General features: G+C 40.6%; 1 protein-coding gene across 5 annotated transcripts; it reads left to right on the top strand.

The window, feature by feature from the left end:
• Window positions 1-57,647: 57,647 nt before the first annotated feature.
• Window positions 57,648-118,254, top strand: EHF (ETS homologous factor). 5 transcript variants are annotated; one of them, XM_069965167.1, is made up of 12 exons: window positions 57,648-57,733; window positions 79,535-79,594; window positions 82,103-82,157; window positions 102,296-102,348; window positions 102,452-102,551; window positions 103,670-103,906; window positions 106,856-106,915; window positions 107,372-107,431; window positions 107,825-107,893; window positions 109,128-109,193; window positions 114,852-115,047; window positions 117,142-118,254. In XM_069965167.1, the coding sequence occupies exons 5-12, from the start codon at window positions 102,455-102,457 to the stop codon at window positions 117,239-117,241; spliced, it is 885 nt and encodes a 294-aa protein (XP_069821268.1). In that variant the 5' UTR covers window positions 57,648-57,733; window positions 79,535-79,594; window positions 82,103-82,157; window positions 102,296-102,348; window positions 102,452-102,454; the 3' UTR covers window positions 117,242-118,254. The 5 variants fall into 5 exon arrangements, with proteins under 5 accessions (XP_069821268.1, XP_069821266.1, XP_069821267.1 ...); XM_069965165.1 differs by lacking the exon at window positions 102,296-102,348; XM_069965166.1 differs by lacking the exon at window positions 102,296-102,348 and having other exon boundaries at window positions 79,535-79,608.
• The last annotated feature ends 25,925 nt before the right edge of the window (window positions 118,255-144,179 follow it).

The raw sequence follows: 144,179 nt of genomic DNA, 5'->3' as shown, positions 1-144,179 counted from the left end.
AACATTTGTACTATTCACAGACCAATAATATTTGACTTTAACAATATCCATACTTTACTTAACATAGCACAGTAGTTCACAAACGTATTACCTGTATTACCCATATTCTATTACACAAGCATTAATAATATTTTTGCTTTACTAACCAAAGCAAAGTACTACCTTTAGATACTTGACTATCTCAGTCTATTAGGTCAAAAATACAAACTATTTCTGAGAACCACCCAAAACTTAGCTTCCAAATTTAGTAAAGGGCCACTGGGGCTCATAAACAGACAAGGTATTTCCACAATAAATAAGTTATAATGCTAAAATGGCAACATTTAGGATAGAAAAATGGCCACATATGGAAAAAGCAATGGTTTACACATTTTGAACACAATAACTCTACAGAGTTATGGTGTTCACAGGCCTCCTCCTCCCCTTAAGCCTGCCTCTCCATCTCCAAAACTAAAATATTTGCCAATTGTGGGCAGTCTTTTTCTGAAAATGAGTGCAAACCCTGATTTTCCCATCTAGTGCCATCCTACGAGGCCCTCCTTTCTCCTGTCCTACTTTATATGTGCAAACAAATATTTGTACTATTCATAGACCAATAATATTTGACTTCAACAATATCCATGCTTTACTTAACATAGCACAGTAGTTCATAAACGTATTACCTGTATTACCCATATTCTATTAAACAAGCATTAATAATATTTTTGCTTTACTAACCAAAGCAAAGTACTACCTTTGAATACTTGACTATCTCAGTCTATTAGGTCAAAAATACAAATTATTTCTGAGAACCACCCAAAACATAGCTTCCAAATTTAGTAAAGGGCCACTGGGGCTCATAAACAGGCAAGGTATTTCCCCAATAAATAAGTTATAGTACTAAAATGACAACATTTAGGATGGAAAAATGGCCACATATGGAAAAAGCAATGGTTTACACATTTTGAACACAATAACTCTACAGAGTTATGGTGTTCACAGGCCTCCTCCTCCCCTTAAGCCTGCCTCTCCATCTCCAAAACTAAAATTTTGCCAATTGTAGGCTGTTTTTTTCTGAAAAAAAATGCAAACCCTGATTTTCCCATCTAGTGCCATCCTACGAGGCCCTCCTTCCTCCCGTCCTACTTTATATGTGCAAACAAACATTTGTACTATTCATAGACCAATAATATTTGACTTTAACAATATCCATACTTTACTTAACATAGCACAGTAGTTCACAAACGTATTACCTGTATTACCCATATTCTATTAAACAAGCATTAATAATATTTTTGCTTAACTAACCAAAGCAAAGTACTACCTTTAGATACTTGACTATCTCAGTCTATTAGGTCAAAAATACAAACTATTTCTGAGAACCACCCAAAACTTAGCTTCCAAATTTAGTAAAGGGCCACTGGGGCTCATAAACAGGCAAGGTATTTCCCCAATAAATAAGTTTTAGTACTAAAATGACAACATTTAGGATAGAAAAATGGCCACATATGGAAAAAGCAATGGTTTACACATTTTGAACACAATAACCCTACAAAGTTATGGTGTTCACAGGCCTCCTCCTCCCCTTAAGCCTGCCTCTCCATCTTCAAAACTAAAATTTTGCCAATTGTAGGCTGTTTTTTTCTGAAAAAGAGTGCAAACTCTGATTTTCCCATCTAGTGCCATCCTACGAGGCCCTCCTTCCTCCCGTCCTACTTTATATTTGCAAACAAACATTTGTACTATTCATAGACCAATAATATTTGACTTTAACAATATCCATACTTTACTTAACATAGCACAGTAGTTCACAAACATATTACCTGTATTACCCATATTCTATTAAACAAGCATTAATAATATTTTTGCTTTACTAACCAAAGCAAAGTACTACCTTTAGATACTTGACTATCTCAGTCTATTAGGTCAAAAATACAAACTATTTCTGAGAACCACCCAAAACTTAGCTTCCAAATTTAGTAAAGGGCCACTGGGGCTCATATACAGGCAAGGTATTTCCACAAAAAATAAGTTATAATACTAAAATGGCAACATTTAGGATAGAAAAATGGCCACATATGGAAAAAGCAATGGTTTACACATTTTGAACACAATAACTCTACAGAGTTATGGTGTTCACAGGCCTCCTCCTCCCCTTAAGCCTGCCTCTCCATCTCCAAAACTAAAATTTTGCCAATTGTGGGCAGTTTTTTTTCTGAAAATGAGTGCAAACCCTCATTTTCCCATCTAGTGCCATCCTACGAGGCCCTCCTTCCTCCTGTCCTACTTTATATGTGCAAACAAACATTTGTACTATTCATAGACCAATAATATTTGACTTTAACAATATCCATACTTTACTTAACATAGCACAGTAGTTCACAAACGTATTACCTGTATTACCCATATTCTATTACACAAGCATTAATAATATTTCTGCTTTACTAACCAAAGCAAAGTACTACCTTTAGATACTTGACTATCTCAGTCTATTAGGTCAAAAATACAAACTATTTCTGAGAACCACCCAAAACTTAGCTTCCAAATTTAGTAAAGGGCCACTGAGGCTCATAAACAGGCAAGGTATTTCCCCAATAAATAAGTTATAGTACTAAAATGGCAACATTTAGGATAGAAAAATGGCCACATATGGAAAAAGCAATGGTTTACACATTTTGAACACAATAACTCTACAGAGTTCTGGTGTTCACAGGCATCCTCCTCCCCTTAAGCCTGCCTCTCCATCTCCAAAACTAAAATTTTGCCAATTGTAGACTGTTTTTTTTCTGAAAAAGAGAGCAAACCCTGATATTCCCATCTAGTGCCATCCTACGAGGCCCTCCTTCCTCCCTTCATACTTTATATGTGCAAACAAACATTTGTACTATTCATAGACCAATTATATTTGACTTTAACAATATCCATAATTTACTTAACATAGCACAGTAGTTCACAAACGTATTACCTGTATTACCCATATTCTGTTAAACAAGCATTAATAATATTTTTGCTTTACTATCCAAAGCAAAGTACTACCTTTAGATACTTGACAATCTCAGTCTATTAGGTCAAAAATACAAACTATTTCTGAGAACCACCCAAAACTTAGCTTCTAAATTTAGTAAAGGGCCACTGCGGCTCATAAACAGAAAAGGTATTTCCACAAAAAATAAGTTATAATACTAAAATGACAACATTTAGGATAGAAAAATGGCCACATATGGAAAAAGCAATGGTTTATACATTTTGAACACAATAACTCTACAGAGTTATGGTGTTCACAGGCCTCCTCCTCCCCTTAAGCCTGCCTCTCCATCTCCAAAACTAAAATTTTGCCAATTGTGGGCTGTTTTTTTCTGAAAATGAGTGCAAACCCTCATTTTCCCATAAATTGCCATCCTACGAGGCCCTCCTTCCTCCCGTCCTACTTTATATGTGCAAACAAACATTTGTACTATTCATAGACCAATAATATTTGACTTTAACAATATCCATACTTTACTTAACATAGCACAGTAGTTCACAAACATATTACCTGTATTACCCATATTCTATTAAACAAGCATTAATAATATTTTTGCTTTACTAACCAAAGCAAAGTACTACCTTTAGATACTTGACTATCTCAGTCTATTAGGTCAAAAATACAAACTATTTCTGAGAACCACCCAAAACTTAGCTTCCAAATTTAGTAAAGGGCCACTGGGGCTCATAAACAGGCAAGGTATTTCCACAAAAAATAAGTTATAATACTAAAATGGCAACATTTAGGATAGAAAAATGGCCACATATGGAAAAAAGCAATGGTTTACACATTTTGAACACAATAACTCTACAGAGTTATGGTGTTCACAGGCCTCCTCCTCCCCTTAAGCCTGCCTCTCCATCTCCAAAACTAAAATTTTGCCAATTGTGGGCTGTTTTTTTTCTGAAAATGAGTGCAAACCCTGATTTTCTCATAATTGCCATCCTACGAGGCCCTCCTTCCTCCCGTCCTACTTTATATGTGCAAACAAACATTTGTACTATTCATAGACCAATAATATTTGACTTTAACAATATCCATACTTTACTTAACATGGCACAGTAGTTCACAAACGTATTACCTGTATTACGCATATTCTATTAAACAAGCATTAATAATATTTTTGCTATATTAACCAAAGCAAAGTGCTACCTTTAGATACTTGACTATCTCAGTCTATTAGGTCAAAAATACAAACTATTTCTGAGAACCACCCAAAACTTAGCTTCCAAATTTAGTAAAGGGCCACTGGGGCTCATAAACAGACAAGGTATTTCCACAAAAATAAGTTATAATACTAAAATGGCAACATTTAGGATAGAAAAATGGCCACATATGGAAAAAGCAATGGTTTACACATTTTGAACACAATAACTCTACAGAGTTATGGTGTTCACAGGCCTCCTCCTCCCCTTAAGCCTGCCTCTCCATCTCCAAAACTAAAATTTTGCCAATTGTGGGCAGTTTTTTTCTGAAAATGAGTGCAAACCCTCATTTCCCCATAAAGTGCCATCCTACGAGGCCCTCCTTTCTCCTGTCCTACTTTATATGTGCAAACAAACATTTGTACTATTCATAGACCAATTATATTTGACTTTAACAATATCCATACTTTACTTAACATAGCACAGTAGTTCACAAACGTATTACCTGTATTACCCATATTCTATTAAACAAGCATTAATAATATTTTTGCTTTACTAACCAAAGCAAAGTACTACCTTTAGATACTTGACTATCTCAGTCTATTAGGTCAAAAATACAAACTATTTCTGAGAACCACCCAAAACTTAGCTTCTAAATTTAGTAAAGGGCCACTGGGGCTCATAAACAGACAAGGTATTTCCACAAAAAATAAGTTATAATACTAAAATGACAACATTTAGGATAGAAAAATGGCCACATATGGAAAAAGCAATGGTTTACACATTTTGAACACAATAACTCTACAGAGTTATGGTGTTCACAGGCCTCCTCCTCCCCTTAAGCCTGCCTCTCCATCTCCAAAACTAAAATTTTGACAATTGTGGGCAGTTTTTTTCTGAAAATGAGTGCAAACCCTCATTTTCCCATAAATTGCCATCCTACGAGGCCCTCCTTCCTCCCGTCCTACTTTATATGTGCAAACAAACATTTGTACTATTCATAGACCAATAATATTTGACTTTAACAATATCCATACTTTACTTAACATAGCACAGTAGTTCACAAACATATTACCTGTATCACCCATATTCTATTAAACAAGCATTAATAATATTTTTGCTTTACTAACCAAAGCAAAGTACTACCTTTAGATACTTGACTATCTCAGTCTATTAGGTCAAAAATACAAACTATTTCTGAGAACCACCCAAAACGTAGCTTACAAATTTAGTAAAGGGCCACTGGGGCTCATAAACAGACAAGGTATTTCCACAAAAAATAAGTTATAATACTAAAATGGCAACATTTAGGATAGAAAAATGGCCACATATGGAAAAAGCAATGGTTTACACATTTTGAACACAATAACTCTACAGAGTTATGGTGTTCACAGGCCTCCTCCTCCCCTTAAGCCTGCCTCTCCATCTCCAAAACTAAAATTTTGCCAATTGTGGGCAGTTTTTTTTCTGAAAATGAGTGCAAACCCTCATTTTCCCATCTAGTGCCATCCTACGAGGCCCTCCTTCCTCCTGTCCTACTTTATATGTGCAAACAAACATTTGTACTATTCATAGACCAATAATATTTGACTTTAACAATATCCATACTTTACTTAACATAGCACAGTAGTTCACAAACGTATTACCTGTATTACCCATATTCTATTACACAAGCATTAATAATATTTTTGCTTTACTAACCAAAGCAAAGTACTAACTTTAGATACTTGACTATCTCAGTCTATTAGGTCAAAAATACAAACTATTTCTGAGAACCACCCAAAACTTAGCTTCCAAATTTAGTAAAGGGCCACTGGGGGTCATAAACAGAAAAGGTATTTCCACAAAAAATAAGTTATAATACTAAAATGACAACATTTAGGATAGAAAAATGGCCACATATGAAAAAAGCAATGGTTTACACATTTTGAACACAATAACTCTACAGAGTTATGGTGTTCACAGGCCTCCTCCTCCCCTTAAGCCTGCCTCTCCATCTCCAAAACTAAAATTTTGCCAATTGTGGGCAGTTTTTTTCTGAAAATGAGTGCAAACCCTCATTTCCCCATAAAGTGCCATCCTACGAGGCCCTCCTTTCTCCTGTCCTACTTTATATGTGCAAACAAACATTTGTACTATTCATAGACCAATTATATTTGACTTTAACAATATCCATACTTTACTTAACATAGCACAGTAGTTCACAAACGTATTACCTGTATTACCCATATTCTATTAAACAAGCATTAATAATATTTTTGCTTTACTAACCAAAGCAAAGTACTACCTTTAGATACTTGACTATCTCAGTCTATTAGGTCAAAAATACAAACTATTTCTGAGAACCACCCAAAACTTAGCTTCTAAATTTAGTAAAGGGCCACTGGGGCTCATAAACAGACAAGGTATTTCCACAAAAAATAAGTTATAATACTAAAATGACAACATTTAGGATAGAAAAATGGCCACATATGGAAAAAGCAATGGTTTACACATTTTGAACACAATAACTCTACAGAGTTATGGTGTTCACAGGCCTCCTCCTCCCCTTAAGCCTGCCTCTCCATCTCCAAAACTAAAATTTTGACAATTGTGGGCAGTTTTTTTCTGAAAATGAGTGCAAACCCTCATTTTCCCATAAATTGCCATCCTACGAGGCCCTCCTTCCTCCCGTCCTACTTTATATGTGCAAACAAACATTTGTACTATTCATAGACCAATAATATTTGACTTTAACAATATCCATACTTTACTTAACATAGCACAGTAGTTCACAAACATATTACCTGTATCACCCATATTCTATTAAACAAGCATTAATAATATTTTTGCTTTACTAACCAAAGCAAAGTACTACCTTTAGATACTTGACTATCTCAGTCTATTAGGTCAAAAATACAAACTATTTCTGAGAACCACCCAAAACGTAGCTTACAAATTTAGTAAAGGGCCACTGGGGCTCATAAACAGACAAGGTATTTCCACAAAAAATAAGTTATAATACTAAAATGGCAACATTTAGGATAGAAAAATGGCCACATATGGAAAAAAGCAATGGTTTACACATTTTGAACACAATAACTCTACAGAGTTATGGTGTTCACAGGCCTCCTCCTCCCCTTAAGCCTGCCTCTCCATCTCCAAAACTAAAATTTTGCCAATTGTGGGCAGTTTTTTTCTGAAAATGAGTGCAAACCCTCATTTTCCCATCTAGTGCCATCCTACGAGGCCCTCCTTCCTCCTGTCCTACTTTATATGTGCAAACAAACATTTGTACTATTCATAGACCAATAATATTTGACTTTAACAATATCCATACTTTACTTAACATAGCACAGTAGTTCACAAACGTATTACCTGTATTACCCATATTCTATTACACAAGCATTAATAATATTTTTGCTTTACTAACCAAAGCAAAGTACTAACTTTAGATACTTGACTATCTCAGTCTATTAGGTCAAAAATACAAACTATTTCTGAGAACCACCATAAACTTAGCTTCCAAATTTAATAAAGGGCCACTGGGGCTCATAAACAGAAAAGGTATTTCCACAAAAAATAAGTTATAATACTAAAATGACAACATTTAGGATAGAAAAATGGCCACATATGGAAAAAGCAATGGTTTACACATTTTGAACACAATAACTCTACAGAGTTATGGTGTTCACAGGCCTCCTCCTTCCCTTAAGCCTGCCTCTCCATCTCCAAAACTAAAATTTTGCCAATTGTGGGCTGTTTTTTTCTGAAAATGAGTGCAAACCCTCATTTTTCCATAAATTGCCATCCTACGAGGCCCTCCTTCTTCCCGTCCTACTTTATATGTGCAAACAAACATTTGTACTATTCATAGACCAATAATATTTGACTTTAACAATATCCATACTTTACTTAACATAGCACAGTAGTTCACAAACGTATTACCTGTATTACCCATATTCTATTAAACAAGCATTAATAATATTTTTGCTTTACTAACCAAAGCAAAGTACTACCTTTAGATACTTGACTATCTCAGTCTATTAGGTCAAAAATACAAACTATTTCTGAGAACCACCCAAAACTTAGCTTCCAAATTTAGTAAAGGGCCACTGGGGCTCATATACAGGCAAGGTATTTCCACAAAAAATAAGTTATAATACTAAAATGGCAACATTTAGGATAGAAAAATGGCCACATATGGAAAAAGCAATGGTTTACACATTTTGAACACAATAACTCTACAGAGTTATGGTGTTCACAGGCCTCCTCCTCCCCTTAAGCCTGCCTCTCCATCTCCAAAACTAAAATTTTGCCAATTGTGGGCAGTTTTTTTTTCTGAAAATGAGTGCAAACCCTCATTTTCCCATCTAGTGCCATCCTACGAGGCCCTCCTTCCTCCTGTCCTACTTTATATGTGCAAACAAACATTTGTACTATTCATAGACCAATAATATTTGACTTTAACAATATCCATACTTTACTTAACATAGCACAGTAGTTCACAAACGTATTACCTGTATTACCCATATTCTATTACACAAGCATTAATAATATTTCTGCTTTACTAACCAAAGCAAAGTACTACCTTTAGATACTTGACTATCTCAGTCTATTAGGTCAAAAATACAAACTATTTCTGAGAACCACCCAAAACTTAGCTTCCAAATTTAGTAAAGGGCCACTGAGGCTCATAAACAGGCAAGGTATTTCCCCAATAAATAAGTTATAGTACTAAAATGGCAACATTTAGGATAGAAAAATGGCCACATATGGAAAAAGCAATGGTTTACACATTTTGAACACAATAACTCTACAGAGTTCTGGTGTTCACAGGCCTCCTCCTCCCCTTAAGCCTGCCTCTCCATCTCCAAAACTAAAATTTTGCCAATTGTAGACTGTTTTTTTCTGAAAAAGAGAGCAAACCCTGATATTCCCATCTAGTGCCATCCTACGAGGCCCTCCTTCCTCCCTTCATACTTTATATGTGCAAACAAACATTTGTACTATTCATAGACCAATTATATTTGACTTTAACAATATCCATAATTTACTTAACATAGCACAGTAGTTCACAAACGTATTACCTGTATTACCCATATTCTGTTAAACAAGCATTAATAATATTTTTGCTTTACTATCCAAAGCAAAGTACTACCTTTAGATACTTGACAATCTCAGTCTATTAGGTCAAAAATACAAACTATTTCTGAGAACCACCCAAAACTTAGCTTCTAAATTTAGTAAAGGGCCACTGCGGCTCATAAACAGAAAAGGTATTTCCACAAAAAATAAGTTATAATACTAAAATGACAACATTTAGGATAGAAAAATGGCCACATATGGAAAAAGCAATGGTTTACACATTTTGAACACAATAACTCTACAGAGTTATGGTGTTCACAGGCCTCCTCCTCCCCTTAAGCCTGCCTCTCCATCTCCAAAACTAAAATATTTGCCAATTGTGGGCAGTTTTTTTTCTGAAAATGAGTGCAAACCCTCATTTTCCCATAAATTGCCATCCTACGAGGCCCTCCTTCCTCCCGTCCTACTTTATATGCGCAAACAAACATTTGTACTATTCATAGACCAATAATATTTGACTTTAACAATATCCATACTTTACTTAACATAGCACAGTAGTTCACAAACGTATTACCTGTATTACCCATATTCTATTAAACAAGCATTAATAATATTTTTGCTTTACTAACCAAAGCAAAGTACTACCTTTAGATACTTGACTATCTCAGCCTATTAGGTCAAAAATACAAACTATTTCTGAGAACCACCCAAAACTTAGCTTCCAAATTTAGTAAAGGGCCACTGGGGCTCATAAACAGGCAAGGTATTTCCACAAAAAATAAGTTATAATACTAAAATGGCAACATTTAGGATAGAAAAATGGCCACATATGGAAAAAGCAATGGTTTACACATTTTGAACACAATAACTCTACAGAGTTATGGTGTTCACAGGCCTCCTCCTCCCCTTAAGCCTGCCTCTCCATCTCCAAAACTAAAATTTTGCCAATTGTGGGCTGTTTTTTTCTGAAAATGAGTGCAAACCCTGATTTTCTCATAAATTGCCATCCTACGAGGCCCTCCTTCCTCCCGTCCTACTTTATATGTGCAAACAAACATTTGTACTATTCATAGACCAATAATATTTGACTTTAACAATATCCATACTTTACTTAACATAGCACAGTAGTTCACAAACGTATTACCTGTATTACCCATATTCTATTAAACAAGCATTAATAATATTTTTGCTTTACTAACCAAAGCAAAGTACTACCTTTAGATACTTGACTATCTCAGTCTATTAGGTCAAAAATACAAACTATTTCTGAGAACCACCCAAAACTTAGCTTCCAAATTTAGTAAAGGGCCACTGGGGCTCATAAACAGACAAGGTATTTCCACAAAAAATAAGTTATAATACTAAAATGGCAACATTTAGGATAGAAAAATGGCCACATATGGAAAAAGCAATGGTTTACACATTTTGAACACAATAACTCTACAGAGTTATGGTGTTCACAGGCCTCCTCCTCCCCTTAAGCCTGCCTCTCCATCTCCAAAACTAAAATTTTGCCAATTGTGGGCAGTTTTTTTTCTGAAAATGAGTGCAAACCCTCATTTCCCCATAAAGTGCCATCCTACGAGGCCCTCCTTTCTCCTGTCCTACTTTATATGTGCAAACAAACATTTGTACTATTCATAGACCAATTATATTTGACTTTAACAATATCCATACTTTACTTAACATAGCACAGTAGTTCACAAACGTATTACCTGTATTACCCATATTCTATTAAACAAGCATTAATAATATTTTTGCTTTACTAACCAAAGCAAAGTACTACCTTTAGATACTTGACTATCTCAGTCTATTAGGTCAAAAATACAAACTATTTCTGAGAACCACCCAAAACTTAGCTTCTAAATTTAGTAAAGGGCCACTGGGGCTCATAAACAGACAAGGTATTTCCACAAAAAATAAGTTATAATACTAAAATGACAACATTTAGGATAGAAAAATGGCCACATATGGAAAAAGCAATGGTTTACACATTTTGAACACAATAACTCTACAGAGTTATGGTGTTCACAGGCCTCCTCCTCCCCTTAAGCCTGCCTCTCCATCTCCAAAACTAAAATTTTGACAATTGTGGGCAGTTTTTTTCTGAAAATGAGTGCAAACCCTCATTTTCCCATAAATTGCCATCCTACGAGGCCCTCCTTCCTCCCGTCCTACTTTATATGTGCAAACAAACATTTGTACTATTCATAGACCAATAATATTTGACTTTAACAATATCCATACTTTACTTAACATAGCACAGTAGTTCACAAACATATTACCTGTATCACCCATATTCTATTAAACAAGCATTAATAATATTTTTGCTTTACTAACCAAAGCAAAGTACTACCTTTAGATACTTGACTATCTCAGTCTATTAGGTCAAAAATACAAACTATTTCTGAGAACCACCCAAAACGTAGCTTACAAATTTAGTAAAGGGCCACTGGGGCTCATAAACAGACAAGGTATTTCCACAAAAAATAAGTTATAATACTAAAATGGCAACATTTAGGATAGAAAAATGGCCACATATGGAAAAAGCAATGGTTTACACATTTTGAACACAATAACTCTACAGAGTTATGGTGTTCACAGGCCTCCTCCTCCCCTTAAGCCTGCCTCTCCATCTCCAAAACTAAAATTTTGCCAATTGTAGACTGTTTTTTTCTGAAAAAGAGAGCAAACCCTGATATTCCCATCTAGTGCCATCCTACGAGGCCCTCCTTCCTCCCTTCATACTTTATATGTGCAAACAAACATTTGTACTATTCATAGACCAATTATATTTGACTTTAACAATATCCATAATTTACTTAACATAGCACAGTAGTTCACAAACGTATTACCTGTATTACCCATATTCTGTTAAACAAGCATTAATAATATTTTTGCTTTACTATCCAAAGCAAAGTACTACCTTTAGATACTTGACAATCTCAGTCTATTAGGTCAAAAATACAAACTATTTCTGAGAACCACCAAAAACTTAGCTTTCAAATTTAGTAAAGGGCCACTGCGGCTCATAAACAGAAAAGGTATTTCCACAAAAAATAAGTTATAATACTAAAATGACAACATTTAGGATAGAAAAATGGCCACATATGGAAAAAGCAATGGTTTATACATTTTGAACACAATAACTCTACAGAGTTATGGTGTTCACAGGCCTCCTCCTCCCCTTAAGCCTGCCTCTCCATCTCCAAAACTAAAATTTTGCCAATTGTGGGCTGTTTTTTTCTGAAAATGAGTGCAAACCCTCATTTTCCCATAAATTGCCATCCTACGAGGCCCTCCTTCCTCCCGTCCTACTTTATATGTGCAAATAAACATTTGTACTATTCATAGACCAATAATATTTGACTTTAACAATATCCATACTTTACTTAACATAGCACAGTAGTTCACAAACATATTACCTGTATTACCCATATTCTATTAAACAAGCATTAATAATATTTTTGCTTTACTAACCAAAGCAAAGTACTACCTTTAGATACTTGACTATCTCAGTCTATTAGGTCAAAAATACAAACTATTTCTGAGAACCACCCAAAACTTAGCTTCCAAATTTAGTAAAGGGCCACTGGGGCTCATAAACAGGCAAGGTATTTCCACAAAAAATAAGTTATAATACTAAAATGGCAACATTTAGGATAGAAAAATGGCCACATATGGAAAAAGCAATGGTTTACACATTTTGAACACAATAACTCTACAGAGTTATGGTGTTCACAGGCCTCCTCCTCCCCTTAAGCCTGCCTCTCCATCTCCAAAACTAAAATTTTGCCAATTGTGGGCAGTTTTTTTCTGAAAATGAGTGCAAACCCTGATTTTCCCATCTAGTGCCATCCTACGAGGCCCTCCTTCCTCCTGTCCTACTTTATATGTGCAAACAAACATTTGTACTATTCATAGACCAATTATATTTGACTTTAACAATATCCATACTTTACTTAACATAGCACAGTAGTTCACAAACGTATTACCTGTATTACCCATATTCTATTACACAAGCATTAATAATATTTTTGCTTTACTGACCAAAGCAAAGTACGACCTTTAGATACTTGACTATCTCAGTCTATTAGGTCAAAAATACAAACTATTTCTGAGAACCACCATAAACTTAGCTTCCAAATTTAGTAAAGGGCCACTGGGGCTCATAAACAGGCAAGGTATTTCCCCAATAAATAAGTTATAGTACTAAAATGACAACATTTAGGATAGAAAAATGGCCACATATGGAAAAAGCAATGGTTTACACATTTTGAACACAATAACTCTACAGAGTTATGGTGTTCACAGGCCTCCTCCTCCCCTTAAGCCTGCCTCTCCATCTCCAAAACTAAAATTTTGCCAATTGTGGGCTGTTTTTTTCTGAAAATGAGTGCAAACCCTGATTTTCTCATAAATTGCCATCCTACGAGGCCCTCCTTCCTCCCGTCCTACTTTATATGTGCAAACAAACATTTGTACTATTCATAGACCAATAATATTTGACTTTAACAATATCCATACTTTACTTAACATAGCACAGTAGTTCACAAACGTATTACCTGTATTACCCATATTCTATTAAACAAGCATTAATAATATTTTTGCTTTACTAACCAAAGCAAAGTACTACCTTTAGATACTTGACTATCTCAGTCTATTAGGTCAAAAATACAAACTATTTCTGAGAACCACCCAAAACTTAGCTTCCAAATTTAGTAAAGGGCCACTGGGGCTCATAAACAGACAAGGTATTTCCACAAAAAATAAGTTATAATACTAAAATGGCAACATTTAGGATAGAAAAATGGCCACATATGGAAAAAGCAATGGTTTACACATTTTGAACACAATAACTCTACAGAGTTATGGTGTTCACAGGCCTCCTCCTCCCCTTAAGCCTGCCTCTCCATCTCCAAAACTAAAATTTTGCCAATTGTGGGCAGTTTTTTTCTGAAAATGAGTGCAAACCCTCATTTCCCCATAAAGTGCCATCCTACGAGGCCCTCCTTTCTCCTGCCCTACTTTATATGTGCAAACAAACATTTGTACTATTCATAGACCAATTATATTTGACTTTAACAATATCCATACTTTACTTAACATAGCACAGTAGTTCACAAACGTATTACCTGTATTACCCATATTCTATTAAACAAGCATTAATAATATTTTTGCTTTACTAACCAAAGCAAAGTACTACCTTTAGATACTTGACTATCTCAGTCTATTAGGTCAAAAATACAAACTATTTCTGAGAACCACCCAAAACTTAGCTTCTAAATTTAGTAAAGGGCCACTGGGGCTCATAAACAGACAAGGTATTTCCACAAAAAATAAGTTATAATACTAAAATGACAACATTTAGGATAGAAAAATGGCCACATATGGAAAAAGCAATGGTTTACACATTTTGAACACAATAACTCTACAGAGTTATGGTGTTCACAGGCCTCCTCCTCCCCTTAAGCCTGCCTCTCCATCTCCAAAACTAAAATTTTGACAATTGTGGGCAGTTTTTTTCTGAAAATGAGTGCAAACCCTCATTTTCCCATAAATTGCCATCCTACGAGGCCCTCCTTCCTCCCGTCCTACTTTATATGTGCAAACAAACATTTGTACTATTCATAGACCAATAATATTTGACTTTAACAATATCCATACTTTACTTAACATAGCACAGTAGTTCACAAACATATTACCTGTATCACCCATATTCTATTAAACAAGCATTAATAATATTTTTGCTTTACTAACCAAAGCAAAGTGCTACCTTTAGATACTTGACTATCTCAGTCTATTAGGTCAAAAATACAAACTATTTCTGAGAACCACCCAAAACGTAGCTTCCAAATTTAGTAAAGGGCCACTGGGGCTCATAAACAGACAAGGTATTTCCACAAAAAATAAGTTATAATACTAAAATGGCAACATTTAGGATAGAAAAATGGCCACATATGGAAAAAGCAATGGTTTACACATTTTGAACACAATAACTCTACAGAGTTATGGTGTTCACAGGCCTCCTCCTCCCCTTAAGCCTGCCTCTCCATCTCCAAAACTAAAATTTTGCCAATTGTGGGCAGTTTTTTTCTGAAAATGAGTGCAAACCCTCATTTTCCCATCTAGTGCCATCCTACGAGGCCCTCCTTCCTCCTGTCCTACTTTATATGTGCAAACAAACATTTGTACTATTCATAGACCAATAATATTTGACTTTAACAATATCCATACTTTACTTAACATAGCACAGTAGTTCACAAACATATTACCTGTATTACCCATATTCTATTAAACAAGCATTAATAATATTTTTGCTTTACTAACCAAAGCAAAGTACTACCTTTAGATACTTGACTATCTCAGTCTATTAGGTCAAAAATACAAACTATTTCTGAGAACCACCCAAAACTTAGCTTCCAAATTTAGTAAAGGGCCACTGGGGGTCATAAACAGGCAAGGTATTTCCCCAATAAATAAGTTATAGTACTAAAATGACAACATTTAGGATAGAAAAATGGCCACATATGGAAAAAGCAATGGTTTACACATTTTGAACACAATAACTCTACAGAGTTATGGTGTTCACAGGCCTCCTCCTCCCCTTAAGCCTGCCTCTCCATCTCCAAAACTAAAATAATTGCCAATTGTGGGCAGTTTTTTTCTGAAAATGAGTGCAAACCCTCATTTTCCCATAAATTGCCATCCTACGAGGCCCTCCTTCCTCCCGTCCTACTTTATATGTGCAAACAAACATTTGTACTATTCATAGACCAATAATATTTGACTTTAACAATATCCATACTTTACTAACCATAGCAGAGTAGTTCACAAACGTATTACCTGTATTACCCATATTCTATTAAACAAGCATTAATAATATTTTTGCTTTACTAACCAAAGCAAAGTACTACCTTTAGATACTTGACTATCTCAGTCTATTAGGTCAAAAATACAAACTATTTCTGAGAACCATCATAAACTTAGCTTCCAAATTTAGTAAAGGGCCACTGGGGCTCATAAACAGACAAGGTATTTCCACAAAAAATAAGTTATAATACTAAAATGACAACATTTAGGATAGAAAAATGGCCACATATGGAAAAAGCAATAGTTTACACATTTTGAACACAATAACTCTACAGAGTTATGGTGTTCACAGGCCTCCTCCTCCCCATAAGCCTGCCTCTCCATCTCCAAAACTAAAATATTTGCCAATTGTGGGCTGTTTTTTTCTGAAAATGAGTGCAAACCCTCATTTTCCCATCTAGTGCCATCCTACGAGGCCCTCCTTCCTCCTGTCCTACTTTATATGTGCAAACAAACATTTGTACTATTCATAGACCAATTATATTTGACTTTAACAATATCCATACTTTACTTAACATAGCACAGTAGTTCACAAACGTATTACCTGTCTTACCCATATTCTATTAAACAAGCATTAATAATATTTTTGCTTTACTAACCAAAGCAAAGTACTACCTTTAGATACTTGACTATCTCAGTCTATTAGGTCAAAAATACAAACTATTTCTGAGAACCACCCAAAACTTAGCTTCCAAATTTAGTAAAGGGCCACTGGGGCTCATAAACAGGCAAGGTATTTCCCCAATAAATAAGTTATAGTACTAAAATGACAACATTTAGGATAGAAAAATTGCCACATATGGAAAAAGCAATGGTTTACACATTTTGAACACAATAACTCTACAGAGTTATGGTGTTCACAGGCCTCCTCCTCCCCTTAAGCCTGCCTCTCCATCTCCAAAACTAAAATTTTGCCAATTGTGGGCTGTTTTTTTCTGAAAATGAGTGCAAACCCTGATTTTCCCATAAATTGCCATCCTACGAGGCCCTCCTTCCTCCCGTCCTACTTTATATGTGCAAACAAACATTTGTACTATTCATAAACCAATTATATTTGACTTTAACAATATCCATACTTTACTTAACATAGCACAGTAGTTCACAAACGTATTACCTGTATTACCTATATTCTATTAAACAAGCATTAATAATATTTTTGCTTTACTAACCAAAGCAAAGTATTACCTTTAGATACTTGACTATCTCAGCCTATTAGGTCAAAAATACAAACTATTTCTGAGAACCACCCAAAACTTAGCTTCCAAATTTAGTAAAGGACCACTGGGGCTCATAAACAGGCAAGGTATTTCCCCAATAAATAAGTTATAGTACTAAAATGACAACATTTAGGATAGAAAAATGACCACATATGGAAAAAGCAATGGTTTACACATTTTGAACACAATAACTCTACAGAGTTATGGTGTTCACAGGCCTCCTCCTCCCCTTTAGCCTGCCTCTCCATCTCCAAAACTAAAATTTTGCCAATTGTCGGCAGTTTTTTTCTGAAAATGAGTGCAAACCCTGATTTTCCCATCTAGTGCCATCCTACGAGGCCCTCCTTCCTCCCGTCCTACTTTATATGTGCAAACAAACATTTGTACTATTCATAGACCAATAATATTTGACTTTATCAATATCCATACTTTACTTACCATAGCACAGTAGTTCACAAACGTATTACCTGTATTACCCATATTCTATTAAACAAGCATTAATAATATTTTTGCTTTACTAACCAAAGCAAAGTACTACCTTTAGATACTTGACTATCTCAGTCTATTAGGTCAAAAATACAAACTATTTCTGAGAACCACCCAAAACTTAGCTTCCAAATTTAGTAAAGGGCCACTGGGGCTCATAAACAGGCAAGGTATTTCCCCAATAAATAAGTTATAGTACTAAAATGGCAACATTTAGGATAGAAAAATGGCCACATATGGAAAAAGCAATGGTTTACACATTTTGAACACAATAACTCTACAGAGTTATGGTGTTCACAGGCCTCCTCCTCCCCTTAAGCCTGCCTCTCCATCTCCAAAACTAAAATTTTGCCAATTGTGGGCAGTTTTTTTTCTGAAAATGAGTGCAAACCCTCATTTTCCCATCTAGTGCCATCCTACGAGGCCCTCCTTCCTCCTGTCCTACTTTATATGTGCAAACAAACATTTGTACTATTCATAGACCAATAATATTTGACTTTAACAATATCCATACTTTACTTAACATAGCACAGTAGTTCACAAACGTATTACCTGTATTACCCATATTCTATTACACAAGCATTAATAATATTTTTGCTTTACTAACCAAAGCAATGTACTACCTTTAGATACTTGACTATCTCAGTCTATTAGGTCAAAAATACAAACTATTTCTGAGAACCACCCAAAATTTAGCTTCCAAATTTAGTAAAGGGCCACTGGGGCTCATAAACAGGCAAGGTATTTCCCCAATAAATAAGTTATAGTACTAAAATGACAACATTTAGGATAGAAAAATGGCCACATATGGAAAAAGCAATGGTTTACACATTTTGAACACAATAACTCTACAGAGTTATGGTGTTCACAGGCCTCCTCCTCCCCTTAAGCCTGCCTCTCCATCTCCAAAACTAAAATATTTGCCAATTGTGGGCTGTTTTTTTCTGAAAATGAGTGCAAACCCTCATTTTCCCATAAATTGACATTCTACGAGGCCCTCCTTCCTCCAGTCGTACTTTATATGTGCAAACAAACATTTGTACTAATCATAGACCAATTATATTTGACTTTAACAATATCCATACTTTACTTAACATAGCACAGTAGTTCACAAACGTATTACCTGTATTACCCATATTCTATTAAACAAGCATTAATAATATTTTTGCTTTACTAACCAAAGCAAAGTACTACCTTTAGATACTTGACTATCTCAGTCTATTAGGTCAAAAATACAAACTATTTCTGAGAACCACCCAAAACTTAGCTTCCAAATTTAGTAAAGGGCCACTGGGGCTCATAAACAGAAAAGGTATTTCCACAAAAAATAAGTTATAATACTAAAATGACAACATTTAGGATAGAAAAATGGCCACATATGGAAAAAGCAATGGTTTACACATTTTGAACACAATAACTCTACAGAGTTATGGTGTTCACAGGCCTCCTCCTCCCCTTAAGCCTGCCTCTCCATCTCCAAAACTAAAATTTTGCCAATTGTGGGCAGTTTTTTTCTGAAAATGAGTGCAAACCCTCATTTTCCCATCTAGTGCCATCCTACGAGGCCCTCCTTCCTCCTGTCCTACTTTATATGTGCAAACAAACATTTGTACTATTCATAGACCATTTATATTTGACTTTAACAATATCCATACTTTACTTAACATAGCACAGTAGTTCACAAACGTATTACCTGTATTATCCATATTCTATTAAACAAGCATTAATAATATTTTTGATTTACTAACCAAAGCAAAGTACTACCTTTAGATACTTGACTATCTCAGTCTATTAGGTCAAAAATACTAACTATTTCTGAGAACCACCCAAAACTTAGCTTCCAAAATTAGTTAAGGGCCACTGGGGCTCATAAACAGAAAAGGTATTTCCACAAAAAATAAGTTATAATACTAAAATGACAACATTTAGGATAGAAAAATGGCCACATATGGAAAAAGCAATGGTTTACACATTTTGAACACAATAACTCTACAGAGTTATGGTGTTCACAGGCCTCCTCCTCCCCTTAAGCCTGCCTCTCCATCTCCAAAACTAAAATTTTGCCAATTGTAGGCTTTTTTTTTCTGAAAAAGAGTGCAAACCCTGATTTTCCCATCTAGTGCCATCCTACGAGGCCCTCCTTCCTCCCGTCCTACTTTATGTGCAAACAAACATTTGTACTATTCATAGACCAATAATATTTGACTTTAACAATATCCATACTTTACTTAACATAGCACAGTAGTTCACAAACGTATTACCTGTCTTACCCATATTCTATTAAACAAGCATTAATAATATTTTTGCTTTACTAACCAAAGCAAAGTACTACCTTTAGATACTTGACTATCTCAGTCTATTAGGTAAAAAAAATACAAACTATTTCTGAGAACCACCCAAAACTTAGCTTCCAAATTTAGTAAAGGGCCACTGGGGCTCATAAACAGACAAGGTATTTCCATAAAAAATAAGTTATAGTACTAAAATGGCAACATTTAGGATAGAAAAATGGCCACATATGGAAAAAGCAATGGTTTACACATTTTGAACACAATAACTCTACAGAGTTAAGGTGTTCACAGGCCTCCTCCTCCCCTTAAGCCTGCCTCTCCATCTCCAAAACTAAAATTTTGCCAATTGTGGGCTGTTTTTTTCTGAAAATGAGTGCAAACCCTCATTTTCCCATGAATTGCCATCCTACGAGGCCCTCCTTCCTCCCGTCCTACTTTATATGTGCAAACAAACATTTGTACTATTCATAGACCAATAATATTTGACTTTAACAATATCCATACTTTACTTAACATAGCACAGTAGTTCACAAACGTATTACCTGTATTACCCATATTCTATTAAACAAGCATTAATAATATTTTTGCTTTACTAACCAAAGCAAAGTACTACCTTTAGATACTTGACTATCTCAGTCTATTAGGTCAAAAATACAAACTATTTCTGAGAACCACCATAAACTTAGCTTCCAAATTTAGTAAAGGACCACTGGGGCTCATAAACACAAAAGGTATTTCCACAAAAAATAAGTTATAATACTAAAATGACAACATTTAGGATAGAAAAATGGCCACATATGGAAAAAGCAATGGTTTACACATTTTGAACACAATAACTCTACAGAGTTATGGTGTTCACAGGCCTCCTCCTCCCCTTAAGCCTGCCTCTCCATCTCCAAAACTAAAATTTTGCCAATTGTGGGCAATTTTTTTCTGAAAATGAGTGCAAACCCTCATTTTCCCATCTAGTGCCATCCTACGAGCCCCTCCTTCCTCCTGTCCTACTTTATATGTGCAAACAAACATTTGTACTATTCATAGACCAATAATATTTGACTTTAACAATATCCATACTTTACTTAACATAGCACAGTAGTTCACAAACATATTACCTGTATTACCCATATTCTATTAAACAAGCATTAATAATATTTTTGCTTTACTAACCAAAGCAAAGTACTACCTTTAGATACTTGACTATCTCAGTCTATTAGGTCAAAAATACAAACTATTTCTGAGAACCACCCAAAACTTAGCTTCCAAATTTAGTAAAGGGCCACTGGGGCTCATAAACGGACAAGGTATTTCCATAAAAAATAAGTTATAGTACTAAAATGGCAACATTTAGGATAGAAAAATGGCCACATATGGAAAAAGCAATGGTTTACACATTTTGAACACAATAACTCTACAGAGTTATGGTGTTCACAGGCCTCCTCCTCCCCTTAAGCCTGCCTCTCCATCTCCAAAACTAAAATTTTGCCAATTGTGGGCAGTTTTTTTCTGAAAATGAGTGCAAACCCTCATTTTCCCATCTAGTGCCATCCTACGAGGCCCTCCTTCCTCCTGTCCTACTTTATATGTGCAAACAAACATTTGTACTATTCATAGACCAATAATATTTGACTTTAACAATATCCATACTTTACTTAACATAGCACAGTAGTTCACAAACGTATTACCTGTATTACCCATACTCTATTAAACAAGCATTAATAATATTTTTGCTTTACTAACCAAAGCAAAGTACTACCTTTAGATACTTGACTATCTCAGTCTATTAGGTCAAAAATACAAACTATTTCTGAGAACCACCATAAACTTAGCTTCCAAATTTAGTAAAGGACCACTGGGGCTCATAAACAGAAAAGGTATTTCCACAAAAAATAAGTTATAATACTAAAATGACAACATTTAGGATAGAAAAATGGCCACATATGGAAAAAGCAATGGTTTACACATTTTGAACACAATAACTCTACAGAGTTATGGTGTTCACAGGCCTCCTCCTCCCCTTAAGCCTGCCTCTCCATCTCCAAAACTAAAATTTTGCCAATTGTGGGCAATTTTTTTCTGAAAATGAGTGCAAACCCTCATTTTCCCATCTAGTGCCAGCCTACGAGCCCCTCCTTCCTCCTGTCCTACTTTATATGTGCAAACAAACATTTGTACTATTCATAGACCAATAATATTTGACTTTAACAATATCCATACTTTACTTAACATAGCACAGTAGTTCACAAACGTATTACCTGTATTACCCATATTCTATTAAACAAGCATTAATAATATTTTTGCTTTACTAACCAAAGCAAAGTACTACCTTTAGATACTTGACTATCTCAGTCTATTAGGTCAAAAATACAAACTATTTCTGAGAACCACCCAAAACTTAGCTTCCAAATTTAGTAAAGGGCCACTGGGGCTCATAAACAGACAAGGTATTTCCGCAAAAAATAAGTTATAATACTAAAATAACAACATTTAGGATAGAAAGATGGCCACATATGGAAAAAGCAATGGTTTACACATTTTGAACACAATAACTCTACAGAGTTATGGTGTTCACAGGCCTCCTCCTCCCCTTAAGCCTGCCTCTCCATCTCCAAAACTAAAATTTTGCCAATTGTAGGCTGTTTTTTTCTGAAAAAGAGTGCAAACCCTGATTTTCCCATCTAGTGCCATCCTACGAGGCCCTCCTTCCTCCTGTCCTACTTTATATGTGCAAACAAACATTTGTACTATTCATAGACCAATATTATTTGACTTTAACAATATCCATACTTTACTTAACATAGCACAGTAGTTCACAAACGTATTACCTGTATTACCCATATTCTATTACACAAGCATTAATAATATTTTTGCTTTACTAACCAAAGCAAAGTACTACCTTTAGATACTTGACTATCTCAGTCTATTAGGTCAAAAATACAAACTATTTCTGAGAACCACCATAAACTTAGCTTCCAAATTTAGTAAAGGGCCACTGGGGCTCATAAACAGGCAAGGTATTTCCCCAATAAATAAGTTATAGTACTAAAATGACAACATTTAGGATAGCAAAATGGCCACATATGGAAAAAGCAATGGTTTACACATTTTGAACACAATAACTCTACAGAGTTATGGTGTTCACAGGCCTCCTCCTTCCCTTTAGCCTGCCTCTCCATCTCCAAAACTAAAATATTTGCCAATTGTAGGCTGTTTTTTTCTGAAAAAGAGTGCAAACCCTGATTTTCCCATCTAGTGCCATCCTACGAGGCCCTCCTTCCTCCTGTCCTACTTTATGTGCAAACAAATATTTGTACTATTCAAAGACCAATTATATTTGACTTTAACAATATCCAAACTTTACTTAACATAGCACAGTAGTTCACAAACGTATTACCTGGATTACCCATATTCTATTACACAAGCATTAATAATATTTTTGCTTTACTAACCAAAGCAAAGTACTACCTTTAGATACTTGACTATCTCAGTCTATTAGGTCAAAAATACAAACTATTTCTGAGAACCACCCAAAACTTAGCTTCCAAATTTAGTAAAGGGCCACTGGGGCTCATAAACAGACAAGGTATTTCCCCAATAAATAAGTTATAGTACTAAAATGACAACATTTAGGATAGAAAAATGGCCACATATGGAAAAAGCAATGGTTTACACATTTTGAACACAATAACTCTACAGAGTTATGGTGTTCACAGGCCTCCTCCTCCCCTTAAGCCTGCCTCTCCATCTCCAAAACTAAAATTTTGCCAACTGTAGGCTGTTTTTTTCTGAAAATGAGTGCAAACCCTCATTTTCCCATAAAGTGCCATCCTACGAGGCCCTCCTTCCTCTCGTCCGACTTTATATGTGCAAACAAACATTTGTACTATTCATAGACCAATAATATTTGACTTTAACAATATCCATACTTTACTTAACATAGCACAGTAGTTCACAAACGTATTACCTGTATTACCCATATTCTATTACACAAGCATTAATAATATTTTTGCTTTACTAACCAAAGCAAAGTACTACCTTTAGATACTTGACAGTCTCAGTCTATTAGGTCAAAAATAAAAACTATTTCTGAGAACCACCATAAACTTAGCTTCCAAATTTAGTAAAGGGCCACTGGGGCTCATAAACAGAAAAGGTATTTCCACAAAAAATAAGTTATAATACTAAAATGACAACATTTAGGATAGAAAAATTGCCACATATGGAAAAAGCAATGGTTTACACATTTTGAACACAATAACTCTACAGAGTTATGGTGTTCACAGGCCTTCTCCTCCCCTTAAGCCTGCCTCTCCATCTCCAAAACTAAAATTTTGCCAATTGTAGGCGGTTTTTTTCTAAAAAAGAGTGCAAACCCTGATTTTCCCATCTAGTGCCATCCTACGAGGCCCTCCTTCCTCCTGTCCTACTTTATATGTGCAAACAAACATTTGTACTATTCATACACCAATAATATTTGACTTTAACAATATCCATACTTTACTTAACATAGCACAGTAGTTCAAAAACGTATTACCTGTATTACCCATATTCTATTAAACAAGCATTAATAATATTTTTTGCTTTACTAACCAAAGCAAAGTACTACCTTTAGATACTTGACTATCTCAGTCTATTAGGTCAAAAATTATTTCTGAGAACCACCCAAAACTTAGCTTCCAAATTTAGTAAAGGGCCACTGGGGCTCATAAACAGGCAAGGTATTTCCACAAAAAATAAGTTATAATACTAAAATGGCAACATTTAGGATAGAAAAATGGCCACATATGGAAAAAGCAATGGTTTACACATTTTGAACACAATAACTCTACAGAGTTATGGTGTTCACAGGCCTCCTCCTCCCCTTAAGCCTGCCTCTCCATCTCCAAAACTAAAATTTTGCCAATTGTGGGCAGTTTTTTTCTGAAAATGAGTGCAAACCCTGATTTTCCCATCTAGTGCCATCCTACGAGGTCCTCCTTCCTCCTGTCCTACTTTATATGTGCAAACAAACATTTGTACTATTCCTAGACCAATAATATTTGACTTTAACAATATCCATACTTTACTTAACATAGCACAGTAGTTCAAAAACGTATTACCTGTATTACCCATATTCTATTACACAAGCATTAATAATATTTTTGCTTTACTAACCAAAGCAAAGTACTACCTTTAGATACTTGACTATCTCAGTCTATTAGGTCAAAAATACAAACTATTTCTGAGAACCACCATAAACTTAGCTTCCAAATTTAGTAAAGGGCCACTGGGGCTCATAAACAGAAAAGGTATTTCCACAAAAAATAAGTTATAATACTAAAATGACAACATTTAGGATAGAAAAATGGCCACATATGGAAAAAGAAATGGTTTACACATTTTGAACACAATAACTCTACAGAGTTATGGTGTTCACAGGCCTCCTCCTCCCCTTTAGCCTGCCTCTCCATCTCCAAAACTAAAATTTTGCCAATTGTGGGCTGTTTTTTTCTGAAAATGAGTGCAAACCCTGATTTTCCCATAAATTGCCATCCTACGAGGCCCTCCTTCCTCCCGTCCTACTTTATATGTGCAAACAAACATTTGTACTATTCATAGACCAATAATATTTGACTTTAACAATATCCATACTTTACTTAACATAGCACAGTAGTTCACAAACGTATTACCTGTATTACCCATATTCTATTAAACAAGCATTAATAATATTTTTGCTTTACTAACCAAAGCAAAGTACTACCTTTAGATACTTGACTATCTCAGTCGATTAGGTCAAAAATACAAACTATTTCTGAGAACCATCATAAACTTAGCTTCCAAATTTAGTAAAGGGCCACTGGGGCTCATAAACAGACAAGGTATTTCCACAAAAAATAAGTTATAATACTAAAATGGCAACATTTAGGATAGAAAAATGGCCACATATGGAAAAAGCAATGGTTTACACATTTTGAACACAATAACTCTACAGAGTTATGGTGTTCACAGGCCTCCTCCTTCCCTTAAGCCTGCCTCTCCATCTCCAAAACTAAAATTTTGCCAATTGTGGGCAGTTTTTTTCTGAAAATGAGTGCAAACCCTCATTTTCCCATCTAGTGCCATCCTACGAGGCCCTCCTTCCTCCTGTCCTACTTTATATGTGCAAACAAACATTTGTACTCTTCATAGACCAATAATATTTGACTTTAACAATATCCATACTTTACTTAACATAGCACAGTAGTTCACAAACGTATTACCTGTATTACCCATATTCTATTACACAAGCATTAATAATATTTTTGCTTTAATAACCAAAGCAAAGTATTACCTTTAGATACTTGACTATCTCAGTCTATTAGGTCAAAAATATTTCTGAGAACCACCCAAAACTTAGCTTCCAAATTTAGTAAAGGGCCACTGGAGCTAAAAAACAAGCAAGGTATTTCCCCAATAAATAAGTTATAGTACTAAAATGGCAACATTTAGGATAGAAAAATGGCCACATATGGAAAAAGCAATGGTTTACACATTTTGAACACAATAACTCTACAGAGTTATGGTGTTCACAGGCCTCCTCCTCCCCTTAAGCCTGCCTCTCCATCTCCAAAACTAAAATTTTGCCAATTGTAGGCTGTTTTTTTCTGAAAAAGAGTGCAAACCCTGATTTTCCCATCTAGTGCCATCCTACGAGGCCCTCCTTCCTCCCGTCCTACTTTATATGTGCAAACAAACATTTGTACTATTCATAGACCAATAATATTTGACTTTAACAATATCCATACTTTACTTAACATAGCACAGTAGTTCACAAACGTATTACCTGTATTACCCATATTCTATTACACAAGCATTAATAATATTTTTGCTTTACTAACCAAAGCAAAGTACTACCTTTAGATACTTGACTATCTCAGTCTATTAGGTCAAAAATACAAACTATTTCTGAGAACCACCCAAAACTTAGCTTCCAAATTTAGTAAAGGGCCACTGGGGCTCATAAACAGGCAAGGTATTTCCCCAATAAATAAGTTATAGTACTAAAATGGCAACATTTAGGATAGAAAAATGGCCACATATGGAAAAAGCAATGGTTTACACATTTTGAACACAATAACTCTACAGAGTTATGGTGTTCACAGGCCTCCTCCTCCCCTTAAGCCTGCCTCTCCATCTCCAAAACTAAAATTTTGCCAATTGTAGGCTGTTTTTTTCTGAAAAAGAGTGCAAACCCTGATTTTCCCATCTAGTGCCATCCTACGAGGCCCTCCTTCCTCCCGTCCTACTTTATATGTGCAAACAAACATTTGTACTATTCATAGACCAATAATATTTGACTTTAACAATATCCATACTTTACTTAACATAGCACAGCAGTTCACAAACGTATTACCTGTATTACCCATATTCTATTACACAAGCATTAATAATATTTTTGCTTTACTAACCAAAGCAAAGTACTACCTTTAGATACTTGACTATCTCAGTCTATTAGGTCAAAAATACTAACTATTTCTGAGAACCACCCAAAACTTAGCTTCCAAATTTAGTAAAGGGCCACTGGGGCTCATAAACAGGCAAGGTATTTCCCCAATAAATAAGTTATAGTACTAAAATGGCAACATTTAGGATAGAAAAATGGCCACATATGGAAAAAGCAATGGTTTACACATTTTGAACACAATAACTCTACAGAGTTATGGTGTTCACAGGCCTCCTCCTCCCCTTAAGCCTGCCTCTCCATCTCCAAAACTAAAATTTTGCCAATTGTAGGCTGTTTTTTTTCTGAAAAAGAGTGCAAACCCTGATTTTCCCATCTAGTGCCATCCTACGAGGCCCTCCTTCCTCCCGTCCTACTTTATATGTGCAAACAAACATTTGTACTATTCATAGACCAATAATATTTGACTTTAACAATATCCATACTTTACTTAACATAGCACAGTAGTTCACAAACGTATTACCTGTATTACCCATATTCTATTACACAAGCATTAATAATATTTTTGCTTTACTAACCAAAGCAAAGTACTACCTTTAGATACTTGACTATCTCAGTCTATTAGGTCAAAAATACAAACTATTTCTGAGAACCACCCAAAACTTAGCTTCCAAATTTAGTAAAGGGCCACTGGGGCTCATAAACAGGCAAGGTATTTCCCCAATAAATAAGTTATAGTACTAAAATGACAACATTTAGGATAGAAAAATGGCCACATATGGAAAAAGCAATGGTTTACACATTTTAAACACAATAACTGTACAGAGTTATGGTGTTCACAGGCCTCCTCCTCCCCTTTAGCCTGCCTCTCCATCTCCAAAACTAAAATATTTGCCAATTGTGGGCAGTTTTTTTCTGAAAATGAGTGCAAACCCTCATTTTCCCATCTAGTGCCATCCTACGAGGCCCTCCTTCCTCCCGTCCTACTTTATATGTGCAAACAAACATTTGTACTATTCATAGACCAATAATATTTGACTTTAACAATATCCATACTTTACTTAACATAGCACAGTAGTTCACAAACGTATTACCTGTATTACCCATATTCTATTACACAAGCATTAATAATATTTTTGCTTTACTAACCAAAGCAAAGTACTACCTTTAGATACTTGACTATCTCAGTCTATTAGGTCAAAAATACAAACTATTTCTGAGAACCACCCAAAACTTAGCTTCCAAATTTAGTAAAGGGCCACTGGGGCTCATAAACAGGCAAGGTATTTCCCCAATAAATAAGTTATAGTACTAAAATGGCAACATTTAGGATAGAAAAATGGCCACATATGGAAAAAGAAATGGTTTACACATTTTGAACACAATAACTCTACAGAGTTATGGTGTTCACAGGCCTCCTCCTCCCCTTAAGCCTGCCTCTCCATCTCCAAAACTAAAACTTTGCCAATTGAAGGCTGTTTTTTTCTGAAAAAGAGTGCAAACCCTCATTTTCCCATCTAGTGCCATCCTACGAGGCCCTCCTTCCTCCCGTCCTACTTTATATGTGCAAACAAATATTTGTACTATTCATAGACCAATAATATTTGACTTTAACAATATCCATACTTTACTTAACATAGCACAGTAGTTCACAAACGTATTACCTGTATTACCCATATTCTATTACACAAGCATTAATAATATTTTTGCTTTACTAACCAAAGCAAAGTACTACCTTTAGATACTTGACTATCTCAGTCTATTAGGTCAAAAATACAAACTATTTCTGAGAACCACCCAAAACTTAGCTTCCAAATTTAGTAAAGGGCCACTGGGGCTCATAAACAGGCAAGGTATTTCCCCAATAAATAAGTTATAGTACTAAAATGACAACATTTAGGATAGAAAAATGGCCACATATGGAAAAAGCAATGGTTTACACATCTTAAACACAATAACTCTACAGAGTTATGGTGTTCACAGGCCTCCTCCTCCCCTTAAGCCTGCCTCGTCATCTCCAAAACTAAAATATTTGCCAATTGTGGACAGTTTTTTTCTGAAAATGAGTGCAAACCCTCATTTTCCCATCTAGTGCCATCCTACGAGGCCCTCCTTCCTCCCGTCCTACTTTATATGTGCAAACAAACATTTGTACTATTCATAGACCAATAATATTTGACTTTAACAATATCCATACTTTACTTAACATAGCACAGTAGTTCACAAACGTATTACCTGTATTACCCATATTCTATTACACAAGCATTAATAATATTTTTGCTTTACTAACCAAAGCAAAGTACTACCTTTAGATACTTGACTATCTCAGTCTATTAGGTCAAAAATACTAACTATTTCTGAGAACCACCCAAAACTTAGCTTCCAAATTTAGTAAAGGGCCACTGGGGCTCATAAACAGGCAAGGTATTTCCCCAATAAATAAGTTATAGTACTAAAATGGCAACATTTAGGATAGAAAAATGGCCACATATGGAAAAAGCAATGGTTTACACATTTTGAACACAATAACTCTACAGAGTTATGGTGTTCACAGGCCTCCTCCTCCCCTTAAGCCTGCCTCTCCATCTCCAAAACTAAAATTTTGCCAATTGTAGGCAGTTTTTTTCTGAAAAAGAGTGCAAACCCTGATTTTCCCATCTAGTGCCATCCTACGAGGCCCTCCTTCCTCCCGTCCTACTTTATATGTGCAAACAAACATTTGTACTATTCATAGACCAATAATATTTGACTTTAACAATATCCATACTTTACTTAACATAGCACAGTAGTTCACAAATGTATTACCTGTATTACCCATATTCTATTACATAAGCATTAATAATATTATTGCTTTACTAACCAAAGCAAAGTACTACATTTAGATACTTGACTATCTCAGTCTATTAGGTCAAAAATACAAACTATTTCTGAGAACCACCCAAAACTTAGCTTCCAAATTTAGTAAAGGGCCACTGGGGCTCATAAACAGACAAGGTATTTCCACAAAAAAATAAGTTATAATGCTAAAATGGCAACCTTTAGGATAGAAAAATGGCCACATATGGAAAAAGCAATGGTTTACACATTTTGAACACAATAACTCTACAGAGTTATGGTGTTCACAGGCCTCCTCCTCCCCTTAAGCCTGCCTCTCCATCTCCAAAATTAAAATATTTGCCAATTGTGGGCAGTTTTTTTCTGAAAATGAGTGCAAACCCTCATTTTCCCATCTAGTGCCATCCTACGAGGCCCTCCTTCCTCCCGTCCTACTTTATATGTGCAAACAAACATTTGTACTATTCATAGACCAATAATATTTGACTTTAACAATATCCATATTTTACTTAACATAGCACAGTAGTTCACAAACGTATTACATGTATTACCCATATTCTATTACACAAGCATTAATAATATTTTTGCTTTACTAACCAAAGCAAAGTACTACCTTTAGATACTTGACTATCTCAGTCTATTAGGTCAAAAATACAAACTATTTCTGAGAACCACCCAAAACTTAGCTTCCAATTTAGTAAAGGGCCACTGGGGCTCATAACCAGGCAAGGTATTTCCCCAATAAATAAGTTATAGTACTAAAATGACAACATTTAGGATAGAAAAATGGCCACATATGGAAAAAGCAATGGTTTACACATTTTGAACACAATAACTCTACAGAGTTATGGTGTTCACAGGCCTCCTCCTCCCCTTAAGCCTGCCTCTCCATCTCCAAAACTAAAATATTTGCCAATTGTGGGCAGTTTTTTTTTAAAAATGAGTGCAAACCCTGATTTTCCCATCTAAGTGCCATCCTACGAGGCCCTCCTTCCTCCTGTCCTACTTTATATGTGCAAACAAACATTTGTACTATTCATAGACCAATAATATTTGACTTTAACAATATCCATACTTTACTTAACATAGCACAGTAGTTCACAAACGTATTACCTGTATTACCCATATTCTATTAAACAAGCATTAATAATATTTTTGCTTTACTAACCAAAGCAAAGTACTACCTTTAGATACTTGACTATTTCAGTCTATTAGGTCAAAAATACAAACTATTTCTGAGAACCACCCAAAACTTAGCTTCCAAATTTAGTAAAGGGCCACTGGGGCTCATAAACAGGCAAGGTATTTCCCCAATAAATAAGTTATAGTACTAAAATGGCAACATTTAGGATAGAAAAATGGCCACATATGGAAAAAGCAATGGTTTACACATTTTGAACACCATAACTCTGTAGAGTTATTGTGTTCACAGGCCTCCTCCTCCCCTTAAGCCTGCCTCTCCATCTCCAAAGCTAAAATTTTGCCAATTGTAGGCTGTTTTTTTCTGAAAAAGAGTGCAAACCCTGATTTTCCCATCCAGTGCCATCCTACGAGGCCCTCCTTCCTCCCGTCCTACTTTATATGTGCAAACAAACATTTGTACTATTCATAGACCAATATATTTGACTTTAACAATATCCATACTTTACTTAACATAGCACAGTAGTTCACAAACGTATTACCTGTATTACCCATATTCTATTACACAAGCATTAATAATATTTTTGCTTTACTAACCAAAGCAAAGTTACTACCTTTAGATACTTGACTATCTCAGTCTATTAGGTCAAAAATACAAACTATTTCTGAGAACCACCCAAAACTTAAGCTTCCAAATTTAGTAAAGGGCCACTGGGGCTCATAAACAGGCAAGGTATTTCCCCAATAAATAAGTTATAGTACTAAAATGACAACATTTAGGATAGAAAAATGGCCACATATGGAAAAAGCAATGGTTTACACATTTTGAACACAATAACTCTACAGAGTTATGGTGTTCACAGGCCTCCTCCTCCCTTTAGCCTGCCTCTCCATCTCCAAAACTAAAATATTTGCCAATTGTGGGCAGTTTTTTTTCTGAAAATGAGTGCAAACCCTCATTTTCCCATCTAGTGCCATCCTACGAGGCCCTCCTTCCTCCCGTCCTACTTTATATGTGCAAACAAACATTTGTACTATTCATAGACCAATAATATTTGACTTTAACAATATTCATACTTTACTTAACATAGCACAGTAGTTCACAAACGTATTACCTGTATTACCCATATTCTATTACACAAGCATTAATAATATTTTTGCTTTACTAACTAAAGCAAAGTACTACCTTTAGATACTTGACTATCTCAGTCTATTAGGTCAAAAATACAAACTATTTCTGAGAACCACCCAAAACTTAGCTTCCGAATTTAGTAAAGGGCCACTGGGGCTCATAAACAGACAAGGTATTTCCACAATAAATAAGTTATAGTACTAAAATGACAACATTTAGGATAGAAAAATGGCCACATATGGAAAAAGCAATGGTTTACACATTTTGAACACAATAACTCTACAGAGTTATGGTGTTCACAGGCCTCCTCCTCCCCTTAAGCCTGCCTCTCCATCTCCAAAACTAAAATTTTGCCAACTTGTAGGCTGTTTTTTTCTGAAAAATGAGTGCAAACCCTGCATTTTCCCATATAGTGCCATCCTACGAGGCCCTCCTTCCTCCGTCCGACTTTATATGTGCAAACAAACATTTGTACTATTCATAGACCAATAATATTTGACTTTAACAATATCCATACTTTACTTAACATAGCACAGTAGTTCACAAACGTATTACCTGTATTACCCATATTCTATTACACAAGCATTAATAATATTTTTGCTTTACTAACCAAAGCAAAGTACTACCTTTAGATACTTGACTATCTCAGTCTATTAGGTCAAAAATAAAAACTATTTCTGAGAACCACCCATAAACTTAGCTTCCAAATTTAGTAAAGGGCCACTGGGGCTCATAAACAGACAAGGTATTTCCACAAAAAATAAGTTATAATACTAAAATGGACAACATTTAGGATAGAAAAATGGCCACATATGGAAAAAGCAATGGTTTACACATTTTGAACACAATAACTCTACAGAGTTATGGTGTTCACAGGCCTTCTCCTCCCCTTAAGCCTGCCTCTCCATCTCCAAAACTAAAATATTTGCCAATTGTAGGCAGTTTTTTTCTGAAAAAAGAGTGCAAACCCTGATTTTCCCATCTAGTGCCATCCTACGAGGCCCTCCTTCCTCCTGTCCTACTTTATATGTGCAAACAAACATTTGTACTATTCATAGACCAATAATATTTGACTTTAACAATATCCATACTTTACTTAACATAGCACAGTAGTTCAAAAACGTATTACCTGTATTACCCATATTCTATTACACAAGCATTAATAATATTTTTGCTTTACTAACCAAAGCAAAGTACTACCTTTAGATACTTGACTATCTCAGTCTATTAGGTCAAAAATATATTTCTGAGAACCACCCAAAACTTAGCTTCCAAATTTAGTAAAGGGCCACTGGGGCTCATAAACAGGCAAGGTATTTCCACAAAAAATAAGTTATAAGTACTAAAATGGCAACATTTAGGATAGAAAAATGGCCACATATGGAAAAAGCAATGGTTTACACATTTTGAACACAATAACTCTACAGAGTTATGGTGTTTCACAGGCCTCCTCCTCCCCTTAAGCCTGCCTCTCCATCTCCAAAACTAAAATTTTGCCAATTGTGGGCTAGTTTTTTTCTGAAAATGAGTGCAAACCCTGATTTTCCCATCTAGTGCCATCCTACGAGGTCCTCCTTCCTCCTGTCCTACTTTATATGTGCAAACAAACATTTGTACTATTCCTAGACCAATAATATTTGACTTTAACAATATCCATACTTTACTTAACATAGCACAGTAGTTCAAAAACGTATTACCTGTATTACCCATATTCTATTACACAAGCATTAATAATATTTTTGCTTTACTAACCAAAGCAAAGTACTACCTTTAGATACTTGACTATCTCAGTCTATTAGGTCAAAAATACAAACTATTTCTGAGAACCACCATAAACTTAGCTTCCAAATTAGTAAAGGGCCACTGGGGCTCATAAACAGAAAAGGTATTTCCACAAAAAATAAGTTATAATACTAAAATGACAACATTTAGGATAGAAAAATGGCCACATATGGAAAAAGAAATGGTTTACACATTTTGAACACAATAACTCTACAGAGTTATGGTGTTCACAGGCCTCCTCCTCCCCTTTAGCCTGCCTCTCCATCTCCAAAACTAAAATTTTGCCAATTGTGGCTGTTTTTTTCTGAAAATGAGTGCAAACCCTGATTTTCCCATAAATTGCCATCCTACGAGGCCCTCCTTCCTCCCGTCCTACTTTATATGTGCAAACAAACATTTGTACTATTCATAGACCAATAATATTTGACTTTAACAATATCCATACTTTACTTAACATAGCACAGTAGTTCACAAACGTATTACCTGTATTACCCATATTCTATTAAACAAGCATTAATAATATTTTTGCTTTACTAACCAAAGCAAAGTACTACCTTTAGATACTTGACTATCTCAGTCTATTAGGTCAAAAATACAAACTATTTCTGAGAACCATCATAAACTTAGCTTCCAAATTTAGTAAAGGGCCACTGGGGCTCATAAACAGACAAGGTATTTCCACAAAAAAATAAGTTATAATACTAAAATGGCAACATTTAGGATAGAAAAATGGCCACATATGGAAAAAGCAATGGTTTACACATTTTGAACACAATAACTCTACAGAGTTATGGTGTTCACAGGCCTCCTCCTTCCCTTAAGCCTGCCTCTCCATCTCCAAAACTAAAATTTTGCCAATTGTGGGCAGTTTTTTTCTGAAAATGAGTGCAAACCCTCATTTTCCCATCTAGTGCCATCCTACGAGGCCCTCCTTCCTCCTGTCCTACTTTATATGTGCAAACAAACATTTGTACTCTTCATAGACCAATAATATTTGACTTTAACAATATCCATACTTTACTTAACATAGCACAGTAGTTCACAAACGTATTACCTGTATTACCCATATTCTATTACACAAGCATTAATAATATTTTTGCTTTAATAACCAAAGCAAAGTATTACCTTTAGATACTTGACTATCTCAGTCTATTAGGTCAAAAATATTTCTGAGAACCACCCAAAACTTAGCTTCCAAATTTAGTAAAGGGCCACTGGAGCTAAAAAACAAGCAAGGTATTTCCCCAATAAATAAGTTATAGTACTAAAATGGCAACATTTAGGATAGAAAAATGGCCACATATGGAAAAAGCAATGGTTTACACATTTTGAACACAATAACTCTACAGAGTTATGGTGTTCACAGGCCTCCTCCTCCCCTTAAGCCTGCCTCTCCATCTCCAAAACTAAAATTTTGCCAATTGTAGGCTGTTTTTTTCTGAAAAAGAGTGCAAACCCAGATTTTCCCATCTAGTGCCTTCATACGAGGCCCTCCTTCCTCCGGTCCTACTTTATATGTGCAAACAAACATTTGTACTATTCATAGACCAATAATATTTGACTTTAACAATATCCATACTTTACTTAACATAGCACAGTAGTTCACAAACGTATTACCTGTATTACCCATATTCTATTACACAAGCATTAATAATATTTTTGCTTTACTAACCAAAGCAAAGTACTACCTTTAGATACTTGACTATCTCAGTCTATTAGGTCAAAAATACAAACTATTTCTGAGAACCACCCAAAACTTAGCTTTCAAATTTAGTATAGGGCCACTGGGGCTCATAAACAGGCAAGGTATTTCCCCAATAAATAAGTTATAGTACTAAAATGGCAACATTTAGGATAGAGAAATGGCCACATATGGAAAAAGCAATGGTTTACACATTTTGAACACAATAACTCTACAGAGTTATGGTGTTCACAGGCCTCCTCCTCCCCTTAAGCCTGCCTCTCCATCTCCAAAACTAAAATTTTGCCAATTGTAGGCTGTTTTTTTCTGAAAAAGAGTGCAAACCCTGATTTTCCCATCTAGTGCCATCCTACGAGGCCCTCCTTCCTCCTGTCCTACTTTATTTGTGCAAACAAACATTTGTACTATTCATAGACCAATTATATTTGACTTTAACAATATCCATACTTTACTTAACATAGCACAGCAGTTCACAAACGTATTACCTGTATTACCCATATTCTATTACACAAGCATTAATAATATTTTTGCTTTACTAACCAAAGCAAAGTACTACCTTTAGATACTTGACTATCTCAGTCTATTAGGTCAAAAATACTAACTATTTCTGAGAACCACCCAAAACTTAGCTTCCAAATTTAGTAAAGGGCCACTGGGGCTCATAAACAGGCAAGGTATTTCCCCAATAAATAGGTTATAGTACTAAAATGGCAACATTTAGGATAGAAAAATGGCCACATATGGAAAAAGCAATGGTTTACACATTTTGAACACAATAACTCTACAGAGTTATGGTGTTCACAGGCCTCCTCCTCCCCTTAAGCCTGCCTCTCCATCTCCAAAACTAAAATTTTGCCAATTGTAGGCTGTTTTTTTCTGAAAAAGAGTGCAAACCCTGATTTTCCCATCTAGTGCCATCCTACGAGGCCCTCCTTCCTCCCGTCCTACTTTATATGTGCAAACAAACATTTGTACTATTCATAGACCAATAATATTTGACTTTAACAATATCCATACTTTACTTAACATAGCACAGTAGTTCACAAACGTATTACCTGTATTACCCATATTCTATTACACAAGCATTAATAATATTTTTGCTTTACTAACCAAAGCAAAGTACTACCTTTAGATACTTGACTATCTCAGTCTATTAGGTCAAAAATACAAACTATTTCTGAGAACCACCCAAAACTTAGCTTCCAAATTTAGTAAAGGGCCACTGGGGCTCATAAACAGGCAAGGTATTTCCCCAATAAATAAGTTATAGTACTAAAATGACAAAATTTAGGATAGAAAAATGGCCACATATGGAAAAAGCAATGGTTTACACATTTTAAACACAATAACTGTACAGAGTTATGGTGTTCACAGGCCTACTCCTCCCCTTTAGCCTGCCTCTCCATCTCCAAAACTAAAATATTTGCCAATTGTGGGCAGTTTTTTTCTGAAAATGAGTGCAAACCCTCATTTTCCCATCTAGTGCCATCCTACGAGGCCCTCCTTCCTCCTGTCCTACTTTATATGTGCAAACAAACATTTGTACTATTCATAGACCAATAATATTTGACTTTAACAATATCCATACTTTACTTAACATAGCACAGTAGTTCACAAACGTATTACCTGTATTACCCATATTCTATTACACAAGCATTAATAATATTTTTGCTTTACTAACCAAAGCAAAGTACTACCTTTAGATACTTGACTATCTCAGTCTATTAGGTCAAAAATACAAACTATTTCTGAGAACCACCCAAAACTTAGCTTCCAAATTTAGTAAAGGGCCACTGGGGCTCATAAACAGGCAAGGTATTTCCCAATAAATAAGTTATAGTACTAAAATGGCAACATTTAGGATAGAAAAATGGCCACATATGGAAAAAGCAATGGTTTACACATTTTGAACACAATAACTCTACAGAGTTATGGTGTTCACAGGCCTCCTCCTCCCCTTAAGCCTGCCTCTCCATCTCCAAAACTAAAATTTTGCCAATTGTAGGCTGTTTTTTTCTGAAAAAGAGTGCAAACCCTGATTTTCCCATCTAGTGCCATCCTACGAGGCCCTCCTTCCTCCTGTCCTACTTTATATGTGCAAACAAATATTTGTACTATTCATAGACCAATAATATTTGACTTTAACAATATCCATACTTTACTTAACATAGCACAGTAGTTCACAAACGTATTACCTGTATTACCCATATTCTATTAAACAAGCATTAATAATATTTTTGCTTTACTAACCAAAGCAAAGTACTACCTTTAGATACTTGACTATCTCAGTCTATTAGGTCAAAAATACAAACTATTTCTGAGAACCACCCAAAACTTAGCTTCCAAATTTAGTAAAGGGCCACTGGGGCTCATAAACAGGCAAGGTATTTCCCCAATAAATAAGTTATAGTACTAAAATGACAACATTTAGGATAGAAAAATGGCCACATATGGAAAAAGCAATGGTTTACACATCTTAAACACAATAACTCTACAGAGTTATGGTGTTCACAGGCCTCCTCCTCCCCTTAAGCCTGCCTCGTCATCTCCAAAACTAAAATATTTGCCAATTGTGGACAGTTTTTTTTCTGAAAATGAGTGCAAACCCTCATTTTCCCATCTAGTGCCATCCTACGAGGCCCTCCTTCCTCCCGTCCTACTTTATATGTGCAAACAAACATTTGTACTATTCATAGACCAATAATATTTGACTTTAACAATATCCATACTTTACTTAACATAGCACAGTAGTTCACAAACGTATTACCTGTATTACCCATATTCTATTACACAAGCATTAATAATATTTTTGCTTTACTAACCAAAGCAAAGTACTACCTTTAGATACTTGACTATCTCAGTCTATTAGGTCAAAAATACTAACTATTTCTGAGAACCACCCAAAACTTAGCTTCCAAATTTAGTAAAGGGCCACTGGGGCTCATAAACAGGCAAGGTATTTCCCCAATAAATAAGTTATAGTACTAAAATGGCAACATTTAGGATAGAAAAATGGCCACATATGGAAAAAGCAATGGTTTACACATTTTGAACACAATAACTCTACAGAGTTATGGTGTTCACAGGCCTCCTCCTCCCCTTAAGCCTGCCTCTCCATCTCCAAAACTAAAATTTTGCCAATTGTAGGCAGTTTTTTTCTGAAAAAGAGTGCAAACCCTGATTTTCCCATCTAGTGCCATCCTACGAGGCCCTCCTTCCTCCCGTCCTACTTTATATGTGCAAACAAACATTTGTACTATTCATAGACCAATAATATTTGACTTTAACAATATCCATACTTTACTTAACATAGCACAGTAGTTCACAAATGTATTACCTGTATTACCCATATTCTATTACATAAGCATTAATAATATTATTGCTTTACTAACCAAAGCAAAGTACTACATTTAGATACTTGACTATCTCAGTCTATTAGGTCAAAAATACAAACTATTTCTGAGAACCACCCAAAACTTAGCTTCCAAATTTAGTAAAGGGCCACTGGGGCTCATAAACAGACAAGGTATTTCCACAAAAAAATAAGTTATAATGCTAAAATGGCAACCTTTAGGATAGAAAAATGGCCACATATGGAAAAAGCAATGGTTTACACATTTTGAACACAATAACTCTACAGAGTTATGGTGTTCACAGGCCTCCTCCTCCCCTTAAGCCTGCCTCTCCATCTCCAAAACTAAAATATTTGCCAATTGTGGGCAGTTTTTTTCTGAAAATGAGTGCAAACCCTCATTTTCCCATCTAGTGCCATCCTACGAGGCCCTCCTTCCTCCCGTCCTACTTTATATGTGCAAACAAACATTTGTACTATTCATAGACCAATAATATTTGACTTTAACAATATCCATACTTTACTTAACATAGCACAGTAGTTCACAAACGTATTACCTGTATTACCCATATTCTATTACACAAGCATTAATAATATTTTTGCTTTACTAACCAAAGCAAAGTACTACCTTTAGATACTTGACTATCTCAGTCTATTAGGTCAAAAATACAAACTATTTCTGAGAACCACCCAAAACTTAGCTTCCAATTTTAGTAAAGGGCCACTGGGGCTCATAACCAGGCAAGGTATTTCCCCAATAAATAAGTTATAGTACTAAAATGACAACATTTAGGATAGAAAAATGGCCACATATGGAAAAAGCAATGGTTTACACATTTTGAACACAATAACTCTACAGAGTTATGGTGTTCACAGGCCTCCTCCTCCCCTTAAGCCTGCCTCTCCATCTCCAAAACTAAAATATTTGCCAATTGTGGGCAGTTTTTTTTTAAAAATGAGTGCAAACCCTGATTTTCCCATCTAATGCCATCCTACGAGGCCCTCCTTCCTCCTGTCCTACTTTATATGTGCAAACAAACATTTGTACTATTCATAGACCAATAATATTTGACTTTAACAATATCCATACTTTACTTAACATAGCACAGTAGTTCACAAACGTATTACCTGTATTACCCATATTCTATTAAACAAGCATTAATAATATTTTTGCTTTACTAACCAAAGCAAAGTACGACCTTTAGATACTTGACTATTTCAGTCTATTAGGTCAAAAATACAAACTATTTCTGAGAACCACCCAAAACTTAGCTTCCAAATTTAGTAAAGGGCCACTGGGGCTCATAAACAGGCAAGGTATTTCCCCAATAAATAAGTTATAGTACTAAAATGGCAACATTTAGGATAGAAAAATGGCCACATATGGAAAAAGCAATGGTTTACACATTTTGAACACAATAACTCTACAGAGTTATGGTGTTCACAGGCCTCCTCCTCCCCTTAAGCCTGCCTCTCCATCTCCAAAGCTAAAATTTTGCCAATTGTAGGCTGTTTTTTTCTGAAAAAGAGTGCAAACCCTGATTTTCCCATCTAGTGCCATCCTAAGAGGCCCTCCTTCCTCCCGTCCTACTTTATATGTGCAAACAAACATTTGTACTATTCATAGACCAATAATATTTGACTTTAACAATATCCATACTTTACTTAACATAGCACAGTAGTTCACAAACGTATTACCTGTATTACCCATATTCTATTACACAAGCATTAATAATATTTTTGCTTTACTAACCAAAGCAAAGTTCTACCTTTAGATACTTGACTATCTCAGTCTATTAGGTCAAAAATACAAACTATTTCTGAGAACCACCCAAAACTTAACTTCCAAATTTAGTAAAGGGCCACTGGGGCTCATAAACAGGCAAGGTATTTCCCCAATAAATAAGTTATAGTACTAAAATGACAACATTTAGGATAGAAAAATGGCCACATATGGAAAAAGCAATGGTTTACACATTTTGAACACAATAACTCTACAGAGTTATGGTGTTCACAGGCCTCCTCCTCCCCTTTAGCCTGCCTCTCCATCTCCAAAACTAAAATATTTGCCAATTGTGGGCAGTTTTTTTCTGAAAATGAGTGCAAACCCTGATTTTCCCATCTAGTGCCATCCTACGAGGCCCTCCTTCCTCCTGTCCTACTTTATATGTGCAAACAAACATTTGTACTATTCATAGACCAATAATATTTGACTTTAACAATATTTATACTTTACTTAACATAGCACAGTAGTTCACAAACGTATTACCTGTATTACCCATATTCTATTACACAAGCATTAATAATATTTTTGCTTTACTAACCAAAGCAAAGTACTACCTTTAGATACTTGACTATCTCAGTCTATTAGGTCAAAAATACAAACTATTTCTGAGAACCACCCAAAACTTAGCTTCCGAATTTAGTAAAGGGCCACTGGGGCTCATAAACAGACAAGGTATTTCCACAAAAAATAAGTTATAATGCTAAAATGGCAACATTTAGGATAGAAAAATGGCCACATATGGAAAAAGCAATGGTTTACACATTTTGAACACAATAACTCTACAGAGTTATGGTGTTCACAGGCCTCCTCCTCCCCTTAAGCCTGCCTCTCCATCTCCAAAACTAAAATTTTGCCAATTGTAGGCTGTTTTTTTCTGAAAAAGAGTGCAAACCCTGATTTTCCCATCTAGTGCCATCCTAAGAGGCCCTCCTTCCTCCCGTCCTACTTTATATGTGCAAACAAACATTTGTACTATTCATAGACCAATAATATTTGACTTTAACAATATCCATACTTTACTTAACATAGCACAGTAGTTCACAAACGTATTACCTGTATTACCCATATTCTATTACACAAGCATTAATAATATTTTTGCTTTACTAACCAAAGAAAAGTACTACCTTTAGATACTTGACTATCTCAGTCTATTAGGTCAAAAATACAAACTATTTCTGAGAACCACCCAAAACTTAGCTTCCAAATTTAGTAAAGGGCCACTGGGGCTCATAAACAGACAAGGTATTTCCACAAAAAATAAGTTATAATGCTAAAATGGCAACCTTTAGGATAGAAAAATGGCCACATATGGAAAAAGCAATGGTTTACACATTTTAAACACAATAACTCTACTGAGTTATGGTGTTCACAGGCCTCCTCCTCCCCTTAAGCCTGCCTCTCCATCTCCAAAACTAAAATATTTGCCAATTGTGGGCAGTTTTTTTCTGAAAATGAGTGCAAACCCTCATTTTCCCATCTAGTGCCATCCTACGAGGCCCTCCTTCCTCCCATCCTACTTTATATGTGCAAACAAACATTTGTACTATTCATAGACCAATAATATTTGACTTTAACAATATCCATACTTTACTTAACATAGCACAGTAGTTCACAAACGTATTACCTGTATTACCCATATTCTATTACACAAGCATTAATAATATTTTTGCTTTACTAACCAAAGCAAAGTACTACCTTTAGATACTTGACTATCTCAGTCTATTAGGTCAAAAATACAAACTATTTCTGAGAACCACCCAAAACTTAGCTTCCAAATTTAGTAAAGGGCCACTGGGGCTCATAAACAGGCAAGGTATTTCCCCAATAAATAAGTTATAGTACTAAAATGACAACATTTAGGATAGAAAAATGGCCACATATGGAAAAAGCAATGGTTTACACATTTTGAACACAATAACTCTACAGAGTTATGGTGTTCACAGGCCTCCTCCTCCCCTTAAGCCTGCCTCTCCATCTCCAAAACTAAAACTTTGCCAATTGTAGGCTGTTTTTTTCTGAAAAAGAGTGCAAACCCTGATTTTCCCATCTAGTGCCATCCTACGAGGCCCTCCTTCCTCCCGTCCTACTTTATATGTGCAAACAAACATTTGTACTATTCATAGACCAATAATATTTGACTTTAACAATATCCATACTTTACTTAACATAGCACAGTAGTTCACAAACGTATTACCTGTATTACCCATATTCTATTACACAAGCATTAATAATATTTTTGCTTTACTAACCAAAGCAAAGTACTACCTTTAGATACTTGACTATCTCAGTCTATTAGATCAAAAATACAAACTATTTCTGAGAACCACCCAAAACTTAGCTTCCAAATTTAGTAAAGGGCCACTGGGGCTCATAAACAGGCAAGGTATTTCCCCAATAAATAAGTTATAGTACTAAAATGGCAACATTTAGGATAGAAAAATGGCCACATATGGAAAAAGCAATGGTTTACACATTTTGAACACAATAACTCTACAGAGTTATGGTGTTCACAGGCCTCCTCCTCCCCTTAAGCCTGCCTCTCCATCTCCAAAACTAAAACTTTGCCAATTGTAGGCTGTTTTTTTCTTAAAAAGAGTGCAAACCCTGATTTTCCCATCTAGTGCCATCCTACGAGGCCCTCCTTCCTCCTGTCCTACTTTATATGTGCAAACAAACATTTGTACTATTCATAGACCAATAATATTTGACTTTAACAATATCCATACTTTACTTAACATAGCACAGTAGTTCACAAATGTATTACCTGTATTACCCATATTCTATTACATAAGCATTAATAATATTATTGCTTTACTAACCAAAGCAAAGTACTACATTTAGATACTTGACTATCTCAGTCTATTAGGTCAAAAATACAAACTATTTCTGAGAACCACCCAAAACTTAGCTTCCAAATTTAGTAAAGGGCCACTGGGGCTCATAAACAGACAAGGTATTTCCACAAAAAATAAGTTATAGTACTAAAATGGCAACCTTTAGGATAGAAAAATGGCCACATATGGAAAAAGCAATGGTTTACACATTTTGAACACAATAACTCTACAGAGTTATGGTGTTCACAGGCCTCCTCCTCCCCTTAAGCCTGCCTCTCCATCTCCAAAACTAAAATTTTGCCAATTGTAGGCTGTTTTTTTCTGAAAAAGAGTGCAAACCCTGATTTTCCCATCTAGTGCGAGCCTACGAGGCCCTCCTTCCTCCCGTCCTACTTTATATGTGCAAACAAACATTTGTACTATTCATAGACCAATAATATTTGACTTTAACAATATCCATACTTTACTTAACATAGCACAGTAGTTCACAAACGTATTACCTGTATTACCCATATTCTATTACACAAGCATTAATAATATTTTTGCTTTACTAACCAAAGCAAAGTACTACCTTTAGATACTTGACTATCTCAGTCTATTAGGTCAAAAATACAAACTATTTCTGAGAACCACCCAAAACTTAGCTTCCAAATTTAGTAAAGGGCCACTGGGGCTCATAAACAGACAAGGTATTTCCACAAAAAATAAGTTATAATACTAAAATGGCAACATTTAGGATAGAAAAATGGCCACATATGGAAAAAGCAATGGTTTACACATTTTAAACACAATAACTCTACAGAGTTATGGTGTTCACAGGCCTCCTCCTCCCCTTAAGCCTGCCTCTCCATCTCCAAAACTAAAATATTTGCCAATTGTGGGCAGTTTTTTTCTGAAAATGAGTGCAAACCCTCATTTTCCCATCTAGTGCCATCCTACGAGGCCCTCCTTCCTCCCGTCCTACTTTATATGTGCAAACAAACATTTGTACTATTCATAGACCAATAATATTTGACTTTAACAATATCCATACTTTACTTAACATAGCACAGTAGTTCACAAACGTATTACCTGTATTACCCATATTCTATTAAACAAGCATTAATAATATTTTTGCTTTACTAACCAAAGCAAAGTACTACCTTTAGATACTTGACTATCTCAGTCTATTAGGTCAAAAATACAAACTATTTCTGAGAATCACCCAAAACTTAGCTTCCAAATTTAGTAAAGGGCCACTGGGGCTCATAAACAGGCAAGGTATTTCCCCAATAAATAAGTTATAGTACTAAAATGACAACATTTAGGATAGAAAAATAGCCACATATGGAAAAAGCAATGGTTTACACATTTTAAACACAATAACTCTACAGAGTTATGGTGTTCACAGGCCTCCTCCTCCCCTTTAGCCTGCCTCTCCATCTCCAAAACTAAAATATTTGCCAATTGTCGGCAGTTTTTTTCTGAAAATGAGTGCAAACCCTCATTTTCCCATCTAGTGCCATCCTACGAGGCCCTCCTTCCTCCCGTCCTACTTTATATGTGCAAACAAACATTTGTACTATTCATAGACCAATAATATTTGACTTTAACAATATCCATACTTTACTTAACATAGCACAGTAGTTCACAAACGTATTACCTGTATTACCCATATTCTATTAAACAAGCATTAATAATATTTTTGCTTTACTAACCAAAGCAAAGTACTACCTTTAGATACTTGACTATCTCAGTCTATTAGGTCAAAAATACAAACTATTTCTGAGAACCACCCAAAACTTAGCTTCCAAATTTAGTAAAGGGCCACTGGGGCTCATAAACAGACAAGGTATTTCCCCAATAAATAAGTTATAGTACTAAAATGGCAACATTTAGGATAGAAAAATGGCCACATATGGAAAAAGCAATGGTTTACACATTTTGAACACAATAACTCTACAGAGTTATGGTGTTCACAGGCCTCCTCCTCCCCTTAAGCCTGCCTCTCCATCTCCAAAACTAAAATTTTGCCAATTGTAGGCTGTTTTTTTCTGAAAAAGAGTGCAAACCCTCATTTTCCCATCTAGTGCCATCCTACGAGGCCCTCCTTCCTCCCGTCCTACTTTATATGTGCAAACAAACATTTGTACTATTCATAGACCAATAATATTTGACTTTAACAATATCCATACTTTACTTAACATAGCACAGTAGTTCACAAACGTATTACCTGTATTACCCATATTCTATTACACAAGCATTAATAATATTTTTGCTTTACTAACCAAAGCAAAGTACTACCTTTAGATACTTGACTATCTCAGTCTATTAGGTCAAAAATACAAACTATTTCTGAGAACCACCCAAAACTTAGCTTCCAAATTTAGTAAAGGGCCACTGGGGCTCATAAACAGGCAAGGTATTTCCCCAATAAATAAGTTATAGTACTAAAATGACAACATTTAGGATAGAAAAATGGCCACATATGGAAAAAGCAATGGTTTACACATTTTAAACACAATAACTCTACAGAGTTATGGTGTTCACAGGCCTCCTCCTCCCCTTTAGCCTGCCTCTCCATCTCCAAAACTAAAATATTTGCCAATTGTGGGCAGTTTTTTTCTGAAAATGAGTGCAAACCCTCATTTTCCCATCTAGTGCCATCCTACGAGGCCCTCCTTCCTCCTGTCCTACTTTATATGTGCAAACAAACATTTGTACTATTCATAGACCAATAATATTTGACTTTAATAATATCCATACTTTACTTAACATAGCACAGTAGTTCACAAACGTATAACCTGTATTACCCATATTCTATTACACAAGCATTAATAATATTTTTGCTTTACTAACCAAAGCAAAGTACTACCTTTAGATACTTGACTATCTCAGTCTATTAGGTCAAAAATACAAACTATTTCTGAGAACCACCCAAAACTTAGCTTCCAATTTTAGTAAAGGGCCACTGGGGCTCATAAACAGGCAAGGTATTTCCCCAATAAATAAGTTATAGTACTAAAATGACAACATTTAGGATAGAAAAATGGCCACATATGGAAAAAGCAATGGTTTACACATTTTGAACACAATAACTCTACAGAGTTATGGTGTTCACAGGCCTCCTCCTACCCTTAAGCCTGCCTCTCCATCTCCAAAACTAAAATATTTGCCAATTGTGGGCAGTTTTTTTCTGAAAATGAGTGCAAACCCTGATTTTCCCATCTAGTGCCATCCTACGAGGCCCTCCTTCCTCCTGTCCTACTTTATATGTGCAAACAAACATTTGTACTATTCATAGACCAATAATATTTGACTTTAACAATATCCATACTTTACTTAACATAGCACAGTAGTTCACAAACGTATTACCTGTATTACCCATATTCTATTACACAAGCATTAATAATATTTTTGCTTTACTAACCAAAGCAAAGTACTACCTTTAGATACTTGACTATCTCAGTCTATTAGGTCAAAAATACAAACTATTTCTGAAAACCACCCAAAACTTAGCTTCCAAATTTAGTAAAGGGCCACTGGGGCTCATAAACAGACAAGGTATTTCCCCAATAAATAAGTTATAGTACTAAAATGGCAACATTTAGGATAGAAAAATGGCCACATATGGAAAAAGCAATGGTTTACACATTTTGAACACAATAACTCTACAGAGTTATGGTGTTCACAGGCCTCCTCCTCCCCTTTAGCCTGCCTCTCCATCTCCAAAACTAAAATATTTGCCAATTGTGGGCAGTTTTTTTTCTGAAAATGAGTGCAAACCCTCATTTTCCCATCTAGTGCCATCCTACGAGGCCCTCCTTCCTCCCGTCCTACTTTATATGTGCAAACAAACATTTGTACTATTCATAGACCAATAATATTTGACTTTAACAATATCCATACTTTACTTAACATAGCACAGTAGTTCACAAACGTATTACCTGTATTACCCATATTCTATTACACAAGCATTAATAATATTTTTGCTTTACTAACCAAAGCAAAGTACTACCTTTAGATACTTGACTATCTCAGTCTATTAGGTCAAAAATACTAACTATTTCTGAGAACCACCCAAAACTTAGCTTCCAAATTTAGTAAAGGGCCACTGGGGCTCATAAACAGGCAAGGTATTTCCCCAATAAATAAGTTATAGTACTAAAATGGCAACATTTAGGATAGAAAAATGGCCACATATGGAAAAAGCAATGGTTTACACATTTTGAACACAATAACTCTACAGAGTTATGGTGTTCACAGGCCTCCTCCTCCCCTTAAGCCTGCCTCTCCATCTCCAAAACTAAAATTTTGCCAATTGTAGGCTGTTTTTTTCTGAAAAAGAGTGCAAACCCTGATTTTCCCATCTAGTGCCATCCTACGAGGCCCTCCTTCCTCTCGTCCTACTTTATATGTGCAAACAAACATTTGTACTATTCATAGACCAATAATATTTGACTTTAACAATATCCATACTTTACTTAACATAGCACAGTAGTTCACAAACGTATTACCTGTATTACCCATATTCTATTACACAAGCATTATTAATATTTTTGCTTTACTAACCAAAGCAAAGTACTACCTTTAGATACTTGACTATCTCAGTCTATTAGGTCAAAAATACAAACTATTTCTGAGAACCACCCAAAACTTAGCTTCCAAATTTAGTAAAGGGCCACTGGGGCTCATAAACAGGCAAGGTATTTCCCCAATAAATAAGTTATAGTACTAAAATGACAACATTTAGGATAGAAAAATGGCCACATATGGAAAAAGCAATGGTTTACACATTTTGAACACAATAACTCTACAGAGTTATGGTGTTCACAGGCCTCCTCCTCCCCTTTAGCCTGCCTCTCCATCTCCAAAACTAAAATATTTGCCAATTGTGGGCAGTTTTTTTCTGAAAATGAGTGCAAACCCTGATTTTCCCATAGATTGCCATCCTACGAGGCCCTCCTTCCTCCTGTCCTACTTTATATGCGCAAACAAACATTTGTACTATTCATAGACCAATAATATTTGACTTTAACAATATCCATACTTTACTTAACATAGCACAGTAGTTCACAAACGTATAACCTGTATTACCCATATTCTATTACACAAGCATTAATAATATTTTTGCTTTACTAACCAAAGCAAAGTACTACCTTTAGATACTTGACTATCTCAGTCTATAAGGTCAAAAATACAAACTATTTCTGAGAACCACCCAAAACTTAGCTTCCAATTTTAGTAAAGGGCCACTGGGGCTCATAAACAGGCAAGGTATTTCCCCAATAAATAAGTTATAGTACTAAAATGACAACATTTAGGATAGAAAAATGGCCACATATGGAAAAAGCAATGGTTTACACATTTTGAACACAATAACTCTACAGAGTTATGGTGTTCACAGGCCTCCTCCTCCCCTTTAGCCTGCCTCTCCATCTCCAAAACTAAAATATTTGCCAATTGTGGGCAGTTTTTTTCTGAAAATGAGTGCAAACCCTGATTTTCCCATCTAGTGCCATCCTACGAGGCCCTCCTTCCTCCTGTCCTACTTTATATGTGCAAACAAACATTTGTACTATTCATAGACCAATAATATTTGACTTTAACAATATCCATACTTATTTAACATAGCACAGTAGTTCACAAACGTATTACCTGTATTACCCATATTCTATTACACAAGCATTAATAATATTTTTGCTTTACTAACCAAAGCAAAGTACTACCTTTAGATACTTGACTATCTCAGTCTATTAGGTCAAAAATACAAACTATTTCTGAAAACCACCCAAAACTTAGCTTCCAAATTTAGTAAAGGGCCACTGGGGCTCATAAACAGGCAAGGTATTTCCCCAATAAATAAGTTATAGTACTAAAATGGCAACATTTAGGATAGAAAAATGGCCACATATGGAAAAAGCAATGGTTTACACATTTTGAACACAATAACTCTACAGAGTTATGGTGTTCACAGGCCTCCTCCTCCCCTTTAGCCTGCCTCTCCATCTCCAAAACTAAAATATTTGCCAATTGTGGGCAGTTTTTTTTCTGAAAATGAGTGCAAACCCTCATTTTCCCATCTAGTGCCATCCTACGAGGCCCTCCTTCCTCCCGTCCTACTTTATATGTGCAAACAAACATTTGTACTATTCATAGACCAATAATATTTGACTTTAACAATATCCATACTTTACTTAACATGGCACAGTAGTTCACAAACGTATTACCTGTATTACCCATATTCTATTAAACAAGCATTAATAATATTTTTGCTTTACTAACCAAAGCAAAGTGCTACCTTTAGATACTTGACTATCTCAGGCCCCCTTCACACGTCCGGAAAATCTGTCCGGATTTCCTATCAGGAAATCCGGACGGATTTCCGGACTCATAGGCTAACATTGGACACGGACACCCTTCCGGATTTTTCCGGAAGGGTGTCCGTTCCGGAAAATAGGATTGGATTTTTTAGATCCTGTCCTATTTTCGTCCGGAAATCCGGCACGGACGCCCCCATGGAAGTCTATGGGAGCGCCGGAATCACGGGCATTTTCCTGATGTATATCAGGAAAGTGCCCGTGATTCCGGAATGGTAGAGAGCCAGGACCTCACCACGGGGCCGACCGCCCGCCCGCTCTGCTCCGCTCGCCCGCTCCACTCGCCCGCCCGCTCCGCTCGCCCGCCCTGCTCCGCTCGCCCGCCCGCTGGCTCGCTCCGCTCGCCCGCCCGCTCCACTCGCCCGCCCACTCCGCTCGCCCGCCCGCTCCGTTCGCCCGCCCGCTCCGCTCGCCAGCCCGCTCCGCTCGCCCGCCCGCTCCGGGCGGAGTGCAAACCCTGATTTTCCCATCTAGTGCCATCCTACGAGGCTCTGCTGGCAGGCCATGATGGGAGTTGTAGTTCTGCAGCCTGTGGCCATCCAGGTTGCAGAAGTACAACTCCCATCATGGCTCTGCTGGCAGGCCATGATGGGAGTTGTAGTTCTGCAGCCTGTGGCCATCCAGGTTGCAGAAGTACAACTCCCATCATGGCTCTGCTGGCAGGCCATGATGGGAGTTGTAGTTCTGCAGCCTGTGGCCATCCAGGTTGCAGAAGTACAACTCCCATCATGGCTCTGCTGGCAGGCCATGATGGGAGTTGTAGTTCTGCAGACTGTGGCCATCCAGGTACACTAGGGGCTGTGTGGGTACCTGTGATTTATGTTGGCATACTAGACCATCTCATCAGGAAATCCTGAAGGTTTTTCCTGATGGTTTCCTGATGGTAAAAACGGATTACTGTCAGGAAATCCTGATACTATCCTGATGGCATTTGAGGTCTCCTGATCAGGATTTCCTGACAGTAAAAACTGACACGGACGTGTGAATGGGGCCTCAGTCTATTAGGTCAAAAATACAAACTATTTCTGAGAACCACCCAAAACTTAGCTTCCAAATTTAGTAAAGGGCCACTGGGGCTCATAAACAGGCAAGGTATTTCCACAAAAAAAAGTTATAGTACTAAAATGACAACATTTAGGATAGAAAAATGGCGACATATGGAAAAAGCAATGGTTTACACATTTTGAACACAATAACTCTACAGAGTTATGGTGTTCACAGGCCTCCTCCTCCCCTTAAGCCTGCCTCTCCATCTCCAAAACTAAAATTTTGCCAATTGTAGGCTGTTTTTTTCTGAAAAAGAGTGCAAACCCTCATTTTCCCATCTAGTGCCATCCTACGAGGCCCTCCTTCCTCCTGTCCTACTTTATATGTGCAAACAAACATTTGTACTATTCATAGACCAATAATATTTGACTTTAACAATATCCATACTTTACTTAACATAGCACAGTAGTTCACAAACGTATTACCTGTATTACCCATATTCTATTACACAAGCATTAATAATATATTTGCTTTAATAACCAAAGCAAAGTACTACCTTTAGATACTTGACTATCTCAGCCTATTAGGTCAAAAATACAAACTATTTCTGAGAACCACCCAAAACTTAGCTTCCAAATTTAGTAAAGGGCCACTGGGGCTCATAAACAGGCAAGGTATTTCCCCAATAAATAAGTTATAGTACTAAAATGACAACATTTAGGATAGAAAAATGGCCACATATGGAAAAAGCAATGGTTTACACATTTTGAACACAATAACTCTACAGAGTTATGGTGTTCACAGGCCTCCTCCTCCCCTTTAGCCTGCCTCTCCATCTCCAAAACTAAAATATTTGCCAATTGTGGGCAGTTTTTTTCTGAAAATGAGTGCAACCCTTTATTTTCCCATCTAGTGCCATCCTACGAGGCCCTCCTTCCTCCTGTCCTACTTTATATGTGCAAACAAACATTTGTACTATTCATAGACCAATTATACTTTACTTAACATAGCAAAGTAGTTTACCAATATATTACCTATCATTCCCATATACTATAAGTTAAATGAGCATTTATACTCCTCACATTGAACCTTAATAATATCCTTACCATTACATAGTACTACCTTACTAGAAGAAAAGCAGATGGGGGCAGCGCTCATCCAATATAAATAAGTAGATAAACTTACCGGGTGATAGTGGGTGGCAGAATCCCCTACATCACCAATGGCCAAGTAAGCATGAATTAGTTGTGCATCACCTCAGTGATATCCCATAAGAAGAGCCAGCGATACGTAAACCCAGCGGTCCAGACGGACAGTGGTGGAATCATAGATGGAGGTATATAGGACGAAAAGAAACAATTGCGCTCAGGACAACAAAAAAGATATATTGGGGGTAAAGAGGAAGGATGAATCTGTACTCACTCCAAGTGGGGGGTATTCAGTGTAAGCTGAAATCACCCCCCTCCAAAGGTAACAATTTTTTGCTTGTTTCTTTTTGTAAAGTACAAACAGTAAAGTTCCCCTATGCTGCCATCCTCCAATACCTTCTTTTTCTTCTACCCCTATTTTTGTGTGACAAAACCGTATGTCGCACTCACGTTTTAGATTATGAAACAAATGTGACCCTGAAGAAAACAAGTACAAAAGTACAAAAACCCAGAGGGTGCCCTGACTAAGGAAACCAGCTATATACATAGGCATAAGATAACAAAAAAACCATACAACATGCTAAATATGTACCCAACCTATGCCAATGACAGAAGGACCACAATATTTTTACAACTACATGGGATTATAAGATAAAATTTAATTACTCTAGAAAACCTTGAAATATTGTAGCTTAAGCTGTTAGGCTATGTTCACATAGGCGGAGTTCTGCCTCAGTGTGCCGTAGTGTGCCGTAGCCTGTCTATAGGAAGGCTTGCATGCCTCCGCCCCCACTGCTCTCCGTGCAAAGAATTGACATGTCAGTTTTTTGCGCGGGGAGCGGCAGCGCACAGACCCTCCTATAGACAGACTATGGCACACTGAGGCAGGTGGGATTCCGCCTGATTTACTCAGTGTGAACATACCCTAAGAATAAGATTTCTTCACCAAGATACCTTTTCTACTCTAAAAAGATTTTCCAGAACACGAATAGTTGTAGTTTCCACAGGATAGTCTATGAATAGTCAGCAGTTTGCTACCTATTATATATCTGGAAACAAGCCAGAACCAGTTGGCTATCTTCCCTGTGTAGAGGTGGCACTGGGGTACTTCACCTACATCTCTATTAATGGGATTGTCCAGCATTTTTTTTCCTTTTAAATCAACTGTTTTTACAAAGTTGTATAGATTTGTCGTTTACTTCTATATAAAAATCTCAAGTCTTTCAGTACTTATCAGCTGCTTTATGTCCTGCAGGAAATGGTGTATTCGTTCCAGTCTGACACAGTGCTCTCTGCTGCCACCTCTGTCCTTGACAGGAACTGTCCAGAGCAGGAGAGGTTTCTATGGGGGGTTTGCTGCTGTTCTGGACAGTTCCTGTCTCGGACAGAGGTGGCAGCAGAGAGCACTGTGTCAGACTGAAAAGAAAACAACACTTCCTGCAGGACATACAGCAGCTTATAAATATGGAAGGACTGAGAGTGGGGGGGGGGGGCGGACACTATATAACTTTTTTATACCTGATGCCACTTTCCACATGTTCCTGAAGGATAAGCCCTCATCAGACAGAACACATATAGACTGGAGCAGACTTACATAGCCTGTCAGCCTTCAGAAATCATGCTATGCTGGAACATTTGAATGGGGAACGATGTAATAAATCATAGGAGACGCACAATATGAGAATACACTAAGGGCCGTTCACACTATGGATTTGGGGCAGAAATTCCGCTCGGAACCCCTGCCCGTGGACTCAGCACCAAATCCCATCTGCTCTGTCTTTAAATGGAAGGTCTCGCGCACCTCCGCTCTCCGCGCCTCTCGCTCAAAGAGTTGCCATGTCAATTCTTTAAGCGGAGAGCAGAGGCATGCAAGACCTTCCATTCAAAGACAGAGCAGCCGGGATTCAGCGCCAAGTCCGCGGGCGTAGGTTCCGAGCGGAATCTCTCTTCCGAATCCTTAGTATGAACAGATAGACTGGATTTACACTACAAATGGTAAATTCCCCCAGTAATCATTTTAGGCAAAGAGATCATACAGTAATACATTGCTGACTGTAAGTAGTAAAAAGCACAAATATCATCCACAATAATAATCAGAGCTTTATAACTAGTCTAATTCTACTTGGAATCCACATAATCTAAAAAAAAAAGATAATCCTTCTTATACCCTGCCTTATCACTAACAAGTCCGAAATTGTCTATTCTAGACACTACTCAGTTCTCTAAGGAATCCATTTACCATGCTGCATGTTACAGTGAGTCTGTCGGCTGCATATCATATACCAAACTGCTGACACTGTTAGATAGCTGTTAGTCATGGAGACACATGGGATCTTTCATATAAACATCATGTGGTTCCATAATGTAGAAAAATGTTTTATTCTCCTGGGAAAAGTGTCAAAGAGGCGTTCCTATGCCCCTGAAATGCTGCAAAGTGTACCGCCTCCTCGCTCCCCCTCCCATCTCTATACCTGCTCAGCTGACAGTCAGCTGGAAGATGAGCCACGAGCAGGGTCCGAGATGGGAGAGGGAGCAAGGAGGCATTTCAGCTTGTAGCAAATAAGGCGCTTGGGAACAACTGTTTGACACATTCCACGGAAAAATAAAAGTTTTTTCCAATGTTATGGAAGCACAGACAGATATCTGAGAGGTCAGTCTCCTTGTTGTAGTGTCAGCAGTTTGTAATGTGAATTGCAGCGGGGTGCGTGGTAGGCAGAGGTGGGGAGGTAGTCATCTGGGCGGCTCCCCGTCCGTCACTAGTTACCACTAGTGATGGACGGGGAGCCGCCCAGATGACTATCTCCCCGCCACTGCCTGCCATGCGCCCCGGTAATAAAACCTCTTTTTCTCTGGTATATAGCTGCTGCAGCCACGACCGGTACACTGTATACAGTGCTCTAGGGAACCATATCAGCCCAGTAGGGCTGATTAGTTCCCTTTAAATACAATGGTAGTAACTCTATAACAGCAAAAAAAAAACAAGCATTGCCTCAAACAAAAAACAAACCACAACCACAGCAAACAAATATAACCACAGCATTTCTGAGCAATACAAAATACAAAAATGTAAAATGCATAATATTTCCATAAACGGCTATATCTACACCAGCCTTAATGGGGTTTTCCATGGAAAACTGAAACTGGGCATCCTACCTTCCAGTGCAGTAAAACAATATACAAGCTTATACTTACCCCTCCTTGCTCCCCCGCTGCTTCACCTGTGCAATCTTCCAGGCCTGACTGTGCTCCCGTTCTGCCAGCTAATAATGCTGCGCTCCCATGATCAGCTCTGCAATTGGCTGAGCAGGGGTGGGACATCATCAGAACCTGGCAGAACAGAAACACAGCCGGGCCAGAAGATCTGACAACAGGAGCAGCAGGGGAACGAGGGAGGGTAAGTATGGGCTAGTTTATTGTTTAACTGCACTAAGTGGTAGGTCACACAGTTTTATAAGTACTTCTCTGGGACTTTGTGATTCGTGGCTTATCCTAATAATTGATGACCATTAATGTCTGCTCAGTGGTTTGACGATAATCAGGGACCTTGATGATCAGCTGATGTACACAGTGTACGGAGCTGGAAGCACATGGCTCGGGTCCTTGTGTGGTGGCCATGCTAGGTTACTGCAGCTTAGCTCCCATTCACAGCCACTATACAGTGGTGTATACTTCTGGCTCTGGTTACTGTATATGCAGGCTCTTTGGTTTTGCTGAAAAGCTGGTCAGTAAATGTGCTGGGTGTCAGCAAACCATTAACTAGATAATGATGTCCTATCCTGAGGAATGGCCATCAATCACACAGGCCCAGAAAACAACTGTAAAACAGTACAGGGCAGCAGCAACAATGACATGTAATATGCTTCCGCCACTCTCCGCACAAAGAATAAACATGTCAATTCTTTGCGTAGAGAGTGACGGGAGCGGAAGCGCACAAGCCCTCCCATACACAGGCTATGGCACACTAAGGACACATTTACTCAGTGTGAACATACCCTAAGGGTGCCTACACACACACACGGGATCTGAAGCGAATTTGCAGCGAAATCTGCTGTGGATCCACTGCCAGCTCTTTCCTATGAGAAGACATACATATTGGCATCCCGCTGCGAGTATGTCTTCTCATAGGAAAGAGCTGGCAATGGATCCGCAGCGGATTTCGGTGAAAATTTGCAGCATGAAATCCGTTGTGGATCGAATGTGTGTGAAGGTACCCTTAAACACATTCAGTTTTTGTCTTTAGAAATTCAGCAACTCACGGTTTTGGTGCTCCACTGTCTGTAAGGATGCCGGTCCCCGTGTGGACTCCTGATGCTGCCACTGTCTGTAAGGATGCCGGTCCCTGTGCGGATTCCTGCTGCTGCCACTGTCTGTAAGGATGCCGGTCCCCGTGTGGACTCCTGATGCTGCCACTGTCTGTAAGGATGCCGGTCCCCGTGTGGACTCCTGATGCTGCCACTGTCTGTAAGGATGCCGGTCCCCGTGTGGACTCCTGATGCTGCCACTGTCTGTAAGGATGCCGGTCCCCGTGTGGACTCCTGCTGCTGCCACTGTCTGTAAGGATGCCAGTCCCTGTGTGGTTCCTACCACTGTCTGTAAGGATGCCGGTCCCCGTGTGGACTCCTGATGCTGCCACTGTCTGTAAGGATGCCGGTCCCCGTGTGGACTCCTGATGCTGCCACTGTCTGTAAGGATGCCGGTCCCCGTGTGGACTCCTGATGCTGCCATTGTCTGTAAGGATGCCGGTCCCTGTGTAGTCTCCTGATGCCGCCATTGTCTGTAAGGAAGCCAGTCCCTGTGTGGTTCCTACCACTGTCTGTAAGGAAGCCGGTCCCTGTGTGGACTCCTGATACCTGTAGATGAAAGACAGTTCTCTATTATCCCTAATACAGAGATCATCCCTAAGATAAGTTGCCCATAGCAACCAATCACAGCTCAGCTATCAAATACCCATGAGCCCTGGTACAATGAAAGCTTAGCTGTGATTGGTGATCACTAGAGATACAAACTGGTACCCATAGCAACCAATCACAGCTCAGCTTTCATTTTACCAGAGCTCATGGGCATTTGGTAGCTGAGCTGTGATTGGTTGCTATGGGCAACCAGGGACAGTTACTATAGGACGGCCTGATAAATCCCCCAGCACTCACCTCCAGCATCTGTGTTCTCCTTACAGGAGGTAAATGGGCAGAAGAGAGAGGCAGCACTGTCTCCATCCAGCTGGGGGCGCCACTCACTGCTGCTCCTCAAGCTGCTGGTAGATGTCAGTTAGTACTGATGCATCACTGTTGTCATAGCAACCAAACCTGGTGTAGTAAACAACTAAGCAAAAACACAACAAGCAAATACACAACATGTGAACACAACCTTACCGACATATCTGTGATTTACCCCTTAAATGTGTCTCTTATGTTAACATTTCGTTATTATCATCTTTAGATCCCATATTCACTGCAGGTACAAGATCCGGGGGGCGCTCCACTACCAAAAAGAGCCCAGCTTGGTAGGGTCCAGCCACCCCAGTACACCGCCTCTGTGCTGCTCTGTAAGCCCCCCCCCCCCTATTATGACTGATATAGCCCAGTGGCTGTCAATCATACCCGGAGTTTACACAGCAGCACAGAGGGGATGTTGTAAAGCAGCTGGGCCTACTAAGCTGGGGTCTTGTGGGTAGGGAAACGCCCCCTGGGCTCTTCTTCCTAATTAGCATAATAATAAAAAGCCATACATAACAGTAAAAAAAAATCATAACACATATGTGCATTTGTTTTTGATATTACTGTGGATAAAACCATAAAAGCAGCTACATATAATGTATATTACTCTATAAAAATCGATGTATACGACCTGCTATAAGCATGAAGTCCACCATGCATGCACCTCCTGTCTGTGGCTGTATTCCATGCTGGTCCATCCTGGAGGTAGCTATTGGCTTTGTATCTTCTTTATCTCCTGTTCCTCTGTGGCTGCTGCTCCTGTGAAGAATGAGCAGAAGCAGCTGGATGTCACTCCTGTCTGCAGCTATTCCTCATGCTGGTCCATCCTAGATGCTGCTCCTGGCTTTGTAGCTGCTTCCCCTCCTGGTCCTCTCTGGCTGCTGCTCCTGTGCAGAATGAGCAGAAGCAGCCGTCTGCACCTATATATACCCAGTGAGCTGCGCTCTGATTGGTGGAAATTTCTTGATGACCTCACAATATGCGTGACCTCATAGGAGTGCTGATCTCTCATTGGTGGAAATTCCAAGCCATAACATCGCATACATTATGGGCAATGCTGCCTTCTGATTGGTGGGAATTCCAAGCCATAACATCGCATACATTATGGGGCAATGCTACTTTCTGATTGGTGGAAATTTTTTGATGACCTCACAATATGCATGACCTAATCTCTAGTAATGACATCACAGACATTATGGGCAGTGCTGCTTTCTTATTTCAGAATGTGTCCACAAGTATCTATGTGACATCACACCTATAGAACTCAGCTAGATAACTGAAGGAAGCAGAATATTAGGGAGAACACAGGGCTAACCAGGATCTTCTCCCTCTCAGCCTCCTACTTATCCTATATACTGATGATCAATGTTGTTCCCCTCCCCCACTTCAAGCAGGGTGCTGCCTCTACATCCAGGCTGCTGGAGGTATGACAGGCGCAGACAGCAGGTGGCAGTATAACCCACAGAGAAACCGAGTCCATGTTAGTGATGCTGGTCGGTTGCCAAGGCAACTCAATAGAGCCCAGCAAGTTTACTGTACAAGTCCTATGAATTAGTAATAGACTTGTGCAGGGAACTCACTGGGCGTCATGTTGTTGCCATGGCAACAGTTTTACAGTTTCAGCAAATGAAGCTTCTTCATTGTATAGTAAAATGAAGGTGACATGGAGGCCATTTATGTCAATGAGCAGATGACGGGTGATTTCTAAGGATTAGATGAAGCGGCATCACATTACCTCTATGACACCTGTAGCTTGGATAGTGTTAGGCTGGATTCACACCATGTTATACCAGTACATTGCTGATATACATCACAAACCTGTCAGAAAGGGATGCCAACATATACCGTGGCATTGTGGCTTCTGTGTAATTCATAGTTGGTTTCAGGATGTGTATACAAACATTTATGTGACATCGCAGCTGCAGGATACGGGGGGATATTAAGGCGTGTAATGTCATGTGTGGTGGCTGATAACAGAAAGCAATAGCTGGACATGTGTATAACAAGTTAAAGCATGTAATGTCATGTGTGATGGCTGATAACAGAGAGACAATAGCTGGATATGTGCATAAAAATAAAGCTATATAGTGCTATGCGTGATGGCTGATAACAGAGAGGCAATAACTGTATATCTGCATAATGCACAGACTGCCTGAGGGGGGATCTCCTTGTAAGGTACATGGTTCACTATCACATTATGCACATGTGCAGCTATTGCCTCGCTGTTATCAGCCACTATTCATGGCCCTACCTGCCTTCTATTACTAGACTGTGCTCCCAGATGTCTTTAGATCCTTACTGTTTCCTACTTGTGTCGCATAATGCTGCATGTGTGAGCCGCAGCTGAATAATTGCACCACTGGGACCCCTTAAAACGATTATCTGATTTATCTAATGAATAAAAATTAATTATTTAATTAATTTTACAAAATGGCCGTATATGTATATTGTCAGAAAACAATAAAGCTATCTGTATCTGTTTTATCTCTGCCGTGTCAAGTGCTGCCGCTACACCCCTTCATCTTTGGTTCCTGTCTTTTCTCCCAGAGCTGCGCTCACCATTCTGCTGTTCCATCATATCTCCAGAGCTGTGTTTTCCTCTTATAAAGCTGTACTTATGTAATATCATGTCTTATCCTCCAAAGCCATATTCACTATTCTGCCGTTAAATCATGTCTTATCCTTCAAAGCTGCACTCACTATTCTGTTAAATTGTGATTTATTCTCCAGAGCTGCACTCACTATCCTGCTGTTAACTAATGTCTTATCTACCAGTCACCTCCGAAGCTTCACTAATTATTCTGTTGTTTCGCTATATTTTATTCTTCAGAGCTGCACTCACTGTTCTTCTGTTACATCATGTTACACAGCCAACTTTTAACTCTTATATGCCCTACTGCCACATCCCTGCACTAACTACCACTATTGCGCCCCCCCCCCCCCCCCCCCCCCCCCCCCCGGGGATGAACAGGGCCCCCTACAGTTCATGAGCACCCACCCTATGGGTCTGTGTGCCCTCATGGGTCTGTGTGTCTGTGTGTCCTTGTACTGGGTCAGGCAGGATCAGTATATGATGTGTATATGGCGCTGTGCTGTCATGGTATAGGGGAGGTGTATGTGGCGGGATCAGTATATGATGTGTATATGGCGCTGTGACTGTGCTGTCATGGTATAGGGGAGGTGTATGTGGCGGGATCAGTATATGATGTGTATATGGCGCTGTGCTGTCATGGTATAGGGGAGGTGTATGTGGTAGGATCAGTATATGATGTGTATATGGCGCTGTGACTGTGCTGTCATGGTATAGGGGAGGTGTATGTGGCAGGATCAGTATATGATGTGTATATGGCGCTGTGACTGTGCTGTCATGGTATAGGGGAGGTGTATGTGGCAGGATCAGTATATGATGTGTATATGTGACTGTGCTGTCATGGTATAGGGAAGGTGTATGTGGCAGGATCAGTATATGATGTGTATATGGCGCTGTGCTGTCATGGTATAGCGGAGGTGTATGTGGTAGGATCAGTATATGATGTGTATATGGCGCTGTGCTGTCATGGTATAGGGGAGGTGTATGTGGCAGGATCAGTATATGATGTGTATATGGCGCTGTGCTGTCATGGTATAGCGGAGGTGTATGTGGTAGGATCAGTATATGATGTGTATATGGCGCTGTGCTGTCATGGTATAGGGGAGGTGTATGTGGCAGGATCAGTATATGATGTGTATATGGCGCTGTGCTGTCATGGTATAGGGGAGGTGTATGTGGTAGGATCAGTATATGATGTGTATATGGCGCTGTGACTGTGCTGTCATGGTATAGGGGAGGTGTATGTGGTAGGATCAGTATATGATGTGTATATGGCGCTGTGCTGTCATGGTATAGGGGAGGTGTATGTGGCAGGATCAGTATATGATGTGTATATGGCGCTGTGCTGTCATGGTATAGGGGAGGTGTATGGGGCAGGATCAGTATATGATGTGTATATGGCGCTGTGACTGTGCTGTCATGGTATAGGGGAGGTGCATGTGGCGGGATCAGTATATGATGTGTATATGGCGCTGTGCTGTCATGGTATAGGGGAGGTGTATGTGGTAGGATCAGTATATGATGTGTATATGGCGCTGTGCTGTCATGGTATAGGGGAGGTGTATGTGGCAGGATCAGTATATGATGTGTATATGGCGCTGTGACTGTGCTGTCATGGTATAGGGGAGGTGTATGTGGCGGGATCAGTATATGATGTGTATATGGCGCTGTGCTGTCATGGTATAGGGGAGGTGTATGTGGCAGGATCAGTATATGATGTGTATATGGCGCTGTGACTGTGCTGTCATGGTATAGGGGAGGTGTATGTGGCAGGATCAGTATATGATGTGTATATGGCGCTGTGACTGTGCTGTCATGGTATAGGGGAGGTGTATGTGGCAGGATCAGTATATGATGTGTATATGTGACTGTGCTGTCATGGTATAGCGGAGGTGTATGGGGCAGGATCAGTATATGATGTGTATATGGCGCTGTGACTGTGCTGTCATGGTATAGGGGAGGTGTATGTGGCAGGATCAGTATATGATGTGTATATGGCGCTGTGACTGTGCTGTCATGGTATAGGGGAGGCTCCTGTGCTGCATCATTTTCTCTGTTCCTGAACGCTGTATATTCCTGTTATACCTATAGCACAATGTGCGCCATCATTATACCCGAGGGGCCTGGTGTGTGACACCTAAATTCTCAGGATGCCATGTGTGACACTACTACATTCAGGTGGCACGGTGTGTTACAGTCAGGGGGTACAGTATACACGGTCCTGTTACAGTCAGGGGGTACAGTATACATGGTCCTGTTACAGTCAGGGGGTACAGTATACACGGTCCTGTTACAGTCAGGGGGTACAGTATACACGGTCCTGTTACATTCAGGGGGTACAGTATACATGGTCCTGTTACAGTCAGGGGGTACAGTATACACGGTCCTGTTACAGTCAGGGGGTACAGTATACACGGTCCTGTTACAGTCAGGGGGTACAGTATACACGGTCCTGTTACAGTCAGGGGGTACAGTATACACGGTCCTGTTACATTCAGGGGGTACAGTATACATGGTCCTGTTACAGTCAGGGGGTACAGTATACACGGTCCTGTTACAGTCAGGGGGTACAGTATACACGGTCCTGTTACAGTCAGGGGGTACAGTATACATGGTCCTGTTACAGTAAGGGGTACAGTATACATGGCCCTGTTACAGTCAGGGGGTACAGTATACACGGTCCTGTTACAGTCAGGGGGTACAGTATACATGACCCCCACATACAGTATAGCCTCCTGGCTGTCCCCGCATAGCGTACAGTCTATTCTGGGGGGGGGGGGGGGGGGGGGGGGGGGGGGCGCCATTTGTCTTCTCTGCCTAGGGCACCAAAACTCCTTGTCCCGGCCCTGGCTGCACTTACTATTCTGCTGGTGGTCACTTTCTACATACATTATATTACTGATCCTGAGTTACATCCTGTATTATACTCCAGAGCTGCACTCACTATTCTGCTGGTGGTCACTTTCTACATACATTATATTACTGATCCTGAGTTACATCCTGTATTATACTCCAGAGCTGCACTCACTATTCTGCTGGTGGGGTCACTGTGTACATAAATTACACTACTGATCCTGTACTGATCCTGAGTTACATCCTGTATTATACTCCAGAGCTGCACTCACTATTCTGCTGGTGGGGTCACTGTGTACATACATTACATTACTGATCCTGAGTTACATCCTGTATTATACTCCAGAGCTGCACTCACTATTCTGCTGGTGGGGTCACTGTGTACATAAATTACACTACTGATCCTGTACTGATCCTGAGTTACATCCTGCATTATACTCCAGAGCTGCACTCACTATTCTGCTGGTGGGGTCACTGTGTACATACATTATATTACTGATCCTGAGTTACATCCTGTTTTTCCTTCTTCTATATTCTTTATTATTATTACAATTTATTTTATTAAAATCTCTGCTCTTGCCATAAAATCCATTCTATACACGGGCAGATTCCGCCGTCCGTCTATGGGACGGGTGAAGCTGCGAGCTGGGGCAAGCGACGGAATTCGCTGTTGATTTTACACCCCTATTCCACAGTGTGAACCCACTCTCATTTCTTCTGGCAAAAAGCGGATCCACCGCATAAAATTCTGTGCAGAAATTCTGCTGTGTGACTTGCAGAGCACAAATTCCATTGAACTCAATGGAATTTGGCTCTGTACTATATTTTCAGGCCCAAATTTTCAGTGAGTGATCAGCGCTGATTCCTCAGTGTGAACTGGCCCTAAACAAGACATTATTCACAAATAACCTACAAAAAAAGAATACATATATTTTTCTTCTTTTTTTGGCCCTGAGCTGGTCCCGCATCCCATGCCCCCAGTACATGATCACAGACGTCCGTGAACCAGCCCAGGATTTTGTATATAAAAAAGTCCTGACTAAGTCCGACAGAAACCCTGTTAAAGGGTACTGAGTTCTAATTCCATAGATTTAGCTTGTATGCAGTCTGTAAGATGATAGTCCTTGGAAAAACAGTACTAGAGAGACAGTCTACCTCCGTCTAAAGTTGTAGTCTATGGATTAAAATGTTTTTTCAGTTTTACTATTTTTACACTAGGTGGCGCTGTTTCACTTTGCAAACACAGAGAGAAGAGAAAACCATATGGAATATAGATGTAAAGAATAGCGAAATGACAGGGACAGCTTCAGGGCAAGCTAATTAACAGAGAGGAGGTACAGTAACAGCTGGGGGGTGGGGGGGCGCATGTAAGGGAGGAAGGACAGAGACCCTTGAGGTGCCCTAGTACATTGTGTTTATGGTGAATAATAATACTGGACTCTTAGGGCCCTATTGCACCGGACGATTATCGTTCAGATTATCGTTAAATCGTTGGAATCTAAACGATAATCATTCGACTTCAACCAGTCATGGTGTTTGCAGAAGTTTCCTCCACTACATGATGGAGACAGAAGGGGGATTTATTTGTTTCTTTTTCCCCCTTTTCTTCAGTAATATTCTTAGTTTGCGCTTGTTTTTCTTGTCCCACTGTTACTGCTAAAAGTAGCGTGCATGTGTTTTTTGTGCAGGCGAGTCTGAAGTAGTTTTTATATTTTTTAGCCTGGTCACCTTTACTTGAGACTAATTAAATAAAAAATTGAGCAAAATTGTTGTGCAACCTTTCACCATTCTGCAAAAGTTAAAAAAAAAAAAGCACAATTCACAAAAGTTTTTAATAGAAAAAAAGTCATTCAAAAAAGAAAACTCGCAAACAGGAAAAAACAACAGATAGATAGACAGACAGACAGATAGACAGACAGACAGACAGACAGACAGAGATAGATAGATAGATAGATAGATAGATAGATAGATAGATAGATATGAGATAGATAGATAGATAGATAGATAGATAGATAGATAGATAGATAGGAGATAGATAGATAGATAGATAGATAGATAGATAGATAGGAGATAGATAGATAGATAGATAGATAGATAGATAGGAGATAGATAGATAGATAGATAGATAGATAGATAGATAGATAGGAGATAGATAGATAGAAGATAGATAGATAGATAGATAGATAGATAGATAGATAGATAGATAGACAGACAGATAGATAGGAGATAGATAGGAAATAGATAGATAGATAGATAGATAGATAGATAGATAGATAGATAGGAGATAGATAGATAGATAGATAGATAGATAGATAGATAGATAGAAAGACAGACAGACAGACAGACAGATAGATAGATAGATAGATAGATAGGAGATAGATAGATAGATAGATAGATAAATAGATAGAAGATAGATAGATAGATAGATAGATAGGAGATAGATAGATAGGAGACAGATAGATAGATAGATAGATAGATAGATAGATAGATAGATAGATAGATAGATAGATAGATAGGAGATAGATAGATAGATAGATAGGAGATAGATAGATAGATAATAGATAGATAGATAATAGATAGATAGGAAATAGATAGATAGATAGGAGATAGATAGATAGATAGATAGATAGATAGATAGATAGATAGATAGATAGATAGGAGAGATATATAAACAATGTTCAGCCACACCTCCTGAAGTGTCGGGTGCCAGAGAGCGTCCTGACCACGGACCAGTTAGATTCCAGTTCAATAGATTGTCTTGGCACTCCCAAATCGGTTTAGTGAAAATTTATTAGCAAAAGTTCATAACAGTGCAGCACAGCACCATAACCTGTTTGCTGTGCTGCACTGTTATGAACTTTTGCTAATAAATTTTCACTAAACCGATTTGGGAGTGCCGAGACAATCTATTGAACTAGATAGGAGAGATAGATAGATAGATAGATAGATAGGAGATAGATAGATAGAAGATAGATAGATAGATAGATAGATAGATAGATAGGAGATAGATAGGAGATAGATAGATAGATAGATAGATAGATAGATAGATAGATAGATAGATAGGAGATAGATAGATAGATAGGAGATAGATAGATAGATAGGAGATAGATAGATAGATAGATAGATAGATAGATAGATAGATAGATAGATAGATAGATAGATAGATGTGCTATGTTTCTTTTAGTCCTGGATCACCTTAGGGCCCTCTTCCACTGGACGATTATCGTTCGGATTATCGTTAAATCGTTCGGAACGAAGCGATAATTGTTCGGTTGTATAGCAGTTAACGGTTAAACGACAACGAGAAATCGCTGACCGCTTAGTAAGACCTGAACTTATTTTTATCGTTGCTCGCTCACAAATCAATCGCATGGAATGAGTTGTCGTTCACAGTAGCGACGGCAAGACGACCGCAAGAACGATCATAAGTAACAATCATTGTTCTGTGTAAATGGGTGAACGATTTCTGGCAATAGCGGTCGTTTGAGATTGTTTATCGTTAACGGTTATACGAACGATAGGGCCCTTAGACTGGCTACCACATTGGTCCTAAGTAACCTGTCACATCCTTTACTCAATTTCGGTTGAATCCAGCTCAGTTTCTATAGTCGTCGTTCAGACAACTGCAATTTGCTCCTAAATTTCTGGCCGCGTGTTGCCGACAGTACGGAAGTTTGATGTTGTCAACTATTATTTGCTAGGACTTAATTAGGGAAAGGAAGTAAACAATGGAACAGGATGTTTTTAATAAAAAGAAAATCTCTCCTGTAGAATTTTCTATAAAGTATTTAAAGTGACACTCGGCAACAATTAGAATATTTATCTGTTTAACCCCTTCCCGTCTATACCAACAGTACTTATGAAAGCAATGGTTCTTGGATGGCCAAAAACATATTTTCTATTGACATAGCCAGAAGAGGACTTGTTTTTTGCGGAGCAAGTTGTGTTCTTTATTGGCAATGTCCACTTTACAATATACAATATTGAGATTTTTAGAAATTTTAAATGCGACATAATGGGGGGAAAAACACAAATCCACTTCATTTATTTATTTGGCGCGAAGGGGGTTAGGTTCTTTTTATGGAATTCACTGTGTGGCATAAATGTTACTTATATTACCACTATGACCACATGACCACAGCGATGTTGAATTTATACAGTTATATGTTTTACGACATTAACTAGACACCTAAAACTTAAAGGGGTAGTCCACTCAAACATAACTTTTGATATGTTGCTGCCCATGGTGAGACTAACAATTCCTTCCATACTTGTTATTATCTATTCAGCCTTTTTCCCCCAGTTCTGAGCTGCTGCTTTCTGCTGAAGACACAAAAATCTGTGTGAGCTTTTCTCTCCGTCTCCCCCTCCTCCCTTCCAAGATAGCTGATGTAAACAAGTCCCTATCTGCAACTTTGTCATGCACACAGCGAGTTCGTTACCAACTTGACCTCAAAATAACCATCTCAGCATTACAAAGAAGCTTTAAAGTTGCAGATAAAGACTTGTTTACATCAGGTGTCTCAGAAGGGAGGGGGGAGGAGAGGAACAGAATAGCTTACACACAGTTTCTAATGTCTTCAGCAGAAAGCAGCAGCAGTTTAGAACTGGGGGAAGGAGACTGAATAGATAATAACAAGTATAGAACAAATTTAGTCTCGCCATAGACAGCAACATAAGAAAAGTTATGTCTGAGTGGAATACCCCTTTAAAATAACTGTGCTGTCCCTTATTCAGATTTTTATATATATATATATATATATATATATATATATATATATATATATATATATATACATACATTGCAATGGTTCGTTTTTTGTGGGCTGAACTGTTTTTATTTGGGCTTATTGATTTTGATTGATTACATTTGTGCAAACAAGCTCTTCTGGCGCAGTAAGGGCGATCCCAATGGTACCCAATGATCTATTGATTTCTCGGCAACAGAACATGTATGCAAATGTTCAAATTCCCGACAGCAGCCCTAGAGGAGAAATTAAGTATTGCACTGAACCCATTGAAATCAACTGGATTTCTGAATAATAAATGCAGGGTCCTCCAGAAGAGGAGACTATCTTTGTATCTAATGTAGCTCAAATAAGAGGGTTGTTAATTACAGACTCTACTTCTATTAACCCCTTAGGTGGAATATATCTAATATGGAGTACAAAGATATAGAATATAGAGAATATTGATGGTCAGGTGGTTAGACTGAGATCAAAATGAAGGTTTCATTTAGAGCCACCTGATGATGTCATGTATAGGTAATTTATAGGTAATTTATTAATGTGATTATTTACATGTGATCTCTGACCGGTAAGACCTGCGTGACTCATATGTTTCTACTCACTGACCTAGATTATTATTATTTCTATTGTCTCTTGTGATATCCTTAAGTGGCCTTTACCGGCATTACCGTTTCCATTGAATTCCATCATAATAACCAGCTAATTCTAGTCTTAAAGGGGATGTCTTGTTTTGTTAAACAGGTTCCTCTAATGCTGCGTTTACACGAAGCAATAATTCCCCAATCGATCGTTTAACGATTTTGAAGCGACAATGAGGTTTCTATAACAATCAGCGTTTAGATGAATAAATCGTTAGAAAAATCATTAGAAAATTCAAAAGAAAAATCGTTATTGTGACCGTTTTTTAAGATCGCTTAAGCCCAACATTCACATAGGGGGAATCTTTGAAAGACTGTTTACTCAAAGCGATCTGCGAATTTTTAGTGAACGATGAACGACGATTTGAGAATATGCTGAAAGATCAAAATGATCAATTTCTCGCTCGTCGCTTGATCGTTCGTTGTGTTTACACGGAACGATTATCGCTCAAATGCGATCGTTATTGCGGAAATTCAAACTAAAAGCGAAATTCGAATTCGAAACGCAGCATATGGCTTGTTGACTATAAGGGGTCTGGATGCGGTAGATCCCAGTGATCATCTGTAATCTGTTTAGAAATATCACAGTAAGGGCCCTATTACAGAGACCGATTATCGTGCGAAAAATCGTTATACCGTTCAAATTTAATCAATAATCGTTCTGCAGCACCACCGCAGGGAACACAAAGTATTACATAGAAGTCAATATGTCATCTATGTAATGAATTGACAGGCTGGGTCCTCCAAAAAAAAAAAAAAATAGATGAGGGTCATCGCTCTATGAAGGATAACTCTAGGGGGCGCAAAGGTGTCAGTGGAGTAAATTGAATGGACTGTGATAGCCTTATGTTTCCAAGTAGCAGAGTGGCAGGAAGACAGGGACCCCCACCTCATCTGCTTTATATGGTGTTTTCTTCTATTAATTTGACCCCCACACACCTTGTGCCAGTTTTCTTACAGGGTTCCCCCCTGGCTTTGGTCGCCACCTTTGCTGCCATGTTCCAACCCAGTGGCGGATTATAATGTAGGCGGTTTGGGCGGCCGCCCGGGGCCCGAGGCTCCGGGGGGGCCCATGCCTTGCCGCCCACATTATAATGCCGCCCGGGAGGCCCCCCCGCCACTGCACTCTTGTGACCGCAAGCATTGTTTCGCTTGCGGTCACAAGAGTCTCCGGCTGCCTCCGTCTGATGCGCGGCTGCCGGGGGTGTCCCGTCCTCTCCCCGGCAGCGCGCGCATCACACAGCTCCTAGTGCCGCCTGGGGCCCTGACTTCCGGTACTGGGAGCGCACGTACCGGAAGTCAGGGCCCAGGCGGCACTAGGAGCTGTGTGATGTGCGCGCTGCCGGGGAGAGGACGGGACACCCCCGGCAGTTGCGCATCAGACGGAGAGAGGATCGACGGGGGAACGCAGGGTAGGTGAGTTATATTTAGTTATTTTTGTGTTATTTACTCACTGGGGGGCATCTATAAAGGGGGAGGGAGGAGGGGGGGGAGAGGGGGACCAGCTATAAGGGGGGGGGAGAGGGAAGAGGGGGACCAGCTATAAGGGGGGGAAAGAGGGGGACCATCTATAAGGGAGGGGGGAGAGGGAAGAGGGGGACCATCTATAAGGGGGGAAAGAGGGGGACCAGCTATAAAGAGGGAAAGAGGGGGAACATCTATAAAGGTGGGAAAGAGGGGGACCATCTATAAAGGGGAAAGAGGGGGACCATCTATAAGGGGGGAGAGGGAAGAGGGGGACCATCTATAAGGGGGGAAAGAGGGGGACCAGCTATAAAGAGGGAAAGAGGGGGAACATCTATAAAGGTGGGAAAGAGGGGGACCATCTATAAGGGGGGAAGAGGGGGACCATCTATAAGGGGGGAAGAGGGGGACCATCTATAAGGGGGGAAGAGGGGGACCATCTATAAGGGGGGAAGAGGGGGACCATCTATAAGGGGGGAAAGAGGGGGACCATCTATAAGGGGGGAAGAGGGGGGCCATCTATAAAGGGGGAAAGAGGGGGACCATCTATAAAGGGGGAAAGAGGGGGACCATCTATAAGGGGGGAAAGAGGGGGACCATCTATAAGGGGGGAAAGAGGGGTACCATCTATAGAGGGGGAAAGAGGGGGACCATCTATAAGGGGGAGAGGGGGACCATCTATAAGGGGGGAAGAGGGGGACCATCTATAAGGGGGGAAAGAGGGGGACCATCTATAAGGGGGGAGAGGGGGACCATCTATAAGGGGGGAAGAGGGGGACCATCTATAAGGGGGGAAAGAGGGGGACCATCTATAAGGGGGGAAAGAGGGGGACCATCTATAAGGGGGGAAAGAGGGGGACCATCTATAGAGGGGGAAAGAGGGGGACCATCTATAGAGGGGGAAAGAGGGAGACCATCTATAAAGGGGGACTATCTCCTATAGGATTAGCACCCTCCTCTCCTGACATCCTCTGTGCTGCTGGGACCTCCCCTATAGATCAGCACCCTCCTCTCCTGACATCCTCTGTGCTGCTCGGACCTCTCCTATAAGATCAGCACCCTCTTCTCCTGACATCCTCTGTGCTGCTTGGACCTCTCCTATAAGATCAGCACCCTCCTCTCCTGACATCCTCTGTGCTGCTGTGACCTTGGGGGGGGGGGCAACATCAGGGGACCAGGTGAGGTGGCGATATGTTTATTGGGGGCAGTGGAGGTGGGGTGGGCAATGCTTACTGGGGGTAGCAGCAAGGGACCAAACATTATGTTTATTGGGGCCAGCAGGGAGGGGAGGCAGGCAGTGTTTATTGGGGACAGTGGGGGGTGGGCAGTAGCAGATTATAATGTGGGCGAATTGACTGGGGGGGGGGGGGGCCAGGTTGGGTGGACAGCCCGGGGCCCAGGGTACATTTAATCCGCCACTGTTCCAACCATAGTGAGGGTTATCCTTCATTTAATTGAATCCAGTAAAGATAGACTGCCTGTGTTTGTTTCAAGCCTTTCTTCCACACATTTACATCAGGGCACCCTCAATCCATATCATGCCTGCATACATACTACAGAGTGCCCCAGGGAATTAGTGTCACCCTGTTGCTTTGGACCCCACCTTATGGATTGCAGGAGAACTATGATATTGCACCCCGTAAACTGGGATCAGTTGTGCCTCCATAGCACTACCAATTATCTGGACCTTGACAAAAGTCAGCTATATGCCTCTATGAGAGCATCAGTCATAAAGCCTAAGCTATGTTCACACAGACTCTGAAAAGATCATCCCAGCCGGTTCTGCAGTACTGGTCGGATGATCTTTAGCGCTGTTGAATTCGGATGTGAGTGCATCCATGCACGCCCGCATCGAAATTCCCCGCTGCACACAATGGAGCATGTGGCCGGAGCCGCACGCTCCATTGTGTGAACTGACAGGCTCCATTGTGTGAAACTGACATGTCAGTTTCTCGCTGCGCCACTAGGGGTCCCGGCCGGAGCCTTCAGCACAACGTAAGTTCCGTACTAATCACAGCCGTTGCAACAACAGCCGTGATTACTACGGAACTTATGTTGTGTGAAAATAGCCTATAAAAGTGTGTCAGGTAAAGCAAATGTACCACTAGGCTTTACAAAATAAGATTTCTATACAACCTGATTGCCATGGCAGAGCAGATTCTAACGACACCGTCCATTTCTCCATCTGCTTCACAAGTGTCAGACTGGAGTATCTGGGGCCCACCAGAGGAAATGATCCTGGGGGCCCACCAATGAAGAACTAGTGACATGTCAGTCAGATTTAGTGCAGGTTCTAAAGCTGGGGGCCCACCGGAGGATTCTCCGGTTCTCAGGTGGGCCAGTCCGACACTGGGTTCCTGAGATCTTGTCTATTATGTAAGTATGCAAATAAGGTAGCTTGGTGCACTGGAGACGGGCCCAGCGCATGGCCAGACTTGATTCTGAAAGACGTGCACCACTGAGGGGAGGGGATACCGGTGCACTGGGGGGCATTGGCCGATCCAGCGATCTCATTTCCATACTTACATAACGGAGAAGATCTCGGGAACGGGGCAGTGGTCTGAAGAACGGATGGCTCTGTTAGGAAATCTTATTTTGTGGTACATTCACTTTAACTTCACTGCTAACTTTTATACAGGACCCTCAACTCTAGGTCAGGTCAAGTATAATCCCACTTGCACAAGCTTGAATGTTTATCTATTATGTATTGGCCAGAACTAAGTATCTAAAAGCCATTGAGAGTTCTTGTAGCTGTAATGGGACTGGAACTTGAGTGCATTGGGGCCCAGGAGCTTCCGGTTATGTCTGTGATACCCAAAGCCCAGTAGGACAGCCATGAGACCTGAGGGACCATCTCTGGTAGGGGAACTTTACATTGATTCCTCCCAGTACAAACCAATTATGTGGATTTCTATTCGGTGCGCCCATTGTTGCCTGCACAGTCCTTGCTGCCTCTGTTCATACTTAATTTTTTTTTTTCTTCCAGTAAATGTAGTAAATTCTTATCATGGTAAATCATGATGTGTGCACAGGGGCCGGGCTCCTTGGTATACATCTGCAGTGTCAGGTTAGGACATAGGGTGACACAAGATACTGGCAGCATTGCTTGTAGGTGATATGGGGGTGAAGCCTTTCTCAGATCTCACTGCGATACTGCACGTCTCAGTGGACACCAGATATTGTGTACATAGTTGTCTCAGGTTTTTACAGAACACTCCTGTGTGCCGGGACACATCCCTCTGGATGACCTACATGTTCTATGCTGACAAAACAGTTCACCAGATAGATATACACAACAGGGGAAAGCTTAAAGGGGAAATGATTGTGTTTGTCACCTCCTGACACATGCAAATAATACTTCACAACTGGGGCACCTCCTATGCAGATACGTCCATCAAGAGGCAGAGAAGCAGGAAGGCTGCTGTGTTCTGGATGGACGTAGCTGCCTAAGAGGAGACTGCAGAGAGCACCCATGTAATAAGTGTATGTGGGACATAGTGGGAAGAGGTGGGTGCACCATAGAGGAGGAGCCTATAGATCCCGCCTCCCTCTTCTCTCTCCTGTGTTCCTTTACATTACAGCAGCCAGAGTTTCATATCAGGTGTTGTAACTGGATACAATCAGTTGTATCAGAAGTAAATGGGCGGCAGAACGGGGTGGGGGAACTGCAGAACAGTATAAGCATATGGGGGAAGATTTATCGAGATGCGCCCTCTTTTTTATGGTGTACGCCAGCCATATTGCTCGCTTGTCTGATGCACGGACGGGGGGAGGGGGGGGGGCTAAGGCATAAAGGAGATGTTGGCTTCTCCTGTACCAGAATTAGCATGATATACTTCCACTCACAGACGTAAATCATGATACAAATCTACCCAAATAATGTGTCAATGTGTGTGTAATGTGTCTGAATACGTATGTGTGTAATATGTATGTACTCTATATGTATATAATGTGTGTAATGTGTATGAATATGTATGTGTGTAATATGTGTGTACTGTATATGTATGTAATGTGTGTAATGTGTATGAATATGTATGTGTGTAATATGTATGTACTGTATATGTATATAATGTGTGTAATGTGTCTGAATACGTATGTGTGTAATATGTATGTACTGTATATGTATGTAATGTGTGTATGTATGTGTGTCCAATGTGTCTGAATATGTATGTACGTATTTGTGTAATATATATGTACTGTGTATGCATGTAATGTGTGTATGTATGTACAGTATGTATGTGTAATGTGTAAGAATATGTATGTGTGTATATGTATGAGTGTATGAATATCTGTGTGTAATGTGTATGTACTGTTAATGTATGTAATGTGTGTGTCTGTATGTATATATGTGTGTATGTATGTATGTATGTATGCGTAATGTGCCTGAATATGTATGTTTGTGTGTAATGTGTATGTACTGTGTATGTATTTAATATGCATGTATTAGAGATGAGCGAACCGGTTTGCCCGGTATGGGATCCAGTTTGGATTTTCCCAAAAATCCGAGTCTGGTCGGATTCGGATTTTTGGAAATCCGCTCTGATTTTTTTTTTCCCTTGCTTTCTAAAATGGCAGCCGCCATTCTAGAAAGCAAGAAGTGTTCTGGGCGGGAAAAGTGCTTTCCCATGATGCCCGGAACACATCCAATCAGCAGGGATCTTGCACTAGCCAACCCCCTGTGTGACGTCGGTATTGCTTTAAAAGGAGCGGTCACATGACCGCACCACGCAGTGTGGAGAGAGAGAGAGAGAGGGAGGGGGAGAGAGAGAGAGAGAGAGAGAGAGAGAGAGAGAGAGAGAGAGAGAGAGAGAGAGAGAGAGAGAGAGAGAGAGAGAGAGAGAGAGAGAGAGAGAGAGAGAGAGAGAGAGAGAGAGAGAGAGAGAGAGAGAGAGAGAGAGAGAGAGAGAGAGAAAGCTGCTGTTGTGTACTACAGACTACTGAGAAGATATTGTGGGAAAGGAAAGATTAGGAAAGCGGAGAGGAGAAACATCTAGTGATAGAGAGGGCGAAAGATAGATAGATTAGGCATAGGACAGAAAAGGGTGCACGGAACCAAAAAGTGCAGTGCAGATATACAAGTCCTATACTTCTGATAGTGTGTATATCCCATCTGTCTTATCCTGAGAGACAAAAATATCTGGTTCAGGTGTATAGCATTGTATCTTTAAAAAAGTGCTATATATATATATATATATATATATATATATATTTACAATTTCTATACTTGGACCCTTCTGATTGAAAGTGTGTATATCACATCCGTCTTATCCTAAGAGACAAAAATACCTGGTCCAGGTTGACTACTGCTGTGCCTGCCATTGCCTCCATGTTGACTACTGCTGGAACTTAACAGGCATTCACTGCTGCTCCTGCCTGGCCTCCATGTTGGCTACTGCTGCTCCTGCCTGGCCTCCATGTTGACTACTGTTGCTCCTGCCTGGCCTCCATGATGGCTACTGCTGCTCCTGCTTGGCCTCCATGTTGGCTACTGCTGATCCTGCTTTTCCTCCATGTTGACTACTGTTGCTCCTGTCTGGCCTCCATGTTGGCTACTGCTGCTCCTGCCTGGCCTCCATGTTCGCTACTGCTGATCCTGCCTGCCCTCCATGTGGAGTACTGTTGCTCCTGCCTGGCCTCCATGTTGGCTCCTGCTGCTCCTGCCAGGCCTCCATGTTGGCTACTGCTGCTCCTGCCTGGCCTCCATGTTGACTACTGCTGCTCCTGTACTGGCCTCAGATGACTATTGCTGGACCTCCACTCTCCTCCAATGACTACTGCTGCTCCTTCACTGCATTTGTGACCTTTTTCCTGCATAGACCCTGTAATGGTGAATTTCCTGCATAGACCCTGTAATGGTGAATTTCCTGCATAGACCCTGTAATAGTGAATATTGAAGTCTAAAAAAAAAAGACTTTGAGATATCTAACAACATAGTTGTAGACTATGAAATCCGAAGAAATCCGAAATTTGGTCGAACCGAACTTTCCGAAAAAATCCGAAAGTCCGGTTGGACTGAACTTTTAAAAAGTTCGCTCATCTCTAGCATGTATGCGTGTGCAATGTGTATGAATTTATTTGAGCAATGTGTGTAATGGAAAGTAAATTCATAATTGTGAGTAATATGTATGCATGTGCTTATAATGTGTCAATGTGTGAGGTATATGTATGAAAGTATGATGTGTGTGTAATATGTAAGTGCAGTGGGTGTGTGTAAAGCGCACACACTGTATAATCTGTTTATACTGTATATGTATGTAATGTGCATGCATGCGTGTGTGACGTGTATGCATGTGTGTGTAACATGAATTAGTATAAATATATGTATGCATTGTTTGTAACCGACAGTAAATACATAAATGTGAATAATGTGTTTGTATGTGTTTATAAAACATTTTTATGTGTATATAGTCAATTTTTATGTGTATAAGGTATATGTATGTGTGATCAGTATATGTATAAATGCATGTGTTATATGTAAGTGTAAAGCACACATACTGTACAATGTGTATGTACGGTATAGGTTTGTATTGGGCATTTATGTGGGTAATGTTTATTAGTGTACATAAATGTAAGTAAAAGGTATGTTGTTGTATATAATGTTTATGAATGTTTATGTATGTATTATGTAAAGGGCACAGACTGTATGATGGATATGGACTCTATGGGGGCGATTTATTAAACACCCCTAGCAACCAATCAGATTCCACTTTTCATTCCTCACAGACTCTTTGGAAAATGAAAGGTGGAATCTGATTGGTTGCTAGGAGCAACTAGGCCAGTCTCACTTTACACCATGTTTGATAAATCTCCCCCTATATGTACAGAGTGTGTATGTATGCGTGTAATGTGTATGAATACATAAATGTGAGTAATGTGTATGTATGTGTATATAATGTGTACAAATGTGTATGTATGTAATGTGTATGTGTGTATGTATTTATGTATGTGTGTATGTATTTATTTATGTATGTGTGTATGTATGTGTGTATGTATTTATTTATGTGTGTATGTATTTATGTATGTATGTATGTATGTATGTATGTGTGTGCTATTTTTATGCATGCATATATGTAAGTAACATGTAGATATGCAAATAGTTTTATTTATATAGCGATACAAATAGGGAAAATTTGAACAACAAATCTATCAACTGCAGCTTGTTGATGGTTTCCAGGTAGTAATAGATTTATGATCCCCATGTAAGTATAGCATAAAAGGTAAATGGGTAATGAGCAGTATCTTACCATGACATCTATAATGACATTTACATTTATTTCATGCTGTATTTCCTTGACCTTATTTTTCCCTATAACCTGCTAAGACTGTTTAGCTGTGTACTGCCTAATCTTTCTGCTATTATTGTTTATTCTAGCAGCTATACCGTATATATACTTTCATATAGGCACTAAGTGATATACACAGTATTTATATACCTATAGTACATTCTTATGTGCCTCATTGTCATAACATTGTTTGACATTGCTTGTTTTATAGAACATTGTAAACTGTATCTTCCTCCTGGCATACTTAGCCAATATGTATAGCTAACATTGAAGTTTGCATTGATCTGTGTACATGTCCAGCAATATGTACTCATCACCAGTAACTTAGGCTGGGTTCACACTGCGTTTTTGCAATCCGTTTTTTTCATCCGTTTTTTGCAAAAAAAAACGGATGAAAAAAACGGATGCATTCGTGTGCATCCGTTTTTCCATTGACTTCCATTGTAAAAAAAACCGGACCAAAACGGATCCGGTTTTTTTTGACGGACGCAAAAACATAGCTGACACTATTTTTGTGTCCGTTAAAAAAAATTGATTCATTTTTTTACAATGGAAGTCAATGGAAAAACGGATCAAAACGGATGCACACAAATGCATCCGTCTTTTTCATCCGTTTTTTGCAAAAAAACGGATGAAAAAAACGGATTGCAAAAACGCAGTGTGAACCCAGCCTTACACAGTAGTTTCTGTTGTACACCACCCACAAAGCGTATAGTGCCATAGATGCTTTGAAAATGGACTAGAGTCCCCTGCTTCACTTACTGAACAGTAAGCCAGTGATGCTACATGCGCAACTGGCTTATTGTTACTAGATCTGAGCCTGACCCAGGGAGTCTGTGCAGCTGTTCAGAAGTAAGTTGGTGTTGCTTTATACATTGTCGTATTACCTTTTAGGCTATGTTCACACTACATATTTTTTCATAAAACTACGGCCGTTGTTGCACAGTGCAACAACGGCCGTGATTATTACGAAAAAATATGTTACCTTGCCGTGTATGGGATCCTGACCGGAGCGTATCCACATTGTATACACTCCGGCCGGGATCCCCAGCGGCACCGCAAACAACTGACATGTCAGAAAACCCTGTCATTGCACACTATGGAGCGAGCGGCTCTGGCCGCACTCTCCATATTGTGCAGTGGGGAGTTCTGATGCGGGCGCGCGCATCTGAACTATGCGGCCCGAAAGATCATCTGGCCGGTACTGCAGTACTGTCCGGGATGATCATTTCAGACTCACGGCTCACGGAACGGCCAGTCTCTTACTGTGTATGAACATAGCCTCAAAGTGTAATTGTCATTTAATTTTTTTTTACAGAAATAAATAGTATAAGCAATTTAAAGAAACTCTGTGATAGTGTTTTTTTAGGCCAAAAAAAGCCTATTTCTGTACTCAAAAAGCTGTGCATTATCAGGCAAAGTCATCTTCATTACAGAGAAGCGCAGTGAAGACTGGTTTGCTGAGTCCATTATAACCCATGGAGAGGGAAGGGGTCGAGGGGGATGAGTGAGCAAGGAGAGCAGAGAAGCAGCTGTACAGTTTGGAGACTGTCTGGGCAGATAAAACACTGGATTCACAGGTCAGAAAAGTCAGTGCTGGTCTGGGAACTTGGTGAGAGAAGATTGCAGGATCTTGTGCTGTGCAGGGCTGCCTTTTCTTCTCTCCATGCTCACTTACCCCCTCAACCCCTCCCGTCTCCATAGATCAAAATAGACAGAGAAGTCCTGCTTCTTCTAAAGTGAGGGGGGAGGTGGGAAAACAACTTTTTGAGTACAGAAGGAAACTCTTTTGCTTAAAAAACCTTTTACAGAGTTTTTTTTAAATCGCTTGTACTATTGATACTTAATGGTTTCTGAAAAATTTAAATGACAGTTTCGCTTTAATATTCCCTGGGCCTGATGCTCCCAGCTCCCCGCTCCCAGCCCTCATCCTAGAGGGCTAACTTCTATTGGCTTACTGCTCATTCAGGCAAGTCGTGTAGGTAACAGGAACAGTGGTCCCTGCTAAATGCATAGGCCACTATGGAAAGTTAGCAAGCAGCACAGACCCCCATTAAGAAAGGTGTCCCTGCTTCTTATAAAGCACACTTTGCTGATAGTATAGCCTACTTTGCAGTAGATACACTGGCAATTTCTGGACCATCGTTATGCAATACAATTATATACTGTTATTATAATATTTTTACAGATCAAGCTCTGTAACCCAGGACCGGGAGGACTGAAAAGTCAGAGGACAAGCTGCAATCACGTATGATCTGTGTGGTATTGTTTTCCATATCTTTCTTATATGAAATAATAACTACTAATATGGACTTTGAGCCCAGATGGGAAGTATGACTAAAAAAAACATAATGGCATCCTTTCATCCCGTGCGTGCTTCTTTTTATATATGGGTTGTGGACAATTAGTCCTTTTATTGAGCGACGGATCACAGCCAGCCGGCAGGCACCATAGTAAAGAATAGAATTTGTTAATACGGTGAAACTAGTGTTTAAGAGCAGGGATGATAGACCCTCAGTCCATTCTGCATGAGGCCTCTGAGGCTGCGGGGCACCGGAGATCAGACCAGGGGTGTTACTAGCATCAGCATTTGGGGTACAAGCTGTAAGCTTCCCACTCTATCAGTCACACTCACAGGCTGCACTCGCTTCATACCTGCAATATGTGGGCCGCCACCAAGACACATTTACTGCACTGACCGTATCGATGATATGAAGTCATCCCACCTGCAAGCCCAAAGAGAGGAACAATAGCTGCACTCAACAATGGAGCAGAAGAACTAGGTATTCAGGGTTTTTTTCTCTTTGGCCTATTCGGGCATAATCACAGTATGGCGGCACCGTATACACTATTTAGGGGGACATTTATTAAGGCAGGCGTTTTTTGCGCCAGGCTTAAAAATGTTCCTGCAGCACCTACAGTATGCTGATTTATTTAGAGGCGCACCAGTGTGTGCACAAAAGAAACCTACGCCAGCTCAGAGCGCAGAGCTTTTTCTGCAAGAAAAATGATAAATTAAGCGCACCTAGAGTCCGCGACCCCCGTTCCAACCCCTCCCCGCCCCCCTGGCGAAACTTGCGGAAAATGGGCAGATGCAAAAATGTATTCGCAAAACGGCCATTCTGCCGAAAAAATGCATCTTTTTGGAATGATAAATGTCCCCCTTAATGTATACAGGCACACTATTACTGTATGGGGGCACAGGGGACACTATTACTGTATGGTGGCACAGGGGACACTATTACAGTATGGGGCCACAGAAGATACTTACTGTTTGGGGACACTATTACTGTAAAGGGGACACTATTACTGTAGAGTCTCAGAAGATACTTACTATTTAAGGAGACTATTACAGTATTAGGGCACAAGGGGCACCATTACAGCATTGGGCAATACTGTATGGGAGCATAGTGGGCACTATTACTGTGGGAGGGCACAAGGGACATGCACAGTATGGAGGCACAGGGGGTATTACTACTGTATGGGGGAACCTGAGGGCATTAGTACTGTATGGAGACACAGGGAGCATTATTACTGCATGGGGAACCGGGGGCTTATTGCTGTATGGGGGCACAGGGGACACTATTACAGTTGGGGGGTACTATTACTGTATGGGGGCACAGGGGACATTATGACTGTTTGGAGGCCCTATTACTGTATAGGGGTCATGATACACTTACTGTATGGGAGAACAGGGGACACTATTACTGTTTGGCGGCACAGGGGACACTATGACTGTTTAGGGCGCACTTACAGCACTGGGCAAAGGGTGGGCTATTACTGTATGGGGCAAAGGGGTACTATTACAGTATGGGGACACTGGGGGCATTATACCGGTAACTAATTTTTCTATCTGCAGGCCATCTACCATGCCAAGTTTGAGACCCCTGTTCTAGAGGGATGGTCTTCCCAACAAAGTTGTCCAATGTGCATAATATTTGGTGAAACAATAAATCAGTCACAGGACACCTGGTCTATATAAGGGAGTGGGCTTCTCAAAGAGGTGGTCTTATAAGGAGGTTTGACTGTATATCTGTGTGGGGAGCTCTGTACTAACTTGGTAAATGATACAATTTCAGCTGCCTGAAGCCTCCTCTAGGGGGAGCTAATTGTATGTGGTATTACGGATCATCTGTTCTTCAGACTTTTAATAAATGACAAAATCTGTATATAGGTAGCCCTAGCTAGTGGCAGATGGAGCTAACCTTTACTATAGTGTCAGGGCAAACAGGGCCAGCGGATTAGTGGCAAGCCCATTCCCATTGCATATCTCTATGCTAGAAACAACACTGACAATCCAACATCCAAAGCAGAAACAGCGCCACTCTTGTCCTCAGTATGTGTGTGGTATTGCAGCCTGATTCTCTCCTTATGGCAGATATCAGGGGTGCACTTCTTTATATAAAAAGAATCTTTCATTTAGGAGTGAATATGAATTTTAGCAGAAGGTTGCGCTCCCTCCTCCACCCTCGCATCGCCCCCCTTCCCTTGCACAGTTACTTCACCCAGACACCAGTTAAACCTGTTTGTGTCACTCCTAGGTGCCAAAGCGCACATGGTTGTGATTGTATTTTATTCTGTTATGACCAAGTGAGATATAAAAGGAAGTGACACTGGGAAAAACCCTGATTGGCTGCTCACTCCTCAATGCTGTGTCTGCCACAAATATTAACAATGCAAACTGTGTCTGGGTTATAGTGTACGTGTGCGAGTGTGTGGTGCTATTTCATCTGCACTTATCTTCTGTCTGTGACAGGTGTAGCAGTGCCAGGGATATCTGTGGATGAGACTCAATTCACACCTGCCAGCAGGTAAGCTCTTCTCTCTCTGCTACTTTTCTAATGTCATATTTTAGAATTTTCACTATCTATAATAATATAGAGATGTAGCAGAGCTGAAACGATCATCATCAAAGATAATAATGTGAATTAGGAAAATGCAGTACAGTCATTATATATATATATATATATATATAATTTTTTATTTATTTTTGCACATGTAGAACTATTACTATTGAGTTTGTCTTTCAGCTCAGTGGCGCTGTTTGGTCATGATAACTCTCTTGGTTTACCTAATATAATAGATAATGTACACACTATGATATTCCCATGAGTTGTGCCACAGAACAAACTCAATGCTGCTATATCTAAAATACTTTTTAAGAAGTTAAGCTGTTTAACTTTTAAATGCAGTCCTATCTATAAATCTAATATATATATATCTATATATATATATATATATATATATATGTAGCAGAGCTGAACTTGTCATTGATACTTTTCTTGCACCGTGATAACTTTTTGAGCTGAGACAATACATCCGCCTCCCATTCAGATCCACCAAGAACGGCTCATGATATCACCATGGGGTTCAGCGAGAGGACAAACTGAACTCTTTTTAGTATGACAAAGTCAGCTCTGCTACATCTCTACAAAGTATTTATCCAATTCATTTTTTATCATTTTGGAAATGTTTCAGTGGTAAGAAACCTAAAAATTCAATATATGGAGACGATTTATGGCCAGGCTTTCCTTACTGCCCTACTTAGTATATGAATACAGCATGGTTTATTGGTGCCCCCATGTTACCGAAACCCTAATACTTCTGAAACTTTATAACAATAAGCAGAATTGTGTGTAGGTGACACTTATATAGCTGACACCTGGCACCAGAATAACGTCTCTTGATGCCAGTGACCTTCACTTTCAGCTGTATCTGTATCCACCGATGCCCCTGCTATCTGCCAACACCCCTGGGGACCATAGTAAGGACTGTCTAGGTAGGAAAGTCCCATGTCACCTCTTAGGACATACTGAGTCCTGATGACAACCATTCTACTCTATGACTAGAGTCTACTCTATGACTTGTGAAGTTCAGCTCTGGAGGATTGCAGGAACGTTACTGTCACTTTAAAAAAGAAAACTTTTCTTGACATGCCACCGCTCTATGGAGTCAAACAGAGCAGTGAACCAGGGAGAGAAGCGTTCAGCCACATGTCTAAGCACCCAGTCCCTCATCTTTCAAAGCCTAAGACATGAGCGACCTCAAAAGTTATATGTGACACATCGGTTCCTCTAATGCAAAGTGCAGACTAGAAGACCCTCTAACCTGGCTGCTACTATAACATATCCCCCAATCATACATGTATTCTTGTTGATTCTTCGTCGGCATCTGTAGTACAATGTATGTGACCTAGAGGTGGCCAGTTGACTTTTTTTATTTTATTTTATTTTATTTATTTTTATTTTTTTTGCTTGTAAAATCTTTTATGTACTTTGCTATCCCCCTCCCCTTAAAAAATTAAATTAAATTAAACCTCAGCTTTGAGAAATATTTGGAAATACATTTAACATTACCTGATTTGTTATGTTTATATGATTATTTGTACTTTATTATTTCATACTTTAAAAAACAGAATGAAAAAGAGCATAAAACAAACATTTATAATATATATATATATATATATATATATATATATATATATATATATATATATATATATATATATATTCTCAGCAAACCCTGTAGTATTATGTATATATACAATATATCCCAGATAGAACCATGAGTAGGGTTGCCATCCAGATGCCAGATCCATTTTTTTAAATTATTATTTATTTAGTGTTTTTTAAAGGGGGAAGGAAGATTCTTTTTCTGGATTTGTCTCCTAATAGCATAAATAAATAAACAAACAAACAAACAGACAGACAGGTAACATTTTAATACATTGAAATGAGTCTTTGTTTATTTATTAGATTTATACATTTTCATTTATTTTTGTTATTATATCTAGTAACAATTAAAGGGATATTACATATGTAAATTCTTTTTATTTTGGAAAAACTGACTTTTTAATCAATTATTTGAGTTTTACAATAATGATTTGTTACTATGAGGGTCAAGAAAAACAGATCGCTGATCTCAGGGAGACCAGCCAGAGATAACACTGCCGGCTGCTAGCAAAAGCGCTCAATGCAGTGAAATCCTAGGTGCATTGCCCCCTGGGAAACATGGATATGCAAAAGAAGAGCCTGTGTAGCCTCATCAAAGAGTCTCGAAACACAGGACTAGCCAGATATCCCTCCGGGTAGGACCCAGCCAAGGGCGGCTCCTGTAAGGAAACCACCAAAACCACCATATTAAGTGGCCCTATAAGTCAACCTAATGACAAGGGAAAAACCAAGGCCAGGTATCCATCCACATACAGCTCTTTAAAGAGTCTCGAAACACAACATTAGCCAGATATCCCTCCGGGAAGTCATTACATTGATTTATAGGGCCACTTAATATTGTGGTTTTGGTGGTTTCCCTACAGTAGCCACCCCTTGGCTGGGTCCTTCCCGGAGGGATATCTGGCTAGTCCTGTTTCGAGACTCTTCAATGAGGCTCCACAGGCTCTTCTTTGGCATATTCATGTTTCCCAGGGGGCAATGCACCTAGGATTTCACTGCATTGAGCGCTTTCACTAGCAGCTGACAGTGTTATCGTTTGGCTGGTCTTCCTGAGATCAGCGATCTGTTTCTCTTATGGTTCTACTAGGCATTGCTCCCACCTAACCAGAATCCTGCTCCACACTGATGAGGGGCAACACCCTGAAATAGCTGTATGTGGATGGATACCTAGCCTTGGTTTTTCCCTTATCATTACATTGACTTAAAGGGCCACTTCATATGGTGGTTTTGGTAGTTTCCTTACAGGAGCCACCCCTTGGCTGGGTCCTTCCCGGAGGGATATCTGGCTAGTCCTGTATTTTGAGATTCTTTGATGAGGCTCCACAGGCTCCTCTTTTGCTTATTATGAGGATTAGACTACCTATACAACTGCTGGTGTATGTAAAAAGCACAGGCAGCTATGGCCAGGCTACAGGTAGCAGGCATCTTATGAGGACTTCACACAACTAAGTTGTGAGCTTCTTTTTTGAATCAAAAACTTACTTGGAATCACCATCCCTAATAAGTCTATGGAGGTTTAAAGGGAGCCCCAATTCCTTATGGGACAGGATGCTACCCCATGCAGTTAGTTGAGTCTAGTGGTTGTGCCTTTGACCAAATATATATATATATATATATATATATATATATATATATATATATAGAGTTGGTCATATATTTTAGATGTGTCCCAAATAGCTGTCTCACCCAATGCTCCATATGCATGCACGCTCCTCTTGGTTAAGCGTGCATGTACTCTGAACCACTGCTAGAAGTATCAATTGCTTCCAATGGAAACATTTCAGTGCTCCCCTCTACAATTATAGTCGATCAATGAGGGTCTAATATGTCTAATATCTCCATAGGGGGAGGGGGTAGGAGTGTAATATGGGGGGGGTCACTATATAATATGGGAAGAAGATGAGTCATGATGCAAACGCCACACATCTCAGGGCCAAATGACAGAGTCGGCTCTGCTACATCCATACATATGTATACAGTGTACAGTATAGAATATTAATGAAGATGGAAAACACTGGATATTCCGCTGTTGTGTCATCATTGCAAGTCCACATTCTCCAGGGACTAAACAGCCAGGAAAGTCCATTATTTTCTATGACATAAGAGGGTCAATGTACCTAGATATAAGGGAAGTATGGGGCGCTAGGTCCGTAATCTAAATTAGTCGCATAAAAACGGGTATTCCCATCTCCGGAATGGTAATATTCCTGAACAATTAATGGAGATTCAACCAATGGGATCATGGAAGTTTCATAGAAGTATCATGGAATTGTGGAATAGGTTCCAGCAGTCGGACCAGTCTGACATTCCATCAAAGTAAATATTCGTAATGGCATTCCTATGGTATAATAATGCGGTAAAGGTGGTTAGCGCCACATCTGTTCATGTCTGGTATTGCAGCAATGTTAATGGGGTTGAGCTGCAGTACCACAGATGACCTGGGGACAAGGGTGGCGCTGTTTTTGTAAGAAAGGGGCCCGGTTTTGTTCACCTTCCCTCCTTCTGGATTTTTAAAATTTCACTAACAGTTTATTGTGACTTTAATACTTTAAGATTAAAAAAAAATTGAATATTTGAATAGTTTGAATAATAAATTGAACAGTTACCATAGCAACCAACTGTTACGACAAACGATTTATATATATATTAAAAAAAAACGGCCCATGTTGCCATAGAAACAGACTTTAGAATGATTTTTTAAACTCATTTTTGGGACCTCTCCTGGTGGAGCCTTGGCAACAATTTCCGGTGGGAGAAACCACAACGAGAAAACTTCTGCTAATAAAATTATCTAAATTTGGCCAAAGACTAAAAAAAATGTTATGCTATGTAAGCAAAGTAATTTTATATTTTTAATTTTTTTTTTAAATTGGAATCTCTTGTCAGCCATGTTTTGCAAGTTTTGATTGACATTGTAGACGATGGAGAATGAGGGCAACAATTGATCTTATGCCTATGGGAATGATCCCCATGCCAGATGAGCTTGGGATAGTTCAGATCCTCAATCCGGGTAGGAGGACATAACTATAGATGAGATTTGTTTCAGGTTCCAAGTGGCCAATCGGATTGTCAGATTTTTTCTTATTGAAATTTTGATTTGGAAGTGACGATTACTGTGTGATTGTCCATACTAAACATATACAGGAGCAGGGACTCCTGTCAATGACAGGTGTTCCTGCTCCTGTACAGCACATACAATTTATACAGCAAAAACAAATCAGATTTTTTGTGAAATTCTGACCAAGTCTGATTCATGCCAAATCAGTCATCTAGACATCACACGGGCCATTCCTCACACTGGACATTGTTTGTACTGGCAGAAGCCTGGGTTCTCTATTCTTCCTTTTCAACCCAGGCCTTATCCTTTGGCAGGATCCCCAGACTTCAGACCTCTAATACACTTGGAACAGATATCACTGATACATTTCTAGGGAAATACTGGCTATTATATTATATACCGAGGGAACAGGAGATCAGCTACATTTAGCATTGGCTGTCTGAGGCTCATGTTACATTTATGGCCCGAAAGTAAGAAAAGTCAATGCTAAACCTGACCATGTACTTCAAAGGGCTGTCTCTGCCAATACCGTACGCTCTCCAGGCTTCTGCTGTACAGAGTGATCGCTGCTCTGGAGTATAATACAGGATGTAACTCAGGACCAGTAATGTAATGTATATACACAGTGACCTGACCAGCAGAATAGTGAGTGCAGCTCTGGAGTATAATATAGGATGTAACTCAGGATCAGTACAGGATAAGTAGTGTAATGTATGTACATAGTGACCTCACCAGCAGAATAGTGAGTGCAGCTCGGGAGTATAATATAGGATGTAACTCAGGATCAGTACAGGATAAGTAGTGTAATGTATGTACATAGTGACCTCACCAGCAGAATAGTGAGTGCAGCTCTGGAGTATAATACTGGACCAGTAATGTAACATATGTACACAGTGACCCCACCAGCAGAATAGTGAGTGCAGCTCTGAAGTATAATACAGGATGTAATGCAGTATAAGCAATGGATGTACACAGTGACTCATCTCTTTATGTGAAATATATATATATATATATATATATATATATATATATATATATATATATATCAATGATACAATGATATAGTATGTTCCTTTCGTTTTACCCTGTTATCTTCTCTGGCTTTGTAGGATGTACTGACTGTATTATCATAATCACCCTATATAACCTAATAATAGCCCTAAAATCACCCTCCCACCCTATATAACCCTATGAGCGGCCCATAAACCTGCATACTTACATGGATAAGCAATTATTCATACTAGTATCAGATTAATCCCTAATGTTCAGTATAGGATTGCCCAAGCAGCAGCCGTTGTGCCGTCCTTACACTACGGCCACTTTATGATGCATTTTATAGGTTATTGGAGTTTATAGAGTTTCGGCGCCATTGTTTACAGTAGCCGGACGAACAGACTATATCCAAGTCTATGACCTCATCTTTAGGTGTGAATGTTCTTTTTAAAGAGTCGAGTGTTTGCTCGGTGTTACTGATTAATCCTCGGGTTGTGAAATTCACCATTAGGTAGAATTGTGATAGTTGGATTAAGGCAGGAGGAGCCCTGTTGAGTGAACCCTATAACAATAGCCTTGATAAACAATGCCTGTCCAGGTGCCGGTAAACTGCATTACCCAGCATGCTTAGCAGCACATAACTTGTAGTCCATAGTATATGAACTGATCTTTTTTGGCTATAGGTGGTGTCAGGTATTGTAGATTTGCCCCATTCACTTGAATGTGATTAAGCTGCAGTACCTGACATGACCTGTTGACTAGAGTGGCTCATTCCATGTGGGAGACATTCTCTCTAAATACTCACCTCTCTTCATGCCTACTGGGAGGTGAAGGAGAGAAGCTGCAGAGTCTGGTCTGGGGTCAGTATTAGTCTATAGGGTCTGATCTAAGGTATGTACTAGTTTATAGGGTCTAGTCTGGGGTCTGTACTAGTTTAGGAGGTCTGGTCTGGGGTCTTTATTAGTTTACAGGGAGTGGTCTGGGGTCTGGATTAATTTGCGGTGTCTGGTTTCCAATAATAAGAGGTCTGGTATGGGGCTGCATTAGTCTATGGGGATCTGTTTTGGGTCTGTAATAGTTTAAGGGGTCTGGTCTGGGGTCTGTATTAGTTTAGGGGATCTGGTCTGGGGTCTGTATTAGTTTAGGGGATCTGGTCTGGGGTCTATATTTGTTTAGAGGTTCTTGTCTGGGGTCTGTATTAGTTTAGGGGATCTGGTCTGGGGTGTGTATTAGTTTAGGGGATCTGATCTGTATTAATTTAGGGGATCTTGTCCGGGGGTCTTTATTAGTTTAGGGGATCTGGTCTGGAGTCTGTATTAGTTTTGGGATCTGGTCTGGGGTCTGAATTAGTTTTGGGGATCTGTTCTGGGGTCTGTATTAGTTTAGGGGATCTGGTCTGGGGTCTGTATTAGTTTAGGGGATCTGGTCTGGGGTCTGTATGAGTTTAGGGGATCTGATCTGTATTAGTTTAGGGGATCTGGTCTGGGGTCTGTATTAGTTTAGGGGATCTGATCTGGGGTCTGTATTAGTTTAGGGGATCTGGTCTGGGGTCTGTATGAGTTTAGGGGATCTGATCTGTATTAGTTTAGGGGATCTGGTCTGGGGTCTGTATTAGTTTAGGGGATCTGGTCTGGGGTCTGTATTAGTTTAGGGGATCTGATCTGGGGTCTGTATTTAGGGGATCTGATCTGTATTAGTTTAGGGGATCTGGTCTGGGGTCTGTATTAGTTTAGGGGATCTGGTCTGGGGTCTGTGTTAGTTTAGGGCATCTGGTCTGGGGTCTGTATTAGTATAGGGGATCTGGTCTGGTGTCTGTATTAGTTTAGGGGATCTGGTCTGGGGTCTGTGTTAGTTTAGGGCATCTGGTCTGGGGTCTGTATTAGTTTAGGGGATCTGGTCTGGGGTCTGTATTAGTTTAGGAGATCTGGTCTGGGGTCTGTATCAGTTTAGGGGATCTGGTCTGGGGTCTGTATTAGTTTAGGGGATCTGGTCTGGGGTCTATATTTGTTTAGAGGTTCTTGTCTGGGGTCTGTATTAGTTTAGGGGATCTGGTCTGGGGTGTGTATTAGTTTAGGGGATCTGATCTGTATTAATTTAGGGGATCTTGTCCGGGGGTCTTTATTAGTTTAGGGGATCTGGTCTGGAGTCTGTATTAGTTTTGGGATCTGGTCTGGGGTCTGAATTAGTTTTGGGGATCTGGTCTGGGGTCTGTATTAGTTTAGGGGATCTGGTCTGGGGTCTGTATTAGTTTAGGGGATCTGGTCTGGGGTCTGTATGAGTTTAGGGGATCTGATCTGTATTAGTTTAGGGGATCTGGTCTGGGGTCTGTATTAGTTTAGGGGATCTGATCTGGGGTCTGTATTAGTTTAGGGGATCTGGTCTGGGGTCTGTATGAGTTTAGGGGATCTGATCTGTATTAGTTTAGGGGATCTGGTCTGGGGTCTGTATTAGTTTAGGGGATCTGGTCTGGGGTCTGTATTAGTTTAGGGGATCTGATCTGGGGTCTGTATTTAGGGGATCTGATCTGTATTAGTTTAGGGGATCTGGTCTGGGGTCTGTATTAGTTTAGGGGATCTGGTCTGGGGTCTGTGTTAGTTTAGGGCATCTGGTCTGGGGTCTGTATTAGTATAGGGGATCTGGTCTGGTGTCTGTATTAGTTTAGGGGATCTGGTCTGGGGTCTGTGTTAGTTTAGGGCATCTGGTCTGGGGTCTGTATTAGTTTAGGGGATCTGGTCTGGGGTCTGTATTAGTTTAGGGGATCTGATCTGTATTAGTTTAGGAGATCTGGTCTGGGTTCTGTATCAGTTTAGGGGATCTGGTCTGGGGTCTGTATTAGTTTAGGGGATCTGATCTGTATTAGTTTAGGAGATCTGGTCTGGGGTCTGTATCAGTTTAGGAGATCTGGTCTGGGGTCTGTATTAGTTTAGGGGATCTGGTCTAGGGTCTGTATCAGTTTAGGCTATCTGGTCTGGGGTCTGTATTAGTTTAGGGGATCTGGTCTGGGGTCTGTATTAGTTTAGGGGATTTGATCTGTATTAGTTTAGGGGATCTGGTCTGGGGTCTGTATTAGTTTAGGCAATCTGGTATGGGGTCTGTGTTAGTTTAGGGCATCTGGTCTGGGGTCTGTATTAGTATAGGGGATCTGGTCTGGGGTCTGTATTAGTTTAGGGGATCTGGTCTGGGGTCTGTATCAGTTTAGGCTATCTGGTCTGGGGTCTGTATTAGTTTAGGGGATCTGGTCTGGGGTCTGTATCAGTTTAGGCTATCTGGTCTGGGGTCTGTATTAGTTAAGAGAATCTGATCTGGGGTCTATATTAGTTTACAGGGTCTATATAAGTTAAAGAGGTCCGGTTCTGTTTTCATTTAGAGAGTCTTGTCTGGAGTCTGTATCTGGCATCTCGTTTGATGTCTGTATTATTTATGGGGTCTAGTCCATATTTTTATTAGTTTATGGGATCTGAGGTTTGAACTAGTTAAAAAAAATCAGGTCGCAAGATTTGTATTAGTTTAAAAGGTTTTGTCTGGAGTCCCTATTAGTTTACAGTGTTTGGTCTGGGGTCTTTACTAGTTTTAATGATCGGCTCTAGGTTCTATGTTAGGCTAGAGGGTCTGGTCTATGGTATGTATTAGTTTACATGTTTTGGCCTATGGTCTGTATTAGTTTTATAGGTCTGGTCTGGGGTGTGTATAAGTTTAGGGGTCGGGTCTATATTAGTATGCGGGGTCTAGTTTGGGAACTGTATTAACTGTCCATACACAGCTGAACCCACTGATAAATGATAGCAGTAAGTAGAATTAGATATGTTAAATTCCGACAACCTAATCTTTTTGTTTTTGGGGAAATAAGCCACCACCAGAGGAGCCTGGCAGCAGCTTCCCCCCCCCCCTCCCATTCATATGTCTTGGTCCTGGAGAGATAGATGTTATATGTTTGGCTGTTGGCTGAATATACTTTAAGAGATAGATGAACGGAGCTATATCCACTATTTGTGGTTTAAAAGGATAGTTTGGCGAAGTGTCCTACTTAAAGGAAATAGGATAACATTTTAGGTGCCATTTCACACATCCCTTTTAAGAATTTCCCTGAGATCCCTTTTCAAAAGTTGCCATGGTTGCAAAATAAGATATCCCATTGATCATGTGACTGGCGATGATTCCAAAAATTTTCAAATTCTAAAATGTTGACACGTGGAGGCCAACCCCCTCCCCCAGATAAGACAGGGCATTAAAACATCGGTCATTGACCTATATAATGTATCCAAGGAAGGTGATTACTTAAGAGTCAGAGTAGTCTGGTCGAGCAAATGTAGATGGGGGATTCCTGAAGAAAGCAATGAGTTGTAATCTGCGTTGTGTGGAAATATTTACCGGGATGCCAGAGACTCGACAGAATTTAGGTCTAATGAATGAAGACAGGGAACCTGAGAATAGACAGGGGATGTTGAAATACTCCTGTGTCAGCCGCAGCCAGACAGGAAGTTGTGTAGTGGACGTAACACTAAGTAGTAGTGTGAAAGCCTGAGTTACCCTCAAAAAATTCCCCAACCTTTTGTTTGGCATATCCAAAGAGAAGATGGAGTTTGATGACGGATCTCAAAGCTTCTTTCCCAACCTAGCTGCCATGTTCGGCCATTGAAGCTTGGTTTTGTTAAATATTTTGGCTTTAGGAGTCTAGTGGGCGGTCCTTATCATTGATTATATGAATTTAGATACAAGAATAACTGTCAGTTCCTGATTAGGACCACCCCCTGGACTCCTAAGCCCGGAGTCAGCAGAAATTTAGGTTCTGAATAATTTCCTACAACTTATATATCAATCTACTCAGAAAATCCTGTTCTATATAATCCTGTCCGATCCTACTGCACGTTCTGTAAGACAGGTTTCCTTTAAACCCCATTGACATCGCTTTTTTTAAATTTTTTAATAAAGGAGAAAATCTTTAAAATAAATCTCCCTTGGGGTACCCTCAAAACAACTCCATCCTTATAGTAATCGTACTAGCTGTATTTTGGGGAGACCCCAAAAACTAGAATAATTTTTAGCTCATTGATTTTTATGGTTACCATGCAATACCTTTTTCCCCCTGTGGGGGCACTGTAGGAGAACTGGACATGGATCGCTAATTACAATTGTCTTAATCTCAAGGCGGCCTATCAGAAGTATGGGCAAATTCCTGAATATTCTATTGTTCATTCTTTAAATTCCCACGTAAAACCATAAAGTTAAAAAAAAAAAATTGTAATGTTATGCTGCAGTAAACCGTCTAAATTTAGCATGAAAAGATTCTTCGCAGGGTTTTACAGTGATGTGTGTTATAAAACGTGGTAAAGGAATGTGTCAATATAAGTTACTGTATATTATCATTGCTAACGTACAGTATACCTGGGATTTTATCGTGTTTTACAGTAATTTTTTTTGTGTGTTTTTCCTGCTGTAGACTAAATGTATTTTTTCAACATGAAGAGTAAGGTCACTCTTGGGTTTGGGTTCAGCGGCAACCCAAAAGCTCTGCATTTGACTCATGGTGGCTGCAGAAGTTGAATAGAGCCCTATGGCAGGGGGACCCAACAACTTTTAGTGAAGGTCCACTTGCCGGGGTCTATTGTCAGGTGAAGGTCCGAGCTGAAAATCAGTAGGAAACGTGTTTTGTTACTTTTTACAAACGTTGTTGAACTATTTATATACAGAATTGATGCTTATTAGCGGGAAAACTGGCATTTTTTCTCTCTCACCAGCCCTTTGAAATTAGGTACAAAGGGGGTGAATGCCCACAGTTGTATAGAACCCCCTTGTTGTTCCCACAGTAGTATATAGCCCCCCTGTGCACTCCCCCAGTAGTATATAGCCCCCATATGCACTCCCCCAGTAGTATATAGCCCCCTGTGCGCTCCCCCAGTAGTATATAGCCCCCCTGTGCGCTCCTTCAGTAGTATATAGCCCCCTGTGCTCTCCCCCATTAGTATACAGACCCCTGTGTGCTCCCCCAGTAGTATATAGCCCCCCTGTGCGCTCCCCCAGTAGTATATAGCCCCCTGTGCGCTCCCCCAGTACTATACAGACCCCCGCTTTGTGCTCCCCAGTAGTATATAGCCCCCTGTGTGCTCCCCCTCCCATATAGCCCAGCTGTGCGCTTCCCCAGTAGTATATAGACCCTCGCTTTGTGCTCCTCAGTAGTATATAGCCCCTGTGCGCTTCCCCTTCCATATAGCATAGAACATTAAAATCACAAACACTCCCACTCTGTCAGTTCTGCTTCACAGTAAGTATGAATGCTTGTTATGAGCGCTCATAGTTACTGTGCAGTGCGCAGCTCAGTATACAGGTATATTGAGCTGCAGCAGGGGTCCGGACAGCTTGCTCTAGGGAGTCCTGAAAAACATGGATCCAGCCATAGGTTTCAGGCCGTATCCATGTTTTCCTGGCAGCCCTAGAGCGGCATCCAACCTCTCCAGACGCTGGAGTCAAATGCAGAACTTTCAGGTTCAAACGAATATTGCCAAACCTGAACTTTTGTCAAGTTCACTCAATACTAAACATGAGCACTTTCAGCTTTATTACATAATATCCTACAGGTTATTCTCTTTATTTCTATTTAAGAAGAACCAGAGTTTCTCAGGAAAACCTTGTGGTTCTTTGTGGACTGTTCTACTCTGAACGTAGCAGACTGTGACACTTCTATATCTCATGTCCTGCCCTTCTGTATCTCATGTCCTCACATAGCGAAACCCTCAGACTGTGAAAAAACTTGTATCTCTTCTTTGGAATGGATTCCGTGTACTTAGCTAAAGATATTTCTAAAGAAACAATTTGATGTTTTATCAGGCATAATGTAAATTTAACTCAGCTGAACTTCTGCAAAACAGATTTTATCTCCGGACGTGCACTTGATGCAGCAATTTACAGGCCATTGCCGGTGCGGAGAACTCTGTTTGCCGTGGGTTTAGCTATTTACATTGTGCTTTAGTGGGGTGTCCTCCCATTGTACACAACACTTTGTCTGATCCTTTTGGCACAGACCAGACACTTCTCCATTCTCTTATTATTGTATAGATGGAATATGAAGTTTTAGGCCGTGGGCCAAAAGTACTTTAGTCAACTACTAGAGATATCATACTGTATAAGGAATGTATATATGGATAGCATTATTTTATGACAAGACTAGAGATGATCGCAACTCGAGCATGCTCAAGTTTGATCATTGGAAGAAGTTTTCCAGGCAGCCTTGGGTCCCCATCCAATTTTTTCAGCCACCGGTATTTAAATGCCGAACAATCATCATGCTCGAGTGGCGATCATCTCAAGACAAGACCGCTAGTAAAGGTGTGACTTGGGTCGCCAGGAGGCCGATATCATGCACAGGCTTGGTAATACAGTGTTGTTTGGAGCTCTGTAAAGGATATTAATGGCTCCAACCAAAGGTGGTTCTCCTCCGATCTCTAACTACAATCTCAGCACCTGGTACACCCTCTAATATGGGAAAACAGAACTGCCGATTTTCCGTCAGTGGTTCCAGAAGAGGCAAGATGAATGCAATGTAACGTAAAAAGTGGAGAAGTCAGGATTATATAACAGAATTTTCTGATAGATCACTTAGTGATTCTTAGCTAATATTATGTGCGTGTGCTCCGTCAAGCATAGTGCTTCATCGAGTATCGGGTGTTCAGGTAAAGTGGTCATACACCTTTAGTAAATTTCAACTGTCAGTTATATTTCCCGGCCACCGCAGAAACCTATTACTTTTTCTTATTTTTGTATATTTCCTCCCTTGCAATTGCCGGCATACCGTCAGAGTTCTAATGTGTTTTGCACAAACTTATTACATTTTCTCGTTCCAATTTTTGCATATTTCGTGTAATAATCCCTTCAAGGGACAAATTCTAGAAAAATTAGAACAAAAACTGTAGTAGTTTAACCAGGCACCCTCCGCTCTGCCTCCGCTATGCTTGAATCTCCTATTGATTTCTATAAGGTTTGTTACTCAAGTGGGGCACTTGAGCATTTAAGTGCTCGCTCAACACAAGTCTATGCCCATTGCTGCCAGTAGTGTGCAGCAAGTGGTATACTGACCGAGCTACCCAATGTTGGCTGTCAAGAGTTGACCAACAAGCCACCCCACCTTGGTTGGTAACTGAGATACAAATGAACATTTGAACGGGATGAAGCTTGAAGTGATGAGTGGTTTGTAAATTCGCTCTTTTCCAGGAAGAAGAAAACTCACACCAGCCAAACGAGAGTCCCCACCAAAAGGTCGTCATCCATCTGTAGACAGCTGGTTCTGGGTTTCTGTTCCTCATGAGTAGAGATCAGAGTAATAGTGGGCTACAAGGATGCATTAAGGTTAAGAGAAGTCAGGTGAAATGTGGTCCTTGCCCGTCTGGGCACAGATACGTTGGCACCTGACTGTGACACTGAAGACACCATCATAATGGGAACCCTGCCTCATATTTATGGTGGCCTTTTAACTCTCTCTCTCTCAACACATAATTTTGGAGGATAGAAGGATCAGACATGTTGGACTTAAACTGCCTGATCCTCTTGTTTTTGAGAAGTTTATGCCACCTTTGGAGGAGTCTGCTTACCCAAACGGGTCCATTTCAAACACATATGTATGGGGGGAGATCAATACTCACTGATACAACTGCTATCTCTACCATTCCTATTCATTGTTCTGTCCTCATCCATGTATAATATATACAGTATACTCTCTATAACGTGAGATCGGCTTATCCTAGAGTGACATTTCTTTTACAACTGATTAGCCATTGTTTGTGAACACAGGGAGCTATAGACGTGAAGTCAATTATAGACACAAAGACTACGGCTAGATGTGTATTGGGTCACATCAGGATACAATAAATGAGCTTAGACGTCTTCCATCGCCTTGGAGCTCAGCCAACTTCTGAGTAAAGTTTTATAGGGTTTTTTTTTTCGCCTAATTAATTGTGAAGAAAAACTCAAAGGCAAGTGAGCACTGATCTCACTGATCAGAGATGCATACAAGAACCCTTAATGTTCCATTCCCCTATAGCGCCACCACAGGAGAAAATAAGTATTACATATTGCCCTTTCTAATAAATGGGTCGTCTGTGTAATGCATTCAAGATGAGAAACCAAAACACAGGACGCTCCTCCCCATTAAGGGTCCTTTTACATCGAACTATTTGCCAGCCATGAGTGGTTCTGTGAGATTGACACTTGTTTGAAGTGCCTTTACACAGCATGACAAATCAATCGTGCAACCATGGTAACTGACAGCACAGATATTTATATATCTGTGCTGTCAGTTTCCAGATCACATGCATTGCATACTTACCATCCACGCTGCTTGTGATCCGGCATCCGTCTCTCCAGTCTTGTGGCCGCTGTCTCTATCTTCAAGACTCATCTCTTCCGGCTCTAAATTATTCTGGAAAAGGTAGCCTGAAGTTACAGCAGTGACCAGAGGACTGAAAAGCCACACGCCGGATCGCAAGCAGTGTGGATGGTAAGTATGCCCTGCATGTAATCTGGAAACTGACAGCAAGGATATATTCATATCTGTCAGTTTCCATTTATCGTTATCAGCAGGAAGATATGCGTCCGATAATACATTTTGAAGCCCGCTCTAAAGACGTGATAAGCCCGCTCCTCAGCTGATCGCTGTCACTTTTACGTGTCCTGATTGTCAGCCACAAGAGTGTTTCTAGCAATTGCTTCTTAAGAGAGACCACTAATAGATAACCAGGGAGTATTTTATTCCCCTGCAGTGCCTCCACAGGTAAAATTAAGTATTGCAGTTCCCAATGAAATCGAGACCCTGTCCATGTAATGTGCTGCCTTGATGGGTCCTCCAGGGCAAGAGACGCTCTTTATAGTGTGAGCAAAATAAAAATTCATTCATTTTCATCAAAATATGATGTCCTGTGCCTTGGCATATTTATCATCTTTTAGGACAAGATGTGACCATTAAAGTGTCACTGTCAATTCCCCAAACTTTTGGCATGTCATAGAGACATGTCAAAAGTTTTGATCGGTCTGGTTCTCCTAACCGGGAGATGGGGGAAGGAATCAGGAGGGCCCCATAAACATTACATGGATGACTAGTCAGTGATAACTGCCAATCAGCAGTTGGTGGGAGGAGTTTTCTGCTTCTCATGAATATCTAGGACTACTGAGCACATGCACATAATGGAGAGGACTACTTATTGTCCATGTTAGGCGGGAGGAGATCTCTAAATCAGCGGCACAGAACAATGTAAGTGATACATCATTCTGTTCAGCTTCTCTGTCACTAGTTTATGCTACCCTGAGATAGGACACCATAATACTACTGACAGATATTCATCTACCCAGAATGACCTATAAGTCTCTGCGTTCTCCTCAAGGAGGAACATTACCCTATAGCTTATGGAGGAATATCCGTTGGCTGTTTAGTATTGGCTTCCAGTCAAGGATCACAACAAGTCTTCGGCTCTCAGATGAAAGGTTATGACATGGTGCCAAGTACCAGGAAAGCACAATCGCAGCGACACTCGGAAATAGAGGTCACCGCCAACAGAATTGTCATCCAGCAAATTATAATGGTTATGGTGGACAACTGGGCAGATCACTGGTTCACCTCCTACTTCTGAATACAGTACATAGCCCCATGCTAGCTCTATATCACACAATAGGGATTCCATATCCCAATGTTTAATGAGTTCTTTCTATATGTCCTATAGACTATACCTAAATAGGAATTTCAAAAGTTTAGGCGACTTGAAGGGGTTAATAGTAGACGTTACTGGGAAATAATGGGAGGTGAGCGGGGCTGTTTAGGCAGATGCCATTCTTTGTACTGTGTGTTTGTTCTGCTGCAAATCAAAGCTCCTATGAGATAGTATGGGAGCTGCAGAACAGGTGCATAGAGCGGAGCTGGCTGCCAACATAAACTGTACGGCTGGATAATGCTGCTTGAGCCATTCATGAGATAACAGTCTCCCTGCCAACAGTAAATCCACGCCTGCCTCCTGGGGGGGTTTACCTTGTCAGCGCCCGGCCTCCCACTGACAAACTGCACAATGACTACAAATACCTAGATGCACCTGCAGGTTTCCAGTAATGCTGCATTACTTCATCAGTGTACGGGAGCCGTATATTCTCACAACTCAGGTGCAGTCCCTGGCAGACGTGCAGATGTAGCAGAGCTAAATTTGTCATTAAGATTGCATTGTTAGGCCTAGAGACTGGTTTACACAAACCTTTTACCTCTTTTGCTGGCCAGTTGGCAGGATTCATCTGGCATAATCAGGAGCATTGGCACATTGGTGTATAAACATTGTGTCGTGCCAAATAAGAACCTCAGTGAGATGTGCTAAATAGTGTACGGAGAGTGTCATATTGTGTCCGCGCCCATAGGGGCAAACAGAACTTAGAAAGTTCGCATTTGCTTGAAGGGCTGTATACTGTGCCTGGCATCAAACTGAAGTGGGCGCTTGGTTAGAGTATTGTGTATACTGCGCCTGGCATCAAACTGAAGTGGACGCTTGGTTAGAGTATTGTGTATACTGCGCCTGGCATCAAACTTAAGTGGGCGCTTGGTTAGAGTATTGTTTATACTGCGCCTGGCATCAAACTGAAGTGGGCGCTTGGTTAGAGTATTGTGTATACTGTGCCTGGCGTCAAACTGAAGTGGACGCTTGGTTAGAATATTGTGTATACTGCGCCTGGCATCAAACTGAAGTGGACGCTTGGTTAGAGTATTGTTTATACTGCGCCTGGCATCAAACTGAAGTGGGCGCTTGGTTAGATTACTGTGTATACTGCGCCTGGCATCAAACTGAAGTGGACGGTTGGTAAAAGTATGGTGTATACTGCGCCTGGCATCAAACTGAAGTGGACGCTTGGTTAGAGTATTGTGTATACTGCGCCTGGCATCAAACTGAAGTGGACGCTTGGTAAAAGTATGGTGTATACTGTGCTTGGATCCAGCTGAAAAGGATACTTAGTAGGAATACTGTATTTACTATGCCCGGCATCAAGCGGCAATGGTCATTTGGTTGGTGCATCGTGTATATTGTACCTGGCATCCAGCTGATGCAAATGTTTGGTTTGAGCATCGTGTTTAATGTGCTTGGCATCCAGGTGAAATGGACACTTGGCTACAAAACAGTGTATACTATGCTTGGTATCCAATTCATTTGGATGTTTGATATGGTTGGTTTGTATTGTGTACACTGTGCTTGGCATCCATTTGTAATGGACAGTGGGTAAGAGTATCGTGTACACTGTGCTTGGCATCCATTTGTAATGGACAGTGGTTACAGTTGGATATGTTTGTTGGTTTATGATTGAAGGGGGGTCGGACATCTAGGACTCATTGAGTAGCGATGCCCCAGCCACCCTCCTTGCAGGGACTTGCATTGAGGCCCCATTTAAGCAAATGTGGTGTAATACTGTGCACAGCCAGTTGGCCTGGAGCCCCGTTGTGGCCCCTTCATTCTCAGGAGTGGTGGAGGTCCAGAGGTCGTAAGCCCACCCATCATGTAGTCATGGCCTCTCCTAATATCCATTTATATAATAGTAACTATCTTAGATGACTTCTGTTCCTATATTGGTCACTCCGATTGATTGATTGATTGATTGATTGATTGATTGAGACTGGGGCCCAGAAGCTTCAGGTCCCATCTCTGTATATAGGTTTTTGATATTATTTTCAGCTGGTTATGATGGCGTCTTTTGTGTTTTTCCTCTTCTCTTATGCTCGTAAACTCTGGCTATTCAGTATCCATCATCATAGTCAAGTCAAGTCAAGTTCCCTATGACAACAAACACGACATTGTTTGGGTTGGGGTGGATGTCAGACTCAGCAAACCATTGTTAATATTGTCCTGAATTGGTTGTTAGCCGGGAAACAAGAGGCTTATTGATCTGACAGACTGGAGTACTCCGTGCTATGGGGCCATTACTGTGTCCCATGGTAAACATTGTACAACGGCCGGGGGCCGGGCTGGCAACTGTTCTACGAAGCTCGTGAAACGCATTGCTTGGCAGCTTGGAGTAAAATGTGACTATTAAGAGTTAATAAGCTAAGGTAGACTTATAGGATTGGTAGGAACCATCATAGATGCTCCATGGAGAAGTTACCTGGTCTATATGGACCATGGGGGGCTATCTATGTACATCAGCCTTAGGCAAGAATCATGGGGGGGATTTATCAGACATGGTGTAAAGTGAAACTGGCTGAGTTGCCCCTAGCAACCAATCAGATTCCACCTTTCATTTTCCAAAGAGTCTGTGAGGAATGAAAGGTGGAATCTGATTGGTTGCCAGGGGCAACTGAGCCAGTTTCACTTTACACCATTGTTGATAAATTCCATGCAACACTAGCTGGTACACTGCACCATGACCCCTAATAGCGTTGGACCCCATTGACTTTAATGGGGTCCGTCATATCCCCAGTTGGTTCCAGCATTTAGGTTTTAATACTTTCATTATGCTCTATACAAAATCCAAACGAGCCTCCGACCCTAGCCTAAAAGAGATTGGTCTTGGCAACTCAGCTGCTGTATGGGTATAAGACTGTTTGGCAACTCCAGTGGGGAAAAAAAATCAGACTTCTAAATTACTTCTGTTTAAAAATCCCAAGTCTTCCAGTACTTATCAACTGCTGTATGTCTTGCAGGAAATGGTGTATTCTTATCAGTCAGGCACAGTGCTCTCTGCTGCCACCTCTGTCCATGTCAGGAACTGTCCAGAGCAGTAGCAAATCCTCATAGAAAACCTCAACTTATCTGGACAGTTCCTGACATGGACAGGGGAGGCAGCAGAGAGCACTGTGTCAGACTGGGAAGAATACATTACTTCCTGCAGGACATACAGCAGCTGATAAGTACTGGAAGGCTTTTTCAATAGAAGTAAATTACTAATCTATATAACTTTCCGACAACAGTTTATGTTACACCAGTTGCTGCCAGACGTGATCATGGTTTAAGGTAGAGATGGGGAACCTTCGGGCCTCCAGCTGTTGCCAAACTACAATTACCATCATGCCTGGACAGCCGAAGCTAAAGCTTCGGCTGTCCAGGCATGATGGGAATTGTAGTTTGGCAACAGCTGGATGGCCGATGGTTCCCCATCCCTGGTCTAAGGCATTGATCCCCAACCTGCAAAGCTACAACTCCCATCATGCCTTGCAGCCGTCTACTGAAAGTAATGGACGCATATCTGTCACTTTGTAATGTGCCTCCTCCCAGGCTTTCAGTTACTAGAATGTCATTGCTTATTTCCTACTCAGTCTGAATTACTTCTTAACAACCAGCTGTAAACTGATCCCCGCTGCACGTGACTTGCTAAACCACAAGCTTCGGGCGTATTGTGAACCATGACCTCGGCTACAATTGAAAGTGAAAGGATTTTCAGCCTCTTACTAGTGTTTATAGTTACATAGGGGATGAATGAGACAAGGTCTGTTTCTTTTTTCCCCCAGAAACAGCGCCACCCTTGTAAGTAGGCTGTGTCGGGTACTGCAGCCCATTATAAGTGAGTGTAACTAAGCTTATAGCATATATTCTGATATCAATTCTACTTGTACAGACAGAAATAATTCACTGAAATGGAACAATTTATTCTTTTTCTTCCGCAGATCATGATTTTGCAAGGAAGCAACATTATGAATATGAATCCAAGTGCCAACTCCCACTCCCACCAGTCAGCCTGGACTTCTCCCTACCCCACATGTGATGGTAAGAAAAAATGTTAGAGCAGTGGTTAGCTGTCAGGGCATGCTGGGAGTTGTAGTTTTGCAATCTTCAACCTGGAGCTCACTACAACTGCAACTATTGCTGTATACTGGGAGTCATAGCTTTGCAACATACACGATAACAAAGGTCAATAGGTTGAGTGGCGTTCATTTGCTTACATCTTACAGTTGGGGGTTTCAGCTGCTGTGTAAATTCAGCACAGTGCACTGTATAAGAGCAGGGACACCTGTCAAAGACAAGTGCCCCTGCTGCTGTACTGTACACTGTGCAGCCAGGCCATGAAACAAATCAAATAAATTTGGTGAAATTCGAAACAAATCTATTATTGACGGACCTGTAGTGACAGTCATTATGGCTCCCCCTACTGTTACCTTTTTTTTTTTTGGCGGCCACAAATCAATAGAAACTCTAGCTACTGGTCTAATCGGAAATTGTTTAATATTTGATATTTACATTTCCATATTCTTAAATTCTTAAGTCTTTTTTCTGGTGTCAGAATGTTATACAGCTTTGCAATTTACATCTATTTTAAAATCTTAAGCCTTCCAGTACTTATCAGCTGCTGCATGTCCTGCAGGAAGTGGTGTATTCTTTCCAGTCTGACACAGTGCTCTCTGCTGCCACCTCTGTCCATGTCAGGAACTGTCCAGAGCAGGAGCAAATTCCCACAGAAACCCTCTCCTGCTCTGGACAGTCCCCAACATGGACAGAGGTGGCAGAAGAGAGCACTGTGTCAGACTGGAAAGAATACACCACTTCCTGCAGGACATACAGCAGCTGATAAGTACTGGAAGACTTGAGATTTTTAAATAGAAGTAAATTACAAATCTATAGAACTTTCTGACACTTCTGTAGATTTGAAAGAAGAAAAAAAGATCATTTTAACCTGGAAATTGGTCCCAAAAAAACCTGAACAGGTTAAGAAGTGTCGTCAGGAAGCAGTTTATACAGTGAATAATGATTGACGTGAGGTGGTGGTTTTACTCCCTTCACAAACAGAGTTAAATGTTTCCCATTTTTATGGTGCCAGCTGCTTCTTTGACATCTCCAACCTTCGCCAGGAGACTTGTGCAGTGTCTGACTTATTCTGTGTCTTGCAGGATTCTTCACGGGACAATGGCACGACATACATCCTCAGTACTGGACTAAGTACCAGGTCTGGGAATGGCTGCAGCAATTCGTGGACACCAACCAGTTGGACGCCAACTGTATCCCATTCCAAGAGTTTGACATCACCGGGGAGCGCCTGTGCAGTATGACCCTACAGGACTTCACACAAGCCGCAGGAGCTGTCGGACACATCCTGTACAGCAACGTGCAAAATCTGAAGTGGCATGGTGAGGCTCCAGGTCATATTAAAAGCTATCGGTACTAGTGGTACTAGCAGAGCAGTGTTTCTCCTTGAAGAGGTGAATGGAGTCGTACAAGCCGTGCAATGCTCCATGGGAAAAGAATATGCAAAGTAGCTTATTTCTAGAAGAAAAGAACTTGCTGTACAGTACAATCTAGAATGGCGTGTACGGCGCCATTCTATTCACGGGTCCCAAGCCGAACCGAAGCAGAGGAGGCGGGCCAGTCCGCCCCTGGTGGGCAAAATCCCCTGCCCCTGTATGACGCGGCCTGGGACCCGTGGGACCCGTAGCCGATCTATCCCTGGGTCAGATTAAAGAGGATGTACCCGGCTGACCCCCGCTAAAGACCCTTATACATACCCCATGCATGAAGTCCCGCTCCTGGACCCGCTCCCGTTTCCGAGATATCACTGCCTGAAGCCCGGTGCCTAAAGCCGTCATTCTCTATGAGTGTCTCATGCACGGGGTAAGTATAAGGGTCTCTAATGGGGGATCGGCCAGGCTCTGCCCCGGCACGGAGGGTGACAGGTTCCCTTTAACTTCACATATATTCTATTGGCTTAATGTCCGATCCTTAAAGTCCTGATGATCAATCTATTGATCCTACTTGATTCCTGCTGTACAGTAACTTAGTACCCCAGCCCCAACCCCAACCGACAGCTAGTGTTTTATTGCCAAGTCTTCATTTCATGTAGTGCAAGGCTTTAAAAAAAACAATAAATAAATAAATAAAATATTAATAATAGGTTTAAAATTCAGCTTCTAGTCAGTCTCCATAGTTACAGACTACAAACAAGCTTTTTGTAGTCTGCGCCTGTGGTCATTTATCCCCAACTTCTTATATCAAATATATGTTACTAAGAGCCTGGAGTCTGTAGTCCTGGGGATACATAGATCTTCATAGGAGCTGTATACAAAAAATGATGTCCTGGGTTCAAATCCCACCAAGGACACCGTCTGCAAGGAGTTAGTATATTATCCCTGGTTGCGAATTTAGATTGCCCCAATGGTTACAGGGACTGATTTCAGTGCTGTACGGCACTTTGGATTATGTTGGTAATATACAAATAAAGGAATAATAATAATAATTATTATTATTATTATTATTATTATTATTAGAGTTTCCATTTTTATACAGCAATTAATTTTAGCATTATATTTGTATTTAATAAATCCTGAGCAATGACTCCCATTATTGGATATTCTTCATTTCCTTATTCCACAATGCTCTAAGTCTTGGCAATACTCCTACGCTGTTCTGTAAAACTTCCTCTTTGACAATATGTAACAAAAATACTCACGTGCCCGCTGCCAGACAGGACAGCACATGTCTTAAAGTTTCCTCATGACAAAGGGGTTTATCTGAAATGGGTTATGTAGTAACCGGAGTTGTATGTGGCAAATATCAAGTTACCCATATGGGATTGTCCATTCTTCTATAATATGGGTATAAAGGGAATGTATGTTTGTATGTTTTTTTTTTTTAATTTAAATATAACTGTTAGGGTATTCTGGTAAATTTAGTTTAGCACCCCTTCTGATGGCCAAAGCAAAGACAAATATCCTGGAGGACCCGACACATCAATACATTACATGTAGGTAGATCTCAATTAAAAAAAAAAGTGTTATACCTAATTTCCCCTGTGGGGGCACTGCAGGAAATTTTTAGATTATCCAACAAGAAGAAATTAAATATATAACTACATAAAACTATATAAAATATTGAAGCTAATAATAACTCTTGAAGTTCTACAACTTTCAAGTTTAAGAGTATGTTCACACCACCTTTATTAGGCGAAAATGCAACTGTATTTTGATGATGACAGCCGTAAATAATGATAATCGTGATAATTAAATATCAAAATACGGCCACATTTTCCTTTCGAAAAAGGCTTGCCTTAATTTTTTCCTCAAAATTACGTCCGTATTTTGCCCTTATTTTAAAGTTGTGAGAGCATAGCCTCAATGTTAAAAAAAAAAATCGGAAGTAAATGGTAAGATTATCGAGACTTAAAGGAAATGAATGATAAAATTAATCAAGAAACATAGGTTCAATCACTATTAGGCTATGTTCACACACTGTAAGAGACCGGCCGTTCCGTGACCTGGCCGGGTTACGGAATGGCCGGTCTCTGCAAAGGTCTCTTTCCGGCCGCAGTGTTCTGATGCGCCCGTATCAGCGCGCGCCCGCATCAGAACTCTCATAGAACAAAATGAAGGCTGGAGCCGCTTGCTTCATAGTGTGAACTGACAGGTTTTCACTGAATTGCGGCCGCAGAAAACTGACATGTCAGTTCTTTGCGGTGCCACATCGTATACCCTCATACACGTGCAAAGTACGGCCGTTGTTTCCGATGGCAACAACTGCCGTACTTTTACGTAGTGTGAACATAGCCTTAAATAGTTTTTAGAATTATCTGCATGGTCCTCATCTTGTACAATTCCTGCAGAGAACATATCCTGCTGATTTGTTCCTTAAATTTGAGGGGTGGGGCTTATTTAAGGGGCATGTCTTAAAGGTTTATATAATTGATGGCCTATCCACATAAACCTGGAGAACACCTTTAACTATAGTTCTTTACTACTACAAACAGTACAGAGGGGGGAGGCTCCTGCTTCAGCCAGTTGTCTTACAGCCATTTTCAGGATTTTCATGAGGAGGGTAACCCGGGAATAATTAATAAGGACATTAGAGAGTTATATCACTTTTCATTCTATAGGTTATTCTATGGTTTACTTATGGTTTATTTACATTAGACTGGATTACCCCTTTAAGCAGTGTAATAAAAACAATAATAATAATAATAGTAATAATAATATTTTTTTATTTATTAAATAAATAAATAATGTATTTGTACATATAACATCGTATTGCAATCCGCAGCCAATGTGTCAATGTAAATGTGGCTCACACCTTTCTCTCTGTTTTTATAGGTCATTATGGAAGCCAGGTTCTCCAGTCCCTTAATGTCGTCATAAAAACAGAGCAAACAGGTATTATTTTTTTAATGAACATGCATTTGCATAATGAGAAAGCAATCCTTGTTAATAACATGCTCAGACAAGGTGATTATTACTGGGGTGTCTTATCCTGATCCACTGATCGGTCACTAGGGAAAGATTCTATAAGCTGTACATTGTCCCTGCAGCGGCCACTACTGGACAAATGGTGTATTACATGCCAGATTCATGGATTACTAGTTATGAGCATAGTTGAGAACTGTATGCTGAGAAAATGAACCCTCCTTTAGCATGGTTCATGTACTTTGCTTATATATGAGACACAAATGTATTGCATGTCTAGTTATGGAGTTAAATTTACTGGGCTCAATATTTTGGCATATTTGCCATTTTGCCATATTTTGCAATATGATTTCTAAAAAAAATTCTATACTATGGGTACACATGCCACTGCCATGATTTTTATTGAATGAATTGTTTCTACTGTAGATCCAGCGCTAATCACACCCTGGAAAGAAGAAACTTTTTTTTACGACAACAGCTATGATGGTACGTGAGCCCTGAAGTCATACCCTTTCCCTTAATTCCCACTGACATACAGTTTTTAGTAGGTTAGCAAAAAGACAAGATATATGACAGTATGATTGCAACATCAGACTACACAGGGGTTGTCTGTAGTCTGTTACCATGGAAACATCTTTGTCTCCACAAAAGTGTTAGAAGCAGAAGGATAAGGAGATTGCTAACTGACTAGTTTTTTTACTTTTTTATTTTAGATTTATTGGTGCAATTCAATAATATTGATAATGTAAAAGTAACATAATAAAATAGTTTGGATTCTCGATGATAATCCTTACATCTATAGTCAACTTTAGTTTGACCTTGAACATGACGGCCTCCGTTGTGAGCACCAGATTAATTTCACTCTATTTTGTCTTCTAGATTTATATGATGGTAAAGGGTTCTGTCGGAATCAGCTGTCTGCGGCCACAGCGAATCACTATAATACAGGTAATAACTATTTTGGCATATTGGCATTGGTTATGTTATTAGGTTGGCTTAGCCTTCTTGACTCCAAAATGCCCTGTCTTCTCAGAGGGTCTTCCGGATTGATGTATCCGAATGTTATGTCCATATTTTTTTCTTTATCCCTTGTGCTGCTTAACATCCATTTTGCATTTCAACTTTTTGAAGCATAGTGGTTTTCTCATTGTGAGTTTTCAAATCCCAGTCCATACCCCCTATTAAAGCATATTGGCTTCATAGACTGGAGGACTCCACTAGCTCCACGCCTATGCACCAGAATGAAGCAGAACTGGCTCATCCATTCCTTTGCCACATTCCGCCGCAGGAGGAATGTATACCTCTAGGTGAAAGAAGTCGGATCTGGGCCAATAAGTTGATGTTTTTGAAAGACAACCAAATGTGAAAGTACCTGGGTTCTGGACTAGGGTGACATTAAAGTTATGGACCCCTATGGCTAGGTTCACATCTACTCTGTTCAGGGACCACCATTACAGGTTCCATTTATTTAGCAGAATCTAAAAAGAAACACAGAAAGAAGTATTTTGTCAGGTCAAGTTCTGCTAAATAAACAAACACCAGAAGAACCCCCAACGAGATCTGTAGGGATCCATTGGTGTCCATTGTACACTGAATGGAGGCCTCCAATGCAGATATGAACCTAACCAACCACTAACATTAAGCAGACTTGACGAACTGTTCAGGTTCGGTAACATTCTCTGACCCTGAATATCCGGCATTTGACACTTGGTGGCTGGAAAAATTGGATGCCGCCCTAGGGCGGCTGGGAAACTATGGAGACAGCTTGAGGCGTCAACCAACTTCTCCAGCCATGGTGAGTCAAATGCCGAGTGTTCAGGATCGGACAACATTGCCAAACCTAAACATTTCAGGAAGTCCACTCAACACTACCAACCACTCTACCCTAGGTGACCAAGGAGCTGTTTGCACCCTCATCAGTCGGGCTTTGGGTACCGTTCCAATACATTTTATCCCTGTCCAGTTTTGAAGTCCAAAAACACCCAATCCTCGACACCCAAAACAATATTGCTGTTTTTGCCCCTATGGTGTGTGTGGGAACAGTACAGGTTTAGTACACTGTATTGCCTCACACCTGAAATGACCCTTTTGTATTCTATAAGAAAATTTCATCAGTCGGTATTACACCATTGCTGGCACGTACCAACCCATGGGAAAACAATGCTGTTTTTTGTTTGCGCAGCCTATGCAGAAAGTGACATGAAGAAATCTCAAGACCATCCCCAGAGAGCCAGCACGAAGAAACACAGTAAGTATTGTTAATCTTCCAATCATTTATACAGGAGGGTTTATCGGGAATCTGCATGATACGGGGGCAGGGAGATAACCTGCAGCTGAACTGAACCTTGCACCATCCTCACTGTGTCACCTTTCCTTGGACACTGTCCAAGATTTTCTATCCTGGGGCAGTAATCTGGGGAGATAACACTGTAAATAGATGAATTCTGATGAATTTTAACAGGGTGGACCAATCAACTGTTACATGCAATACACTATATAGAAAAATGACTCGACTAAAGAAGAAAAATAAATAGGGTTCCTCGGAATTTCTCGGTTATTGTATTATTTTTGGTCAACTTTTGCTTTAGTCTTTGTATGTATAAATTATATGGAAATTCGAGTATTATTGTGAAATCTCGAAAAAAAAAAAATATAATGTTCTATTAGGGCTGTGTCTATCATTGCCCTGAAGCCAACATCAGCCAAATGGATTACTGGCACAGTATCCTAGCTTTCCCCAGTGGTAGATGCTGGGGAAGGTTTGGGCATTTTGGATTTCGACTGCCCCATGCTTTTGTTCTTTAGGAGATAAGCCGTTGACAGTGAAGTCAAGTGGCATAAAGGCTCTTTTGCAGGGGCGTAACTAGAACTAGCTGGGCCCCATAGCAAACTTTTGATTGGGGCCCCCCCCCGCCCCCCAGTGCCGTCCATAGTAGCCAATGCCCCCATATAGTAGCCAATGCCCCCATACAGTGCCCCCATATAGTAGCCAGTGCCCCCATATAGTATCCAATGCCCCCACATAGAAGCCAATGCCCCCATATAGTGCCCCCATAGTAGCCAATGCCCCCATATAGTAGCCAATGCCCCCATATAGTAGCCAATGCCCCCATACAGTGCCCCCATATAGTAGCCAATGCCCCCATACAGTTCCCCCATATAGTAGCCAGTGCCTCCATATAGTAGCCAATGCCCCCATACAGTGCCCCCATATAGTAACCAGTCCCCCCATAGTAGCCAATGCCCCCATATAGTAGCCAATGCCCCCATTGTAGCCAGTGCCCTCCATAGTAGCCAATGCCCCCATACAGTGCCCCCATATAGTAGCCAATGCCCCCATACAGTTCCCCCATATAGTAGCAAGTGCCCCCATATAGTAGCCAATGCCCCCATACAGTGCCCCCATATAGTAGCCAATGCCCCCATACAGTGCCCCCATATAGTAGCCAATGCCCCCAGACAGTGCCCCCATCGTAGCCAGTGCCCCCATATAGTAGCCAATGCCCCATACAGTGCCCCCATAGTAGCCAATGCCCCATACAGTGCCCCCCATAGTAGCCAATGCCCCATACAGTGCCCCCATAGTAGCCAATGCCCCATACAGTGCCCCCCATAGTAGCCAATGCCCCATACAGTGCCCCCATAGTAGCCAATGCCCCATACAGTGCCCCCATAGTAGCCAATGCCCCATACAGTGCCCCCATAGTAGCCAATGCCCCATACAGTGCCCCCCATAGTAGCCAATCCCCCCTGCGACCAGAAAAACAACAAACAGGTTACTCACCTGTCCGCCGGCCCCAGCAGCTCCTCTCCCGACACTCCGGTCTCCCGTCATCCTCCAGGCACAGGCAGCCGGGGACAGAGAGACTGCCGCTGCAGAACACTTCCGGGACACAGGCAGCGTATCTGTACCCACTGCCTGTGCTGGAGGATGACGGGAGACCGGAGTGTCGGGAGAGGAGCTGCTGGGGCCGGCGGACAGGTGAATAGGACAACGATCCCCTCCGCACGCCCAGCCCGCCCCCTCCATCGCCGCTTAGCCGATCAGGAGCCCAGGAAAGTGCTGCTCATTGCACTTTTCCGGGCTTCTGATCGGCTTAGCTGAGCAGCGATAGAAGGGGCGGGCGGAGGGGATGGCTCAGGGCCGCTCACTATGCATATGCATAGTGAGCGGCAATACAGGGGGCGGGGGCATACTTTAACGCGGGGGCCCGGGCCCCCTAAACCCCCGGGCTCCATAGCGACGGCGTACCCTGCCCCCATGGTAGCTACGCCAGTGCTCTTTTGAATGGGCTGACTGATCGTGGTGATTGGCGCTTATCTTCTAAACCATCCCACAACTCAATTAATCATACAGCCAGGCCGCATAGTCGATCACTGGATCATTGACACAGTCCTTTAAATTTATCATTGTTGGACATACACTGTCTATGGGAATTGCATAATGTATGGAAGATAATGATGATGTTATTGGCCACATCAAAGATGCAGTTAGCCAACAAAACAGCATTTGCTTGTTCATCGGCTGATCTCTGGTCCTTTTACGTAGGCCAATTATCAGGAACAAGCATCCCTATAATTAGCCTGTCTAAAGGGGCCTTAAGGGTGCTCTCCGAACTCTAAAAATGTTTGGCTATATACCTGCATTGATATAGAAAATAAAAATGTCCTGCTGAGCGTTCCCGATGACCCCCACTGACCGCAGCCAGTGACAGACTGCTCAGCCAATCAATGTCGTGGCACTGTCCCGTCTTAGTCAGTGGTTGGCATAACAGGCAGCACAAAAGTCCGTAAGGCTGCTACCCAGGATCCAGACAGGCTTATAGCTTAATTAATAGGGGAAGGGAGGGTGCCGTATTCCTATTTTTCCCCACTTTGGGTGATGCCCTGTGCTGTGCATGGCTCCTCCCATTATGTTGTACGGTCATACAGTGTATAAATAACTATACAGTATAGGGGTATATACTAGAGAAATAACACTGAATGTTATACATTTCCACACCCATCATACACTGCAAAAAAATGCCCTGTAGACTACCTAGGTATGCTATGACATACTATGACATACTCATGTGTCCACTCTCACCCTATCTCTATGCTGAATATATTGGTAAAATTATCAGCTTTGAGGTCATGGCCTTCTCTTTCCTAAGTGTAAACACTATGTAAGTCTATGATCTAAATGAGTTTGTTTGACTCCTTCGATAAAATGTCAGGATATTGTTGTGGAAGACTGTCATGGAAAATTCCTTTCCTTAACTTATCTAAGAGAAAGGTGAGAATGGACACCTCTGTGCATCATCTAATAACACTGCTAGATGATTATTAATAAGACTCTGATGTACAGATTCTGAATAGTTTTCACCTAATAATATTACTAGATAAATTACTAGTGTTCAGCAGCAGAACTTTTTTGGCAGTAATGCACATTTGTGAATAAAAGCTTAGATATGGGGATTTCCACTTCGCTCCAGGCTTACTTCTTCCAGTTAGTTTCAACACAAGAACAGATATAGACATGCAATATAATGGTGCTAGGACTGACTCTCAGAAAGAAAAATGCTTATTGTCATTCAAAATTGATACAAATATAGCAGAGCTGGATTTTTTATTTAAGAGAATTTACTGCTATTAGAGGATTCTAAGCTAAAACAATTCAGCTATCCAGAAACCATGTGGTGGCGCTGTAGAAAAATTCTAAGTGACTAGTAATGTAGTAGAGCTGGATTTGTTAATTTTTTTTTTTTTTTTTTAAATCAACTGGTGTACTTTACTGGTACTGGTGTAATTTACTTCTTGAGTCTTCCAGTACTTATCAGCTGCTGTACGCCCTGCAGGAAGTTGTGTATTCTTTCCAGTCTGACTCAGTGCTCTCTGCTGCCACCTCTGTCCATGTCAGGAACTGTCTAGAGCAGGAGAAAATCCCCATGGAAAACCTCTCCTGCTCTCCAGACTGGAAGGAATATATGACTTCCTGCAGGACATACGTTAGCTGATGGAAGACTGGAAGACTTGAGATATTTTAATAGAGGTAAATTACAAATCTCTGGCTCTTTCTGGCACCAATTCATTTCAAAGAAAAAAAAAATTGTGAACAACCCCTTTAAGGCTAGGTTCACACTGCGTTTTTGCAATCCGTTTTTTTTTTTCAAAAAACTATTGAAAAACGGATGCATTTTGTTGACACTACTTTTGTGTCCGTCAAAAACAACGGATCCGTTATATTTCTGGTTTTTTTTTTTATAATGGAAGTCAATGGAAAAAACGGATCAAAACTCATGCACACAAATGCATCCGTTTTTTTCATCCGTTTTTCATCTGTTTTTTGCTAAACCTACCCTAAGATAAGAGCCTACAATATAGTAGTGGTTCTGCTGCTTTCTTTAGGGGCCTGTGGAGATTATTTAAAGGAGTCGCAACCCCAAATCTAAAAACTATGTAATGCACAATTTCACCTGCGGGGGCACTCTAGGGAAACTGAATCCATACTGTCCTCTAAAGGCAATTGGATTTGGGTTTGGATTTAAAAACAGTGCTCTACAAAGGACTGTGCACGTCACTGCTCTCCTTAATAAGGCGGGTGTCTATATAGCCCATCACAAGCCACGAGTCTCTCAGCGATCAGTTGGGGATTGAACACCAAGACGCCAATTAGTCAAAATGTTTGACATGTCGGTGATAGATGTCAAAACTTTTTGAAAGTGAAAGTGACTCTTTAGCTTTCATTGTTAGAAGGTCATCCAAGACAGCACTGGAGAGCGAAGCGCTGAGCGTGTCTGGTGTGATCACCGAGGAGGCTTGTTTTACAGTAACTTACACAAAGAGACAGTTCAGTGCTCAGGGGTGAATAGTTCTCTGCCAGTATATATGTCAATGATTTACGGGATGCTTTTCATTGCAATGTTTGATGGGATGTTAGCAGCTAGCAACCAGAAGAGTGGCCCTTCAAATCTATAAGAAGCTCTGAGAAGCTTCCGAGTCTCTTTAGAATAACATAACCTCTTACAAGTGGTTAACGTCACAAAATTACCGAAACCTAGTCACCTTATTTATAGAATTCATTTGTTGAGTCATATATGTTACGATATATGTCCAAAATATGTCAAGTATCCCGTACTGATTCAAATTACTTTCTGTATTATAATTATCAGGGGCTGATCACCAAGCTTGGGCCCCCTCATCCCACTGTAACTATGGCAGCACTAGTGTGGTTTCCATAATATAGGATAGATGATGTCATGTTGATGACGAAATTGGGGTAAAAAAGCAGCGATTTTTTTTTTTTGCAAATCATGTCAGAGCTGAAGCCAGGGACTAAACACCACTGAAAGTATACATTTTTTTGGGTGGCTGTGGGTCCCTCAGGAGCTCAGGGCCCCGGGCTACCGCCCGAAACAGGCTTATTATAATCCGCTACTGTGTATTACACTCCAAAGCTGAACTCTTGTGCAGCTGGAGGGGTCACTGTGTACATACATTACATTACTGATCCTGAGTTACGTCCTGTATTATACTCCAGAGCTGTACTCACTATTCTGCTGGTGGGGTCACTGTGTACATACATTACATTACTGATCCTGTACTGATCCTGAGTTACATCCTGTATTATATTCCAGAGCTGCGCTCACTATTCTGCTGATGGGGTCACTGTGTACATACATTACATTACTTATCCTGAGTTACATCCTGTATTATACTCCACAGCTGCACTCACTATTCCGCTGGTGGAGTCACTGTGTAGATACATTACATTACTGATCCTGTACTGATCCTGAGTCACATCCTGTGTAAGTGTAACATGCAGTCAGCTAGAATAGTACATATACTATATGACTATAACAGGGACAGAAGCCGAGGTCTGATTTATTTGAGTTTGATATAATTGACCCTGAGCCTTTCTGTGCAGACCCCCGTGGGACACATCTCTGGGAGTTCATTCGAGACATCCTGCTTACACCTGAAAAGAACCCAGGCCTCATAAGATGGGAAGACCGCTCCGAGGGGGTGTTTCGATTCCTCAAGTCTGAAGCAGTGGCACAACTATGGGGAAAGAAGAAGAACAACAGCAGCATGACCTACGAGAAGCTGAGCCGTGCCATGAGGTAATATGGCTGTGAGCGTCAGACCTGTCTGGCCTATGCTCTACTCTAGATTGGATTTTCCCTTATGCAGTGATAGAAGCGCCAGAGACCCAACTAATAATCAATAACAAGGCCCCTACCCACCATATGCTATTTATATTACTAGTGACCACAAGGCCCGGTTATGACTGCTACCTCTGCATCACCTACAGCTGCACCTCTGTCCTTATTGTTTACTATTATATAGTGCTCAAATCATATTGTTCAATCCAGTAGATTTTTTTTTTAGATTTCTCTTTTACTTCTATTTAAAAATCTAGAGTCCACCATTACTTATCAGCCACTGTATGTCCTGCAGGAAGTGGTGTATTCTTTTCAGTCTGACACAGTGCTCTCTGCTGCCACCTCTGTCCATGACAGGAACTGTCCAGAGCAGCAGCAAATCCCCAAAGAAAACCTCTCCTACTCTGGACAGTTCCTGACATGGACAGAGGTGGCAGCAAAGAGCACTGTGTCAGACTGGAAAGAATACACCACTTCCTGTAGGACATACAGCAGCTGATAAGTACTGGAAGACTGGAGATTTTTAAATAGAAGTAACTTATAAATCTGTATAACGTTTTGGCAGCATTTTATTTTTAAAGAAAAAAATGGAGTACTTTAACATTATTATAATAAAGTGTTTAGCCTTGATTAGCTTTATCATAGGGATATTGCATGGATTCAAATCACCATTCCCATAAACATTGCCATATTGACCTGCATGAATAGCAGTGTTTATGTATACATGTGGACATTGATGTGGATGGTCATTTGGAGCTACAGTATATATCTGAAATATATTACTATCCAAATCAATAGCAAATCTCCCTAGAAAACCTCTCCTGCTTTGGACAGTTCCTGACATGGACAGAGGTGGCAGCAGAGAGCAGAGAGGACATATATGTGGATGGTAATTTGGAGCTACTGTATAAGGCTATACAAGGAGGAGCCCGGGCAGGAAGTGTTATCATGGGAGCCAGGTGGTAACGTAGCACTAATCTTTCGGTCTATAAACCAAAGGGGACTTTTCTATAAGACTTCTGTATATTTTTCAAATTCTGAGTCATAGACAAATATTACATAAGAATAATAAGTGATCCTTCTACCTATAATTACCCTTGTAGTCAACCATTCCGGATCTGATGACAAATGCAGATGCCGCGGCCTCTGTTGCAAAAAATGATTTTGTTTTACTCCTCTGCTGGCATGTACAATCCTGTTCATCAACATAGTTCCTCCATTAAGTCAAGCTGACTTAACTCCACGACATGCCCTGCAACAGTCATGATAGCAATGAAGAAATAAAGGCAACTCCACCTGGAATGAATAACTTGTAAAGCTGTGTTCAAAAACACTGGCCCTAATGCCAATTCTAAAGAAGACCTGTGTCCCCGATTCTTAAGGTGCCAAAACACTTTCAGTAGCCAAATATTAAAGGGGAACTAGCAGCAGGTTAAATGAATCTAACCTACTATGTCCCTATTGCACAGAAGAAGCAGAGGAGGAAGATATGTCTCTTAACTTCCTCCTTGGCGCCATTCCGGTTCCAGTTAGTCGTTTGCTCCACAGTCCAGTGAGACTGTAAGAAACACTGGGGCTACAGGCTACATAGGCTGTAGTCATGTTTTCCTGGCAGCTTTAGCTAACTTCTCTAGCCACTGGGAGTCAAATGTCAAGTGTTTAGGTAAAAAGGTGAGTTCACTCATCACTAACTACAAGTCCAAGCACATCTATGAATATACGCCCAGGCACAAGCTATTAAACACTGCAAATCCTTAACTAACAAAAGAGTCATCATCCAGCATTCAGGAAACGAAAAACCACCTGTGGTGGAAACCTCTAAGAAACCACGGCTGAAGGATTGCTCTTTCCATGGACTTAGATGATTAATGTCAAATCCTAACAAAATTGTACATGATACAATGGAATTATTAAACAAATAACAGATACAATACTACTGGCGTCATTATACTGTTAATAGATAACCAGTTGTAGAATATTGATTAAAACAGGGCCCTTCTTTGATTTAGTTATCTATTGGGGTAAACTTTATTTTATTTTATTTTTTGCCAGATACTACTACAAAAGAGAGATCTTGGAACGTGTTGACGGGAGACGTCTCGTCTATAAGTTTGGGAAGAACGCACGGGGATGGAGGGAGAACGACAGCTGAATCCCCCCTTACTGGAAGCCTACAAACACTGACTAATTTATTTATATGGGGGGCACAAGACGACACAAGGATGTAAGACTTGGTGCCGGTGATGCCACTTCTCTACACTCGGGAGAATGACTGTGTACACAGTTTTCTGTGACTTTCCATAGGAATTTGCTGCATTACATTGGTAGCTCTTGGGAGATTTATACTGTGAGATCAGGAATGCTGGATTATTCTCATATTACCATTGTTAAGTTCCTTTTTTGTTCATACACTAGATGAAGTTTGTTTTTGTTTTTTTCTTTTTGATTGTTTTTTTTTATAAGTGAAGGTTTTACTATGTCATTGAAGGAAATTTCATCCTATTCATTAAGTTCTTCAGAATTCTATCATACCTGGTATATCAATCCTTGGTTTTCAAGCTCTCTGCTTGCCGTCAGTGAATGAGAACTTTTTATAGTTAAGTTCCGGAGGATGGCCGTGAGATGGACACACAAGGCCATTGTCCATTACATTACAGTTATAAGACGTCTGTCTTGGAGTGAGTCTTTGAAGCAGTGCTGGACTGGTGGACTGGCCCACCAGAGGACCGGACAATCCTCCGGTGGGCCGCCAACTTTAGAACCTGCTCAAACACTGACTAACAATTCTTTCTCACTGGTTCTTTATTGGTGGGCCCCCAGGATAATTTCCTCTGGTGGGCCCCAGATACCCCAGTCCGACACTGTTTGGAAGTCAGTAATTGAAGTTGTTATTCACTGGAAGCAAGCAGAGATCCTAAAAACTATTATATATATAGTATCGAAAGTAAATAAGCTTTATTCTCTGAAGGGTTTGTGGGACTGAGAGTATTTTATATTTTGGGTTTAATTTACCAACCAACTTAAATAAGTAATGTATTCAACATGTCCAGGGGTCATGTGATTTGTCCACCATGGTCACATGATAACTATGACGTCACCTTTGATACTTATTTGTAGTTTTTTCTAACTATACAGTGATTTATATATTTAAAAAAAAAAACTGAATTTCTTCTTTTTTATGTAGTTGATAGTAATAGTAGAAATGTTACATGGATTGTTACATAGATATAAAGGGAACAAGCGCTTATTTAGACTTTAGAGAAAAATGTGGCGTGACGGCAAGGAATCAATGATCATGTTTAAACATTCCACTTCAGAGATTTAAAGGGGTCCTCGGATATGTGCAAGCACTACTGATATATACAGGGTGGTGCAAAAGTAGGTGGGCAGTATGTGGAATAGGGTTATGAATTATCAAACATGGTGTAAAGTGATACTGGCTCAGTTGCCCCTAGCAACCAATCAGATTCCACCTTTCATTTTCCAAAGAGTCTGAGAAATGAAAGGTGGAATCTGATTGGTTGCTAGGGGCAACTGAGACAGTTTCACTTTACACCATGTTTGATAAATCTCCCCCATAGTGTAAAGTGAAACTGGCTCAGTTGCCCCTAGCAACTAATCAGATTCGACTTTTCATTCCTCTCAGACTCTTTGAAAAATGAAAGGTGGAATCTGGTTGGTTGCTAGGGGCAACTGAGCCAGTTTCACTTTACACTATGGGGGAGAATTATCAAACATGGTGTAAAGTGAAACTGTCTCAGTTGCCCCTAGAAACCAATCAGATTCGACCTTTTATTACTCGCAGACTTTTTAGAAAAGGAAAGGTGGAATCTGATTGGTTGCTAGGGGCAACTGAGCCAGTTTCACTTTACACCATGTTTGTTAAATCTCCCCCTTCATACCCTATTACACATACTGTCCACCTACTTTTGGACCATCCTGTAGTTATATATTGTACATGGTTGAAAAAAGTCAATCTGGTCCAACCTCTAACCCTACTGTGTTGATCCAGAAAAAACTTATGAAGTATATACTCCATACTAGGGGGAAAATGTATTCCTGACTCCACATGGAGAATAGACAGACGCCAGACTTTCATTTTTAACCGTTGGCATCTGTATTTTTGACTATCTATTATGTGATCTGTTCAACTATAATATTCTTCTACTTGTTATCTGCTGGTACCGGACTCACTTATCGCCATTTCCTGTGCTGCAGAGCAGTAGTTTTTATCAAGACAGATGGGTTGGATATAGAAGAGTCTTCAGAGGTCACTGAGAGAGTCTATAACACTAAATTAATCAAATATTCAAGATTCATGGGGCCAGAGAGAATGGTGGACACCATAGCAAAGACAAAAACAAGGTCCAATTTAGGTTCTTCTGGACACCATCACAATCCTTATCATCTGGTACTGGTGACTCTACTGTGTTTTCAGGACACTTTCTACTTTCTATATAGGTTCTCACTAAAGATGAGAAAGCTTGAGTCTGAGCGTTCAGCATTTCAATACCGATGGCTGAAGAAGTTGGGTGCAGTCTAAGGGCCCTATAACGTGGAGCGATAATCGGGCGAATCGGGACAATTCGGCCGATTAACACCCTGTGTAATAGAGACAATGATCAGCCGATGAAATGATTATCGTCTGATCGTTGGTTTAGGTTTGGACCTAAAATCGCTGGGTGTCGACCACGTATCGCTACATGTAATAGCAATGCATGGCCGACGGCTGACACCTGATACCTTACCTCTCCCCGCTCCCGGTCTTCTCTCCTGTGCTCCGCATCTTCATGGTCTCAGCGGCTGCAGCGTCTGAGCGGCTGCGGTGGTCCCGTCCTGCGATTTGGCTGAGCGGCCTGTCAGCTGACCGGGACCAGGAAGCTGCATAGCACAGGAGAGAGGACTGGGAGAGATAAGGTATCAAGTGTTCGGACAAGGGCTGCATGGACATCGCTAATGATGTCCATGCAGCCCTTACTGCCCGATTATCGGCCTGTTAAATAGGTCCAGAAAACGAGTTTACTAAAATGTTTCGGCTGTAGTTGGCCTGTGTAATAGGACCCTAAGAGAGTCCAGGAAAACATGAATACATCCATAGGCCATAGGCTGTATACATGTTTTTCCAGGACTCCCTAGGGCTGCTTCAGCCCCCCCTTTAGCTTCTTCAGCCACCGATATTCATATGCTGAACAATGGAATTTGAGCATGAGTTGCACTCATCTCTAGTTCTCACCTCTCATTACAATAAGGACAAGACCAACTTGGAATAGGCCTCCGCCCTCCATCTATGTCTGTCCTATATTGGAGTAGGGTTTTATGGCATATGTTGACCATCAGAACTGGTGTGTGTTTGCCCCTTTGTTTTCATAGGTGTTAAAGGAGAGAGAAGTCCGAGTATCTACAGAAATTCTGGCAACCCATTTAAATAGCTGATATGGCCGACCAGAACTAGGGCACCTATCTATGGGGTTAATAGGGTATATACATACTTACTTGATTTCCAATATCTTTACATAGATGGTGGTCATAACTGAGATATATACGTGTATTACCCTAGATGACCATCGACTAATTGGATAATCTTATATGTCCACTTTGGACAATCACGATAGGTTAGAAAGGTCCCTAAATAATAAGCTTATTACCCATGTCTCCATCCTTGGGCCCCCAGGGCTCAGCTGTTTTCTTTAGAAAACCAAGAAGTGTCCAGTTTCCTCACAGCGCCACCCCTGGGGAAATGAAGAACTACACTGTGTCTATTTATCTCAAAGGGCTGTGTAATACAGGTCAGGATAGGTCCTCCAGAGAGGGGACACTCTTTATAACCACCCACCTTGAGATATGAGGATCCTTAAAGGGGGACCCCCATAAGCTTAATAGAGTAGATGCAAACTGTAGGTTCCCTTTATTAGGTGACATTTTAGGAGGTGTCCAATCAGCTTTAACTTACACATAGACTCATGCAATGAATGAAATCGGACTTGGGATCACAGGTCTTTATTAAAGTGTAGTGGAAGTCCAATACCTACCAACCATTCCTACAGCCTGAAGAAGTTCTTTATTATCTGGATAGTCTGAACTTGAACATCCTGTCTTCTCCCCAGTCCAGCACTTACATTGGCTTATATCAGCCAATGGTCCCAATTGGTCTTTGGGGTGTGAATGAAGATCCTGGGCCCCAACACCCAATATTATGGGCCTTTTATAATACCTTATATAACAGAGGGGCTACTAGAACCCCACCGGTACCAAGACTTGCTGAGGGGGAGACTTGCTAAGCCTTCTCAAGAACCAGTCCAAAAATGGGTGGACATTATGCATATTTGATTAAAAAAAAAAGAGGGTGTTTAGGGTGTTCCTTGGTGTTGGGGTGAAACATAATTATGTTAAATTGGGAATCACTACATATGTGACTGGATGGGCCTCTCCGGACTCTCTGAGCAATTTTTTTTTGTTAGTTTTTTTTACTGAAAAGTCTAATTTCACACATTGTTTCCTGATATAGCTGATGTGATTATGGCTATCTGTCTAATTTGTACCTTATTGTTTATTAATAAAATGACCTGTCAAATGAATCGCTGTGTCAATTGTCTACGCAACGTTTTACAAGTCACTTTATAGATATACATGTGGAATAGAAGGAATATAGATGAATACCCCATAGATAGACATAGCCCCTCCTATAAGGCAGTCTATTACTCTTTGGGCTGCGACCACAAAACGTGTTTAGACTGTCGTTATTTTGCAGCCGAACAACGTCCGCTATTTCAAAGCAACGTCCATTATTTTAAAACAACGTTTATTATTCCACAAGTGATGACCATTGTTTTAAAACATCGGTCATGGTTTGCCCAAGAAATTACCTCCATCCAAAAAAAATGCATATTAAAAAAAGACGTTCTGTGGTCGTTGCCTGAGTCTATGTTGCCATAACGTCTATTTAACCCCTTAAGGACAGAGCCTGAAATGGCCTTAATGACAGAGACAAATTTTATGAATATGACCAGTGTCACTTTATTCACTAATAACTTAGGGATGCTTTTACCTATCTGGCTGATTCTGAGATTGTTTTCTCGGGACATATTGTACTTTACATTTCTGGTAAATTGGAGTCGATACTCATAACGAATCTGTATGAAAAAAAACCAAATAATGTGAAAAAATGCACTTTTCCAACTTTGAAACTTTTTTGCTTATACAGAAAGTGGTTATACCACATAAATTATATATTAAATAGCATTAGCAACATGTCTAATTTATGTTGGCAGAATTTATTAAACGATCTTTCATTTTTTTTAGACAATAGGAAGCTTAAAACAGCAGCAAATTTCCAAATTTTCTGTAAAATTTCAAAATCAGATATTTTTAGGGACCTGTTCAGGTTTCCAAGTGTATTTGAGGGGCCTGTATGTTAGAAAGCCCCACAAAGCACCCCATTTCAGAAACTGCACCCCCCACACTCTGCAAAAGCCTATCCAGAAAGTGTTTTAACCCTTTAGGGGAGTCACAGAAATAAAAGCCAAGTGTGTAAGAAATTTGAAAATTTTAATCTTCTGTGCAGAGATTTTATTGTAATCTAATATTTTTCATAATTATAAACCTATTACCAGAGAAATGCACCCCAATAATTATTGCCCCGTTTCTGCAGTTTATAGAAATACCCCATATGTGGCCCTATTTGACGCAACCACAAGCCTCAGATATAAGGGAGCGCCTAGTGAATTTCAACGCCTCCGTTATATTTGGTCATTTTTGACCGTACCACTTCAGGTTGGCAGAGGCTCTGGGGTGCCAAAACCTAAAAAACACCCCTAAAGGGACACCATTTAGAAAACTAGACCCCTCAAGGAATGTAACAAGGGGTGCGTTGAGCATTTGGACCCCACGGGTGCTTCACAGATTTTCCGAACAATATGGCGTGAAAAAAGAAAAAATTTTTTACACTAAAACGTTGTTCTAGCCTTCAATTTTTCATTTTCTTAAAGGGATAAGAGGCAAAAAAAGACACAAAATGTGTAGCGCAGTTTCTCCCGAGTACGGAAATACCCCATAGTGTGGCGATAGAGTGCCAAGGGGGCGCAGGACGAGCCTCCAAAGGGAAGGAGCGCCAATTGGCTTTTGGAAGCTGAATTTCACTGGAAAGGATTTCAAGGGCCATGTCGCATTTACAGAGCCCTCGTGCTGCCAAGACACTGGAAACCCCCCACAAGTGACCCCATTCTGGAAACTACACCCCTCAAGGAATCTAACAAGGGGTGCAGTGAGCATATGGACCCTACTGGTGACGGGCACAAATGTGTAACAATGTGACGTGAAAGGGAAAATTTTAATTTTTTCACTTTCATGGCACAAATGTGCCCGTCATCAAGGGGTCCATATCCTCACTGCACCCCTTGTTAGATTCCCTGAGGGGTGCAGTTTCCAGAATGGGGTCACTTCTGGGGGGGTTTCCAGTGTTTTGGCAGCACGAGGGCTCTGTAAATGCGACATGGCGTTCATCATCCATTCTACCCAAATACAACCTCCAAAATCCAAATGGCGCTCCTTCCCTTCGGAGGCTTGCCCTGCGCCACATGGCGCTTTATATCCACATGTGGGGTATTTACGGACTCGGAGGAAATTGCTCTACACATTTAGTTGTTTTTTTTTTTCCTCTTTTAACCCCTTGTGAAAATGATAAATTCAAGGCTAAACCAACATTATAGTGTAAAAAATGTAATATTTCATTTTCACGCCACATTGTTCCACATTTGTGCCCGTCACCAGTGGGGTCCATATGCTCACTACACCCCTTGTTACATTCCCTGAGGGGTGTAGTTTCCATAATGGGGTCACTTGTGGGGGGTTTCAACTGTCTTGGCAACACAGGGGCCTTTTGAATGCAACATGGCCCCTCGAAATCCATTCCATGACACGTGTCATAGACTCCATTCTATGCACGGGCGGATTCCGCTCTCCGTCCAACGTATTCATTCTTTGGATGGACGATGGAATCCGCCTGTGCATAGATTGGAGTCTATGACACGGGTGGAGACGCGCGCCCGCATCAGTCCGCCGGCGGGTGCCAGCTGCGGAATGCACAAAGGGTTATCCTTCGCCATTCCGCAGTGTGCACGTACCCTGGATCTGTAAGTGTACCCTGAGGTACGCTCGCAGAGTTTGGAGAATTTCACGCCATACCGTCATCTCTTATTGGGACGGTACTGGCAGAAAAGACGTGTCTGGGGGGCAGCGTACGCTACGCTACCCCCAGACACGTCACTGGATAATGAGGATGAATGGAGGAAAGAAGGATTCCCCCATTCATCCTCACTGGCTGTTTCGGTGTCGGAGGCAATAATAACGTATCCCTCTGACGCCGAAAACACCCTGGGGGCCATCTTTATACGGGGACTAGTATATGGGGTATGTAGTGGTGTAGTGTCAAACTTTATTCAATGTAGTGTGGTGTAATGTAGTGTTTTTACGTGTTTTTTATTTTACAGTAAGTATAAAAAAAACCTACGCCAAAAAGGAGGAGTTGCTGATTAGCAGCGCACTTTCGTGTGATGCTGATCAACACTCAGCGGCGATAGGGTGCGGAAAATAGGAAAAAAAAATTTGGAAAAAAAAAAAAACTTTTTCTACATTCTGAACATCCCTGTAGCTGCTGATAAGTGTATTACACATATCAGCCGCTAGGGGGCAGCAGAGCGCAAAATCCGGAAAAAGACGAGGCTGGAGCCGAAAAAAGACGATGGGGACCGCCGGAAAGAGCCGAAGACCGAATGAGAAGACGGAGGACGCCGCGAACCCGGAAGACGCCGATCAGGACCCCGGGACAGGTGAGTAATGTACAAATACCTGCTCTGGACCCCTCAGCTACCTAGTTGAGGGGTCCAGAGCAGGTATTTACTATTTTGGGGGACTCTGATCGCCGTGCCACCGGCCCGATCGCCGTGAACGGCCGGCCGATACCGGCCGGCCGTTCACGGCGATCGGGCCGGTGGCACAGTGACCACCATTACTTTTTACAGTAATGGCGGTCGGTGCCGTCCTCGGACAGCACCGACTGCCATTTTTTTCACCGATGACCCGGAAAGGTTCCGATCGCCGCTATTGGCTGATCTGAATTGATTAGCCAATAGCGGCGATCGTAAGCACGGGGGGTGTTAACCACCCCCCGTGCTGAGAAGCTAAGATGGCCTGCTATGATTTATAGCAGGCCATCTTCCCCGATCGCTGTGTGCGAACACGCAGCGATCGGGGAAACATCGGGCGTAAATTTACGCCCTGATGCGCTAAGTACCAGGGCGCGAGGGCGTAAATTTACACCCGATGTCGTTAAGGGGTTAAAAAAAAAAGTATGTTATTTAATAATAATGACCATTAATAATGATCATGAGTAGAGATGATCGAACATCGTGAATTTTCAGTTCGAGTAATTTATCAATTTCCCAGCACTAAGATATGGCCGTAAGAATTGATCCTGCATTCTGTGAATATAGCCTAGGAGAAAAGGTTCCTTCCCGACTCCAAATCCCTGAATTAGCGACTTCAGAATCTGTTAAAGGAAAATTTGTTTTCTATTAAAAGTACATTAAAAGTTATATAGATGTGTCTATACAATGTATTACCGTATCTGTGCGGTTCTGCCACATTGGTAACTGATAGAAATCCAGGAAGTGAAGAAAAATGGCCTCTGTGCCAATTCACATTGTCTCCTGCTCCCACTGCTCTCCCACCTTAGGAGACAAATATTCCATCTCACATTGTGTGTGTTTGCTGAGAACAGGCTGATGATGCAGACAGGGGGCAGGGCGTGATGTCACAGGATGCTTGGCTGGATCCCCCAATCCCGAGTGATCCACCATCTCTGAACGGCCAGAAGCATTGCATTCTGGAACCAGTACTGCATTCTGGGAACTGCTCAACCAGGGAGTACAGAAACACAATACAGAACAAAACCCCCCAAAACAAATGGATTTTCGGTAGTTTCATAACTGGGATAGATAGGTAAGTAGTGCGTTATGCTTCTGCAGAAGTTTCATTATTTTAACCTCTACCTGGAGTTCTCCTTTAAGTACAGTATAAGCTGTAATGGAATATTTGAGATTTTTTAATAGTAAATTATTAATTTTTTGGCACTTCCTGGTACCAATTGATTTGAAAGAAAATGTTTTTAGTGAACTACCCCTTTAAGCTCCAGATCTTCAGCCATCCATGGCTGATCAGCAAGATTTTGTGGGTGCTGATGTCCCATGAGCCATAGACTTACTCATCGGTGAGAGAGCATTACCTGTCTGAGTATCCATCCGACTACTATCATACCGAAATTCAGAGACCAAGGGTGGGAGACCAAGGACGGGAGGTCTGTAATAAATGACTTTCTTTGGGCACCAATAAAGCTTGTCCCAAGTCTTTGTCCAAGAAGAGCACAGAGACTTCATGATGGCTTTACCTGGTGAGGAACTTCATACAGTAGACATTCTAATAATGATTAGTGCCCATTTCCCACGATACTTTCGGGGTATACATTGGGGTAGCGGCACCTGCAGATGACCCATTGACCAGAAATAGACCAAGCATATGCAGAAGGAGTTTACATTTGATGCTATAATATGTACATGCGGTCTTACAAAATTTTTGGCGCTTCCTAGGATCAAGTCAAAAGTTTTGATCAGATCCCCACCGATCACTAGAACAAGCATGGAGTGAAGTTTGCAGCGGAGCGCATCTCTCTCCACTCTCTGTCTATAGATAGAAGATGGCCCTACAGACTTGCATTATGAGATGTAATATGTGGGTCTTATGGCATCATGGTACAGGGCTAAGACAGAGCTCGCTTAGTGCACACTTCTCCCAGCTCTATCAAGTGATCAGTCGGGATCCCAAGCAGTCAAAAATTTGGTTATGTCTCTACGACATAAATGACAGGGCCCATTCAAAGTCAATAGACCTGCCATGGGTATACCCAGATAAACGTGATACTTTTTACTGGTATCCCAATGTATTCCGGCTGTCCCATGCCCTGGACCGCCACTGTGCCCGCACCAGCTCCCAGCGCCTGTCATCTATGGGAGATGCCGGAGCTCACGTACAGGGGCCCGTTGCTTCTCTTTTTCCTCCCCCCCTTACATGTCCTGTCTCCAGTCTCCCACTACCTTGTCCGGAGCCTCCTAGGACGTGTGTGTCGGCTGCTCTGGATTTAAAGGGACAGTGCATCCCTAATTAGTTGTGTACCTAATCACCTCCCCTATAAATCTGCACTTGCCCTGTCATTCCATGTTGGAGCCACTGCATGCTTCCAAGTGTGTGGTTCCAGCTCTCCTGAGATTCCCGCCCATGATTCTTGTCCGTGGTTCCTGGCGTCTGTCTGGGGTTCCAGCCGTAAGTCTTGCTGTGTTCCTGCCTGCCTACGTATCTTCAGCTGCACTTCACCCGCCACCACTAGCAAGCCAAGCCAGGGGTAGCGACCTGGGGGTCACCTGCCGCAGCAGGTCCATCCTACCTTGTGGTGGGCACTGGTGAAGACCAGCAGCCCCTTAGACTCTGCTCCCTGTTGTGGCTCACACCATCACTAGTGGCGGTAAAGAGGATCCACGACTCCAGTTGTTACACCAGCAATGTCCACCATAAATGTAATGTGAAGGAGGCCTAAGAACAAATTCCTAGCTCAGAAAAGAGGTTGTCACCTTCCACCACTCACACATTTCGGGCAGTAGCCTCATCAGGGTTGGGGCTACATTAGGACACCCACCAGTCACCAGGTTCAGAATGACCAACCAACGCACCGCGGTGTACAGTATTTATGAAACCAAAAACTATGTCAGATACATCATAAGGAAATAGTTTCTATATTGCTTCATATGGGTAGAATTGTAAATTTGTCATTACACAAAGATTGTGAAACATGTGATCACTCGAAAAAATTGTGAGGACACGTGAAATGTGGCAACACAACCCATACGCCTGGCATATATTAGTCATGCATGGCAAGGCTTGTTTACATTGATCCATAGTTCACATTTCTCAAGGTGTTATTTAAAGACCCTCCCCAATAGTCAATGTAACGTCGGGTCATAGGGTCACATGATATGGTCACGATCCTGAGAAAAATTCAATTAGAGTCCTCTTCATCGTCTTTCATTGTTGTCAATTAGGACAGGATTTGATCTTCGAAAGAAAAACCTCTCCCAAAAATTGTATCGTCTTCAAGTTCAGTAACAAGAAGAAAATCATAAATTGATTGAGATGAAGAAATTACCATCGCTGCTTCCACATACTGCCCCTTGCTATAATATCTATGAAGCGGGAACTTTTAATGTCTTTCCTTAAAGGGAATCTGTCACTAGGTTTATGGCGCCTTAAATGAGGGCAGCATAAACTAGTGACAGAAATGCTGAACAGATCGGGGTATTACTTCCATCATTCTGTTCAACCGTTCTTCTAATATGCAGAAGAATAGGATTCTTGCCACACCCCTCCCCCCAGCTGCTGATTTACAGTTGACTCCCTATACACAGCATGGATAGATAACTGCCACACAGCAGCTAGTGGGTGGAGTTTTCTGCTTCTCATGAATATCCAGGACTACTGGGCTCATGCACATAATGGAGAGGACTACTTACTGTCCATGTTAATCAGGAGGATATCTCTGGATCAGCTGCACAGAACAATGTAAGTGATACATCATTCTGTTCAGCTTCTCAGATAGAGCAGCATAAACCTATTTACAGAGTCTCTTTAATTTCACTAGCAAAACAATTATTCCTAACTTTTTGTGAGTATATCTGCGAACCTCAGTATAGTTAATATAGAAAGAACGTGACTCTATATCATGTCAGTGTCCACCTGTCTTAGTATTTGCCGTGTGCTGTTCTATTATATGTGCATTGGCTTGGTTCTCTATCCATGGAAAAGCATAATGCGTGAATTCAGCCAACCTAACTTGGCATCCATTTTGGATTGACAGCATTTCAATACACAATGATTTTTTTTACATATTTGTAGATGAGAAATCCCTGTTTGCTCTCCTTCTCTGCAAATATAGCTAAAAGATTTTCGTACGTCACAGTAAAATTGCCTCAAAATTGGCTGATGCTTGCTTGTGTCTCTGCCTCCTATAAATGTAATGGTTAGTCACATAAAGACTATTGCCATACAGTTATTAATGCAATAAAGTTAAAATAAGCAGGAGGAAATTTCACAGTAAAAACTAAAAGAAAAAAATTTAAATGAACGACCCTATAACCTTATGGAACAGAATCAGTCTGATTTTAAGCCGTGACCGAGAGTACAGCCCTTCAGGTTTTCACCTTTTATTCCACTCCAGGATAAGGAGACTAGATTCTCTTGTTAGATGGTACCTGGTTGCTCCTCAGCCGTCCTGCTATGGGTAGTGGCTGGCCAAGCTGACCAGATGGCAACAGTGTGAAGCACCAGGGGGTCAGGCGAGTAGGTGTGTTAAGAAGACAGGGTCAAGTATTGAAGAAGGTACACAGAGATTAGGCAGAGGCTTAGGGTCCTATGACACAGAGTCATACCTGATGATTCGGCAGAAGCATGGGCAGATGCTAGGGTAAAGGTTATACTTACCTGTCCAGGCTCCCCTGTCCTGTTGCCTTGTTCCTGTGTTCTCTAATCAGCTGCTCAACCCATTACTGGCCATGGAGTTGTCCCCTCTCGGCCAGTGATTGGCTAAGCACCCTGTCACTTCAGAGATGAGATGAGAAGTCCCCAAGCGGGGAACACAGGAACAAGGCTGGAGGCCTCCGGGGGAGTGTTGACAGGTAAGTACATGTCTTTATTTTTTTTTTTAACACCAAAGCAAGGGCTACACGGATATCACTAACAATGCTGCATGATAATCGAGCCATATATAGGCTCGGTAAGTGAGTGCCGATCTAGCAGATCGGTGCTCACTTACAGTGTAATGTAGTCAGAAATAGGTGAGAGGGTCGAGGCAGGTGGCACAGATTCACGTCAGCAATCCAGGTATGGCAACAGGTACAGTATAGTACAGAATGGAGGTTGTTGAGCAGAGACGGGAAGGGGGACGGTTTTGGGTGTCATGGGTCAGGAGAGAAACAGTAGCAGGGTGGGAAGAAGCAGCACAGCCACAAGAAAAAAGGACCCACCGGGGGAACACTCTGAGCTGTACTAAATAGCCTACTTGAATACTGTAAAGTTCCAACTACTTCCCAACGCCTCTTATTGGGCGCCCTCTAGATTTGCTATGTTATAAAAAAAAAAATTCTTCCACTGATGGTTTCCCTTTAAGAATTTTTACTCTATTAACTGAAAAGCCGGGCATTGTTTTTGAGCCCAGATAGTGAGGCGGGTAAAGTTCAGTCAATGATTTTCATCCTATTTATTTACTCACTTTATTGGCCTGATTATGTAATTATCTGATGGAAAAATCCAGGCCGGCTCTAATCCTGCACATCCTTATCAGAGGAACGGCCAGCTGATGCAACTCTTACAATGACGGCGATTGTATCGGGTCTCAAGGCTACAACAGACATGGATGCATGGAGGTGTACTGTTCAAAAACAAGAGCCGTAATAAACAACCCTGATGAATTATTACCCCTGCCACCTGACATAGTACAGAGCTAGGTCTATTCACTGTCAATTTACTATTTACAGCCTACTAGAGCAGTCACTGTAGGCTGATGCTTCTTATTCTCTGTTGATCACATTTCACATTTGCTGTACAGAATGAGACAGAATGAGCAGAGTCATTTCATTATGACTAGAGGACATAGGAGGTAATGGCAACTGTAAAAGTAAAGTTAAATACATGGAAAATTCCCTTTAAATATGTGCACCTGACAATTGACACTGGTTGCAGAGATAGGGAGGTAACATGAGAAGGGGGAGGAGTCTGATACAGTATGTATATAATAGCTACTATTGAGAAACCATACTGTAACATTTATCAAATACATGGAAGAGCACCAAGTCTTTTTAATATACCATATTTTTCACATTATAATATGCACCTGACTACAAGACACAATACACATCCAGCTCTTCTGCCTCATATAGACCCAGCCCTGCTGCACCATACACACCCAGCTCTGCTACATCATACACACCCAGCTCTGCTGCATCATACACACCAAGCTCTGCTGCATCATACACACCCAGCTCTTCTACATCATACACACTCAACTCTGTTATATCATACACACCCAGCTCTGCTACCTCATACACACACAGCTCTTCTACATAATACACAGCCAGCTCTTCTGCATCATATGCACCAAGCTCTGCTGCATCATACACACACAGGTCTGCTGCATCATACACACACAGCTCTTCTGCACCATACACACCAAAGTCTGCTGCATCATACACACACAGCTCTGCTACACCATACACACTCAGCTCTGTTATATCATCCACACCCAGCTCTGCTGCATCATACACACCAAGCTCTGCTGCATCATACACACCAAGCTCTGCTGCATCATACACACCAAGCTCTGCTACATCATACACACCAAGGTCTGCTACATCATACACATTCAGCTCTGTTATATCATACACACCCAGCTCTTCTGCATCGTACACACCAAGGTCTGCTACATCATACACATTCAGCTCTGTTATATCATCCACACCCAGCTCTGCTGCATCATACACACCAAGCTCTGCTGCATCATACACACCAAGCTCTGCTACATCATACACACCAAGGTCTGCTACATCATACACATTCAGCTCTGTTATATCATACACACCCAGCTCTTCTGCATCGTACACACCAAGGTCTGCTACATCATACACATTCAGCTCTGTTATATCATACACACCCAGCTCTTCTGCATCGTACACACCAAGGTCTGCTACATAATACACACTCAGCTCTGTAATATCATACACACCCAGCCCTGCTGCATCGTACACACCAAGCTCTGCTACATCATAAACACTTAGCTCTGTTACAACATACACACCCAACTTTGCTAGATCAAAACACACACTGACCATTAAGGAAGGAATTCAGATTGCTAAAAGTGCGTCTGATAAGGCGACAAATACAATATTTTTCAAGAACATATTTTTTATTTCCGAGTGTATTTTTCCTTTAGGAAAAGTCTAGTCTAAAAATTTCACGTGATTTATTTTTTTATTCCTTTACTAAATAAAACAGAATGTCTGCAGCTGATTTTGAAGCCATATGTGAGACAGAGAGCCTGAGGATATAGCGTGCCGTCTGCTCAGGGTTCTTTCAAAATCTGTTGACTTTGTGAAGCACCAACGTAAGTCTGAAGGCTGACAAACACTGAGAGGAAGAAGCAAGTATTTAACGAGAAATCCAGGTTGTCATCTCATTCCAAAAAGAAGAAGGTGTAAGTTATACACCCGGGGATGTAGATGGAAGCTCCGTAACCCAGTAGGACTCTCTATAAGGCGCAAAGGGTGCAGTCATATCTAGGCCCTGGTATCGCTGGTAGAGATGAGCAAGCACCAAAATACTTAAGTCAAGTATTTCCCAATACTTAGGTGCTCAACTGTAGTAACATGCCCCATTGAAAACAATGGGAGACTTGAGTATTTAACCAGGTGCCCCCTGGCAGAGTGGAGAGTACCTGATTAATCTGAAAGTGACAGTCCTGGGTGAAGTTAACCCACTTAAGGCCAGACGGTGCTGTGTTGGTGGGGGAGGAGCAGGGAAAGTATACTTACCACTCTGGCCTTCTATCTGTCTTCTCTATGCCGCTAAGGCAGCTGATTTACTGAGCGTCGATAGATAGGATGGATGGAAGACTGGAGCGGTAAGTATACTATCCCCAATCCTCCCACCATGCGCTTTAAAGTATGATGATCGCCTCTTTTGGATCGACAGAAAGATCGTCTGCTAATCCGGAAGGTCGGGTCTCCACGGACACAAAAAAGCAGTCAGGCAATAATGCATTATTGTCTGATTGTGTTTCCGTATCCATCGAGACCTCGGGTCAACCATCACAGGTACACTTGAAGGCTATGGAAATGCCTTATGCTCAGCAGCGGTCAGTGCTCGCTTGAGTATTGAATACTTTTGAGTATCCTGATACTTGAGCAAATACTATACTCTATGTTGGGGCTTAGAGCCTAAATGTTGGTGGCCAATGACACTATACCAATAATGGTGCCCATTCCTGGTGCAGTCACTACAATCACAATACTTGGGTTTCCTTGCACCTTACACATCCAATACCTTGTTAAAGAAGAAAGATCCTCAGGCATGATCCCTACCGCTTTGTTTTCTACTATGGTGCGGAGGGATCAAATGGTTCCATTGGCCGCTACATGCAGGAGTGGTTTTGGTAGCCAATGGTAGTTGTAACACAGGATCTGTCCCGGCAACACAGACCTGTCTCTGCAAGCAGTCAGAAAGGTATAGTGCTGTGTCAGTACACTCTGAAGTGCTGTTTGCAAGGGTTGGTCTACCAGAGAACCAAAGGATGCTGGGCCCAGCAGATGTATAGTACAACAAGGACCCAGAGGTCTCCACTTGGCGGTGGCTTTGGAACCAGCCACTTTTTGTTAGTGTCTATTTCTTATGGCATGATTGACAAACAACTGATTAGACCTTAATGATGTGTCCTGTGTGTACAATGATCGCAACAAAGCGTGTATACGTTCTGTATAGATGGAGAGTTGAATGTCAGAAATATGTCTACTTACTGACTCAAGGAGCCTCCAGTGATGACCATTTGCCTATGGCCATCCATTATCTTTGACATATGGACCCTCCCTTGAGTTAGTCAAACTAAACCTTAAAAGTTGTCCATATATCTTGGACCAAAAGCTAGTCTAAAGTCTTAAGGGTGGTATTCCACGAGCCGACCAGGGCCGAACAACAATGTAAACGAGCCCCGATCTGCTAGATCGATGCTCGTTTACTGGGCCTATTCCACGGCCCGACAATCGTTTAGCAAGGGCTGCAGGGACATCGTTGCAGATGTCCTTGCAGCCCTTGTTTCCTACTTTACCTGTCCAGGCTGCAGGCTTCTCCTGGTCCCGCGCCGCAGCAGCTTTAGAGCAGCCTGTCTAAACTGACAGATTGCTCAGCCAATCACTGGCCGCGGCGGTCCCAGCCAGTGATTGGCTAAACAGTCTGTCAGCTCAGACAGGCTGCTCCGAAGCTGCTGCGGCGCGGGACTAGGAGAAGCCTGCAGCCTGAACAGGTAAAGTATGATGTTTGTACAATCGTCAATCGCCCGTCGCGCCCGCTATTCCACGTAGCGATGCGCTGGTGGCGACTGATGATTTTAGGTTTGAACCTAAATGAACGATCAGCCGATGACACGATCATCAGCTGATCGTTCTCTCTATTCCACGGAGCGATAATCGGTCCAATCGGGCCGATTCGGCCAATTATCACTCCGTGGAATAGTCCCCTATCTCTTCACCAATAGATGATGAAGGGGGACAATTGTAGGTGGACAAGGGTTAGGTTTTACCTTATTGCTTTGGAAAGATAAGCCTGGGTTAGCGCTGTCTGGCTGCAGCTTATACCTTTCCGTTAAGGAAACATAAACATCCTGCTGTAAAAGAAGAAATCCCGTAAAATTGAAAGAATGGGAGGAGGGAAGGGTGGTTGGGGGAAATTAATAAACAAAGTATTTTTACCGCTCCACATGCTGCTCCCAGGTCCCACCTGTAGCTCTTCCAGCAGCAACGTCATATACTTAGGTGATCGACTGCCCACTCAGCCAATCAGTGACTTGGCCGGGAAACTGCCCCAGTGACTGATTGGCTGGCTAAGTGGGCAATTGCTTAGCCAGGCCATGATGTTGCAGCTGGAAGAGCTGCGGCCACCAGCGTGACCCGGGAGAGGCACTGGGGAGAGGTGAGTTTACTTAATTTATTATTTCCCTACACCCACCTGCCTTCTTCCCGTTTTTGCGCCCATCTAAACCATTATCCGAGGGTCCCCTTGAAGGAAAAGAAGAGAACAACTAGTGAAAGAGATTCTGGAGAAACCCTATTCACATGGTTATCAGTTAACTATATGAGCATAATCCCCTCCCACACTTTACGTAGAGACACCAATGACTGAGTTAGTCCTTTCTGATTAAGGACCAGTTCACACTGAGCAAAAACAGCAGAATACGGCAGACATGTCAATTCTTTGAGCAGAGAGGGGAGGAAGCGGATGCGCCTGCGCCCTCCCATTCACTCAATGCAGGACACTGAGCACGGCAGGATTCCTCAGTAGAAAGCTCCGCCGCGACATTCTGCTGTTTTTGCTCAGTGTGAACTGGGCCTAAGAGTAAAATCAGTGGAATTCCGCAGCGGAGAGCTCCGTCTGTTTCAATGGGGTGTCTTGCGCACCTCCGTTTCTGCCGCTTTCCGCTCAAAGAATTGACATGTCCATTCTTTGAGCGGAAGAGGAGACACTCGAGCCGTCCCATTGAAACAGACGGCAGACAGAATTCTGCTGATTTTACTCTGTGTGAACTGGCCCTAATGTTGTATTTAGTAAGATACAAGGTTCATATAGAGGCCTTAAGCTTCTGAAAACAAAAGGGCCTTCATATTAACATAGTTGTGACTGCGTGACTATTCAGATACTTTATTTTTTGACACATATATAGGATGGTTAATCCATTCACACTTACCCATTGTATTCTCGAAGATTTATAAACTTGGATGAGCATTTTATAATCCTGAGAGTTATGTATGACTTACCAAACCAGCTGGATGGGTAAGCGTGCCCATGATGCTGGCACCTAAACCTGACAGCCTTTTACATGAGATCGCCATGATGGTTTCTATTATAAAGCTTTGTCTGTGATATGGTAATTGAAATGAGTGGAGATGATGTCATTGGCCACTCCTTTTTTTCACCTATAGAGTATTATGGTTTCATTGTGGGGAAGTTCCTTAAAGGGGTTCTTTAGCGAAAATCTTTTTCTTTCAAATTAACTGTTGTCTGAAAGTTATATAGATTTGTAATTTACTTTTATTAAAAAATTTCCAGTATTCCCATACTTATTAGCTGCTGTCAGACTGCAGCACTGTGTCAGACTGGAAAGAATATACCACATCCTGCAGGACATACAGCAGCTAATAAAATTTTTAAAAAGGCCGGAGTTCTCCTTTAAATGTTATAGAAAAGACCAAGTTAAGAGTTGGTTCACATTGTCGTCGGAGACTCTTCTGTAGAACAATCTGTATTGCCATCAAAATTTTGGTCACCCCAATGGAGCTCTAATAGAACCCAAGTCAATAATCCATTACAAGTCAGTAAGGTCTGTAGGTCGCTGTTGGAATCCATTGTACACTCCGCTACTTTTTAGGCAAACTAGGCGGTATGGGACCATTGGTTTGATGCTTACAACATTAGGGTCCTGGGGCCAGACAGCTTATTAACACACATTACAAAGTTATATAACTTTGTAACTAGAGATGAGCGAACCGGGTTCGGGTTCGAGTCCATCCGAACCCGAACGTTCGGTATTTGATTAGCTGGGGCTGCTGAACTTGGAAAAAGCTCTAAGGTTGTCTGGAAAACATGGATACAGCCAATGACTATATCCATGATTTCCACATAGCCTTAGGGCTTTATCCAAGTTCAGCAGCCACCGCTAATCAAATGCCGAACGATCGGGTTCGGATGGACTCGAGCATGCTTGAGGTTCGCTCATCTCTATTTGTAATGTGTGTTAATTAGGCAGAAAAAGTAAATGGCCGCACTACCCCTTTAAGCTTTTACACTGGGCATCATGAATCTTTAGCTACAACCCTGCCCCTCAGTTTGGAATATTTTAAGAAGTATTCCTGCTGGGGGGAAAAAAGTGTTTTCCAATCAACTAGTGTACAGATCTGTAATTTACTTCTATTCAAAAATTTCAAGTCTTCCAGTACTTGTCATCTGCTGGATGCTCTGCAGAAAGTGTCTTTCCAGCCTGACACAGTGCTCTCTGCTGCCACCTCTGTCCATGTCAGGAACTGTTCAGAGTAGAAGAGGTGTTTATGGGGATTTGCTACGACTGTGGACAGTTCCGGACATGGACAGAGGTGGCAGCAGAGAGCACTGTGTCAGACTGGAAATAATACACCCAGGACAGGACATAAAGCAGCTGATAAGTACTGGAAGACTGAAGATTTTTAAATAAACATAATTTAAAAATCTGTATCGCTTTCTGACACCGGTTCATATGAGAAAAAAAAAATTCTGTGGAGACATGGGAAGAGAAGAAGTAGGCACCGGGGAGCAGAAGTCATTAACGGTTTTCTGTTCTCCAAACAACCCCTTTAACATAGAATAGGATGAGATGGCAGAATTATTTCTGCCATGAACAACTGTGTCAAATTAAAACTTAAATCATGAGTCATTAATAAAACGTTGTGAAGAAACAGTGCATGACTGTGCAAATACTTCACCATCCACCATGAATGCAATAAGTGGTGATGGACCTAAAGTACTAACTCTAAACACCATAGCTGAAAACTTTAAATGGGTATTTCGCGTAACAACCTAAGAATAGGCTTAGGATTATGTTTGAGCAAAATACCCATTTAAAGGGAAACTATCAGCAGTTTAGACTAATCTAACCTGCTAAGATCACCTTATTGCGCAGGAGGCACTGAAGATGAAGGTATGTCTCTTACCTTCATCCTTGGCGCCATTCCTGTGCACTTTGTTTACTCCTTGGTCCGGTAAGACCGTTAAGAACACTGCCCCACCCCACTAGTGATGGTCCGGTGGCCCTGTGCTCCAAACAGTCGTACCAGACCGTGGATTGAACGACTAACTGCACGGGAACGGTGCCAAGGATGAAGGTAAGGGACATAGTTTCCTCTTCGGCATCTCCTGTGCAATAGGGTGATATCAGCAGGTTAGATTTGTCTAATCTTCTGATAGATCCCCTTTAACTACAGTGAATAAAATTCATAGACCCTGTTGCTGTTCTAGAAACCTGTTCGTACCTAGCACTAACCTGTTTGTGCCATGTAGAAGTAAATGGGGAGAGGGCTTCTTTAAAGATTGTAACCATTTATAGGTTCAGGAGTAAAGCAGCTAAATCAACTGAACCATAACCATTTCTGGAAAAAAAAAAGTTCATAATTTATCAAAACTTGACAATAACCATATTGGCGTACAGAGACATTTTTCTGCTGAAAACAGTTGAGAGTCAAAACGTTACCATTTTAAGGATCAAAAATCAGCAATTTTACCAAAGCTTAACCATAACAAATCTAGGGGGTAAAAAAAGATTCTACAAAAAAAAAAATTGGCAACAAAAATTCTGGTGATAAAAAAAAAATCTAGATAACTATTCATGGTACTAGACAATAACCCTTTCTAGGACCAAGAATTAGATAATTTTGCCAAAAGTTTGACGTCCATTTTTGGTGACAAAAATTGACAAAATCGGGATAATTAACATATAATTTATGCAAGAATCAGATTAATTTTATTACTCAACATCAGGGGGACATTTATGAAGACCAGTGTACGAGTACGACTCCCTTAAATTAGGCCCCTCCCCATTTTCCCATCTATCAGTAAACCCGGGAGGCCCGTCACAACAATTCTACACCTGCTTCCTGCGGCCACGCCTCCTCCCTGCCTTGCCACTCTCTCCCTACCCACCCATCAGTCAAGTAGGGGATCCGGCAGAAGTATGCCAGGGAGAATAGGTGAATCTGCGCCTTCTCTCTGGCATACGCCAGGGGCTTGTGATTATAAATGTGCCCTGTTGACCTGATGAAGGTCAACTGGTCGAAACGCATTGACTTAATAAAGATAACTTCTTTATGTTAGCCTGGTGCTAGTCTGATGTTTCTGAATGAACCTTTCTCCATCTCCATCTACCTCATGTAAAAACGCTAATAAAGCCCCTTCTTCCCTCTCATCTACTGGCAAGAACCTAACTATGACCATTGTAGATCAGACAAGAATTAGAAATTCCACAACAAACTTGTTTACTGCCATTTGTGGGGTCAGGAATCTGAATAATTTCACAAAATCCTTTTTTTGGGCCAAGAATCGGGACCAAAAGTGAAAAAAATAAAATAGTGAAAAATTTCTGAAGAATTACAATTAAACAAATCTTCACGATGACTATTTTTAAAGTCAAGATTCAGAGCAATGAAAAAAAAAAATTGAGCATGAAATTTTTTGTGGCCAAAAATCAGGATGAGTGACTGTATTTTTAGACCATCTTCATTCCGGCGGTCATCGAGTTACCATGGAGGTAACGTCAACTGTAACTTCGTCATTGAAGAAAATCTGGATTGATTCCAAATCCGCTAATTATACACGGGGGAAAAATTCATAGGAAACCTATTTAGGAGACAGGTTGAAACAATTAAAAAAAAGCAAGGTGAGTTATTAAAAAAATAAATGAGGGCTCGGGTGCGATAAGGTCTAAGGTTCTATCGATCCACTAAATAAATGTATTCATTGGATTGTCTCCGAGCCCCGCACCTTATAAGACAAAGAGCTGTTATTGCGCTCACATATTGAAACGCTAAGTCCATATCAAACAGTGACAGATGGTATTAATAAAATGAGACCCATGCGGCACTGTGTGGCCGATAGAGCCCGTCCGAGGGACGTCTCCTAGTTAGTTGATTGTAAATTAAAGCTGTAATTAAATGTTGTTATTGTGTAGAAGGGACACCGGCGATGGGGGTGGGGGGGGGACATAGAGCACTAGCGATGGTAGGAGCCTAGCACTTTGACTAGCGGCTCTTGGTCAACAACAAAAATATCTACATTTTAACTTACTAGATTACTAATGTATTTATAAGTTAATTTTTAAATGAGTGTTTTAGGTTAGTGGGTATGTAGAGTTTTTGTATGCTGTGAACACAACATGGGCCTGTCTGCAAGAAAACAATGGGGGAGATGTATCAAACAAGGTGTAAAGTGAAACTGGCTCAGTTGCCCCTAGCAACCAATCAGATTCCACCTTTCATTTTCCAAAGAGTCTGTGAGGAATGAAAGGTGGAATCTGATTGGTTGCCGGGGGCAACTGAGCCAGTTTCACTTTACACCATGTTTGATAAATCTCCCCCCACATGACTGCACAGGGTATGATCCCACAAACACTATGGGGGAGATTTATCAAACATGGTGTAAAGTGAAACTGGCTCAGTCGCCCCTAGCAACCAATCAGATTACACCTTTCATTCCTCACAGACTCTTTGGAAAATGAAAGGTGGAATCTGATTGGTTGCTAGGGGCAACTGAGCCAGTTTCACTTCACAACATGTTGATAAATCTCCCCCAATGTCGTTAAAAAAAAAAAAAAGAAGCCCCAAACTACACGGGACTACTTATGATATTGATGGCCATACCATTTTTATCTCTATTTTTTATGTATAGCCAGACCTATTTGGTAATATGGAAATGACCTTCAAGTGCCCAGGGGGTGTTCCCCAGCTTTAGGCAGCCCATCTCCTCTTAGGGTCCTATTACACGGGCCAATCATAAACTGTAAATGAGCATTGATCTGCTACATCAGTGCTTGTTTACTAAGCAGTTACACAGGCCAATTATAGGGCTGCACGGACATCATTAGTGATGTCCGTGCAGCCATTGCCTTTAGTGTAAAATAATAAAGTATTAACTAACTTTACCACATTTCCTGGAGTCTTTGGAGGCCTTTTTCTGGTGTCTCATCCAGCCAGCCGCTCATCCAATTACTAGCCGTGGCTACTGATTGGCTCCTACTGTTCTATAACATGCTATAGACAGATTGATCAACATGCTTAAAGGGGTACTCCAGCGGGGGGAGGGGGGGCACTTTTTTGCTGGGCGGCGGGTTTCCGGCCCGCTTCCTGGTGTCTGACGGGGGCCGGAGACGATACGTCTCAGGTCTGCTCAGCCAGTCAGTGACAGAGGCGGGATCTGAGCGGACTTGAAATGGATCCCACCTCCTTCACTGAGTGGATGAGTGGACCTGAGACATCACGGGGGATGCGGGACAAAAGTGCCCCCCCCCCGCTGGAGTACCCCTTTAATTTGACAGATTCCCATTAACAACTAATGACATCCTGGGTACAATATACAGGAAGTGATGTATTCTTTCCAGTATGACACAGTGCTCTCAGCTGCCACCTCTGTCTGGAACTTTCAAAAGCATTAAAGGTTTTCTATGAGGATTTCCTCCTGCTCTGGACGGTTCCTGACATGGACAGAGGTGGCAGCACAGAGCACTGTGTCAGACTGGAAAGAATACACCACTTCCTGCAGGACATAAAGCAGCTGATAAGTACTGAAAGACTTGAGATTTTTAAATAGGAGTAAATTACAAATCTATATAACTTTCTGGCATCGGTTGATTTGAAAGAAAGAAAAAAAATTGCAGCAGTTCCCCTTTAAATGCAGAATTCATAAGCAAGCAATGAAAGGGTTACAGGACGTTAATAAAGTATAGGAAGCTCTATATGAAGTTAACGTAAATCTAACCATCCAGTGGCTCCTATGTGCGCTCCCCATGTTTACTTATACATGGCTGTGTACAGTACACAGTGTTCCTTGGCTATATGCAGTGAGCTTTACATGGCCCACATCCAAACCACAGGTTACACAACCTCACAACTGAAAATGGCAACACGGCCATGACAGTTCTGTGCAGATGCCAAAGGAAGCCTCAGTGACAGCGGGGACGCCACCTGGGGGATAAGGGCCTAATAGCTCATATTATACTTAGATCTTGGTAGACCCCACCCAATAGATCTCAATGATCATACCTCTTTATTGGATGAGACTACCTATGGCGGGTTATACAGATTTGTAAATTACTTCTATTTAAAAATAGCAAATCTTCCTGTATATAACAGCTGCTGTATGCTCTGCAGGAAGTAGTGTATTCTTTCCAGTCTGACACAGTGCTCTGTGCTGCCACCTTTGTCCATGTCAGGAACTGTCCAGCGCAGTAGCAAATCCCCATAGAAAACCTCTCCTGCTCTGGACAGTTCCTAACATGGACAGAGGTGGCAGCAGAGGAAGAATACACCAATTCCTGCAGGACATACAGCAGCTGATAAGTACTGGAAGGCTTGAGACTTTTAAATAGAAGTAATTAACAAATTAATATAACTATATAACTGACACTAGTTCATTTGAAAGAAAAACTATTTCCGGGAGTTCCCCTTTAAGTGGGTAAACGAGCCAGAAGGAGTGTCTGTCATTGGAGGACCCAGCACATTACATGGACAGCTTATTAATTTGAATCGGCAATACTTTATTTCTCCTGTGGGGGTGCTGCAGAAGGTCTTAGCGATCACTGTCATGTTCCCCATCAGATTTCAGTCGACCCATGGAAGTAATAGTAGAGGGAGGCACTGGTCAGCAACAATTCCTTTAAGTAAAACATGAAACCTATAGGAAACTAGGTGTAAGTTTGCCATCTTTGAACCTGAATTTAAAGGGAATACCCATGGGGACACCCATTACCACCCATTCTTTTGATCATTGTGTTACGATATGTGAAATCCCCTTAGATCTAACCATTCTTTTATAGGGAATTCCATGTACAGTAGCTGGAATTAGTTTTCGGCTTAGTCATGTTTGCCTCCCACCAAGCCTCATTGGTCCACCAGTGTGCTTTAGGAGTGGGAAGACATACAGATTTCATGGAGATGTTTTATAGATTCATATTAGGAATGAACACTCAAGTCCGTCTGGACCTGGAACTCTCAGCATTTGATTACCGGTGGCTGGAGAAGTTGGATGCAGCCCTAGAGAGTCCAAAAACACATGGATACAGTGGCCTATGTAGGAAACTTGAATTAAGCAATCACTCAAGCACTTCTAGAGTACACTGCAATACTAATATATTGCAGTGTACTGTTATTTTTGCCTACCCGACCACTGAACCTGACGACTGCCATTAGGTGTCAGCTACAGGACTTGCCTCATACAGGCCCAGTCCATTCCATATTTCCCCAGTGCACATGGTGACTGTTGTGAAGAGGTTAAACCGCTTTGGGACAGTCATCCGTTGAAAGAACCGGCTGTGACACTGCTCTTCCCATGAGGCCACAAGTTCCTCTCTTCTCCGCGTGACTAATTGTTTGTTTCGCTGCTACTCCATTCAGTTAATTCACATGTAATGTCTGTGTGCGTGTTTGCTGAAGCTCTCAGGGTTCCGCACAATTACGATCCCCGGGTTTCCATTTTCTCTTTGTGCTGCTTTGTTTGAGGTCTGAGGATTAGTGAAATTCTCCACTAATTGAGTTTTTAAGGTAATGTAATCGCCGTGCTGTGAGACTTCTAATAACAGTCTATGGGATACGGCGCGCACGGCAAGGTTAGACGTCTTATTAGGAAGACAAAGGGAGGCACATAGAGGTCAGGAGCGAGGAGATTGTGAAATGCAACACTTATCCTACAGGCTGGACTCCAGCGGAGGATCGCGTGTGTGTATCCCTTTAAATCTCTCACAGTCCCTAGAAATCAGGCTCAGTTTGCAATGGCGTTTGTTTTTTTTTCTCCATTTGCAGATGTATAAGAACGTGACTTATGTCCCTAGGATAATAATAATAAAGCTTGGCTGCGCTTTACCCCCGTCACCTTAAGAAGCATTGAACTCCCTCACTTAGTAACCAGAGGATGTGTATTCTGATGTTTCTGGCAGTCGGTGCCTATTTCAGTGCCATGTAAACCAGAGCACATACTATCTTACTAAACTGGGAGCGGGTGTCACTACAGCTATACGGAGCCATGATCAAACACTGTGTAGTGGCTGCCAGCTATCAGTATGGGCAATGCACTGGGGTGGAGACAATGCACTGGGGTGGAGACAATGCACTGGGGTGGAGACAATGCACTGGGGTGGAGACAATGCACTACAGTGGAGACATTAGGTGGTGCTGGGTTAAATTAATATAGCGCCCTCTGGTGGGAGGCAGCGAAAGACAGAAGCAGTATGGCTTCATAATACGCGGCCACAAGGCCTTCATGCGCTGCTCCACTGTCCCTGTCAGTGTTGGACTGGCCCACCAGAGGTGGGGCCCCGGCTTTAGAACCTGCACTAACACTGACTGACATGTCTTTTCTCATTGGTTCTTCATTGGTGGGCCCCCAGGATCATTTCCTCTGGTGGGCCCCAGATAGCCCAGTCCGGCTCTGGTCTCTGTTGTGTGTCA

Source organism: Dendropsophus ebraccatus, chromosome 4, assembly GCF_027789765.1.
Source record: "Dendropsophus ebraccatus isolate aDenEbr1 chromosome 4, aDenEbr1.pat, whole genome shotgun sequence".
Classification (NCBI taxonomy): domain Eukaryota; kingdom Metazoa; phylum Chordata; class Amphibia; order Anura; family Hylidae; genus Dendropsophus; species Dendropsophus ebraccatus.
The sequence above is the reverse complement of the archived record's forward strand: the minus strand, read 5'-3'. Positions and strand labels throughout refer to the sequence as shown.

Excerpts from the sequence above, each read along its gene's own strand:
- EHF (XM_069965165.1), top strand. The coding sequence starts at position 102,455 with ATGATTTTGCAAGGAAGCAACATTATGAATATGAATCCAAGTGCCAAC. Across the intron at positions 102,552-103,669 it reads TCCCTACCCCACATGTGATG|GATTCTTCACGGGACAATGG; the intron begins GTAAGAAAAAAT and ends TGTGTCTTGCAG. Across the intron at positions 109,194-114,851 it reads AGCCAGCACGAAGAAACACA|ACCCCCGTGGGACACATCTC; the intron begins GTAAGTATTGTT and ends CTTTCTGTGCAG.